At 35.8% G+C, this 144,179-nt stretch overlaps 1 protein-coding gene across 1 annotated transcript; it reads right to left on the reverse strand.

The window, feature by feature from the left end:
* Positions 1–35,290: 35,290 nt before the first annotated feature.
* Positions 35,291–118,316, reverse strand: crp (transcription factor cropped). The gene is made up of 5 exons (XM_090379951.1): positions 118,138–118,316; positions 114,069–114,234; positions 58,686–58,857; positions 46,230–46,456; positions 35,291–36,253 (listed from the first exon to the last, which is right to left on the reverse strand). The coding sequence occupies exons 1-5, from the start codon at positions 118,224–118,226 to the stop codon at positions 35,609–35,611; spliced, it is 1,299 nt and encodes a 432-aa protein (XP_090236077.1). The 5' UTR covers positions 118,227–118,316; the 3' UTR covers positions 35,291–35,608.
* Positions 118,317–144,179: the final 25,863 nt, after the last annotated feature.

Below are 144,179 nucleotides of genomic sequence, written 5' to 3' on the forward strand. Positions count from 1 at the left end.
GAAAGAACATTCTCTACATTGATGATTTTGAATGATATTTGTCCCAGATTCACAATGGACTACGTCAAAAAACGATCTGCCAATCCACACTGGATCAGCATGGCAGATTATGGTCCATTTCCCTCAACATGAATCATTGAGGAGGTTTCCATTCTGCAGTGGATTGATAATGGCTGCACCAGGGGCTCACATCTGGTGAGTATGGGCTTGGCAAACCCAGGGTCCTGAGCTGGATATCATCATTCTTCTCTTTCTTGGTGATTCCCTTCTACTTCTGACTCTCTCTCAGGGTAACACAATTTTTTTTTTTTTTTTTTTTTTTAGCTGGTGCAGCATAAGCCTCAGGCTTCCTTGCATCTTAAGGCTAATAATGAGGGCGCCTCCGTAGCCAGGTGGGAAGGAGCAGCAGTGCATAGCACATGTTTCTTGATTAGACCGGGGTTCAAGCCCGTCACCACCAAATACGGAGGATGTGGAGAGGTCAGGGAATGACCACCGCATATCCCGGAGCAATATGGCCTTAGTTGCTAATGCTCCTAAAAAAAAAAAAAAAAAAAAAAAAAGGCTAATAATGATAATAATAGTTTACTTTTTTTTTCTTTTTTTTTTTTTTTTTTTTTACGTCAAAAAATATATTGTTCACTTAGGATTATCCTACATGCAAGTTGTAAAATGATCCTTATTCTAAAACTTTTAAATACTGAATTCTTAAAGTAATTAATTAATTGTGATAAACAGGTAATAAATGTAAAATATTATTGAATATAATAGCATTTTGGTGCATATTTTTGTATATTTTATTGAATACTTTTACTATTTTTTATGCATGCCATTCAGTGTATAGTGTATAGTTATAAAATGGCTAAAGCTATTTGGCTCAGTTGAAATAATTAAAGCAAAGAGCTACCTCCCCTTTCCTCATCTGATAAATGGTAGATTACCCTTTCAAGTGTAACATTTATGTAAACTTTTTTTGTCTTTCTTGTATATACTTTTTGCCTTTCCATGAGTGTATACTATATTACATGCTCATTAGAAAGACTTGTTTAGTTGTGAGTACTTAGACTATAGATTTTTCTAATGTAATTTAAAGTTTGTAAGCCAAGAAACGCATAAGGATGAGGTAGTCCTATGCTTTTTATTATTTGTAAAATAATAAGAGAAGTATGCCTCAGTATAATACATAGAACACTTCTGTATGATACTCTCCAGCAATTAAAACAAAAAAATCAAAAATCTTACATTACAGTAAAAAAATAAAAAATAATTAAAAATCAATTGATAGTGGACTATTTTTTTTTAAATGTCTGTATATAAAGATTAGTGTAGAATACAGAAAAATTTTTAAACTAAGAGAGGCAGGCTCTCAGAATGACGTGTGTGTGTGTGTGTGTGTGTGTGTGTGTGTGTGTGTGTGTGTGTGTGTGTGTGTGTGTGTGTGTGTGTGTGTGTGTGTGTGTGTGTGTGTGTGTGTGTGTGTTGCAATGAAATTGAAAGTTGTTACTAGAAGAATCATAGGAAAACAAAGGAAAGATTTTTTTTTTTTTTAATAGGAAAACTTTTTAAAGAATTTTTTTTCTCGGAGATGTCATTTGGTAATAGTCCTACCCCTTATTTTATAGAAAATCATAGTGTGTTCTTACTTGATTTTATGCAATGTCCATCTATTGAAGTAAAATCAAAAAGTTCTTGTCTTGTAATTATGTTGTTAAAACAGCTCTGTCTAATATATATGTATATGTTGTATTTATGGGAGATCTGTTGTGTTATCCAGTATTTTCAATTTCCAGTATGTATACTTTAAAATAATTTTGATATGTTTATCCTACTGTGTTGGTTTGTAACCATTAAAAGTATCATCCTTATTCAGAGAAACATTGTTTAAGTAACCTTAAACACTGTTCAGTTAATGGGTAATAGAAAACTGATAAATAAAATCTGATCATTGAGTTCATTGAAAAATATAAAAATTATTCTTTGGCACCTAGTTCTTTTTTTTGAAATGGTGAAAAATTGTCAGAATTCATATTCTGTCGAGCATTGTCTGTGTTGATGAATGTTAGTCAGATTTAAGGAAAAGTGCAAGTTTATTTTATTTTATGAAGATTTCTTGAAGAATTCTTGCTGATGCAAAAACCAACTAACTGTTTTTTCATATTTAATGAAGAATACATTTTTGAATGGCTACATCTACACAGGCAAGAACAATGAGGATGAAACATGAACCAAGATGATGGGAAGTTTCTATACCAACACAATCAATTCTTCACTTTGTGAAACCAATAGCTGGTGTTAACGGTATCATACTAGTTGATAATTAGTTTAATTTAGTTGAACTAGTTACTGAACTAAATAAAAATGATGACTTGTATTTGTAGACAACACACTAAGGAAGAATTAAAGGGAGATTACACCCAAATTTTTGCCAAGGAGAAGCCTACCGATTCATCAGATTATCACCTGATGAAAGAAACAACATTACTGTCATATGTTCCAAGAGAAGAGAAAGTTTGTTTCACTAGTATCATCGATATATCATTCCAGAAAAGGAGACAAAGAATCAGGTAAACATGTATGGTATCTTATGTAGGGCAGAGCATTATTCAACCATTATTCAACTCCACGGTGGTACACTGATGATACAGAACTCTATAAAATGGCAAGAAATGTGTAATGTTATGTTTGTGCAGTATGTTGTGGTGATGTTTAGTTGTTCATTGTTCCTGGCCAGTTTGCTACCAAAAACCAACTACCAAGAAGGCCTGCTCGGTACCCATCTGCACCACAGAGGTAGGTCACAACTAAGCATGAACCATCGCAGACAACAGCTATGTTGTACTGAATGCCCAAAGTGAGTTTGGGATCATTCAAAAAAAAAAAAAAAGTAAGCAAATCAAAGTACATGGAAGGGGGGGGGGGTCTATGTGATTAGCATTAGTAGAGGCATATGATGAAAGAAAGCAAGCTTATGCAGCATCAGCCAGAAAAAAAAAAAAAAAAAAACCACTTCCACTTCACCCCTCCGTTCGAAATACCTGTCCAGCTGAGCCTTAAATTTATTTAGGCTATCAACTTCCATGACAAGGGAAGCCTTTCCTCAATTTGAATTTATGCCCTCTCAGGTGATTATTCTGAGCAGGAGAAAGAATCCCATCAGCATTGAGCATGCTCAAACCATTCAAGGCTTTATACACCTCTATCAGATCACCTCGCTAGTGCCTAGTCTCCAGACACTGTAATTTGTAAAACTTTAAGCCTTTCTTCGTAAGAGTACCCCTTTGTTCCATTCACTAATCTTGTTGCCCTTCTCTGTACTCGTTCCAGCAGCTCTACATCCTTCTTAAAATGAGGCATCCAGACCTGTATACAGTAATCAAGGTGTGGCCTGACCATTGCCTTATACAAGGGAATAATCACCTCCTTATCCCTGCTAGAAAAATTCCTGTATATCATTGACAAGACACCATGAGCTACTCTTGCAGCCCGTCTGCACTGCTCAGAGAACTTCATATCTGCCTACACAATTATCCCCAGGTCCTTTTCATTCTCTACCACTGTCAGTGTAGTACCACAGAGTTGATACGTTGTTCTGGGGTTGCTGTTTCCCATATGTAGTACTTTACATTTGTCAATGTTAAACTTCATTTGCCACCTCTCAGCCCATCTGCTCAACCTTTCCAGATCCTGTTGCAGCAGCATAGTGTCAGTAGTGTCCTTGACAACCCTGCCAACCTTTGTATCGTCTGCAAACTTGGACATTAAGCTTGATATGCCATCATCAATATCATTTATAAATACAGAAAACAATAATGGACCCAACACTGAACCCTGATGGACTCCACTAATAACATTAGTCCACAATGAGCAGTATCCATTGATTACCACTATCTGTCTTCTCCCCCTCACCCACCCCTTTATCCATAGCAGCAATTTGCCTCCAATGCCACACTGCTCCAATTTGTGCAGCAGTCTTCCATGTGCAAGAGTATCAAAAGCCTTTCTAAGATCCAAATATATGATATCAAAGTTATTCCCTGCATCCAGTTCCTTTGTGACCACATCATAGTATCCAATCAAATTGGTCAGGCAAGACTTCCCCTTAACAAAACCATGCTGTGTCCGAGCTATAACTGAAGTCTTGTCTAGATGATGCTGCAATGCATCTTTAACCAGTGCCTCCATTAATTTTCCTGGAAAAGAAGTTAAACTCACAGGTCTATAATTACTTGTGTCGGCCTTTGTGAATTGGGGTCATATTTGCACATCTCCAGTCTGTGGGTACCTCCCCTGAGTCCAAGGAAGCTCTCATAATTATGGCCAAGGGTTTGCTTACTTCCTTTGCTGCCTGCTTTAATATAACTGGATAGATCCCATCCACCCCAGGTGCCTTTCTTGTATTTATCTTCAACAATTTCTCCTCCACTTTACTCTCAGTTATTACAAGATTCTCTAGCTTACTGCCAGAGTTGAATACACCTCTGGCATTCCCCTCGCTGAATAACTCCTCGTGTGTGAATGTCAATGTGAAATATTCATTTAGTTTGTTAGCTACTGAGCAGGATCATCAACGGTTGACCCATCGATATCAAGTGGACCAATCTGATTCATCCCCTTCCTTCTAGAGTTGACATAAGTAAAGAACTATTTGCTGTTTTTCTTTGCATCCCTTGCCAAAGATTTCTCGTAATCTGCCTTTGCCTGCCTAACCTCGTTTGTAACTTGATTACAGATCAACTTGTATCTATCATAAGCTTCTGCGTCACATGTTAATTTATATGTATCCCATGCATTTTTCTTCTCTCTCATATGCCTCATTAGTTCGTCTGACATACATTTAGGCCTAAAGTGATTGTTCATTATTATGTTAATGAATTGAATTAGTTACTGAACTGAAGAAAAATTATTACTTGTACTTGTAGCCATAAACAGTTTGTGTTTGGCATTGAGGTTGATTAATTCCTTTGAATTGCATCACTTTGATAATAAATTACTTAATTTATCATGTGATATTATAATGTAGTAGCCAACAATTCATTAACCCCAGGGACTCATATCTGGTGAGTATGGGCTTGGCATACCTAGGGTCCTGACCTGGGTATCATCATTCTTCTCTTTCTTGGTGATTCCTTTCTCCTTTTGAATTTCTCTCTCTCTCTCTCTCTCTCTCTCTCTCTCTCTCTCTCTCTCTCTCTCTCTCTCTCTCAGGGTAACTCAGGAATTTTTTTTGGCTGGTGCAGCATAAGCCTCAGGCTTCCTTGCACTGTATGGCTAATAATAATAATAAGTATACAAATCCTGCATCCACTGGTGGAGTGCAAGACTAGGGGATGTCAGTGATCCCTTACCCATCTAGCCCAAACTTGGTCATCAGCAAAATCCCACCTCTAGCAAAAGGCTTTAATGGCCAACGAAAACACAGCATACAAATATTGATGTTACAATCAATGGTTGCATTTTATAATAGCACCAAAGGAGGGGTTGGATGGATATATTTGATCAAAAGTGTGCCACATACTCAACCAACCAACATACCTATTGGCAGATAATGGCAATTTTTCATGCAATGTTAAACATTTTAGTACTAAATGCTTTTAGTTTATTTTCAGCTTTGAATGGCATCAGACCCATGTGTCAGTTTGATTTTATAAAATCTTTGATCAAGAGCTTGGTTGGATCTTGCTTAACTGAAACAATCTCTAAGGCACTTGCCTCAAAAACTCTCTGCTTGGATTGGGTTGGCGCTTTGTCTCTGCCCAGAGACAAAGCACCCAACCTAATCCAAGAACCAAAGATAGAAAAACTAACATAATCTGCATTTATTGTAAAATACCCAGTATGCACTGACTACATAGCACAAATATACTGTGGTGTACCAATTAAACTCTTGGAGTAGAGAAAGTAATGTGTTAGTTTTTCCTGCTGGAAAATCCATTAATTGTTTTAATACAAAAAATCCATTGCAATTAATAACGTTTTGTATTTATTCTCAATTTTCATCCACATACAGATTAAGTGATTCGGCTGCTGCTGCTATAAGAAATAACTTCATATCTCAATTTTGTACTTATTTAGTGTAATTTGAGGGCTAATTTTATTCTGCTGTGTAGAAGGATTAAAATAAATATTTTTTTCATATTGTACATTTAGCATTTTAATGACATGCATAAAGTATTTCTATAAAAAAGAGCCTTTTTCCATAAGGTGCCATTAGCTTATGAATGCCTTAAAAACAAAAGTTAGAGAACCCCCCCTATACACACACACACACACACACTTCCCAATCACCAGTTACATTACAAAATATTCACATCACTAGTTGAGGATTAAAAAGTTATGTATATAAGGTAATATGTTAAATGAGAGAAAAGAGTATGAAATATTGAACTCACGAGGAATAAAGTAATACTTCATATGATTATATAATTTGAAATTCTCTCTTCAGCCTATTACTTTTAGTTAAGAGTAGCTGTTTGCATTTTAAATGATGACTATAAACATGAAAGGTTGAGAAATCTGTATCATTCTAGTACCATGGACAGATTGTTGGGAAGCCAAATGAAATTTTTTGGGAATGGAATTTAATTTCCGAAGATTGTAATTTTCTGTAAATATATTGAAAATTTGTTACAGAAAACAAAAATAAAAGTAATAAATGGAGAAAAAGAAAAGTCAATTTGGAGTTGAACCATAAATAGACATTGGCTAGTTTATGCATATATTCAGAATAGTTTGGAAGAAGAAGAAGATAGAATTGCAGATTCCAAATCACAACAGTGTCCATGTGTAGCAGCCCAAGGATTTTCTGAAGGTAGGAGGGGAGGGGGATCTAAAGTATCCTTCTTGGGAATCGTATAGCATAAATCATGTAGCAGTATAAAATTAAAATAAAAAACGTCATGGAGGCTATAGCCTGTTTAGCTCCCTACCTGGGACTGCTACTGGTGTCCAAAATCTCTCCAGGAAATGGCATACAGCACCAACTGAATGTCTGTATGATAAAGTAATTTTATGAAGAGAATTTTGTCAGTAATTCTGTGAAGAGGGATAGTAATTAACCTTATTGTTCTTTTGCAAGAAGCTTTGGAGTCACTTTCCCACCAGCTATAGACACATTTGTGGTATTCATAGTACTAGTAGGCGCCTCCGTAGCCAGGTGGGCAGGAACAGCAGTGCATAGCACACGCTTCTTGATTAGACTGGGGTTCGAGCCCGTGACCACCAAATACGGAGGATGCGGAAAGGTCAGGGAATGACCACCGCATATTCCCGGAGCAATATGGCCTTAGTTGCTAATGCTCCTAAAAACCAAATAAGCAAACAACAACAACAACATATTACAACATTAGCCATGTTGTGCAAGGAAGCTACATGCTTTTGATGCTTAAAAAAAAAAAAAGAAAGAAAGAAAGAAAATACAAATTATGACTTTTCTCCCCATGTAGGTAACTATCCAGTTGACCTTTGAATTTCTTCAAACTCAGCCCCAACTATCTGCAAAGGCAACTTGTTCCAGTAATCAACAGCTTCCTGACTAAAAGGAAACTTCCTACAATCAAGTCTAAACTTCTTCCCCTATGCAACTTCAGCTGAAAATATAAGATGATAGACCAAGGTTCTTGATGTTAAAAGCCAATCATCAAATGTAATTGTGACCAAATGATGGAACAGTTAACCTCATTTTAATGCATTTAATGTGGGAACATCGTGTAGTATCCACACTTTATGAAGCATCCTACAAAGAATGCATTACAGGAGTAGAGACCTTTACTGAAGATGCTAATCTCAGACACTACCCAAAAGTTATGGCTGCATTGGTGACAGGAATGCAGAAGGGGGGGGGGGGTAATTAAATGATACAGTGAGTCCCAGTTTGTACTTTCCATCATCAGTAGAAGAGTTCTTATATGGAGGAAACCATTCAAGGCACTTGAACCAATATGTTGCTTACAGGCTGCCAAAGTACAGGCTGCCAGAAGAGTATATTTTCATGATTGCTTGATGCCACTGGAGGGCACCACAAACTCCAGAACATATCTGAGTGGCGCCTCCGTAGCCGGGTGGGAAGGAGCAGCAGTGCGTAGCACACGCTTCTTGATTAGACCGGGGTTCGAGCCCGTCACCACCAAATACGGAGGATGCGGAAAGGTTAAGGAATGACCACCGCATATCCTGGAGCAATATGGCCTTAGTTGCCAATGCTCCTAAAAACCAAACAACAACAACAACAACAACATATCTGAACATTATTGTGGATCGAATACACCTGCCAATATTGCATGTTTGCACCAATGGTTGGGTACTTTCAAAATGCAAACAGTGAAAACATCCATTGCACCAAATGTGTGAAAGAGGGTTTTGAGAAACACCAGAGCTTCAAGCATCTGCTCTGCCCAGCCCACTCACTGCAGTGTTGGATCTGGACTGTTTTTCTTGAAGTAGGGGGTTAACATTATGATGATGATAAATGTAATTGAAAATTATGCTTGGATTTAGCTTAAAGGCTATACACTACACAACGTGCAAAGGCATGTGCACAGGTATGTGTTTGAATAAAATAAGCTTAGTTAAGAAGATAAGATATAAAACACTTCTTTCCTTGTATCTCTCTTGGAATATAAAATGTGTTTCAAATGCATATTAGTATAAGCTTTTCTTGTAGATAATTTTACAAGTGGGCTACATAATCCTTGCAGTAATGAAGTGGATAACATTACTGATCTTCTCACACTGGAAAAAATATTGGGTATTCTGTTGCTGGCCAAAGTTGTAATCTGTTTGTCATAAGCTATTTGCACAGAAAACAGTTCAAGCCTTTTGTTTAACCCAAAAAGCTTGAACAAAAGGCCTTAAACAGCTAGATCAGATTTCCACACAGATACCTAGTTGTTTCGGCCCCGGGTGCCAAGGGATTGTGACTGAGCGATTTCTCTGTGCTATTACTGTGATTTCCGAAAAGTGATTTATAGTTATTTTACGTTCTTGACATTAATAAATTTATTCATTTAAAAACAGCTCTTGTTACAAAAACCCTTGTACAGAGCAAGAAAGGAAAGGCACCTTTCTTTATTTCTTCTAGTTTACTCCTAACACTTACTACTTTTCGCTTGGTCACACCAGGCACTGCTCCTGCTTCCCCGTGGCGGGGCCGGAAATCTTGGCAGAACAGACAATCTGCCAAGGGCCAAAAGGAGCAAAGATGGACCTTAATGGTTTTCTGCCTTTAGAGCCAACAAACTCTCAGCCAGACATGGAAACAGAACATGGCACGTCGCAACCCAAGAGGTTTAAAACCAATTCCTCAGCGACAGATTTCCCAGCATTTGTTATAATGCACTCTCTTGCCGATCGATCCCTCAGTAAGCTGTCTCCGTTTCTTATCCAGAAACACCTGGAAAGTCTCGCAGGATCTCCTAAGACAGTCCAGAGACTGCAATCAGGGGACCTACTAGTGGAGACAATAAATCGTGGACATTCGGAGAAACTGTTAAACCTTACAAACTTTTCTGGAATTCCAGAAAACGTTTCTTCCCATGCAACCTTAAATACATCTAAAGGGTTTATATTCAGCTGGGATCTATTGAATGTCACGGAAGAGGAGATAATGCAAGAACTTCAAGACCAAAATGTCATTGCAGTCAAAAGGATTATGACTAAAAAAGACAATACACTTACACCTACAAGGAATGTTATTCTCACTTTCAATACGCGAAATCTACCATCATCGATAAAAGCAGGCTATCTACTTTGTCGCATTAGGCCCTACATTCTTAATCCATTGAGATGTTTTAAGTGCCAAAAGTATGGCCACTCTCAAACGGCATGCAGAGGAAATCAAGTTTGCCCCAATTGTGGGTCCTCTGACCACACTCAAAGTGATTGCTCAGCAAAAGAAATGGTCTGCCCCAACTGTAAAGGCAACCATCCTGCTTATGCAAGGTCATGCGACAAATGGAAAACTGAAAAGAAAATTATGAAATATAAGATTGAAAACAAAGTAAATTTTCAAGAAGCAAGGAAAGTAATTGCTCCCAGTATGACTAAGTGTACATACGCCAGTATTGTGCAAAAGTATCAATCAGTGGCCACCCAAACTGATGTTACAGTCACTTCAATCTCTGACTGGGCTCGGGCTGTTCTCTCCCACAACAGTTCAATATCCCTAAGTAGTTTAAACAGGCAAATAATACTGCATTTACGGTTCCAGCAACATCTCCTTCTCCTCCCCCAGTGATTGCTTCTACATCGAATAATTGAAGCTCACATTTAAAAAAGAATATCTAAGAAACATCTATGGATACACTCGACTCATCCAGACAAGAAGAAATACAAACGGAAGAAGAAATGGACACCTGTCAACCATTCTTCTCCAAAAAAGACAAACCAAAGCCTGAACGTCACAAGCCAGTCATATTAAAAAAAAACAGTCAGATACAGGTTCTTCTACTAAACACCATTAATGCCTTATATTCTACAATGGAATTGCAGAGGATTTTGTAGCAACCTTAATGATATTCAAATCTTAATTAACTGTTATTCTCCAATTGGAGAGTAACTGTTACTCTCCAATTGGTTTCTGTCTACAGGAAACCTATCTAACTCCTCAAATTTCCGCCAAAATAAAGAGCTATGCCATCTATCGACAAGATCACAATACTTCAAATGCTGCCCGTGGAGGTGTGGCCATCTTCGTCAGCTCAAAGATCCCGACCAAACAAATTGTTTTGCAAACTGATATAGAAGTTGTTGCCGTACGTTTGATAACCCAGATTGCATTAACACTAGCATCAGTCTATCTCCCACCAAGTCGTACCTTCTCTTACTAAGATCTTGAAAACCTGCTAATGCAATTACATTCCCCCCCCATCTGTCTGTTGGGTGATTTCAATGCCCACCATCCCTTATGAGGATCAACAAAATTAGATACACATGGCCGCCTAATTGAAACTTTTCTAGATAAGCAAAACCTTTCTGTTCTTAATACTGGTGCACCCACTTGCATACAATTACCAACTGGATAAACTTCTGCAATCGATCTATCAATATGCTCCCGAATTCTGTTTCCAATCATAGAATGGTCTGTTATAGATGACCCCTTAGGCAGTAATCATTTTCCAATTATTTGTGATCTGCTCACTGCACAACCACCATTAGTCAAACCCTTCAGGAAATGGAAGCTTATTCTGCGGATTTTCAGAAAATAAAGACCAAGACTGAACAACGAGCCATCAACTTTGAAACCTCGGTTTTCCTTCCATATAACCAGCCTCTTCAATATCATGAACTTCTACATGCCATTAAAACAACACGCAACGGTGCCGCTGGGCCAGACGGAATATCTTATATCATGTTACAAAACCTTGGTGACAAAAATTTACAAATACTGCTGGTCTACTATAACCGAATTATTTATGGAAAACATTTATCCCAGCTCTTGGCATCCACAGCGCCTTGCCTTTTTGAAACCTGGAAAAGACCCTACCAGGCCATACAATTACCAACCAATTTCCATCTCCAGTTGCCTCGGTAAATTACTTGAAAAAATTATTCATAATCGACTTGTTTGGATCATCGAAACACAACACCTAATGAGTAATAATCAGCATGGCTTTCGTAAGAACAGGTCCTCCTTAGATCTCATGATCAAGGCAGAGTCTGCAATTCGCAATGCCTTCATAAAAAATGAACATCTCGTTTCGGTTTCCATAGACATAGAGAAGGCATTTGACACTACCTGGCGCCATGACATTCTCAGCGACCTCCATGCCCTTGGTCTACCAGGCAACCTTCCTATAATCATCAGGAACTTTCTCCAGAATCGTTCATTCCAAGTTCAATAGCACAACTCACTTTCTATGACATTTTTACAGGAAGAAGGAGTGCCACAAGGTTCTGTATTGAGTGCAACCCTCTTTGCCCTTAAAATTGATTCTATCACAAAAGAACTTCCAAATACAGTTGAGATCTATCTTTATGCGGATGATCTCTTCATTTCTTGCCACTCTCAGAATATGAGATCCGTTGAACGGCAATTGCAGATATCCTTGAATAAGGTCCAAAGGTGGGCAGGACGCAATGGCTATCGTCTATCTCAGCAGAAAACTGTTGCAATCCACTTTTGTAATCAACAAAAAATGCATACAGATCCTGAACTTCAGATGTCAAATTTTACCATTCCAGTGACCAACAATATCAGATTCTTGGGATTAATCCTTGACAGAAAATTAAATTTTTTTGAGCACATTAAATCGGTGCATACTTCCTGCTTCAAAAAACTGAACATACTCAGAGCTTTATCTGCAATGTCTTGGGGAGCAGACCGTACATGTTTGCTTCTCTTATATAGAGCATTGATCAGATCCCATTTGGATTATGGTGCTCCAGTCTACGATTCTGCCCGAAAGAGTACACTACGCTAGTTGGACCCTATTCAGCATAGTGCATTGCGGATTGCCCTTGGTGCATTCAGGACATCTCCTACCCATAGTTTATAATAGAAGCACATGAGCCCCCTCTTTGTCTTCACAGGAAAACACTACTTCTTAAGTATGCAGCCCGAATACGAAGTTGCTGTCAGCATCCTATTGAACCATACCTCTTTAATCCACCACTGCAAAACCTCTATAGAAATAAACCCAGTAAAATAAGACTTGGCAGGCTTACACCTAATTGAAATAACTCGAGTTGGAATGTTCCTAATGTCAACAGGCTACAAATAGTGAAATGTTCTCACCCACCTTGGATACCTCCTCCTCAATTAACTTGTGATACTTATCTTCAAAAATGAGGAAAGAATCACCTGCCGTCACTCAACATGAAACAACTCAATGTAAGCCATATTCAGAAATATGCTAATTTATTGCCAATATATACTGATTGGCTCCAAATCACATTCAGCCGTTGGAGCAGCAGCAGTATTTCCCACTACAATCATTTCTGCTTCCCTTCCATCTGAGTATGGCAGCTTCTCTGCAGAACTTCATGCAATAAAGTTAGCTTTAGAAAACCTGAATCTCTACCCATCTCTAAAATATATTGTATACACTGACTCTCTAAGCTCAATTACAGCAGTGCAAAACTTTTCTTATTAGGTTCATCCTATGTTAAACCAAATCAGAAGCCTCTTATTAAAAATTGAGGAACGTCATCAATCAGTGACCTTTTGCTGGATCCCAGCCCATTCGGGGATAAAAGGGAATGAACTAGCTGACAAAACTCCCAAAAATCCATCAACTTATGATTTAACCCTTGCTCCTATTCCATCTATGGCTATAATCATATCATACAAACATGTCTTGCACAGTGGAAAGAGCTATGGCACACCCAAACCAATAATAAACTTTATCAGTTGAAACAGGATCCACAGCTTTGGCGCTCTAGCACCAAAACAGTATGAAGAGAAGTAGCAGTGCTTGCACGAGCATGGATAAGACATACATATCTGACTCACCTTCACCTACTTACAGGAGAGGATCCTGCTCAATGTCCACACTGTTCCTCACACTTAACAGTCAAACACATTCCCGTTGACTACCCTCACTATGATCAGGACAGAATATCCATCCTCCTTTCCCTCAGAAATCTTCGAGAACCGAAGACATTAAAGCATATTATTGGTGACGATGCAAACATCAATGAATTCTCTTTTTTTGAAAAAAATTAGAATGTGTCATAAATTCTAAAACATCTCTCTAATAAAACATAAAGTGATTATATCTGAAATTTGTTTTTTATCATTTTCCTATGAATAGGTGCACTATAGCCCCAGCAGCTCGTGCGCCATAAACCCCCCAGCCCCATTACACATACACACACCCTAGTTGTTTCCAACTTTGCATCTGCAATTAATTTTGTTTCCCTCTTTTGTACCCATTTGTGTATGTTGATATCTTTCTTGAAATAAGGCTTCCAGACTCCTCTATACAGCATTCAAGATATGGTCTGGCTATTGAGATAATTATCTCATTATTCCTACTAGCAAAATTATTGTATATCATAGACAGTTACCCATATTTATCTATCCTAGCAGCCAGAAAACTTCCTCCTGTCCAAGAAGTATCTCTCATCTTTTGAAAGGTGTCAGGGATTGACACCAGGCTATTCCCACTTGGTGCAAGAGAGCAGTGAAGTTTAATGGCAGTGAGTGTATAGCCTCAACACTACAAAACATGCAAAGGCATGTACACAGGTATGTGTTTGAATGAAATAAGCTTAGTTAAGAATATAACGATATAAAACACTTCTTTCCTTGTGTCTCTCTTGGAATATAAAATGTGTTTCAAATGCATATTAGTATAAGCTTTTCTTGTAGATAATTTTACAAGTGGACTACACAATCCTTGCAGTAATGAAGTGGATAACATCACTGATCTTGTCACACTGAAAAAAAGATTGGGTATTCTGTTGCTGGCCAAATTTGTAGGCTATTTGTCATAAGCTGTTTGTTCAGGAAATTGAATCTGAGTACTTTTCAAATGATGTTAGTCTTGTAAGTGTAATTAAAATATATCCCAACCACCAGAAATCTGAGTCATTATTACATCCCAGATACATAGTGTTCGTGAGACTTCAAGTCAACTTAAAGGGCCTGTTCTAGAGTTGATTTGGACAAGGCTCAGAATAGACCAGAGCACATTGGAATGCCATTTACATTTGTTATATATTCAGAATTATGATATACATACTCGATTATTAAAAACAGAATATTTTACTAATAAGCATTCTAGTTTGTAAAATTTTCCATTTCAACCACTGGAGTTGAAGCTAAGAATGCTCTGTAATCCATAGATCAGTTCAACACTGTTTTTGGCTTAAAAATGCTAGTGAAGTGTAGCGAGCTGACATTGCTGTAACTGTGTGTGCTTATATGGCTCATCTAGTGTGGTTGTGTTGCTTATTGTATATTCCAGCATATAAGTTGACCTTTGGCTTTTGTCTAGAAAATTCCTCCTTTGTCATGTATTTACTGTGTAGGTTACCCCCTTCTTTATAATCATCTTTTGATGAAAAAACTGCACATATAAGGAGTCACTGTCTACTTTTTAATTCAATTATTTCTGTTCTTTCTATTAAAAGTTTACATTGTCACATTTTATCACACTGCACAGTAAACTGTAAAGAAAGAATTCAGCATATATTGGTGACATTGATTATGTAACTGAGCCATTGCCTATTTGGTACTGTACTGCTAATTGATTTTTCTGTGAACAGTGCCTCAGTATGGAAGTGAATTTGCTATTATAAATTGACAATTGCAAAAGTTCACTTTCAGAGAGCTCAAAGTAAACCCAAAACCATATGTTCAACGAACTTCATAAACTGGTTTGTTTTATTTTTTTTCTCTGACAAAGAAGATAAACAAATCCTTTGGTTTGAAAAGGTTGCAGTGTATACATGTAAAATTAATACCAAGAAACATATCGATATTAATTCTTGTCTTTCTAGCCTTGAACCAAGTGCCTTTAATTAAAGTTTCAGATTTTATACTTGGAGTATAAGTCAACCTTAAAATTTTATGACTTTTTAGCACTTCAGTGGTCCTTACACACCAGAATATACAGTAGTTATTCACAGATGTTGCAAACATTTACAAACGAAGATTGTTCTGACATGAATTTTATATGGTTTCTGAATTGGGGGAACAAAATACTATCAGTGATATCTACATTATAGAATTCCACTTCACAACATTGACATTTCAGAATGCACACAACTGAGAGAGATTACACTGCAGGCTATATGAATGCCTTTTCTTTGTGATCACTGTTTGAAATTAACATTACAGGAACTCCCCAACTTACGGAAATTCGACTTTACCTAAGTTTTTTCTTGCTGGTACAAACTTAAAAAATTCGTGGAAACGTATTTTGTATCCCGTAGGAATAAATGGAGGTATCATGCAAATATTGTAATGTGAACTCAATAACGCATTTTTTTTTTTTTTGTAATTGTTTGAAAATTTTGCTTATTACTAGGCTATTTATCTTTAAAAGGTCATATTTATAATGGAAATTGCACTACCCTTTCATCGTTATCATATGTTCTCATTATAAGAATCAATTTTGAACGCATCTGATATTTTTCTAAAGCACGTTTCTGGAGGTCACGACCATAAAACAATAAAAACAATTTGCACTTTCCGGCTTATTGGGCTTTTCTGTTGGTGCATCTAATTACGGCGCCTTCGTAGCCAGGTGGGCAGGAGCAGCAGTGCGTAGCACACACTTCTTGATTAGATCCGGGTTAGAGCCCATGACCACCAAATACGGAGGATGCAGAAAGGTCAGGGAATCACCACTGCATATCCCTGGAGCAATATGGCCTTAGTTGCTAATGCTCCTAAAAACCAAATAACAAACACGCAAGCATCTAATTACCAGGGTCCTGAGCTGTATATCATCACTCTTCCCTTTCTTGGTGATCCCCCCCCCCCTTTCTCTCTCTCTCTCTCTCTCTCTCTCTCTCTGTCAAGTAACTTGGGAATTTTTTTTGGCTGGTGCAGCATAAGCCTCAGGCTTCCTTGCATCATATGGCTAATAATAATAATAATAATTATTATAAACGGGTAGTAAACTCAATCTTATTGCATTTGCGATAATACCAATAACTGCAATTGTGTAGGTTTTTATGTTATTATGGTGAAATATGTTCCCCTTCACTGAAATCTTCAATCATATAATAAACAAATTTTCAGAGACTTCATTCCTATTTACATATTACAATGATGAAGGGAAAGCAACCAACGAAAAGTGCAAGTGGTGGTAGTGACAAGAAACAAAACAAAATTGATTTAGAAATGAAGATGAAAATGATTAAGAAGCAGGACAACATTTGTCATCTATTGCAAGGGAATTATATCTCACTGCTTCAATAGTGAATACTATTTTAAGGATAAGTACGGCAAACCCCAACCCAAGTTCGTGGCAAGCAACATGTGGTTTAATAGGTTCAAGCATCGCACTGGTTTCCACAACATTAAAGTATGCGGTGAGGTCACCAGTGCTGATTCTGAAGCTGCAGAAAAATTTTGTGATGTGTTGGAAAAAATTATTAATGAAGGCGGCTACTCAATGCAGAAAATTTTTAACATCTATGAGACTTGTCTGTATTGGAAAAAAATGCCAGATCAAATCTACATTGCCAAAGAAGAAAATACAATACCAGGTTTCAAGGCTTAAAAAGATAGGGCCACGCTCTTGCTTGGGGCTAATGCAGTGGGAGATTACACATTAAAAGCACTGCTTGTGTACCATTCTGGAAATCCTCATGCATTTAAGGGCATCAATGCCACCATATCCATGCATTTCCGATCGAACCGGAAAGCATGGATAACAATATCTCTCTTTGAGGATTGGTTTAAATGCTGCCTCATTCCCGGGGTTGAAAATATTGTAAAGACAACGACATTCCTTTCAAGATTATGCTTTTATTAGATAATGCTCCTGGACATCCTACACATCTAGATGATTTCAAAAAATTTTACATTAAGAGACTTTTGGAAATCTTACAATATTTACCACGCCACCTTAAACATTAATAAGGCCTGGGCAGAAATTACTAAACGTTGTTTAATGGTGCATGAAGAAAATATACCCACGGCATGTGAAAGGCTTCGAAGAATTTGAAAAAGACGAATCATATGAAGAGGTTGCAGAGTTACTTCAGTTGAAGGTTGATGCTAAATATATGGAGGAGTTAAAAGAGGAAGAAGAGACGGAATTATCTAACGAAGAACTTATTGACTTGCAGGCAGCAATAGTGAAAGAAGAAAATGTTGACGAAGCTCAAGATGAACCAAATGAGGAACCGAGATGCTTCATCACCAGAGAGATGGCAGTGGCATTTCGTGAAATTGCATCGGCAATGGTGAGGTTTGAGAAGATGGATCCTGACAGTGAACGATTCCAAAAAAAGTTAAGAGGGGTGAATGATATGCTTGCTTGCTAAAAAGAAATCTGTGATGAAAAGAAAAAAGCCACCGTCCAGTCATCCATTAATATGTTCTTTCGTAAAATTGAGCAACTGACCCCTTCTAAACCTCCGCAGTGGCATACTTATCAGCTGAAGACATCGATTCTGGCAACGCTGCTCGAGAAGTAAAACATACTGACGTTATGCCTCTCTCTCTCCTCTCTTTTGTTGCAGTTTTATAATTTTTAAATTGCACATTTTTGTAATTTTTCCTTCACATGAGATAAATTTAATAAATACAATAAATGATTCTATTTACATGTTCATTGAACATTTCTTTTTTGATTCAATCAATTCGGCGAGCATAGTTGCGAGTACTGCCAAGCAGTGGGGAAATCCCGACGTATCATACCGTGGAATGTAATCCTTACATAAGTTGGGGAGTTCCTGTATATAATAAGGCAAAAAAAAAATACTAGCCACAAACAAATATAGTTGTGATACCATTAGGTCTTTTCTAACAGATATTAGTAGTTTTTTGGCCCACCATGAGCTTTAATTACCACCTTACAACTGTCTGCCATGGAGTGTATTAGATTCTTCATATAATTGCTACTTAGTTCATGGTACCCAACATGAATAATAGTTTCTTGCAATGCTATCCTTCTTGATGGAATTTTAACAATTTTCTTCCTATAACACTCCAGCAGTTTTCAAACAGCAGACCCAGGAGTGCTTTCCTAGATCTACCACTTGATTGGTTACTTCCCATGAGTGAATGCAGAATGCGAACAGTCATGGCCTGGGCAGTTTTAACACATGGGTGGACGGCAGGTGCCTCACTTGTTGATCTTAAATAATTTTTTTTAAAAGACCCCCCTATCCTGTATGTTATGTTGCAGTCGAAAGCACCACAAACATGGAACAAAATGATATATGAATAATGTTTTTGGCTTTCTTTAAATAGGTTAAAGTGTGAAAATACTAAGATTTAGAAAAATAATTAACAAATTTAATTCTTGCTTATGATTATAAATTAATAATATATATATTATAATGTTAGGAGTACGAATAATGTTAGGAATGCAACTAAGACAGACCCAGAAAAAATTTAAATAAAATTTAAACTGAATAGGAGCCACATTTGGATATTTGCCAGGGAACTCAAGGGTTCTTAAAACGGCCCTGGTCATGGCTTGGAGAGCATACACAGGATTTCTGTGATCAGTACTGCACTTGTATGGTTTTTTATCCACAGGTTTTATGCATATTACCTTCAATGAGTATAACAATTATGGGAGATCATGCCAGCTGTATACGAAATTGCCAATGTCTGCACTGATACCTACAAATTCTGCCTGCTATATTGTTCTGAATTTATGTTAGCAATTTATTTATTTATTAATAGGCTGAATTTATCCATTTATGTTAGCAATACAAGAAATTCTTGGGCACAAGAATATACAACATAGTAAATTAATTTTCAATGACAATTTTCAGTAAATATGTGGTGCAGAGTATTGAGCAACAAATAGCATTAGCATTAGTAGAGGCATTTGATGCAAGAAAGCAAGCTTATGCAGCATCAGCCAAAAAAAAAAAAGTAACATAAATAAATAAAAATAACCACTTCCACTTCACCCCTCTGTTCGTTCGAAATACCTGTCCAGCTGAGCCTTAAACTTCTTTAGGCTATCAACTTCCACGACAAGGGATGGAAGTCTGTTCCACCTACCAACCACCCGCTGGCTAAAGGCAAATTTCCGCACATCTATCCTACATCTGTCTTTCCTCAATTTGAATTTATGCCCTCTCAGGTGATTATTCTGAGCAAGAGGAAGAATCCCATCAGCATTGAGCATGCTCAAACCATTCAAGGCTTTATACACCTCTATCAGATCACCTCGCTGGTGCCTAGTCCCTAGACACTGTAATTTGCAAAACTGAAGCCTTTCTTCGTAAGAGCACCCCTTTGTCCCATTCACCAATCTAGTTGCCCTTCTCTGTACTCGTTCCAGCAGCTCTACATCCTTCTTGAAATGAGGCCTCCAGGCCTGTATACAGTACTCTAGGTGTGGCCTGACCATTGCCTTATACAAGGGAATAATCACCTCCTTATCCCTGCTAGAAAAATTCCTATATATCATTGACAATACACCATGAGCTACTCTTGCAGCCCATCTGCACTGCTCAGAGAACTTCATATCTGCCTGCACAACCAACCCCAGGTCCCTTTCATTCTCTACCACTGTCAGTGTAGTACCACAGAGTTGATACGTTGCTCTGGGGTTGCTGTTTCCCATATGTAGTACTTTACATTTGTCAATGTTAAACTTCATTTGCCACCTCGAAGCCCATCTGCTCAACCTTTCCAAATCCTGTTGCAGCAGCATAGTGTCAGTAGTGTCCTTGACAACCCTGCCAACCGTATCGTCTGCAAACTTGGACATTAAGCCTGATATACCATCATCAATATCATTTATAAATACAGAAAACAATAAAGGACCCAATACTGAACCCTGAGGGACTCCACTAATAACATTAGTCCACGATGAGCAGTGTCCATTGATTACCACTCTCTCTGTCTTCTCCCCCTCAACCACCCCTTTATCCATAGCAGCAATTTGCCTCCAATGCCACACTGCTCCAATTTGTGCAGCAGTCTTCCATGTGCAACAGTATCAAAAGCCTTTCTAAGATCCAAGTATATAATATCAAAGTTATTCCCTGCATCCAGTTCTTTTGTGACTGCATCATAGTATCCAATCAAATTGGTCAGGCAAGACTTACCCTTAACAAAACCATGCTGTGTCCTAGCTATAACTGAAGTTATAGCTAGGACACAGCATGGTTTTGCAGATGATCCTGCAGTGCTTCTTTAACCAGTGCCTCCATTAATTTTCCGGGAACAGAAGTTAAACTCACAGGTGTATAATTACTTGTGTCAGCCTTTGATCCCCCTTTGTGAATTGGGGTCACATTTGCACATCTCCAGTCCATGGGTACCTCCCCTGAGTCCAAGGAAGCTCTCATAATTATGGCTAAGGGTTTGCTTACTTCCTTTGCTGCCTCCTTTAATATAACTGGATAGATCCCATCCACCCCAGGTGTATTTCTTGTGTTTATCTTCAACAATTTCTCCTCCACTTTGCTCTCAGTTATTACAAGATTCTCTAGCTTACTGCTAGAGTTGAATACACCTCTGGCATTCCCCTCGCTGAATAACTCCTCATGTGTGAATGTTGATGCAAAATATTCATTTAGTTTGTTAGCTACCTGAGCAGGGTCATCAACAGTTGACCCATCGATCTCAAGTGGACCAATCTGATTCATCCCCTTCCTTCTAGAGTTTACATAAGTAAAGAACTCTTTGCTGTTTTTCTTCGCATCCCTTGCCAAGGATCTCTCGTAATCTGCCTTCGCCTGCCTAACCTCCTTTGTAACTTGGTTACAGATCAACCTGTATCTATCATAGGCGTCTGTGTCACGTGTTAATTTGTATCTATATAATATCGGTGTTTTGATACACCATAGACACTCTTAAAAAAACTACAAGGTAGTTGTTGTGGGCATCATTTGCTCTTTCTCATATTGTGCTCTGCCTTCACGACGAGTTGCCATGATGCTGCACTACCTCGAATAAGTAACGCTTCACTAATAGCGAAGGCTATTGTTACTTATTCTCAGTGAGTACCACCACCCAGACATGTTTCAAGGCTATTGGCCTATCATCAGTGGGTGGGCAGGTACCCTAGTATTGCAGACATGACGACCCAGGTGTGAAGTTAATCGCACAATATGAGAGATGCCAAAAGGTGTATAAGATAATATTTAAAATAAATAAATGCACATGGCATAATACTTTAAGAGTTTAGTATCTATATAATATCGGTGTTTTGATACACCATAGACACTCTTAAAAAAACTACAAGGTAGTTGTTGTGGGCATCATTTGCTCTTTCTCATATTGTGCTCTGCCTTCACGACGAGTTGCCATGATGCTGCACTACCTCGAATAAGTAACGCTTCACTAATAGTGAAGGCTATTGTTACTTATTCTCAGTGAGTACCACCACCCAGACATGTTTCAAGGCTATTGGCCTATCATCAGTGGGTGGGCAGGTACCCTAGTATTGCAGACATGACGACCCAGTTGTGAAGTTAATCGCACAATATGAGAGATGCCAAAAGGTGTATAAGATAATATTTAAAATAAATAAATGCACATGGCATAATTCTTTAAGAGTTTAGTATCTATATAATATCGGTGTTTTGATAGAGAGCAAATGATGCCCACAACAACTACCTTGTAGTTTTTTTAAGAGTGTCTATGGTGTATCAAAACACCGATATTATATAGATACTAAACTCTTAAAGTATTATGCCATGTGCATTTATTTATTTTAAATATTATCTTATACACCTTTTGGCATCTCTCATATTGTGCGATTAACTTCACAACTGGGTCGTCATGTCTGCAATACTAGGGTACCTGCCCACCCACTGATGATAGGCCAATAGCCTTGAAACATGTCTGGGTGGTGGTACTCACTGAGATAGCCTTCGCTATTAGTGAAGCGTTACTTATTCGAGGTAGTGCAGCATCATGGCAACTCGTCGTGAAGGCAGAGCACAATATGAGAAAGAGCAAATGATGCCCACAACAACTACCTTGTAGTTTTTTTAAGAGTGTCTATGGTGTATCAAAACACCGATATTATATAGATACTAAACTCTTAAAGTATTATGCCATGTGCATTTATTTATTTTAAATGTTAATTTGTATGTATCCCATGCATTTTTCTTTTCTGCCATATGCCTCATCAGTTCATCTGAAATCCATTTAGTCCAAAACCTTGAACAATATTTCTTAGTTGGTATGTAAAGCCTAGTAGCTTCCAAGATAAGTTCTTTGAATGCTTCCCATTTTGAATTTGCTGTTGGCAATATCATCAGTTGATCCCACTGTATAGAATTTAAATACTGTCTCAGTCCATTGTAGTCGCCTTTACGAAAGCAATACCCCTTCCCTTTACCCCTAATGGTAGTTACCTCTTTGAGTAACTCCCACTTCAGCACACTGTGGTCACTGCCACCAAGTGGTTCATTTATCTGCAGATTCTTAATGCATGAAGAATCACTACTGATAATCAAATCAAGAGTATTACTCCCTCTAGTTGCCTCCCGAATATGCTGATGTAGAAAACAATCATCCAATAAATCCACAAAAGCCTTGCTACTGTGTGAGTGACCAGCCCCCAAATTCCAGTCAATATCTGGGAAATTAAAATCCCCCATTATAAGACTCTCTGATTTACTGCCCCACTCTATTTCTCCGAACAGTTTCTTATTATACTCATCAGAGTCATTAGGCCTATAGCACACTCCTACTCTCAATTTTGATCTCCCAATGCTTATGTCACACCAAACTGACTCGACACTGCACTGCACTGTCCAGCGATTTCGACTGGCTTCACTTCCTTGGATTTTATGTGTTTTTAAACTAATAGCATAACCCCTCCTCCCTTCCTATCCTGTCTATCCTTTCTGTAGACATTGTACTCCCCAAATTCCAGTTCTGCATTCCTTATATCTGTGTGACACCACGTCTCTGAAATCACCACAATATCTGCCTTTGATGTTTTGAGCAATACCTCAAATTCATCAAATTTATTTACTAAACTCCTAGCATTGGTGTACACGCAAATATACATGCACCTGTTCTTTTTCTTAGCTACTCTAACACAACCTATGTGTTTATTTGTACCCCAATGATTCCCAGCAGTCTCTGAAATATCCTGCATCTTATTTTCCAGGCTGCGGCTCATTCCAATAGAAGCAGTGCAAGAATCACTTTCACCTCTGCCAGTGGCTACTGTTAATCTATTAGTCCTTGTATCCCCCCCAATCTAGCAGTTTTCCGACCCACCTAACACTGCCTCGATAGTATCAGCAAACATTCTTGCACCCTTTCTATTTAAGTGTATCCCATGTCTGTAGAAGCAGTCTCTCCTGTTAACAAGAAAGAGGAGTCCCGGGATTTTCTGAAGGGGTGGACAATCATTAAGTTTTGTAGAAGTAAAAAAATTCGTATTATTTTGATTTTGGAGGGACTGTATTCCTTACCAGGGACTGGCTCTGTACAGTATCAGGGATGTATCAAAGCCATGCGATATCCCTGATTGCTGGAATCAAAATATACAAAAATAATAGCTTATATAAAAAAAAAAAAAAAAAACGTGATCTGCAGATATCCTAGTATTTATTCCAAATATGTATACTGATTAGTATTAGCAATGGCCACATGGTGCAAGGAAGCCTATGGCTTATGCTGTGCCAGCCAAAAAATAAATAAATAAATAAAATCAAATAAAAAAATAATAATAAGAAGAAGAAGAAAATTTTTAAATAAATAATAATTAATATGAGAAAAGGAAATAGATAACTTATGCTTTTCCCTCCTCCCATACGTAATTATCCAGCCGACCTTTGAATTTGCCCAAACTGTCAGCCTCTACCACCCATGTAGGTAGCTTATTCCAGTAATTTCTAACTTGCTGAGTAAAACAAAACATCCTGCAATGCAGTCTAAACATCTCCCCCCTCCCGTAACTTGAATTTATGGTCCTTAGTTCTACAATCATTTATAATCGTGTGAAGTTGTCCTCATTCATTTTGCTTATGCCTCTCAGAGCCTTAAACACCTCAATCAAGTCTCCTCTAAGGTGCCTAGTTTCCAAGCTCTGCAACACACATATTCGAAATCTTTCCTCATATGGATGCTCTTTTGCTGATCTCACCAGGTGAGTTACCCATCTCTAGACTCTTTCAAGAAGCACAATGTCTTTTCTTTACGTTTGGTCATCATACTTCAACTCTACAATACTCGGAGAACTTCCTGTCTGAGTGTATTATAACACCCAAGTCCCTTTCCTCCGCTACTGGCTTTAGTTCAACTCCACCAAGTGTATAACTTATTTTGGGGTTACTGTTCCTCATGTGTAATACCTTACACTTTGCTGGATTAAAGTATAGCTGCCATTTTTCTGACCATCCTTTAAGTCTATCTAGATCACTCTGAAGAAGTTCTGCTTGGTGGTGATCGGCCTCCGTAGGTCAGGAGCGAGAGTGCAGTAGCACACGCTCTTTGAGTAGACCGGGGTTCAAGCCCCTGACTGCTGAATACGGTTGATCTGCCAACCCGCAATGGACCAGCGTGGCAGATTATGGTCCATTTCCCTCAGCATGAATTGTTGAGGAGGCTTTCATCCTGCAGTGGGTTGATCATGGCTGCACTTAAACCTTTAAACCAGTCTTTACATCATCTTCAAATTTAGACATGATACCCTCTATCCCTTCATCAATGTCATTTATGAAAATCAAAAACAACAGTGGTCCTAATACTGATCCTTGGGGAACCACACTTCTTACATCAACCCAATCTGAGGAATAACCATTTATCACAACTCTCTACCTCCTGCCCTGAAGCCATCCATCTAAGGATTTTCCCTGTGATTCCAACCTGTTCCAGCTTATAAAGTAACCACTCATCTCAAACCTTAAGGTTTGAGATGAGTGGTTACTTTTCCATTTCTATCTAAATGACCCTTGATCATTGTCTCCATGATTTTCCCTACTACTGAAGTCTGACTGGCTAGTAATTTCCCACTTCACTCTTAGAATCACCCTTATGTATTGGAGATACATTGGCACTTTTCCAATCTAACGGAATCACTCCCAAGTCCAAGTGATGCTCTCATAATTAGGTTCAATGCACTCACTTAAAATTAGCATTAGCAAAGGCACATGATGCAAGCTTATATAGCATCAGCCAAAAAAACCTTATTTCACCCATCCACTCGATCCAAATGTTTGTCAAGTTCTGCCTTGAATCTATTTAAGCTGTCAACTTCTACACTTGCCGCCTCCCTTAAGATTATAGGGTATATACCATCAACCCTAGGAGCCTTACTAGCCTGTAGGCTCGAAAGTTTTTTTCATTAAATAAATGTGAAATTTCAACATTGTTAATTACATTTCTTTTTTTCAACTTCACTCCCATAATTTCTCATTGACGCAAAGGGTTTTTCTTCTATAAATATTGATGCAAAGTAACTGTTGAATTCTTCTGCAATCTGCTGGGGTATCTAATACTATCCCACGTCCATTACATAAGGGTTCGATCTGGTTTGTCCTTCTCTTCTTTGCATTTATATATGAAGAATTCCTTATCCCCACTCTTTGCCAGCGATTTCTCATAATCTGTCTTTGCCAACCTAACCTATTACAGATCAGCTTGTAGCTGTTATAGGCTCCAGTACTTTTTGTTCTGTAACTTTTCCATGCCCTCTTTTTTCTGCTCAAGTAACCTGGCAACTTCCTTATTCATCCAACTTGGAATCCTCCTCGTGGAGTATTTATTTAAAGGTATACCATAATTCATTTGTATTTGCTCTCTAAGATATATAGTTAATAGAAGCCATGTAACATCTTAAGCCATCGTAATTTCCTTTCCTGAAATTATAACCCATTCCTTTGCCTTTAACTACTGCTACCATTCTCTTCATCATCCACTGTAGAACTCTCTGATCCCAGTTGTCATCTGGTTCATCAAGAATATTCTTTTCCCTAGTACTTTCCCTTACATGTTGATACAAATAACAATCATCTAGTTGATTTAAAAATTTTGTCACAATCATCTGGCCTGTAGATTATTCCCACTCTTATTATACCTTTTCATCCAACTATCTCACACCATACAGATTGTATACTAGCATGCAAAACGTCTGAATCCAGAAAAGCTTTCGTCACACTCAGGCTATTTTTAATAAGCATGACCCCACCCCTTCTATCTTCCCTATCCTTCCTAAATACATTATACATGCCATACTGAAACTCGTCATCCCCTATCTCTATGTGGCACCATGTTTCCATAAGCCCTGTTATGTCGGCATTACTTGTCCTAACCAGCAGTTTGAATTCACTCATTTTATTGACACTTCTGACATTACTGTATAAACAAGTAAGACTTAGTATTCTTGTGTAGTTAACTACCCTGTATAAACAATTAAGACTTAGTATTCTTGTGTAGTTAACTACCATGACAGACCTGTTAAAGTTATTTAATTAAGTTTGCTTCCCTGGCATTAGTTACCCACTGAAACATTTCTGCCCTCAGAACATCTTGTTAATATGTTCTGTTGCGGTAACAAACAAGAACTCTCAAAATACAGTCAGTTCTGCTATAATGAGTATTTTTGCAACACAACTGATATCTTAGGGAACAATGCAAGCATAACACGGTTTTCGTGTTGGCTTATGCATGAATTCATCTGTAACACCAGGTGAACATAAAACCCAGCACCAAGCTGAACGTCGCAACCTGCACAGCAATACATACAAGTTTACAAAACTTAAAAAATGTCAAATGTATGAGAACTATATTTCCCATTTACTGTAGTTGTATTGGTCAGAGAGACTGTAGTCATTTGCTGTATTCACAAGATAACATGAGTCGGCCTACAAACTATTGTAGGCCGACTCATCTTTGCAGGAGCTCACATTTTTCTGTTCAAACAGAAATAGAAATGAGGCAGAGCACATTTCTAGAGGTCAGTACCATAAAACAATATTAGGCTTTTCTGTTAGTGCAATCTATTATAAATGGGTAGTAAACTCGATCTTATTGTATTTGCAATAATACCAATAGCTGGGATTCTGTGGGCTTTTACATTATCATTATGGTGAAATATTATTTCCATCCAGGAAATCTTCAATCATATAAAAAACTTAAATAAATTATCGGAATCTTCTCTTCATTCCTATTTTTTTTAAGCTTCATAAACTTGTTACACCATATCTCACTTGTGCATGCCTTGTTTGTTGGTATTGATTGCTTATTTTTTTACTGTTTTGAATTTTACAATCCAAAAAAAAATAATAATAATAATAATAATAAATAAGTCAGTAAACAGAAATATCAATTAGAATGCATATATTACAGTATTAATTAAGCTATGTACGTAAGTGTACACAGTCTCCAACCAATACAAGGTAAAGTGCTGTATTTACTGTAATATTTATTTATTAGAAATTTAAGAGGTTTAAACCTGAGTTAGCAATTTTATTGGGTTTTGACTTTATTTAGTGTTTTACTTACCAGACTGAACATTTTTTTTTGAGTGCTCTGTCCCTATCCCTATTTTTCCCATAAGCCCTGTTGTTTTTAAAACCGGAAATTTTTAGGAACACATGTACCGCGTTATAACAGAACTGAATGTATATGCAAGTGTTACTTTGACCAATATTATCGGATAAATGTGTATCTATATTATCCTTGTCCCCCCCCCAACTAACATTTTCCCCGAACCTTTAAAGTATCCTCAATAATACTAGCAAAAACTCCTGCACCACCTTTGTTTAAATGTATCCCGTCTCTACAAAACAGATTCCTTCTACCTACAAGTATGGGCCAAGCTGATAGAAATTTCCCCCCAATAGCCTTGCAGAGTCCAAGTCTTGAGTTAATCCACAAGGCTTTCGGCATATAATCCCTCCTATCGTGCCTGGGCAGAATTGCAGACACATAGACATTTTGACCTAACTTGCAGCATTTCTTCAGCATGGTCATATATTTGTCTAACAAATTGTCAGATAGTGTATCCTTAATGTCATTAGTCCCCACATGAATAATAATACTCTCTCTCCCCCCTTTAAAATCTGACAGTCTGTTGGTGACGTCATTATAGTTTCTCCCAGCAGACATACCATGATTCTAGTCCACCTATCAAATTAGCACATGGAAAGAGCTAACAGTTGCAGAAAAGGAATGATTGATGTCGTAAGGAAAATGTATACATGTGCACACATGCACAGGAACCCGATGCCATCGGGTTCTATTAGGCTTGGTTCATTGGTGACAATTCATGAAACATACCTGGACAAAATGGAGAAGTTATAATTGTTTGCTTGTTATTTGGGTTTAAGGAGCATTAGCAACTAAGGCCGTATTGCTCCGGGGGGGGGGGGGGGGGGGGGATATGCAGTGGTCATTCCTGACCTTTCCACATCTTCCGTATTTGGTGGGCACGGGCTGGAACCCCGGTCTAATCAAGAAGCGTGTGCTATGCACTGCTGCTCCTGCCCACCGAGGTGCCAGTTATAATTGATTCACTATTATGGTAATATTATTTGAATTATTAATAGTTACTAACATTTGCTTATATCACTCAAGCAATTGGTAATTTGATTAACAAAATGCAGAGGTTTTAATCAATTCATTCTATTATAATTAATGATAAATTTACTTCATATCATTTAGTAATGATTAGTCTCTTGCTAGGGATTGATTAGTTCTTTGAGAGGCTGTTTCAAATAATTGAATTTTATTCAGTTCAATCAAATGCAGATTGGCTTTTTAATTACATAAAATTTTCATTTACCTTTTGAATATGAAAATATATGTATATTTCTAACCCCCCCCATAAACATACATATTTGCTTCTAGAGTTTACATAAGTAAAAAAGTCTCTTTGCATCCTTTGCCAAAGAGTTCTCATAATCTGCCTTTGCTTAACCTCCTTCGTGACTTGATTAGAGACTAGCTTATATCTACCATATGAATCTGTCTCCTGATAATTTATATGCATCCCAAACATTTTTCTTCTCTTCCACGAGTCTCATTAGTTCATCTGACATCCATTTAGGCCTAAAGCTTGAATACTATTTCTTGGTATGAAAGGCCTAGTATCTTCCAAGATTAATTCCTTGAATGCTTCCCATTTAGAATTTGCTGTTGGTAATATCATCAGTTGGTCCCACTGTAAAGAATTTAAAAACTGTTTGAGACTACTGTAGTCATCTTTACAAAACCAAAAGCTGTTCCCTTTACCCCTGATGGTAGTTACATCTTTGAGTAAATCCCACATCAGTACACTGTGATCATTGCCACCTAGTGTTTCATCTGCAGATTCTTAATGCACGAATAATCACTGCCGATAATCATATCAAGAGTATTACTCCCTCTGGTTGCCTTTTGAAGTGCTGCTGTCAAAAACAATCATCCAATAAATCTACAAGTCTTGCTATAGTGGGAGTGACCAACACACAAGTTCCAATCAATATCTGGGAGGTTAAAATCCCCCATTATAAGACAATCTGATTTACTGCCCCCCCTTCTATTTCTCTGTACAGATGTTTGTTGTACTCATCAGTCGTTAGGACTATTCTACTCTCAATACTCTGAGAGTAGGCACACTCCTACTCTCAATTTTGCTTTCCAAGTGCTTATGTCACATCAAACTGACTCAACACTGCACTGTCAACTGTGGGATGCACTTAGATTTGTGTTTCTTAACTAACAGCATAACCCCTCCTCCCTTCCTGACCTGTCTATCCTTTCTGTACACATTGTACTCCCCAAATTCTAATTCTGCACTGCTTATGTCTGTGAAACACCACGTCTCTGATATCCCAACAATATCTGCCTTTGATGTCTTGACCAGCATTTCAAATTCATCAAATTTATTTACTATACTCCTAGCATCGGTGTACATGCAAATCTCCGAAATTTGTGATTCATTCCATTTTTACTGACCTCTAAATTTTCTTTTATAGTAAATTTTTCACTTTCCTTTTGCTGAACTTATCAAAAGGGGCATTCATAAATGTGTTCAGCTAACTTTGATTTATTTCCTTGTATATTTCCCATTTCTACACAGTTCCAATGGTCCACTATTCTGAACGACATCACCAGTCTCACCAGTGAATATTTTCCTGTAATCACATGTTTTTATAAGTCGCATGCCTTCTAACCCTAGGAACTGTATCTTAATATACTGCACATTTCAACAATAAAAGATTATAGTAAGACTTAAAGTACTGTCTGTATTTACTGAAATTAATTACCTAGTGATAGCTTAATTTTATCAATACTCACCTCCTGTGAGTACTGATAAAATTAATTTCAGTATACTGCCCATTTTGTTTAGATGTAGTGTTTAAAACCTATAAACAAAATGGGCAATACTTTAAGAGTCAGGATTCCCATGTTTGGGAGAAGACATGTTACATACAAAAACACAGTTGCAGGAAAATAACATTAGCAAGGCAGGTAGGATGTTTTCAACAGTGGAAACTGGTACTGTGTTAAAAAGGGAAATACAAGAAATTAGGTAACTTAAATGCCTGTGTGTGTTTATTAATTTATATTTGAAAAACATTTGGGGGTGGAGCATTTCATGAACAGGAAATGTTGAAAAGGCTACACATATGGGAAGATTTAAAGACAAAGATAAACAGAAGTATAGGGAGGGTCACAGGTGTACAGATGAATTAAGTTAACTTTCACTCCCCCATGAAGGCATTACACTATAAAATTTAAAAAGGAGGAAGGGGGGGGGGGGTATAGCGGTATGTAATATTACTGCGCTAATATGTACAGATAATAGTCATTAATATGACTGATATTTTTAATGAGCTCAGTGGTACTCTTGACATTGAAAACAAGATGTATCTTATCTTGTATAAGCCATTGGGCATATAATGCTTTATTAATTTCAGAAAATAAATAAAATGAGGTACATCCACAAAAAATATTAGTTGCATATGGCAAGGAAATGCCAATGACAAGTTTCTTTTGCACGTAATCTCTGCTTCCCAGCCAAAGGGAGACATGGATTCCACATATCACCAGAGATTGATGCAAATAAAGATTTGATCTTTACTGCAGGCACTGTTTTTGAATCTGTTTCTTACTGGGTAAAAAAAAAACCTGTTAAAATTTGTTTAAACCTTAACAGGATGAAAACAAAGGATAGTCTTCACCTGGTAAAGTGTTTTACCTGTATTTTTAGGATATTCAGGATGTAGTTTATTGTCAGGCCAAAGTCTACCACCAGAAACTTCTATCCATGACCAATCATAAGGATATTGTGTTTCATCAGGGCAGAATTTAGGAGACTAGTGTGGAAGATTTGGATTATTTGCTTATATGTTACACTGTTAGGTTACCTCTATTCAAAGGTTGAAGGTATCAAAGAAACCTATTCTCATTCTTTGCTTCTAAGCCAAAGAAATTTAAAAATAATATTTAACACCATTACTGGCTTGATCAATGACCTTTATGAACAAAAGTCAAAAATTACGGAATTGAGTAGGACATCCATTTTTGGACTTTCTTGGCTCAGTTAGTCAGCCGTTGGCAAAAGTTGCTTTGGCAAAAAATAAAGTATTTCTTCTATCAAACTGGAAGAAAATGGTTGTTGAGGTTAGGTAGTTTCCCACAACATGATCTTAAAAACCTGATGATGCACATGTGTGACAACTTGCAGTTAATGTGTCAATAGGATGGTGGCAGAGTCAAGAAATGAAAGAAAATATACACTTGATTCAGTGTACGTTTATTGAGTGTCTTATCTGATACTTCTCATACCCATATATTGATATATACTCATTCAATTCTATCACTTGAAGGAAGTGAATTTATATTCTGTATTGTTCTGAAAGTTTTTTTTTTTTTAAGGCATTTATTGTGTTTACACTGGTACTGGTCAGTGTTCTTTCTTTATTCAATGGAATTAATTTTAAAACATAAATAAAACAAAATTTGGATAAAACATTTTATTTTCAGGCAATGAGGAGACATGCTAAACAGGCACAGAGTAAAATTAAAATCTTGTACACTGTTTACATTTAAACACACAAACAAAACATTTTGATATCCTCTTTACTGAAGAGTCCCAATAGTCATTAGAAAAAGGCAGTAGCTTTATTTAAAATAAACTGACCAAACAGTTTAAATATTATGCTTTTCTTTTTTATTTTAAGAAAGAAAGGGGGGGGAAAAAGAGAGAGGTACGAAATAATTTCTTTCTTTACTTGTCAAAACAAAGCGAGCATGTCTATATCTACGAATAGCATTTATTTATCATAGACGAAACATCGAACAAAGTTTTCCCAAATCCCAGAAACTTAAATGATATCAACAATATTATATAATTAACTAAACTGATGAGAGGTACATCCCTCCTCCCTTTTGAAGTGTAAGCATAAAGTACATGTTTTCCAAAAGTTATCACAAAAAATCTGCTTGAGATATAAATATCCAAACAGAGTGTAAAAACACTATTAAATGCAATGTTTCACAAGTTGTGGATAAGGCAAGTAAAAACTTTTAAATTAAAAGGGCCAACACACACACAAACACACAAGATTGTAATATAAGGTACAAAAATTGGTTATTAAAGTTAGATGTTTACAAAACAGCAACAGTTAAAAATGTGATTTCCATTCACACACCAAAGTCTCGAAATGGCTTAGGATCTTAAATATTTCCTTATTACACTCTTAGAATTATGTATAGTAAACAATGTTGATATAAACACAGCATAGTTAGTTTTTAACTTTTAGTTTCTGCTGACATATAACAACATGAAAATTTTTGCTTTAAAACAGAAAATGTGTGTCAGGCTGTAAATTGAGAGCAGTACGAGGTATTTTGTAACTAGTGTTGCCAAACCCCACTAAATTAGAATAAGAGGTTCTCTTATGAATGACAACACAATTTGGTATTAGTTTTTTCTTTTAAAAACTAATATAAAATATTAAGTAATTCTACTGTTAACTTAAAGTGATTATACCATTGGCCTGTGCCTGTGGGATTTTTTAAAATTATATATATATACACATACGTACATGTATACACACACAAAAGAAATTCATTTTAAAAAAAAGTTAAAACTTAAAGTAACAAGCAAATGGAAAATGCTTATTGCAATGGAACACATGCAACAAAAAAAAAAATCCTTTTAATATCAGATTCAAGTTAGATATGGTATGTTAGGATAAATACCCTTCAATTGTAATATCTGGAAGACTTAGTGCCAGCTTACATCACACACTATAAGAAGTTACATAAGCAAGCAAGGTCTAAATCCAAATGTCAATAATTAACCTCAGCATAATATAAATTCAAACAAATGCATTTTATCAAATTCATAAGCAGTTTTACAAATGTTTAAGTGCAATGGATGGTAATACATGCACTGAGCAGTATCTTCACATTAAACTATATTCCATAGTGGTGCCCAACATGTACAATACATTGCACTGTATATGTGTAAGGAACCTTAGATCTGATATAACTATTCCAAGGAATTACATAGATGCTTACACAGACACTAACTACACATTAATAATGAAGAACATATTACAGTATGCTGCAAATAAAACAATAATGATTAAAGAAATAACTACAAATTTCCAAACTCCGTGATAGAAGTCAGAAATGTATAATGATTTCCAAAACCATATGATAATAAATTATTGCTTTCTTTATATTTTGTGTTCACTTTTACACTTTAGGTTGTAATTAACTTGAATTTTATACAATGTTCAAATTAAATAAAAATTAATAAATAATTCTAATTTAGTTGATAGGTAAGATTTTCTAATTAAAATTATTAGAAATTTCCTTGTATTTTCATGTGAATGTAGTTATGTAAGCAGGTGTACTTCATTGCAATTTTCCACTTTTGGCACTTGACCTTTGCATACACTGAAAGCATGTTCTACAAAGAATTCTTTTAATATAATGAAATATGCAATGAAGTAAAACTAAGCACTAAATGGATGTTTCAGATAATTTTCCATTTCTTGTAACTTTTCTTATAGTTTAAAGGGAAACCATAGTTTAAGCTTTTCAGATACAGAAACTTGCTCAGCATTTAAATCTTAGTTATTATGCATGAGCATTTGTATATATGCGAAGTGAAGATACTGCTCTCAGTTTTAAAAGTGAAAAATTAAAATAACAATATGCACAAATGTACACTCCTCTGATTAAAGAAATTAGTCAAAATAGCTATAGGTATACACAAAAGGGAGGGAAGAGGACAGATATGAAAACAGAATAAATAACCTTGCTTACAAGTATTACTCCATTTTTAAGCCCTAAATTACTGCATGCCTTAGTGGTATGACTCTCCTCTATGCCTTGCACCTAAACCTACAATGAACGTGAATATTTACAGTGCATTAATGGGTGGCTAGTCTCTGCACGTCTTTATATATGATCTAATTTCACTGTTACTTTTTTTTTTTTTTTTTATCCCTTCAAGGTATAATTTAAGTGTTACCTAAAACCATGTATAAGTTTTTCCTATTGTGTAAATTTTGTTAAATTTTGCACTAGGTCTTGAAGGCATTAATTTTTTTTTTTTTTTTCATATATACAAAATTTAGCTGTCTTACATTTCATGTGTGCTAAGATTTAATTCTTGACAACAGCAAAAATTTATCTTTACCACATATATAAAACAAGTTTTCAATTACTGAATGTACTCTAGCCTGTTTTTAAATGCTTTCCACAAAATATCACACTGTAAGATACAGTGACAAAATTTACACCTGTCTACTGAGGTGAAAATATGTGAAACAAACAGCTAAAAACCTTTACATGGTAAGAGCACTATTTGTATTAGGTTAGTTTACATACCACTTAATGAAGCTATTGTATCAAACGATAACTACCAGCGAAGAAACTGCAAGACAAAAGACAGTGCAAAGGCACCCAAGGAACTGAAATAACCTCCAATGAAATGTAATGGATATTTTACAGCCAGTGGGTATGTGCCAACATAAATTTGTGAACGGTGGAATGACAACCCACTGATAAAGGAATGAGCTGTGGACCTGAACTGGATTAGGAGTGATTGGTCACAATCACCCCTGGCCGTGACTGATTAAGAGGAGCACTCTGGATGATCTGTTGTCTGATGGCAAATTCTGTGCTTGAACTGGAAAGATGGGACAACCTTTGTTCTACAGTCTGTAATGGTTCTGCTTTAATACTGACCTCATCAACCTGACTGGTTTCTGACAGGGGGGAAGTTGATAATGTGTCCTGTTTTAGTGGTTCCGGATCATCACAGAACAGATGATCACCTTCCAAATGTCGAATTGCTTCTACTATTGTCTCCAGGTTCTGACGAGAGGTACTTGCTGGATAAGCAGCACGGGGTTGAGGATGAACTACTGGCTCAGATATGGACACAGTCATTGGCTGTTGGAGTGGATGAGTAATTTCAGGTTCTGACGAAGGAGACATTATAAATGAAGTGGTAGTAGTAGTAGTTGCTGATGTCTCCAAGTGAAGGAGGGGATTACTATTTTTTCCTGATAGATCTTGTGGAACTTCAACACTATGCACAGGACTCTGTTCAACAATAGGTGGATCCTGAGATGTATCCATTTCATCTAGATCTTCACTAGATAAATGTGAAGGAGGACTGGATAACCTTGTCTCCAGCAGCAGTTGTGGTGACTCATTTCCTCCCTCAGCTGGATTCTAAAATTTAAAACATTTAATGAGAAAACATACTAGGGCAAAATAGAAAAAAAAAAACTTAGATTTTAATTAACAATATTGAGTCTAAACCCATTTAAGCTGACATTATTATTATTTTCCTTTTGCAGAAAAAATTATTTCAATTATAATTTGATAATTAACCAGCAGATCAGCCAATACGTACAAGCCTCTTTTTAATATATTACTTTATACAATTAGCTTCAGGGATGTGGATATATTTAAAATGCAAATAAGCTCATCAGTGTTCTCCCCAGAAAATTTTTCCAGCTGGATGGCATTATGAAGTAGCCAGGTGGGAAAGTGTAATACTTCCCATAGTATGTCCGAAATCAGTGTGCAGTACCATGCCGTACTGTGAAAATTGCTTAAATTTTAGCTGGGCAGTCAGTTACGTTCACCAGGTGGTGCACCCATTTGATAGTTCCTGGGGAGAACACTGCTCATAAATTTTAATAATAAATAGCTTTAACTCTTCAGCAGATGTTAAAAAAAAGGGGGGGGGGGGATGCTTTATGCAGCATTAAATATTTTTTTGGAATAAAGACTAAAAATAATTTAAGACTATGCACCTTGAAATGTCATCTGTTATGCTGGATGGAAACACTGCTACATTCTACTGTGCTAGCAGAAATTAATTTCAAATTTTGGAAAGATAAAGAATGCTTCCTTTGTATTCTGCAGACTAGAATGGTCATCATTAGGGAGAAGTGTGGTATTTAAGTATTTTTGAGCCTTTATTAATTTAGCTATCTTTTCCAAATTCTAAACAAATTTATAATTATTTCATATTAGCAATAATTCTAATTAAATTAACAACTTCCATTCCTCACAGAGTTATTTCAAATTGCTTTTATTCCTCATAGCTAGCCTAAGTCCTGAACTGCAAAATGCTCTTCAACATTCATATTAAATGTTGCAAGTTATTTTTAACATTATAAGAGATGCAATTAAAAATAATAAATTTTTTTAGGACCCACAAACCTTTTCAACAGTGTGCCAATAATGCTCACATAACATGATGCACCTTATGTGTTGAATTGCAATGGTAAACATACTTTGTATACTATCCAATGTATCATTTTCGAAATCAAAAAAATTATGACATTTGAAATTAAAATATACTTTTTAGTTTTAAAAAATTTCTAGAACAGGAGTTTTGGGGTGCCTCCGTAGCCAGGAGCAGCAGTGCATAGCACGTGCTTCTTGATTAGACCAGGGTTCGAGCCCATGACCACCAAATATGGAGGATGCGGAAAGGTCAGGGAATGACCACCGCATATCCCCGGAACAATATGGCCTTAGTTGCTAATGCTCCTAAAAATCAAATAACAAACAACAGGAGTTTACAGAGTAGTTTTTTTAGATTCTGTAAATATTAAAACTTTGTACATAAATTTCTTTTATTTGTTCTTATTTTGACTTGGTTGCCCAAACAGTATGAACCTATCGAAAATCAAGTCCATTTTGTAAAGTTATTAAAAAAAAAAAAATATATATATATATATATATTTAATTACTTAATGAAATTTTGTTGAGGTATTTATTTATTTATTTATTTATTTTGAATGAAATGATATCTTCAACATTATTTATTGTCGCCTGATTCAATTTCATCAACTTCTGGATCAGTATTCCAGAGAATTTCTTCAATTCTGCCCAAAATCAGAAACTAAGGATAACAATTGTGATATCCAGCACTGATTTTAAGCTATTTCCATGTTACATATAATAAACTATCTACCAATAGTTGTAAACACATAAGAGTTTACAACTATTGGTAACACATGTTACAAAATTAAATAATTCATATGGATACATCAGAAAGGATTAAAATTCTTCATCTGTGGTGCTCAATGAAGTTTAAAAATTATATTAGAAACAATTTTCTTCTATAAGTGCCAAAATCCATGATGCCTATGATATTAATGTAAAAGTATTACAAGCATTAACTTAGAAGTACAGTCTGGACAAAAGTCAGGACAGGTAGTCATTAAATGATATGTATTAAGTAAGAAATACCAACCATTTGGGTTTATCTTTGTTGTGTTTGTATCTCACAAATTATTTTAGCTTATAAGATATCGTAACCTGTTAATTTTACTATAAAAAATAATAAAGCACTCAAAACCTATATTGGTATTATTGTGTATTGGAAATATGTACATAATAGGGTCAAATGTGTCATGGTATTTTTTTTTTTTTTTAAGCCATTTCTTCAGTGACTACAGTGATAACTAAGGTTACTATTATGGAATTGTTAAAATTTTCAGTAGAGTTAAATAATACAGAATTAAGTTTTAGTAAATCAAACTTAGATCTAATTCAAAAATTTTTGTTTTAAGGTTACTTTTATATAGTAAATAACAATAATATGTAAACACTTACCAGCTGTCTTTGTAATATCACTGTCACAAAAGATCACTTCAGTCACAAAAATTTGTTGATTTGTTCACAGGTGAAACATATTATACTGTAGTTTACTTATTACCAATATATGTTTTAACCTTGTTAACCTCAATTCCTTATCTTATTACATATATTGCACCCATAAACAAATCAACAAGTTCTTCTGAATGAGGTGATCTTTTGTGACAGCGATATTGCAAAAAACAGTGTTTGTGTTTATGTATAGTGTTATTTACTATATAAAAGTTAACCTTAAAACAAAATTATTTGAATTATATATATGTTTACAATTATTTTGATTTATATATATGTTTATATGTTTGATTTGCTAAAACGTTTAATTCTACTAAAAATTTTAGGAATTCTGTAATAATAATAGTTACTGCTTTTGCAGTCACTAAAGAAGTGGTAAGAAAACACCACAAAACATTTGACTCCATTATGTACACATTTCCAATTCAAAAATAAACAATAGTACCAATGTAGGTACTATTATTTTATTTTCTTCAAACAGTTTACCTACACATCATGTTGCTCAAGGAATACTTTGAGCTAAAAGATTTCTGTAACAGCTACCTTTTTAATTTTTTTAATAAAGAGGAGTAGAACTGATATGAAAGCAAAATAAAGTTTTCGTGTATACATGTTTTCCTTTACTTGTTCTTGTCATTCCTTTGTTTCTTATCTGATTAGATATTGGTAAAGTGAATGTGAGGGTTGGAGAAACTAAGTGGAAGGGAACTTCAGAAACAGGATTTAAATGTTTCATATTCTAGTGGAGTGTGGTACATGTGACCACTAAAGGTAAACAACAGATTTTTTTATTAATTTTTATTTATTATTATTTTTTTTTAATTTTCACTTACCCTTAATGGTCCATGTACCACTATGAGTAAGCGAAGGGGTTTTAAAGGGTACACAACTGAATTTTTTATTTTACTTTATCAGACTTTTTAGCAGCAGAAAACAATTCAATAAAATTTAGTACAGTGGGTTATGTTTTAATAGTTAATTGAATCAAAATCTTGAAAACCTGAACCCTTTATGTGTTGCAGTGTGTAAAACTTTTCTCTTATTAGAATCAATTTCAGTTTATTGAATCATAAAGATGATAGAGTTATATAATCCAATTTTTTGGAAGTTTTTTCTCCTTCACCTAATTTTATTGAACTACACCCTTCTTGAGTTATCTAGTGTGCATGTGTGTTGTTTACATGTAGTGGTCCAAGCAACGTATGATAATTATGCCATTTGTTTACTGCTTGTTGTCTTCCCTTTCTGTGAATGAACTCTGTGTTGCATATATGAACAGTAACTGGGCTAATTTTAGAATGCCAGTAACAGTATTTTCAAAAAGTGCACTTTTTAAAATTTTGATTATCCTTTATTACTCAGTGAATGTTGTAAGTTGTCATGTAAAATATTTAAAAAGTGCTTTCTTCAATAGCTAACATATATCTTTAATTTCAGACAGGTACAAATCCACCTATGCCATCTTGTCAGAATGTTTGTTGATTTTTATTATACTTCTATTTTTTTTTTATTATTATTTCTATACATATGTATTAGTTTTAAAATGTGAAATTAGTCGATTAAAAAAGGGAAAACATCAGGAAAATAAGCATCTGCTTTTGCATAACCAACTATATGTTGCCCATTATATAACATAGAAGAGAGGCAGGCAGAAATGGAAAATTGCAGGAGCTAAGCAAAGAAACAAGTAAATAAACAACAATAGTTGAACCAAGATAAAAAGAAGGGATGACATAGATGGAATATGTATACAAAATTCTGAATATATTAAATAAAAGGCATATGTAGCCAAGATTACAAGCCAATAAATAATAAATTTAGACTAGCACCAACCTGAACAGTGCTGAGGCCAAGACTGTGAAATATCACTAAATGTAATAAACTAACCACAAAGGAAAAGAATAAATAAATGAAATTAGAAAACATTGAAAAGGCAAGATTCGGGAGAAATACATCCTGTGCTTTTATAATTTTTATTGTACATTAATAAATGAATACCATATATCATACTGTATTTGCTCTAGTCCAGATAAGTTCACTAAGTGAACATTAAGCAGGAGATATTTATCTATCAGAATTAATGTAAATAATTTTAACTCTCATTGGCCTGACCAACATTTCTGGCTGATTTTAAGGCACCATTTTCTCAATATAACAGAAACATACCATATTTCCCCATGTATGATGCACCTTAAATTTTTTTTGAAATTTGAAAAAAAAAAAATGTATTACATAAAGTTATTTGAACTCAAGTTTTATTCATCATAAAATTCATACAACTCATCACTGTCACAACTCTCATCCATTAGCTTGTCACGAATCACTGTCTTCATATATTGCCTCATCCTCAGTTCCATCTATGGCATTTGAAATGCCACACTTCTTAAATGACTTGACAACGATCTCAATCTTGATATTATCCCAGGATCTTTTCACCCAGGTACAAACTTCTCCTATAGTTGGTTTCTTCACTCTTCCTGATGATGTCAAATTCTCCCCAGAAGACTTCATCCACTGGTTCCATTCGTCTCTCATGGCAGCTTTGAAGGGTTTGTTAATGCTGACATCAAGTGGTTGGAGCTGGGATGTGAAGACTCCAGGTATGATGGAAAGTTTTGTTTTTTGCTCTGCAGTAATCTTCTTTGTATTTTTTGTTAAGTGCTCTGAACTGATCAAGCACCAATAGGGCAGGTTTGCGTAAGAGCCCACCTGGTCTTCTGCTCCAAACTTTCTCAAACCAGATCTTCATCCCATCCTGATCCATCTAACCCTTGTCATGAACGTGGACAATCACTCCTCGAGGAATGTCTTCTTTTGGCATTGTTTTGTGTTTGAGAATCAGCATAGGAGGCAGCTTAGTTCCGTCGGCACAAGCTAGAACAACTGTATAATGGCTCTTTTCATGTCCACTTGTCTTCACAGTTAGTTTTCACCCCCTTCTTATCAACAGTTCTCTTACTTGGGATATCAAATTGAAGGGGGATTTTGTCCATATTTGCAATCTGTCCCAACTCAAAGTGATGTGTCTTCCGACATTGAATGACAAAACGATGAAATTCAAGGACCTTCTGCTCGTAGCTTTCAGGCATCTTTTGGGTAAATCTGGTGCGTGTATGCATGCTTAGTCCATTCCGTTTCATGAACCTGAAGCAATAATTGTGTCCTCCTTTGAAATCAGTAACTTCTTTTTCATCAGCAATTTTTCTTGCCTCGTGCTGAACCATCTTTGTGGACACGGGAATTCCAATTGCCCTTTGCTCTTCAATTCATATCTTCAACTCTCTCTCTAAATCAGGCCATTTTGCTGACTTGCCTCTAATAGCCTTCTTCTGCCGTGGCATTTTCAGTAGGGTTTCTTCTTCCCGTAGCCAGTCTCAGATTGTTTTCTTCGTTGGAGGAGGACCAAACTTATCAGCAGCACGATTTCCATTCACTTTTGCAAACTGGATCACTTTTAACTTGAATTCAGCACTGTACGAAAATCTTTTCTGAGCCATTTCTGGGCAGAACGTGGCAAAACGTAACCTAATATACCGGTAACAAGTGCGGAAAAATGAGCGCAAAGACAAGTGCGAAAAAGCAGGAAATGCAAGTAAAAAAAAAATCTACAACCACTGTATAAGACGCACCCAGTTTTTAGACCCCAAATTTTTCGAAAAAAAGGTGCATCTTATACATGGGGAAATACGGAATATATATACTGTAATTACTTTATTTATAATAATAGCTTGTAATACTGATAATTGTCAAATCACACTCAAACCACTGATGTAGTGTAAATCTAGCACTCTCCCAATTTTTTTTTTTTTTTTTTTTATGTTAAATTCAGTTTGCAATTAAGTTTTTCCAATAGCTTTTCACCTTTGTGTTATTAGCACTAGCCAACTCACTTAATCTATTACGACCCTTTAAAAAAAAAAAGGAGAGAGAGAAGTTGAAACTATCTGTACTGGTCTTATTTACCTATGATAAACTAAAATCAATCACATGAACACAAAATGCATATAAACAATATGTAAACCAGAAGTGATTAGAAACAAACTGAAAACAGCATTGCTAAACAGTACTACTGCACAGTCAGCTAAACTACCAGGAAATTCCAGTTCCTAAAAAGAAGTTTTATAAACAATTCAATTAGCTTCTGTTAATTAGAACCCGAGTAGGCACTCCCTTTCCCATAACACCACCAGGCAGGAGGATGCATGAAGTATATATTTTTGTAATACGCAAGAAATAGTGCACAAGACTGCAGCCATGGACACAGGAAACTTGTGCCAGAACAAACAGCTACAGAATATTAACACATAGGTGTAAATTACTCAGAGGCAATAACTTTTTGGACAATAAACAGATAATTTCAAAGTTTCTCCTTGTCATAAATGGGAAGTGCTTTGCATTTCCAGTTTGTCCAGCAAATTAAGCCATTTTCTTGTTAATTACAGCATCTGTTAAACTCCATTTCCAATAGCAATATCAAAGAACACACCTTCAAAGGCATGCATTACAAATTACAACTGACTGGAAAATCAGAAAGAAAAGTTAGTTTTGGAACCTCTCAGGCACCCACACACCTGCCAATGGTAACTCATTCCAAAGTGTTTGAGTACTGTTACTCCAGAGGAACAGAACACAATTCTGGAGGAGGGTGTCAAAATATAGGGAGTGCTACAGAGAACAAGTACTGGCTGAACTGTACCATTTCTGTTTTCTGTCATCTTCATAATGTTTATCAAGTTCCACAAATAATGAATGAAACAGTTTTCTAAATAAAACTTATAATACATGGGGGGAAAAAATGGTAGTATAATCACAAAATGTGGTGTTGCTATATATAGATGTGCACTGATAAAGAGAGTCTCTTTTACTGCTACCTCCAACTGCCTATCAAATCATAGGTGACTGGCGAATGTAATTTTACTAATATGCTTATAAATGAAATTTCTTTTTTTCTGAAGGCATTGATTGATTCATTCATTCTATAAATATGCAAATTATCAAAAAAGCTCAGTTTTTAAATTCTGTACAGTGGGATCAACTGATGATGGTTACCAACAGTAAATTCTAAGTGGGAAGCATTCAAGGAATTAATCGTGGATGCTACTAAAAGTTTCATACCTATTAAAAAATATTGTTCAAGGTTTAGGCCTAAATGGTTATCAAATGAACCAATGAGACTTGTAACAGAGAAGAAAAATGCATGGGATGCATATAAATTATCAAGCGACTCAGAAGCCTATGGCAGATTACGAGAAATCTTTGGCAAAAGATGCTAAGAAAAACAGCAAGGATTTCTTTACTTATATAAACTCTAAAAGGAAGGGGTTGAATCTGATTGGTCCACTTAACATCGATGGTTTGACTGTTGATGATCCTGCTCAGATAGCAAACAAACTGAATGAGTATTTTGCATCTACATTCACACGTGAGGAATTATTAAAGTTTGAAAATGGCAGAAGGTTATCAAATTGTAGCAGGGTGCTTAATGATTTTGTAATAACGGAGAGCAAAGTGGAGGAGAAATTGTTGAAGTTAAACATAAGAAAGGCACCTGGGGTGGATGGGATCTATCCAGTTATATTAAAGGAGGTGGCAAAGCAACTAAGCAAACCCTTAGCCATAATTATGAGAACATCCTTGGACTCAGGGGAGGTTCCCACGGACTGGAGATGTGCAAATGTATCCCCAATTCACAAAGGGGGATCGAAGGGTGACACGAGTAATTACAGACCAGTTAGTTTAACTTCTGTTCCAGGAGTCACTGGAGTCACTGGTTAAAGATGCATTGCAGGATCATCTAGACAAGACTGCAGCAATAATTCAAACACAGCATGGGTTTGTTAAGGGAAAGCCTTGTTTGACAAATTTGATTGGTTATTATGATGTGGTTACAAAGGAACTGGATGCAAAAAATAATTTTGATATTTTTGGATTTCAGGAAAGCTTTTGACACTGTTGCGCATTGAAGACTAATATTGTACAAATTGGAGCAGAATGGTATTAAGGGTAAGTTTCTACAATGGATAAAAGGATGGTGAGTAGGAGAAGACTGAGGGTGGTAATTAATAGGTGCTGCTCTTCGTGGACTAATGTTTTTAGTGGAGTCCCACAGGGTTTGGTGTTGGGTCCACTGTTGTTTTGTATATTTATCAATGATATTGATGAAGGTATATCAGGCTTAGTGTCGAAGTTTGCAGATGATACAAAGATTGGCTGGGTCGTTAATTACAGTAATGGCAGTGTGCTACTGCAACAGGATCTAGATAATTTGGGAAGATGTGCTAAGAAGTGGCAACTGAAGTTTAACCTTGACAAATGATTGTCCCTCTGTATAAGACAATGGTCAGGCCATGTCTTAAGTACTCCGTACAGGTCTGGAGACCTCATTTTAGAAAGGATGCCGATTTGCTTGAGCGTGTACAGAGAAGGGCAACAAGATTGGTGAGGGGAATGAAGGGATCCACTTACCAAGAGAGGCTTAAGTTCTGCAAATTGCAGTGGCTGAGACTAGGCACCTACGCAGTGATCTGATGGGATCCTTCCACTTGTTCGGATTACGAACCTAAGGGGGCATAAATTCAAATTAAGAAAGGACAGATGTAGAATAGATGTGCGGAAATTTTCCTTTCGCCAACGGGTGGTTAATTGCTGAAATAAAACTTCCATCTGTCATTGTGGAAGTTGATAGGTTGAATAAATTTAAGGAAGAACTGGACAGGCATTCGGAGTGAATGGTGTGGGTTTTTTTTTTTTTTTTGGCTGATGCTGCATAAGCTCATACACTTGCTTTCTTGCATCACATGCCACTACTACTCTTTATCTGCCACCAGGGCTCACTCTCTAAGAATGTGCACAGTGTACAGCTGTGTTTAACGAAGTGATCTCAAATGCCAAATATTTGCAGCCCACCAACAAGTCACACCATCAACACTTGTTGGCAACAGCAAAGTAATACCAAACACTCAAATTTCCAAATATGCAAATTATCAAAAACCTGTACTTAAATCTAAGACCAACTGTAATTGTTTTTCATTCGCATTACCTGTGATTGGCTGTGACTGATCATACTGAATGTTTTCAGGGAAAAAAAAAAAAAAAAAATTATGAAACAAAGCATTTATTTGCTTTGATGAATATTTCTCCACAATCTGCCTAAGCACACTTTATCTATCAGTAAAAGTGGGTTTTATTTTGTCTATATTAAAAAATAAAAAGTGAAATGGAATTTTTTTTCCTGTAAACCTCCCTGACATACTAATCGACTTCAAATTAGTGAAATTATAGTATCCTTATAATACTGATAAATCTGACTAAAAAATGAATAGCAAATGCTTAGAAAATGGTACTCACCTTGTATAAATCTGCAATAAAATATTTTTGGTAGATGGTGGTCTACCAAAAATATTTTATTGCAGATTTATACAAGGTGAGAACCGTTTTCTAAGCATTTGCTATTCATTTTTTAATTGACTTCGAATTTTAATTCAAAAGAATAAAAAAAAAAATTAAATAAACTTACATCTGTTACACGCTGCTGGTACTGCAACTGTACCTGGTGAGCAATTTCTCGAATGCGTTCAGGATATAACTGTGCTTCCAAGTTCCTTGTTTGTTCTTCCAGATGCATGCGCAGCTTTCTTTCTCTATCTAACTGTACCCTTAACTCAATCATCTCTTGCCTTAAATCATCAATACTGGGTTCACTCTCTGATGGGCTCATGCTACCTATTCCCTCATCACATTGCTCTGAAAAACAGAATAAAATTTTTTTAAAAATTACACTGAAAAATGCAGCAAATGGATAAAATACCAAAATTCTTTTCACTTAAGCTTATCAATAAACTATATTTTGTAAAAAATGCTACAATTTCCTTAATTGTTACATTACATCAGACAACAAATTTATTATTATTTTTTTATCTTTCATAAATTAAATATAGTTCTCTTTTATACAGCAGAAACTTGATTAAACAGGGATGTAAGGTGTCCAGATAGCAAAAAAATCTATATAATTGAACAAGGAAAAAATCATTTTACATGTTTTATTTTTAAAAAAATATTCAAATTACATAATAAAATAATGTACATAAAGAAAATTGTTTTTTGAAAAAAGTCACATTGATATTTGTTTAAAAGTTGCTCTCCTTTTCATAGCTGCCAAATCACATACACATAAAAGTTGTCTTCTGTTACATTCTTCCCATCTCTCAAATCACTTCAGAGCAACCTCTAAACATTGAAAAGCTTCAAACATGAAGCTTTTCCTAGTCCTGTTCCTCTGCTTCCATGTTCAACAAGGACTCAATTATTTCACCATCATTCAAAATTTGGAATCCAGAATCAACAAAATCAGAATTTAACCGTGCACTGGCATCTTCTTCATTGCAATCTCTATATATTTAAATTTATCTTAATGTTTCCTTGACTTCTTTTATAATGTTTTCATTTGTGTTACTGTCATCAGAACTTCTGAACAGCCTTTTGAAGATTTTGTTCCATGATTTTTTTTTTTTTTTTTCAATGTTGATACATCTAAAGAATTTCACAGAAGGCTAACTTGAAGCAACACTCCTTCAAATTGATTTTTTAAAAGAAATTTATAACTGTTTCTTGTCATTGTCATCAGCTAATAAGAACCATTAAGTGTTTTCAATGCAGGCATTTTAGTGTTTCCATTACACATTGATTGTATTACAGATGTAACGTTTGGCGGAAAAAACTTAACCATAACCATTCTATCAATCTGGTTTAAGAATTCTATTGACGGATGTGAAGGTGCATTATCAAGTAATAATAATATTTTTCCTTCTTTTATTTTTGATATACTTTCACTTATAGAAAGAAAGTTTTTCTATTACATTGTTTGAAAATTTCAATATTCATCCATGCTTTTTTTTCTGATGATCATACATAACTGGGAGCACAGTTGAAGCATCTAGGAATTTTTGACTTCCTGATAAGAAACAACAGCAATCAGTGTCTGCCAGTTGAATTGGCACAAACCATTATGTTTATATGTTCTTCACCTGTTGGTGAAGAACATATAATCATATAAACTGGTGCAGTACTCTCATGGCATGAGGCTAATGATTTGCTGTTGAGTGCTTTTCAGTTTAAACCAGGCTCATCAGCATCTCCTCTACAAACAACTTCAATATTTCTATAAAAATGTTTGCTGAAGATATGTTCGCAGAAAGCTTTTCTCCATAAATTTCAAGTTCTCTAATACCATGTGTGCCTTAAACTTTCTGAGCTAATCAGAACTTGCTTTGAAGTTAGGGTCTCCATTTAATTTTGTATTTAAAAAAAATGTAGATTTTCACATTAAATGACCAGATATTAGCTGTCCAGAAGGTTGCTATTGAAAAAAACCACATGCAGGCAGCCTCTTCAACTTCATTTTGAAGCTGCTTTTCTCATAACTTTACATGATAATTACCATCCTCATTCATCAGATGAGTAGAGAATTTTATGATGGTTTCACTATTTTTCTTTATGTCTGAGATTGCTGATGTGCCAATTTCTCAGCCAGAAAACATTCCAATGAACCCCTTTTCAAGACCTTAATTAAAGCCATTTTATCTTTTAACGTGCACAATGCATTTTCCTTTTGGTGAAATATCGGTATTAAACATTTTTATTTTATAAACCACAGTCGAAAAAATACCCACTCACAAAATGAACAAGTGCTTTGGTTAGCCGTACCCAGAAGATGTGTATTTCCAAATGCTGAACTATTACATGCCATACTGGCATGTGTACTGCCCGCTACCTACTGTTTCACCTTGCTGTGCAACACAATATCTGCTACATATTTTTATCTGTCATTTAATATTTATTATGTATTTGTCACATGCAATCCAGATAATCGAATTACTATACGTTTACAATGTGGAGTTGGAATATGAATTCAGTCATTCTAGCACCCAGGGGTATATATATATATATATATATATATATATATCTACACACCCCTTCTCTCCCTTGTTAGGTTCTTTGTTTAGGTTTTCTCTGATTGTATCACCATTATAATTAATTATCTTACGTTTATAACTGTTAACTAATTGCCATATCCACTATATATATATATATATATATATACACACACACACATACAGGGTGATTCACTACCAGTGCGACAAACTTGCAGGAGGTGTAGGGGGCACAAAGACGAATCGGAATCACATAGCATTTCAGGGTCCGAAATGCCTTCGTCATGTGGGAGATCGCGTGAGCAAAGAAAAAGAACAGAAACAGCAACTCGTTAATGTAACAGAAATCATTTTAATGACAAGTTTTACACTGGCAAAAAGCCATGCTACAGAAGGTGTTTGAAAGTTCAACCAGAAGCAGTCGCACAGGCTTCACAGCGCCGCCGCATGGAATCCCTAACGTTCTGGAAGAGTCCTGGCAGTTAGAGAAAGATGCAAGCGAAGAGGTCCTCAACTGAATCAATGGGGGTCTCATACACCAATGTCTTCGTTTGACCCCAGCAGAAGAAGTCCAGGCATGATAGGTCCGGCGATCTAGCAGGCCAATGAACTGGACCACCACCACGACCTATCCAATGTAACGTTTAGGTGTTGGCGGACGTCATTGGTGTAATGTGGGGGAGCCCCATCATGCTGGAACCACATTGAGTGGCGCAATGACTGAGGAACATGTGCTTCTTCAATAAGTTCGGGCAGGACTTGCTGTAGAAAAATCAAGTATGCCCTACCGTCCAGACAAGGGGGCAGAAGGTACGGTCCAATGAGGTGGTCTCCAACAATGCCGGCCCAAACACTGACAGAGAAACAGCGTTGAGTTGCACGTGTTCGCGTACCATGGGGGTTCTCCAAAGCCCACAAATGGGCGTTATGTTGATTGAAGGTTCCTTCTCTTGTGAAACTTGCCTCATCTGGATGCAGCAAATGCGCTGTCTGCCGCACTCTGTTTTTGTTTGTTTTGTTGGTTTTTTTTTTTTTAGGAGCATTAGCAACTAAGGCCATATTGCTCCGAGATATGCGGTGGTCATTCCTTGACCTTTCCGCATCCTCCATATTTGGTGGTGACGGGCTCGAACCCCGGTCTAATCAAGAAGCGTGTGCTCCGCACTGCTGCTCCTTCCCACCTGGCTACAGAGGCGTCTGCCGCACTCTGTTGAAGAAACCAAGTAGCAAAAGTCCTCCGGAGTGGATAATCCGCAGGCTCCAATGATTGGACACGTTGCAGATGGTATGAACTCATTTCATTTGTCGACAGTATCCTCCATACAGTGGATTGGGAAATACCCAATCGTTGGCCTATCGCTCGAGTACTCTTACTCGGATTGCCTTCTGCAAGACATAGGACATTCTCCTCATTGTCTAGCATCCTCGTCATTCGCTCTCGATTCATGGTACCTCTCGTGAAACAACCAGTCTCACGTAACTTTCTGTGCACACATGCAAAAATTGTTTGATGAGGAGCACGCCTGTGCAGGAAACGTTCCTGGTACAAGCGCAGAGCGGCATGCCCGTTACAGTCCGCAGCTCCATACGCGAGGTGCATGTCGGCCAGTTTAACGTTTGAATACTCGTCCATCCTACTGCCTCGTGAACCGGTTCGCAAATGCAGACTTCCAGTGCAGTCGCTGTTCACGCGACCTCCCGTTCAACGTCCTCTACCGCATGATGAAGGCATTTCGGACCCTGCAATGCTATGTGATTCCGATTCGTCTTTGTGCTACCTACACATCCTGCAAGTTTGTCGCACTGGCAGTGAATTACCCTGTATATACTTTACATATAGCCAAACAAATTAGAAAAATAAGAATTAAAATTAAAAAAAATATATATATATATATATATACACACACACACACACAAATACAGAAACTCCCCAACTTACGGAAATTCAACTTTACGCAAGTTTTTGCCGGCTGGTACAAACAAAAAAAAAAAAATCGTGGAAACATATTTTGCATCCCATCGGAATAAATGGAGATATCTTGAAAGTGTCGTAACGTGAACCGAATAACACTAATTTTTTTTTTGTAATTCGTTTCAAGTCCTTAGAAGTTGAAAATTTCGCTATATAAAAGCTATTTATCTCTCTAAAAGGGTCATATTTATAATGGAAATTGCATTACCCTTTCATCGTTATTATATGTTCCCGTTATAAGAATCAATTTTGAATGCCTTTGTGATAGTTTCTAAAGGACGCTTCTGGGGGCTACGACCAAAAACAATATGCACTTTACGGTTTATTGGGCTTTTCTGTTAGTGCATCTAATTATTAATAATTGGTAGTAAACTCGATCTTATTGCATTTGCAATAATACCGATAACTGCAATTGTGTGGGTTTTTATGCCATGAAATGTGTTCCCCTTCACTGAAATCTGCAATCATATAAAAAACAAATTTTCAGAGACTTCTCTTCATTCCTATTTAGATATGACAATGATGAAGGGGAAGTGACCAACGAAAAGTGCAAGTGGTGGTAGTGCCAGGAAACGAAACAAAATTGATTTAGAAATGAAGATGAAAATGATAAAGAAATACGAAGCAGGGCAAAGTTTGTCATCTACTGCACGGAATTAGGTCTCGCTGCTCCATCAGTGAATACTATTTTAAGGGACAGTGCTCGTATAAAAGAACATGTCAAAGGATCGACGCATTTAAGATCAAAAGTGATCACAAAACAGCATTCAGGTGCTATATCGAAGGTGGAAAAGCTATTAATAATATGGATGTAAAATCAGATTCAGAAGCAAGTGCCGCTGAGTCTAGTGACAATTCAAGCAAAAGTAACAAGTATTTATAAAGATATTAAGGATATGTATAACAAACCGCAACCCAAGTTCGTGGCAAGCAACAGGTGGTTTAATAGGTTCAAGCATCGTGCTGGTTTCCACAATGTTAAAAGTATACAGTGAAGTCACCAGTGCCGATTCTGCAGTTGCAGAGAAATTTTGTGATGTGTTGGGAAAAATTATTGATGAAGGAGGCTATTCAATGCAGCAAATTTTTAACATTGAGGAGACTGCTCTGTATTGGAAAAAAATGCCGGATCGAACATACATTGCCAAAGAGGAAAATACAATACCAGGTTTCAAGGCGTCAAAAGAAATCTGTAATCTCCCGCTGCATTAGCCCCAAGCAAGAGTGTGGCTCTTGCTTGGGGCTAATGCAGCGGGAGATTACAGATTAAAACCATTGCTTGTGTACCATTCTGGATATCCTCGTGCATTTAAGGGTATCAATAAAGCCATCCTACCTGTGCATTTCTGATTGAACCGGGCGCCTCCGTAGCCAGGTGGGAAGGAGCAGCAGTGCTAGCACACGCTTCTTGATTAGACCGGGGTTCGAGCCCATCACCACCAAATACGGAGGATGCGGAAAGGTCAGGGAATGACCACCGCATATCCCGGAGCAATATGGCCTTAGTTGCTAATGCTCCTAAAAAACCAAACAACAACTGATTGAACCAGAGAGCACGGATAACATATCCCGGAGCAATATGGCCTTAGTTGCTAATGCTCCTAAAAAACCAAACAACAACTGATTGAACCAGAGAGCACGGATAACAATATATCTCTTTGAGGATTAGTTTAAATGCTGCTTCATTCCAATATTTCTTTACAATATTTTTCATTGAAAAATATTGGAAAGACAATGACGTTCCTTTCAAGATTTTGCTTCTATCAGATAATGTTCCTGGACATCCTACACATCTAGATGATTTCAATTCGAACATGAGAGTCATATTTCTACTGCCAAACACGACTTCACTCATCCAACCTATGGATCAGGGAGTTATTTCAAATTTAAAAGTATACTATTTACCCACAACATTAGCTCAGGCATTGTCTGCAGTAGACAATGAGAAAAATTTTACATAAGAGACTTTTGGAAATCTTACAATATTTACCATGGCATCTTAAATATTAAGGCCTGGGCGGAAATTACTAAAAGTTGTTTAAATGGCGCATGGAAGAAAATATGCCCACCGCACGTAAAAGGCTTCGAAGGATCTTAAAAAGATGAATCATATTAAGAGGTTACAGATGATTGTAAAGGTTGCAGAGCTACTTCAGTTGGAGGTTGATGCCAAAGACATGGAGGAGTTAATAAAGGAAGAAAAGAAGGAATTATCTAATGAAGAACTTATTGACTTGCAGGCAGCGATAGTGAAAGAAGAAAACGCTGATGAAGCTCAAGATGAATCAAATGAGGAGCCGAGATGCTTCATCTCGGCTCCTCATCGGCAATAGCGAGGTTTAAGCAGATGGATCCTGACAGCGAACGATTCTTAAGTTAACAGAGGAGTAAATGATATGCTTGCTTGCTACAAAGAAATCTACGATGAAATTAAAAAAGCTATCATCCATTAATATGTTCTTTCATAAGGTTGAGCGGCTGACCCCTTCTAAATCTCCTCAACCTCCGCAGCGGCGTACTTATCAGCTGAAGACGGCAATTCTAGCAATGATGCTCAAAAGGTAAAACTTACTGACGTTATGACTGTCTCCTCTCTTTTTTTGTAATTTATAATTTTTTTAAATTGCACGCTTTTGTAATTTTCCTGCACACGAGATAAAAAATGAATAGATACAATAAATAATTCTATTCACGTGTTCATCAAACATTTCATTTTTCATTCAATCAATTCAGCGAGCACAGGTGCGAGTGCTGCACAAGCATGGGGGAAATTCCAACTTAAGTAGCGCTCTGCGGAACGCAACCCTTACATAAGTCGGGGAATTCCTGTAGATCAAACATTGGAAAGCAATAAACAGTAAACAGTTTCTCTCACTGATATCTAGCAGCTATTGTTAGCAGACTACTAATAGGCTAGTAGACTGCTAACATATTTGGTTACGTCCTCCGCGCTTGGTTCTTAATCCAAGTATTTAATTCAATAAGCCAAGAATTCGTTTTTTTGTTTGTTTTTTTCCCCCATATATAATTTTGAACTTACATTTATCATGCACTTCGACCACCATATCAGTTACATTTTGACATATGATATAAGAACATTTGAGAGAAATTGTGTCCTAAAGTAAAACAACAGCAATCAGTATTACAAAAAGTAAAAATAAGACGGAGACTGTAATTACTATAATTTAGTACATTAATTGAGATTACTATAATTTACTTGGCTGAGTACAGAGTTCTGTTGCAGATATTGGACTGTCACTGGAAAGAATCAGTTAATAGGAGAAAAGACCCAAAAATCACCACCATTAGGCCTTTGTTTTGGCCAAAAGATTTCCTTCACCAGGATGAAGTGATGTAAATGCAACAGAAATGAAGAAAGAATGGCCATATTTGGGAATAAATAATTTAAAGTTGGAAAATTCTGCCTAAGTTACACAATGGGCCTGAGCTGCTTTTTCACAAATTCCAGCAATAATGAAGTTCTGCTCACTAAACACAAGCATCATAACTATACACAAAGAAATCCATATGTCACAAACATTCTTGATGTTAAACTTCTTGCTATAACGACAGTTTTTTCATGCCCATAACCTAAAGAAAGGGAATATTTTTTTATATTTCACTGCAATTTTTTAGTTTTTTTTTTTTTTTTTATGAAAACCCCAAACACGAAAGTTATCAAAACCTATAGTACTTAGTACCGTGCATGGGTTGAAGAAGTATGGAGGGAGGGGGATGCCGGAAACTTTGCTCTAGAGACTAAACATGGGTTTCGCCACTTCAAGCCTCCAATAAGCAAAGTGGTGGTATTTCACCGGTTGATGAAAGACATCTACCACCTGAAGTATTCTGCAAGAATTCTTATGAAGGATTATTATAGAATACCTCTCCATTTCTTCAAAAAATATTAGTATAAATAATTTGTACATACAGTGATCTTCCATTAAAATGCTTCCCTTTATAGTGCTATTTCTTTTTAATGCTCTTTTCTTCTGGTCAATCCTATATCTTTATAGGAGTACTCCTGTTTATATCACTTTTTCTTTTAAGGTCCCAAGAAGGAATAAACCCAGATAACCCTCCTTCCTCTTCATTTTTATCTTTGGGAAAGGTATGTCAAAGACTAAACTCTAGAAGCCTTAATCATGCAGTTGTTTATTTCAAATTGTCCTTGGTGCAGGTGTTGTTTATTTTATAGTGCATTCAAAAACCTGTGCATTCAAATGCAATGATGACCCTTTGCATTTGAATGCACAGGTTTTTTTTTTTATTTATTTAACATTATCCATATGCTTTCCATGCTTTGCTAGTACAGTTAGTCTTGTGTGGTATATGTGTGTTCAATATTGCATCAATAAATTTCATTTTAAAAAATTTTCATTCTTATTAAACAAAAGAAAAAGTGCTAAAATAAGCAAATGGAGTACATTAAATGTTCAGATTTTTAACTTAATATAAGATCTACCATGAAAAATGAGAAGTAGCCTACAAAAAGGAGAGGAGGAGGTCCCATTATAATGCCTTATGGAGCCAATTCCTTCGAAAAGAGCTATAACAGAAGTTTACCATATATGTCGTTCCAGAAGCAGAGAAGTAATCTGTATGTACATCTTTTTGGTCTCTATCTTTTTCACAATTCGAATTTTTATAATTTGAAAACTATTTACACATAAACATGTTGAATAACATGTTTATGTGTAAATAGCAATGTGTAACAGCAAAAAAAAACAAATTAAATTGCATAACTTTTTTTAAACCGGGCAAATGAAGGTCATTGTCTACATGGCGTGCGCTCTCTCGCTCTCTCTCTCACAGCAGGTCACAAGAACAGTTTCTTACCACTAATTATGCATATTTCAAAACAGGATTTAATTTTTGTTGATCAACATTTATAGTTAAATTTATTTGCATGCAGTTAATTAAATATGAAAACCCAACACTAGTAATATCGTGAAATATTTAGGAAGTGCACAACACAAAAAAAGCAATACATTACTAAAAACTATATTTTGAAATGTCAATGTGAAACTACATTTTGTGACACTAGTTTTCAACTGGCGTGCAGGAGGTAATAATTACAGCTGCATACCTAGTCACAGGTTGGGCATGCTAGCACTTTTAATCTTCATAATAAAAATAGAAATTTAGACTTTTTAAAAGTAAATATATTTAAAAATATTACACAACATGTGTTCCTAATGATGACTTCGAAATTTGTTATGGGAAAAAGAAAATGGATCCAGCATATAAATAAACACATGTGAATACACTTACTTCAATAAAAACATTTTAAAATTTCAGTGAGATGGATGTGCCTACAATTTAGCAGCTAGGAGATCCATCCTTGGTTTTATTCTAGTGACTGTTACTCTGGGCTCTGGTTCCACATCCAAAAAGAGAAAAATTTTGCTTTTTAATATATTCATTCACAATTGAAGAAAGTAGCTTTATGAAGTGAAGCAAAAAGTAAGAATGCTTCAACAACCTTTGCAGAAAAATTTGGATATTCTTACTTCATGGAGACATTAAACCTTGCAATATTTTTTGACTTAATTCCATTTTTAATGTGGCATCATTTGATATCTCTAACCAAGGATGGACTCTTTCCACATTTATGTCAAAAAGATTCTATATCCCATTCAAACCCTTATGTTTGCAAGCCTTGGAACTTTCAGATAGGTTGATAAATATTTATAATGAGATTTTACAATGTTATTAATCTGAGTGTGAATACAGAGAATTTTCTGAGGCATTGAAACATTTGAAATGTTTTTTTTTTTTTTTTTTTTTTTTAAAGAAAGAGAAATCAAAAATTCAGGGCAAAAGTCTCAGAAAAATTTACAGATATATAAGGTAGTACAAATGCATCATGTCATCATATATGCAGTAAATTTTCCCAAGGTCTGAGGCATTTACCCTGAATTTTTATTAAGTATTCGACAACTAAATACCATTTAGCATCTCTCATATTGTGGACTTAATTTCACAACTGGGTTGTCAGCTGTTATACCTTCAGGGTGCCTATTTGGCCCTTCACCCACCAATGAAAGACCAAATAGCTCTGAAACAGTTGCCTGGGTGGTGGTAGCCACTGAGAATAAGTAACAATAGTCTTCTCTTTTGGGGAAGCGTTACTTATTCAAAGTATAACCAAATAGGCAACTCATTGTGGAGGCATTCACAAATATGGTATGTAATGAAACAATGCCCCCATAATAACTTTGGTTAATTTACTGCATATAGACATAATTATTCATTTGCACTACCTTATATGTCTGAAAGCAGAAATCTTATTACTTATTTTAAATAGTAACATTTTTATCTCATATAGTCCTAGTCATTAATGTTTTCAAAAATACTGCCGAGGTAACACAAAATTAGAAGCTGTATTTCATTGCAGAAATTGAAATTTTTTTCTGCCAAACTTGGGTTATGATCTGAAAGATAAAGTTGAAGTTTCTCCTTGAGCTCAATTCTGCAGCAAGGATTCTTTCACCATGAAATTTCTGTATGCAAGCAAAGGTTACATTGTGAACCAATTTCATCACAGAAAATGAAAAATAAAAGACTTGGCTGATTTAATAAAATTCATTATTTTTACTGACTTTTTATCTTCTGACTCAAGAATCTTTTATACAAGAGATTTAAGGTGAATCACACAATGTACCAATTTTGCACAAGGCACAATTCTTAACACCTTAGCTCTGAAACTCTACTTATTCCACCATCATGATCTACATATACACATTAATACAACTGCACAAAATATTTGTGCAATTTGAAAAATCATTTGCTTTAAAAAATTCATCCACAATATTGAAGATATTTTTCTCCATATTTTTATGCCCTAGTTTGCACCGTAGCCGAGTGGTCAGAAGCAGGAGTGCAGTAGCACACACTCCTTGAGTAGACCGGGGTTAAAGCCCCTGACTGCTAAATACGGTCGATCTGCCAACCCGCACTGGACCAGCATGGCAGATTATGGTCCATTTCCCTCAACATGAATCGTTGAGGAGGCTTCCATCCTGCAGTGGGTTGATAATGGCTGCAGTTTACCTTCTTACCTTGCAAAATAACGTTTCTCCTAGAATTGCATCTTCATAATAGTATCTAACAAATACCATCAGCTATACCAGCGTTTCCCAAACTTTTTTAGTCACAGAACACTTACAAAACACAAGTTTAGTGAACTATTTTATTACATATTACGCACTGTGCATCAGGAGCATTTTTATTTCCAACACATGTAAAGCCAAAATTGAAACAACTGTCATACTTTCGTTTTGGTCTTTTATTAGTTGGTTCCTGTTTTTTCACTTCAGATTGTTGGGGAGCAGCAAAAGGCTGCGATTTTTCATTCTCACTTTGAAGTGTGATAATATTATGTTTATTTTCATCGACCACTAGAGGTTCTTTGCTTCTCATTTTAAAGTTCCTTTTTTTAAGCATACTTCTCTGTGCAAAGCCCACAAAAGTAAAGTGTTCCATGTTCTATTTGATTATTAGTCTATGGCAGTATATTAATTACTGAAAAAAAAAAAAAATTATGTTAAATATAATGATACAAAAGTGGTATACGCTACAAATATGCAAAATTTATTTTATTTTTTTTTAAATTATTAATTACAATTTTTCGTGGAACACTTGTTCACATTTCACAGAACACAGTTTGAGAAACACTGAACTATACCAAGTTAATAATATCATTTATTTCATCCAGTTTCATTAAAAACTTAATTTTCTTGAAACCCCATCAATGGTTGTTCTTAGCAAGATCTATGATATGTCTCCTTACTATGTCATTAGACAAAGGCAGAGAGTTTTTAAAATTTTGGCATATTTGCCACTGTGTATAATTTTACACATCTTAATTGCAGCTGAGAGTGCTAGTATTTTGGCAACATTGTATAGCTGCATTTTTTTTTTTTTTTTTTTAAATCAGAATCACTTCATAAAAGATGCCCTTTCAGTCTTTGATAAAACTGCTATATATTTATTCATTTTGCAATATTTGCCTTTATGAAAAATAATATCAATTAAATGTATTAAAGCAGAAAAATAAAAAACATACCAATTTCTGACTTTTTTCTTTTGGGAAGTGGTGAATCTGAGCTACTTCCATCACTGTCATGGTTCATCTGGGTACTAAGAGCACGTTTCAATTGGCAGTTTTGTGTCAAGAACCGAGTTTTTTCTTGTTCAAGCTGATATATGTATTCTGCTGTATGCTGAAGTATAGCTGCCTGCAAATTCAAAATAAGTACACTTAAAAATAAAATCAATTAAAAGTGAAACTGAAACCTATTATGTGAATTTAGAGTCAAATGACTACAGTATAAATACTAACAAAAATATGTATATGAAATATAATGAACATTACTTTTCAAATAATATTCAGACTCACATATGACTTCTACATTATATAAGCATGTCTTATTCTTTGTGTAATCTCACTAATTTCTTCATTCCAACAACCCTCAAAAGTAACATTCTGTATAAATATTATAAGACTATATTTAAAAGCAATACATTCCCACCAAGCCATGCAAAATTCCAGACCAAAATATTTACCAAACCAACCTGTCACTTTCCTACTTATTCTGATGAAAACAAGAACAGAAAAGTGTCGTGTGTATTATAATAGAGTTCAAAACTTGCTAAAATTTAACAATTTTAAAGATGGGAACTTATTATTAGCAGCCTTTATTAATGGACTTCAGTCTTTTAACCTGTCATTGTCAAGAGTGAGTGTGTGTGTGTTATAGAAAACACCCAACACAAGAGGTATTAGAACCTATAATACCTAGTACCATACATAGGTTGAAAAGATGAGACACTTGTTGACATTAGACTAACTTCTGTAGATTGTAATTTTCAGAAAATACATATGAAGAAAGGTTGTTCCAGAAAATAAAAGTTGAACGAATAAAGGAGGAAGAAGAAAGTTGGTTCTGTGAGTTTGAACTTAGACAATAAAAAGATGTTGACTGGTTGTGGCATGTGTTCAACTGCTTTGAAAGAGAAAATGAGAATTACAGAAGTCAATTCAGAAGAGCAGTGCCCATGGAAGTACAGTAGACTCGATTTTTTGGGATAGATGGTAAAAAAACAAATCCCGAATAATCGATTTTCCGGTTAATACAAAAATGGACTTCTTACTTTGTCGAGTTTTACGTAATTCGGGAATGACTAATAACATATTGCTACTATATTATTATTGACAAATCTGAATTCCGCGCGATACTTGTTAATGTTTGGCCATTTTCATACATCCTTATTAGTTTAAATTTCTGATCCAAATCGATGGCTTTCCTTTTGTTGATTGATTTACTAGTAGCACTGTCACTTATTCTCTTAGTCGGCATCGATTACGGTGAAACGGAAATTTTCTGAATACAACTTCACAGGTTAAGGGGAAAACACACTATTATCACCTCATGCGAATTCACATTTTATTAAAGCACATTTCTGGAGGTCACTGCCATTAAACAATTTGTGCCTTCCGGGTTACTAGGCTTTTCTGTTCGTGCATCTAATTATAAACGGGTAGTAAACTCGATCTTATTGCATTTGCGATAATACTGATAGCTGGAATTGTGTGGGTTTTTACGTTATTGTGGTGAAATGCGTCCCTTTCACTGAAATCTTCAATCATATAAAAAGAAAAATAATAAATTGTGTAAGAATCTTCTTCTTTTTTTTTTTTTTTTTTTGCTTCTTACTCTGTATCTCACTTGTGCGTGCCATGATCGTCATTATTGATTGCTTATTTTATTTATTTATTATTTTTGTTTGTTTAAAATTTTACAATCCTAAAAAAAAAAAAAAAAAAATTGAGTGAAAAAAAAAAATTACGTAAAACGGTAGTTGCGTAAGTCGGGGACTTACTGTATCGAAAAATGTTCAGCAACCTACGTAAAAAATATGGCGATAGATAAAAAACTTACAACACACTACTTGCGTGTTCCCTCTATGCTTCCCTTTATTTTTTACGATGTCGCGTATGGTTTGGTCACCAACATTATAATGGTTCATTAGAGATTTAACAGATGCACCGTTTTCAAACTTTTGAATAATTTCAAGTTTTTGTTTAACTGAAAACGCAACTCTGCGTTTGCACTTCATTTTCGCGATTTCTAAACAAAAAAAAAAATAATTTACTATAAAAAATTCTGACACTCTAAACATTTGGTCTCTCTCTTTTTTTTTTTGAGCGGCGGATGTGAAGACAGCGGGGATTGCAAAATAATAGGCACGCTAATCTCCCAATGACGACTTATAATGCCGCTTATTTACGACTGGCAAAATATCTGTTTATACTTATTTACGACTTGACAAATGCAAAGTACTGCATATGGGTAGAAGTAACCTCAGAGAAACGTAACAACTGTGTGGTACTACACTTAAGGTGGTAGAAAATGAAAAAGACCTATGAGTAATTGTGCAGTCAGATATGAAGTTTTCTGAGCAATGCACACAGGCTGCCAGGGCAGGTCATGGGATTTTGTCAATGATATATAGGAATTTTGATAGCAGAGAAAAGGAGGTGATTGTCCCTCTGTATAAGGCAATGGTCAGGCCACGCCTTGAGTACTGCATACAGGTCTGAAGGCCTCATTTTAGTAAGGATGTAGATTTGCTTGAGTGTGTACAGAGAAGGGCAACAAGATTGGTGAGGGGAATGAAGGGATCCTCTTACCAAGAAAGGCTTAAGTTCTGCCAGTTACAGTGGCTGTAGGCTACACATCTGTGCGGTGATCTGAGTGAGGTGTATAAGGCCTTGAATGAGTTGAGCACGCAGAATTCTGATGGGATCCTTCCACTTGTTCAGATTACGAACCTAAGGGGGCATAAATTCAAATTAAGAAAAGACAGATGTAGAACAGATGTGCGGAAATTTGCCTTTAGCCAGCGGGTGGTTAATTGCTGGAACAAACTTCCATCTGTCGTGAAAGTTGATAGGTTAAATAAATTTAAGGAGGAACTGGACAGGCATTTAGAGGGAATGGTGTGATTTTTTTTTTTTTTTTTTTTTGGCTGATGCTGCATAAGCTCATACACTTGCTTTCTTGCATCACATGCCACTACTACTACTTATTCTAGTTATTACTTGAATTTTTTGAGATCTGGTTGATTTTTTTTTTTTTCAATTTGTAGTCTTGAAGTGTCCCGGTTAATCGAGAGTCTGCTGTATTCATAGAAAAGGTGAGTAGCAGAAACAAGACATTTATGAAACAGAGTGGAGAGACTGTTAGAGATGAGTCATTAATTAACCTAACTGCCCTTTTTTTTTTTTTATTGGAAACTAGAAGCCTGAGAGAAGTTTTGGGACACCACCACAGATGTGGGAATAGTATTCCATGGTAGGACAGATTTGCAATTTGTGAAGAAAAGTAACAGCGAGAGCGAAAAAGAAAACCCAGTTTGTAGATGCAGAGGAAGCAATATTTGTAATGTGCTTATGCCAAGAGAGATTAGAAGTCAGGGTAATCCCAATAGAGACATATGATCTTGCCTAAAAATCAGAGTGTCATCAAAGTTAAGCATAGGAGCAGAAGAATCCTTTCTGTGAGGGACCTTGCTGGGGTGAAGAAGACATATCCACTGTTTCTGATTTATTGCAAAAGTGAAACTTTTAAACCTTGCTATTATCAAAGGTTAATTTTCCGTTTAATAAAAATAAAGGTGGGCGGGTTTGTTTCGTGTTCATTTTATTTGAAAGATATTGTTTTAGGAAAGTGATGAATGGAAAAGCACCACTATAGTCACTGAATCGCCATCTATTTCTGATTCTGATTTATTGCAAAAGTGAAACTTTTAACCTTACTACTACCAAAGGTTAATTTTTTGTTTAACAAAAAAATAAATAAATAAAAGTGGGTGGATGGGTTCGTGTCTTGCTCATTTTATATGAAAGATGTTGTTTTAGGAAAGTAATGAATGGAAAAGCACCACTATAGTTGCCGAAAAGGCATTCATATCATCAAAAAATGAGGCTATTATAAGTATGAACATGACAATTCTATTAGAAATAAAATTCCTTCAACACAATGTTGAGGAGTTTACATGAACCTGCTATGCAAGGTGGCCCAAAACCAGAGCCAGATTTAAACTTGTTATGGCCAAAAGCCAGAACATGTATGAGGCCCTTCACCAGTTCACTGTGACAATACATAAAAAAAAAAAAATTTAAGGTGGAGAGAGGCCCTAAGCTGTAGCTTATGTGTAAATCCGGCCCTGGCCAAAACCTAGTTGACAACGTTAATCAAATATAATAAAAGCTAAGCTATCTAGTATTCATCCATCCATCCAAAAAGCTCATGCAACAATCAATACTGGGGGGGCATAATAATAATAAAGGCAGCTGCACCACCTATGTACCCAGTAGTGAGGAGACTATGAATTAAATAATTAAACATTACAAAAATGCATTAAATAAAAACAATGCTTAATTTTATATCTTCCACTATCATTAAAGTATCAGCTACTTGTACTTATATAGTCATATCTATAACTCATTCATCCATTATAGTGCACAAAATAAAGTCAGTGGAAATGTTAACATCTTGTCATAACCTTAAAATAGAAACTGGTCACTGGATGGCTAAAAAACTTAAATTCATAATGTAGTTACAAAGGAGTATGATTGTGGTATTTCAAATAATTTCACAATAATTTTTAGTATTACAATGGCTAAATTATGCAAGGAATCTGACAGAAGAGGGGAGGGGACTCATTCATACCTTCCCTGTCAACAAAAAGTGCCTATCCAATCTACTTTGAGCTTTACCAAACTATCAACCGCAACCTCTGTAGTAGCAATTCATTCCAATTGATCTCCAACACTATCTAAAAGTAAATTTAATGAGATCCAGACTTTCATTACTCTCAAAAATTTTGTATTTGTATTTGTGTCCCCTTCTCTCTCTGTGGTTCTTCTGCCGGGTAAAATATAACTCCTTCCTGCCTTCATTTTACTGATTCTCTTCAGGGGTTTATATACCTCTTTCAGGTCCACCACCTTCCCAAGATATCTAGTTGCCAAGATTTAAAGTTTGCACTTTTAAGCTATCCTTCATATGGATTTCATTAGCACTCCTTACCAATCTGGTTGCCCTTCTCTGACCCCTTTCTTCAAAGTTGGCCTCCAGACTGGAACACAATATTCTAAATGTAGTCTTACCATCATCTTTTTAATTCTCTTTGCTAGTGATTTCTTGTACTCAGCTTCTGCCTGTCTTACTCCATAAGTGGTTTTGTGACAAAAATATAATACTCATAAATCAGTATCTCATAATATTCTGTAACTATCCCATGCTTTTTTCATTTGTTCAATTAAACCCTTAACCTCTCTTAGTCATTCACTTAGGCATCTTTCTTTTGCAACACTTCTCAACTGGAACAAATGCATTAGGAGCTTCCAGGATAAATTCCTTGAATATCTCCCATAATGAACTTGTATCAAACAGCTTATAGTTGTCTCTCCAGTTACAACTTAAAAAATACCTCAGTCCATTATGGACCCCCTCTCTTGAAATTGAAGCCTATCCCTTGACCACAGAAATCTCTTTGGACACTATCCATTCTTTGACAGTATAGTCACTAAATGTTACTGATTCCTGCATTCTCAAATTTTGGATGTAGTTTGGCTCTTTGGTGAAGTGAGGATATTAGAACCCCTTGTACGCCAACATTTTGTAACAAGTAACAATCATCTAGGTGGCTCAAAAATCTGTTCCCCCATAACATATTGCCCGTTCGCGATTGTGGATGGGCAATATGTTATGGATCCACGTGAGGTGGATCCAAGTTGCCCACAATCATGTGTCTGTCCATTCAAGTTAACTATAGAGATTTTTTTTCATACTCCTCAAAATCGTTTGGTCTGCAACGTACCGAAACTATCATTTTCCCTCTATTGCATGTCATCTTGAACCAAACACATTTACTCAATGTCCATCCGTACTCAATCTGACCACTTTCAAAATGTTTTTGATAAGAAGCATGATTCCCCCTCCCCTTCAACCCTCCTGAACACGGTATATTCACTGTAATTAAAAACTCTTCATCCCCCTAATTTGTGATATAAAAGAATCAGTAATAAATTTTCAATGATACAAAGTGTGAAAAGAAATTATTTCAAAATGAAGCCAATGGAAATAAACTATGGATATAAATAAAATCAGTGCCAGTTGGATAAATATTAGTATTGGTACCTGTATGAGTAATGCTATCTGGAAAACCCCACCCCCAAAGATGCCAGATAATGGGCTTTACAGTATAGTGAAAATGTAGGAGGTTGACAGCATGAAATCACTTCAAGAGTATGAGAAAACACTTTGGAGTTAAATTCAAACTCTGGATTCAAATTCTATATATACAAAGGGTACTAGGAAAGTTTTGCAATATGACGCAACAATGAATCACAGGAAGCTGCTTGTTGCTGCATGTTGAGACATGTTCATATGTGCATAGTAGCCGCCGCGCCAAGTCGATGGGCTCAGTTATTCATTAGTAGTGAGAGTGTAAAGTGCTTGCGATGGCATCGTGGTCACGAAATGAGATAAGGACAGTTTTGCGGTATAATTTCGTGCGTGGTTTAACCATAGACCAGTGCTTAGAAGAAATGACTCTTGCACTAGATGATGATTGTCCACATCGTACAACGATATTCAGGTGGTATAGAGAATTCCAAAGGGGAATTTCACTCTGGAGGATTCTGAGAGGCCGGGAAGGCCACGAACGTCAGTTACGGAGGAAAACGTTACTGCTGTGAGGAAAATGCTTGACAAAAACAGGCGAGTGACCTACCAACAGATAGAGGATACTTTGGGCCTAAATGCACCAGCAATTCGTTCGATTCTGCAAGATCATTTGCACGTGAAGAAACTTTGTTCTCTCTGGGTGCCGCATCAACTGACTGAAGAGCAGATGACACAACGTGTGACTTGGTGCCGGGAGATGTTAAAAAAGTTTGATAAGGGACAATCTCGGTATGTGAACAACATCGTGACAGGTGACGAGACTTGGCTGTACTATTACGATCTGCCGACCAAGGCTCAAAACAAAGTTTGGGTCTTTGATGATGACGACACACCCGTAATTGTCAGAAAATCCCGATCTGTAAAGAAGAAAATGATAGCTGTATTTTTCAAATGGAGTGGAATTGTGGAACGTGTCGTTTTGGACACGCAGAAGACAGTCACAGCTAAGTGGTATACTGAACAATGCCTGCCTAAAGTCATTGGATCTATGAAGAATCTGCGGCCAAAGTCAAGAATGGACAGCTGGTACCTCCATCACGAAAATGCTCCAGCTCACCACGCCAAAGCCTGCACCGAATATTTGACCACGACAGGACTGAAACTTCTCGAGCACCCTCCCTACAGTCCAGACCTTGCTCCCTGCGACTTTGCACTGTTCCCGCATGTGAAAATGAAGCTAAAAGGGAGGTGGTTTTCCAGTGATGAGGATCTTCTACGGGCTTGGGACAACGAGTGTGCTTTACTCCCTAGTGAAACTTGGCAGAACTGGTTTAAAGATTGGTTTCGGAGGATGGAGAGGTGTATTGAATGTAGAGGAAATTACTTTGAAAAAATTAAATAAACAAAGCTGTATTGCAAAACTTTCCTAGTACCCTTTGTATATAAAAAAAAACGAATTAGTAGAATGCATAATTTTTTTTTTTATTTTTTTTTGTGAAAAACGCTAGGAAATGTATCTTTTAGATGTACATAGAGCTTCTAAGCTCTATGTACAGGTACCAATACTAATATTTATCCAACTGGCACTGATTTTATTTAGATGTACATAGAGCTTCTAAGCTCTATGTACATCTTAAAAGATACATTTCCTAGCATTTTTCACACAAAAAAAAAAAATTATGCATTCTACTAATTCAGTCGTGTTTTTTTTTTTTTTTTTTGATATATCTAATTAAGGACAGAAATACGGATTTTGATGAATCAAAGAATTAACCAGCTGAATTTCAAAATGGGTAAAATTTTTACTATTTTGTTTATTTTATATTACATACACACAAACAGAAAAAGAAGAGTAATGAATTAGGCCAAAAAGTTCAAGTGCAATATTATCCAACAACACAACCACATGGTAAACAATTAAGCATATGTTATTTATAATTTACACAAGTTGTTTGCATGTTTCTTGAACCGTTACTGTAACTCGCGATGCTAATCAAATATGAAATCACTGCTCCCTTTTTCTAATCAACACGATCCCTATGATTGCATCCTTAACAATCAGAATCACGGTAAACAATTATATAAATGTAAAAGTGCATATCTAGTAGCGCCGAGTGGAAGGAATAGGTCAACCACGTGTTTGTACCTACTCAGCTGACACAACGTGCGGTTCCCACCCAAGCAGCTGACTTGGCTGACGTGCTAGTATCTTGGTTCCAGTTCTCTCACCCGAGGTCAGACATGAAGTGCGAGGATACCCTTATTTAGCTGAACGGACGACGTGGAGGTGTACTGAACCGGTTTTTTCAGTGCTGTTCGAAATGTTACTTTACAGAGAAATACAACCACCCGAGAGGTCAACTGAACTTAGGTGAATGAAACTCCCTTAGAAAGACCGACAGATGAGGAAGGAGGTGGAACTCCTCTCGCTCGCAACGTGGAATCTGATTGGATGAATGGCAGTGGCTCCTTTTGAACTACCTACAAAAGTGCCATTACCCGCTAAGTCGACATTCTTTACGTTGCAGAGCTTCGGGTGGGGGGGGGGTAACTTTTTAGCGATGGGTAAGCACAAAAATGCGGCTTGTATATCAGGAAAGAACACATTAATTACAGGTGACACCACACTTGTCTTCACGACGGAAAACTTGTTTGCTACTTTAAATAAGTTACAAAGCAGGCTTCAATTAAAAATGACTCTAATATGTTAAAAGTAATATTCATTTACGAACCAAAATACATATTCCTCACATTATTTCAGAAATATAACTCCGTATCGTAGATATAAAAATAATAATAAATCTTACTAAAGATGTCGGCCGTCCGGAAGTGTGAAATACAAGTACGTCAAACCAAAATTGGCTCTCTGCCAATATAGTTTCCCGACATCCGCTCAGCGGAACTCATTGCATGTTTCCCAGCACGTGTCTGAGGATTTCAACAACGTTAAACCTGCTACAGGGGCATTCCATAATGGCCAATGGCTGCTGGGCAACTTTCTTATGTGCCATTGAAATACCAAGCCAAATAAGGAAAGCAGGTGGTCATGGCCGAGTCATAAACACGAGAAATTTTATTCACGTGCAGTCTTACGGCATTCAAAACGACACCGTCATGGGCTACACATAATGAACTTCTTTTACGTTCAAAATGGCATCGTCATGGACTGTGATGAACATTTTGCACTATTCTGTATGCGTGTATATATATTTTTAAATCCTCGAAGGGCTTGTCAATCACTTTATCTGGAAGCAAAGGTAACGTGAAAGGGTATGTAATCACCTATACAAACTAACGTTGTAGCAGTTTTCATGAAGTCAGTTTGAAACTTATTAAAACCTTTCATTGCATAATACAGCTCCGTACAAGGTTTATTTATTTTGTAATCACATAACTCCCGAATGGAAGAAAAACTATTCACAAAAAAAAACGGGGCCCTTTTTACCAGAAGAAGAAATACGAACTATTCGTGCAGATTCGTAGGGTTTACTTAATTTTATTCATAAAAATCTTGTTTCATACTTTGCTTTATAATCAATTTTATTGTTGCACCTCTCAAAAGAAAATGACACTAATTTTTGAATTAAATACAGTGAAACTCAATATACTGTTTCCTAGCAATTCTAAGGACCCACTCTGGATACACGTAAACTAACTTCTTTGAAAGTTAGAATGCTATTATTGTTCCGTCTTGTGAATGCAGTATGAAACTATACCGTGTGATTTGGAAACGGACTTCTTATACATTTACATTTCGTGTAATGTTTCATTAGGGTATTGCACTGAACTGTGATCATTTTTATTATTAATAAAGCTTATTACATTTTAAATAGAATTTAAAAAAAAAAAAAGCAATTCACTTAGTTTAACACTGAATGATTGGCGTATATTTAATATTGTTAAGTTTTTAAATTGCATATGGCCTCTTTTAAGCAGTCAAGTTCCCGACCCGCCAAAAAGGTAAACTGCAGGATGGAAGCCTCCTCAACGATTCGACATTCTTACACCTTCCATTTCAAATTAATTCATAAACTGCAATTTTTGAATGCAATGTTAGATTATTAAAAAGTAAACAATGAAACCAAAGAAATCACAGTTTATGAGGCCGATCACAGAATGCAAGAGAAGTCTGTGAACTAAGACCTGTCTGACAAGCTTCTTTAGTAACATTTCAAGTTACAACCCAGCAATCACGTGCAAGGTCAGTGTTCTAAACGACACGTGTCTAATACCTAATGCTCCGACTGTAAGAGTGGAGTCTCATCTTCCGATTATTAAGAAGCGCACCCCCCACTTCCAGGCCAAAGCATACAAATAGTAATATAGTAAAGAGGGGTGCTAAACTGATTTTTTTTTTTTTATCGGGATTTATTATTTCTTACATTTCACGAACAGTAAGCATTCGGAGAAACGTCCCTAACATAACATTATGTTAATAGTATAAGAACGCAAACCGCGAGCTATTATCAAAACTAAGAGCAATCCTTAGTACACATATACACCCGATTTTTGAGCTAATGGTGTTGTTGACAATTTGCATTTATGTAACTAAGTGGTACCTACTTATTCCAAAATCACACATATTTACGAAAATGGAATACATGTAAGGGGAACAAACCAGCCAGCACAGACGTAGCCGAGTGGTCATGAGAAAGAGTGCAGTACACGCTCGTTTGAGTAGACCGGGGTTCAAGCCCATGACTACTAAATACGATTAACAATTTGTATTGATTGATTTATTGTAAACTCCACTGACCTGGTGGTCGTGCCGGAGCATTATTTTTAATACAAACAACTGACCCATTTTGATATGGTATAATTATTGTGGCTCTGCTGGGTTTAAAATTTAATTGTAAATAGTAATAGAAGCATGTGATGCAATCATGAGTTTATGTAGCATCGGCCAAAAAAAAAAAAAAAAAAAAAAATTTCGCACAACCATTCCCGTATGTCCAATTCCTTCTTGAATTTATTTATGCTATCGACTTCCACAACGACAGATGGAAGTTTGTTCCAGCAATTAACCACCCGCTAGCTAAAAGCAAATTTCCGCACATCTATTCTACAACTGTCTTTCCTCAATTTGAATTTATGCCGCCTTAGGTTCGTAATCTGAGCAAGTGGAAGAATCCCATCAGAATTCAGCGTGTTCAACCCATTCAAGGCCTTATGCACCTCAATCAGATCACTTTGCAGGTGCCTAGTCTCCAGCCGCTGCAATTTACAGAACTGAAGCCTCTCTTGGTAAGAGGTCCCCTCACCAATCTCGTTGCCCTTCTCTGTACACGCCCAAGCAATTATACATCTTTCCTAAAATGAGGCCTCCAGACTTGTACGCAGTGCTCAAGGCGTGGCCTGATCATTGCCTTATACAAAGGGATCATCACCTCTTTTCCCTGCTAGCAAAGTTCCTGTATATCGTTAACAAAACCCCGTGACCTGTTCTGGCACTGCTCAGAAAACTTCACATCTGACTGCACAATTACTCCCAGGTATTTTTCATTTTCTACCACCACACAGTCGGTACGTTCCTCTGGGGTTACTTCTACCCATATGCAGTACTTTACATTTGTGAATGTTAATCTTCAGTTGCCACTTCTCAGCCCATCTGCCCAAATTTTCTAGATCCTGTTGCAGTAGCACACTGTCATTAACAACCCTGCTAACCTTTGTATCATCTGCAAACTTCAACACTAAGCCTGACATATCTTCATCAATATCACTGATAAATATACAAAACAGTGGGCACAACACCAAACCCTGTGGGACTCCACTAATAACATTAGTCCACGAAGAGCAGCGTCCATTGATTACCGCGCTGTCTTCTCCCACTCAACCACCCTTTTATCCATTGTAGTAACTTACCCTTAATACCATTCTGCTCCAATATTCACATAGTCTTCCATGCGCAACAGTTGCAAAAGCTTTCCTGAAATCCAAGTATATGATATCAAAATTATTTTTTGCATCCAGTTCCTTTGTAACATCATAGTAAAAGGCACAGTGTGCGAAAATTAGCAATGATTTTATTTTATTGAAAAACAGGTCCCAATAATCACTGCCTGTTCAGTATACTAAAGCACGTAATCAGTCGTCAAATACATGTCAGGTTACAAAGACACCAAAATAATAAATAAATAAATCGGTAGCCGAAAAAGACGGTTATATTAATCAGTTCAGTTTAGTTGCTGTAACAATGAAGTTGTAAATTCTTTGAATAGAGCCATCTAAGTGTATTAAAAAGAGAAAATAATCTCAAACTTGCCCTACGTAAAATGCCATAATACAGTTTATTCAGAATCCTATACTAGTTTATGAAAAGTAGTGTATGTTGATAATAATGGCCTCCGCAGCCGAGTGGTCAGGAGCGGGAGTGTAGTAACACGCGCTCCTTGAGTAGACCGAGGTTCAAGCCCCTGACTGCTACACATCCGGTCGATCTGCCAACCCGCACTGGACCAGCGTAGAAGATTATGGTCCATTTCCCTCCTGCAGTGGGTTGATAATGGCTGCAGTTTACCTTATACAATAATCCCAACGTCCAGTCTCAGTAAAATGTCGTATAGGAAAACAAATTACGTATATTTATTATTTATTTATTTTTCAAATTATATTGCAGATTTCTTACATTTTATTTATAGTGTATTACGTATTTCTTCCAATTTCTTTAACAAGTACAGTACAATATGTCACAGGTTATTCGGTCATGGTGCCAGTTCGTATGGTACTACGTGTAATCATAGTCAATCTGCATGTAGTGCGGGAAGAAGACCCCTTTCCAGTCCTAAAAGGCCCTTAAGAATTCCTTCTGTCTCCAAACCCAGGCCCTCTTTAAACGATTGATAAGTGACGAACCCAGAACCTGAGGTGAAAAATCGACGATATTAAACTGGCAGCTTACTTATTCATTCAGGTAATTCACTGAAAGCGTTTTGAAACACACATTATAGTCAGCAAATGCATTAAATAATAGCTTTTAGTAGCGTTTCCTAAAAGAAATCGATTCGAGGTCTGTTGTTACCGATCCTTGAAAAATAAATAAATAATAATAATATACAAATAACCACATGATTATATATTATTATCCCGCAATGGTCATGAATGCTGCAAGTTACGGAAGTATGAAACGTTTCTCGTCTTTGGTTTTCTTCAAAACAAGTCCTGTATATAGAAACAGACTTAATTCCAAACTATATTTATGGATAAAACTGTCTACTTTCTCTCCTGACTTAAAAGGTGCTATGTGCCGTTAAAAAAAATAAATAAATAATATATATATATATAAACAAGCTATATGCTTGGGAAACCCTGCCTTAAAGGTTGCAATAGATTTCTGACTGGTCTATGCTATGTACAAGAAACGGATAACAGGAAAATTTGTTCCAAGAAACTATCAGAATTAGAAACACTGTGCAAAAAAAAAAAAAAAAAAAGACTTCGGAGTATCATAACCGCATAGTTAGAAATTTTCCATTATGACTATCTGCTTATTGAATTCAGTAGGATGAATTTACATAACTTTCCCCCTTCTAGATTTACACATCTATAATTAGGTATTCACTCTACTACCCTCGGCGAATAACGTCTACATCTAACACTATTTATGAAAATTATAAATGCTTCTGTTAGTAAATAAAATTCTATTTGCAATATGCACGTAGCGTGTTTCTCGACTTGATTTTTAATAGTGTTTACGCCTGTTTCCAATGCAGAAGGTATTCAAGAAAGCGTTAATCTCAAACATTACGAAATAGCCAGGAGGAGCCTAAGTACACACATTCAGGTGTCTACGCTTGGAGCCACGTGCAGAAACCTTTAAAGTGAGAAAGGTTGGGACTCGGCCAAGATTAGCTGTCTGTTCATGGGGGTTAAACAAAAACGGCGTGCAGGAATGCGGCATTGCCATGTTTGGGAGGATAAAAGTCACACACGGCCAGCTGGTAGGCGCCGCAAAGGGTGAGAGACGCGAGGTTCGGGATATCCGTCCAGCAGTTAATGGCTAGAAATGAATTTTCATAATACAAAAAAAGAAGTGCACACTGTCAGCATTTTAAACTATAGTAATCGATCACTACACTTCCGTATTGTGGAACTACAAGCATTGAGATAAGTAAACCCAGGAGAGAGAGAAGAGTAACGAAACGAATTATAACGGATAATAATAACCATTTATTACATGAATCAGAAGCGAAAAGTAAAACTAATGCTTCAGAAAATTTCAGCAGCAACAGCTGACAGTTGTATAATGCTTTAGATGCAACTGGAACGTCACTCATTTTCGAAAGGTTCAAAACAGTTCAATGAGTCATTGTCGAAACCATGGTATGCTATACTATATCAGTCATTATAACCGAAAACAGCGAAGTAGAAATAGTTTCCACTCATATAGTTAATTTGCTATCAATTATTGAGTTTATATAAATGATTTCTATTACTATATTTTAAACTGAAAAAGTAAAATGTCCACAGCATAGTTTCCAGTTTCATCACATGGCCTAGAGCTCTGGTTTCCTATTAAAGCAGAAAAAGGAATTACTCATTTTCTCAAATAAAAACGTATGATATAACGTTTGCCATGAGCAAGCTTAACTAGGGCCTTTATATATAAGAAAAAAAAAAATTAACAGTCTACTCCTAGGAAATTCTTGTCACTAACTTAGTGAAGCTGGATACAGTTGATGAGTATGGAAATGGAATTGGCACAGAGCTCAGGTTCAATCACATAGCTATCCAGTGTGAATTACAATCAGTTATAGCTTGTGAATTCAAGCCTGGTACAGTTGGAAAAGTGTTGCAGCAACAATGTCAGGTTGTCATACCAAATACCCCTCTTCTTCTGGAGTTGTTAACCTTGAACCACATTCCAGTCATTTGTGAACTGGTATAAAATTGGCCCACAGATGTTGCAAAAGTGCATTGTACAGCTATTTTGTATAAGGATTGTGTTGACACCATTTACATATCTATAAAATTTCATCATACAAGTGGAAAATAAGATCCATATAAGTTGACAAATGCAATGCATAACAGAAACTACTATTTGAATAGAAGAGAAGCTGCTAAAACATCACGATTCTTTAGAGATAAATGATGATAGAAGAAATTCTTTTAATAACAAAAGGTAAAATTATTTAAAGAACGAATGCCCACCTAGTGACAGGTAACAAAATTTTGGTGTATGGGGAACTCCCCACACACACAAAAGTACAATGACCTCAGCCAGTTCCTAAACTACTGAGATCTAAGGGGGGGTTGCAGACCTCCTACGTGTGTGTGTGTGTGTGTGTGTGTGTATATATATAAACACTGGGTTTTCTGAAAAGAAAATTCAAAGTTATGTTGAAAACAACAACTTTATTCTCATTTTTACATAAATATATAATATGTAAAAATAAATTTACATAAATATTATATATTTATGTAAAATCAATCAATCATCAATTTATTAATGATTTTTTTAATCATCAATTTGCTATACATACAACAAATAATTTGACAAGTTCTAGAGGATCGTTTTGCAGACCCCAGTTTGGGAACTGCTGACTTAAGCAAATCTATTGCATGGTTTCAAGTTTGAAAACTGACTAATTTACATATAATCTAAATGATCAAAGACTTTGCAGTCTTTTAAATGCAGAATTTAACAACCCTCATTCCATTTCAGCCATAGGAGATCCACCACAAATTATAAAAAAAAATTACAAACTTTAAACATTTTTATTAATTGAACCTGTAAAATACAGTAAAATCACAGTTATCCATCCAGAAAGCTCATTCAACCAGCACTTTTAAGAATTGTATATTAAAATTCACAACTTCACCACCTGCCCACCCAATAACACAAAGGTATGATTCTAAATGAATTTAATCTGTGGAATTATTTAATGCCATGAATTAAATAATTAAACATTGCAGAAATACATCAAATAAGAACAATATTTAAGCAGATATTAAAAAAATAACTTGAAAAAATCTTTTAGAAAGTCAGACCACTGTAAGTGACCACTCAAAGTGTTGAATTTATTGAAGCGTCAAATTTCTGCTGCGGTAGACTCAAGTCCAATCTGCATGTAAAAAATCAAAATTCATTAGGGTTTTTTACATTCAATGAATCTGGTGACATTTTCTTGTTCCTAATCATAAGTTTGTGATCTGGTTCACTATCCCATTCGTTAATATACTTCCTTAAAAATATTCCAATATTAACTCCCTCCTCTTATAACCTGGCTGCATTATAAAAATGCTCAGATTCAAGTTTTTCATGTAAATTACTGGCAAGTAGTTTTCACAGGAATATCATGTAAATTTTAAATTCTGCCTGTCCCATGTTCAAACATCTGTAAATTCTTTTATCAACTCTTGTTCATTTTATTTCAAAAGCATTTACTATAAGATAAAATTATAGCAAATACTACTGAAATATCAAAAAAATTTTTAGGAAATTTAAAATGTTTACAGTATATTTGGAAAATTACATACATATATAATATGAAATAAACAAATTACATCAGCACTGGTAGAAGCATATGATGCAAGAAAGCAAGCTTATATAGCATCAGCCAAAAAAAAAAAAAAACTCTTTCCATTTCACCTATCCATTCACTACAAATGTTTATCTAGTTCTGCCTTGAACTTGTTTAAGTTGCTGACCTCCACTACAACAGATGGAAGTTTGTCCCAACTATCAACAACCTACTGGCTAAAGGGGAAATTCTTCACATCTATTCTACAACTGTCTTTCCACAATTTATATGCAAGTATTCAGATGATAATTTATAGCATATAAATTATCATCTTTTTGCATTCATTATCATCTTTTTGCATTCCAGGTTTGCATTCATACTAACGTATGAATGCAAACCTGGAATGTATCAAAAATAGATTACATATATATATATATATATATATATACACACCGATGAGCCAAAACATTGACTACAATCATAAGGACTAACATCATATTAGGCCTCCACATACAGCCAAAACAGCTTGTACCCGGCGAGGCATGGACGCTACAGGATTTCTAAATGTCTTGTGGTATCTGGTACCAACACGTAACCAGCAGATCCTTTAACTCCTGTAGGGTCCATAGTTGAGATGCTGCAGATCGGAGTTGCTGTTCCAACACAAATCACAGATGATTGATGTCTGGAGAATTTGGAGGCCAGGGCAATACCTGGAAGTCTTCCTCATGTTCCGCGAACCAGTCTCGAACACTCCAGGCAGTGTGACATGGCGCATTATCCTGCTGAAAGATGGCACTGCCAGAGGGGAAAACCATTGCCATTAAAGGGTGTACCTGGTCAGCAATGATGTTTAGGTAGGTGGTAGACGTCAGAGTGCCCGGCACATGGATGACTGGACCCAGGGTATCCCAGAAGAACATCGCCCGAAGCATGACACCACCACTGCCGGCTTGTTTTCGTCCCACTGTGCATCCAGGTACTATCATTTCCCCAGGTAAATGACGCACATGTACCTGGCCGTCCACATGATGCAACAGGAAACGTGATTGATCGGACCAGACGACTTCTTCCAATCACTCAAGGTCCAGTTCCGACGCTCGTGTGCGCATTGTAGTCACTGTTGCCAGTGAACCGTGGTTAGCATGGGCACTCAGAGTAGCCTGCAGCTACACAGCCCCATTTTCAGCAGGGTTTGATGTACTGTGTGTTGTGACACATTACTCCCGTCACCAGCATTCCAATTACCAGCTAGTTGTGCCATAGCTGCCCTTCTGTTGCCACGTACCATCCGGGAGAGCCTTTGTCCACCTCGAGCATCGATGAGTCGTGGTTGTCCAACACCTCACCAGCAGTTTGTGGGTTTTTCCTCCTCTTGCCACTTTCAGTAGGTACTAACCACGGCTGACCATGCGCACCCTACCAGTCATGCCGTTTCGGATATGCTCTGACCAGGTCATCTGGCCATTACAATTTGGCCTTTGTCAAACTCGCTTAAGTCCACTACCTTTCCCACCTGAAGAACAAGAGTAACACTGATTAACAGAGCTCAGTATCAGGTGTTTTTTATACTGTCCCGACCTGCACACCCGCTGTAGTTCACCTGCAGTTGCTTCAATTTGCATAACAACTCGCTGGTCATAATGGTTTGGCTCATCGGTGTATGTATATATAAAAAAATTTTAAAATGCTATTTGCAATTCTTGAGCCCCTTTCCTCTCCCATATTCTCATGGTACACACAGTAATGATTTAAGTCTGCTAGTTTCCACATAAAATGAAACATTTCAGAAAAACATCAACTTCACTATACCTCCTTACACAGCAACTGAAATTGAAAATTAAATATACTGAATTTCTTGTGGAGCATGTGTAACCTCTGGTCTATACAAAAACTGGGTATCAAAATCTCAAACTTATGGAATCTCTTTGTCAATGAGGTTTGTTGTGGACATTCTTCCAGTAATGATATCTACACCTTGTGCTTGCAACTTCACACTGACAGACCTATTAGTAATCCAAGCCATGTGCAATTTTCACTAAAACTGCAAATGACTATAATACTGGTGGTGGCTACCCAGGAAGTACATGTCTGAGCTGACATATACTACTTCAGGGAAGGACATGTTTGAGTATGGTTCAAACCCATGTGATCACTAAACATGGTAATGTTCTTGTAGCTTCCTCTGATTGTATGTGGCTGTCCCAGAGTATAAGCAGAAAATTTAATGTACAGTATTTATATCCTGTGGTTGAAGGGAAGCATCTACATCCCTACAGGGGAACGAATAAGCTTCTTGACAGCTGAAATAACAGGTGATAAATGATAGTGCAATACCATCACAATGGTTAAAGAAGGCTTGAAGTGTCCAAAACCGTGTTTAAATTAAATAAGTACCCTTTACCATACAAGAGAAATTGAACAATACTGTTGTACAAGCCTTTCATGGCAAGGAGGATAGGGGTTTAACACCTAGAGAAAATTTGTTTTGGACAAATTGGTTACCAAGGCCATAATACACCAAGTCCAGTTTTAAAGCTGTAAACTACTCATACATGAGATAAGTTTTAAATAATTCTATAAAAACGGTAAATAAAATTATAGTTAAACAATAAATAAATAGACAAAATGAATAATAATCAATTTAAAGATTAATCAAGATGTCATATATACAATCGCTGGATAGAACAAAGTGTTCTCCACAATGCTTGCATGGGAGGGGGATCAGCAGCCCTCAGCAAGAAAGAGTGCATGGGCCATATGTCCAATGCAGTCTGGCCAGAATAACTTCCTCTCTGCATATCTTGTGTAAACTGGAGTTACAAGTCATAATAACCAGTTTTAGTTTGTTTGTCTCTTGTTCATTCTGTGAAGACTACCAATTTTCAGTACACTGCCAAGGAATTATCAGTTTATAATCTGTATACAAGAAAAAAAAAAAAAAATCACAGTGACCACTAAGGGAGACTACAGATTTGGCTGCTTCATCTGCTAACTCATTGCTTCTAATTCCCCTATGACCTAGGATCTGTTTGTTTGTTGTTTGGTTTTTTTTTAGGAGCATTAGCAACTAAGGCCATATTGCTCCGGGATATGCGGTAGTCATTCCCTGACCTTTCCGCATCTGGTGGTGACGGGCCCGAACCCCAGTCTAATCAAGAAGCGTGTGCTACGCATTGCTGCTCCTTCCCACCTGGCTATGGGGCGCCGACCTAGAATCTGGCAAAATCAAACACCCAAACCAAATTCGGAGAGAGAAAGAGAGAGGTGTATTGCAGATCCTGCATAAAACTGGGTGGAAAGTGTATTAGGTATTCTGCAAAGAGTGCAGCGTACTTAATCGACATACAATTTTTATATTGCATGGTTCATATGTGCCCCGAAGCAAGTTCTATAATATGAAGCTCTGTGGTATAAGCACTACAATGAACAGAAATCTGATGGAATAAAGTAGTATCCAAGAAAACTGCTACTGATCCTACTGAAACTTAAAACTATCCATATAAATTGGTAAGAAGTCCAAAAACCGTGACTGGTGCTTGACATGCACGCTGCTGATAAATGACAGGTCTAGTCATCAAAAGGCACTTGCTCTAGCAGATGCATATACTTGAACATAATCCAGTTTGGACCAGATCAATACCTGATATCAGTGGAGGAGAGTACATCTGTCAGAACAGCACTCCAAGATGTTAAAAGATATAACACAAAGTATATTGATGCCCTTTGTACATTTCATCCTCAGCAGGCAGATTTTCTGAAGAAAGGTCAGCTTTTGGTTGAATATAACTCCTGGAAACTTTGCCTCAGGTTTAACTGGAATAACACACTTTTGGCTAATTCAGGCTCAGGCTGGAGATTCCACTTATAACAGAAATCAATACAGACTGTTTTCTAGGATGAAAGCCTAAAGCCATTAGCTAGCACCCATTTACTAAGATGATTCACAGCATGCTGCAGTTGTGTTTCTATAATTTGCATGTTACAGGACTGGCAGAAGATGCTGAAGTTGTTGATGTAAAGGGCATTGGAAACTGTTAGCAGTAGCTGGTCTGCGATAGAATTAATCTTGTTAGTAAAGAGTATTATGCTTAATACAGAGCTATGTGGTATGCCTTCTTGGTTAAAGACCTAGGGAGAAAGAAGACCATACCTGTACTTGGAATGTTCTGTACCTGGAAAGGAGACCACACCTGTGGTAAGAGCTTTGCTCTGGCCTCTTACCACTGAACATTCCAGGCACAGGTAGTAAGAGGCCAGAGCAAAGCTCTGACCTCTTACCACCACTTCTGTTATGTAGCAGAAATCCTGTGATTTTGGATTATGAGCATTGTAGAAACACCCAAAATTCCTTATTACAATTCAAGGAAACAGCTTTAAAACTATTTTTTCAGTCCATCCACCGTGCAGTTCCCAAATTAAACCTACCTGTAACACATTAGATAGCATCTAGATCAATAAATGATCTTGATAGCTCTACTCTGCTCGTGGATGAATGAAGTCTGAATAGTGCATATGCTGGGGATTTTGGAGGGGGATATTGCCAAGGTTGCACTACATTAAAAAAGTCGAATATACTTTGTATGTATGGCATATCTGAACTCTTCATAACATCGAACATGGTATCTCCCCTACACACATACATCAATAGATGCATCTATTGATGTATAAAAAATATGGAACACACTTATCTATGAAAAGAATTGGAAATCACTTGGAAAAATATAAATGGTCTCAGCTCTAATCTCCATGATGTCCATTTTTGTCAACAATATTTTAAGCGCTTACTTTTTTTTGACAGAATCTCAACTACCATATTCTGGCATACAAGTCAATCTCCAATTTTTGCTCTGAAAATTGAAGTTTGTGTTTAATTGTGCCATATATTCACCACATAACAAGACCATCAATTTTTAGTCGCCTTTCATCTCGTGGTGTTGCATATTACAGTAAAATTTTCATTAAGAACTGAAATCTAATTTAAATTCAAGTATTTCTTATCTTTCTTTTTAGAGGTTATACTGCAGAGCAAACTATAAAGAAAGTGGTAAGATTGTAAATTCTCCCTTATGTAGTCAAAACCAAAACATACAGGCACAGGTAACAGTGTTACACTGACATTGACGCTGCTTTAATTATAGCCCTGACATAGCCAGGTGGTAAAGTACGAGAGTGCAGTAATGCACATGCATTTGAGTGAAGCGTGATTCAAGCACATGACTGCTAAAAATATGATTAACAGTTATATTCATTGTCAAAACAATTAATTGTAAAGGACTACAGGCCAGTAACGCTCCCGGGGTTGACATATATCCTATAATCTTAAGGGAGGCAGCAAGCGAGTGCACTGAACCATTGAGGCTAATTATGAGAGCATCACTGGACTTGGGAGTAATTCCATTTGTGTGGAAGAGTGCCAATGTATCTCCAATACATAAGGGCAGTTCTAAGAGTGAAGTGAGAAATTACAGGCCAGTTAGTCTAACTTCAGTAGTAGGGAAAATCATGGAGACAAATGATCAAGGGTGGAATTCAGGATCATTTAGATAGAAATGGAATTCTGAAGGATAACTCAGAATGGTTTTGTAAAGGGAAAATCATGTTTAACTAATCCAGTTAACTATTTTGATTGGGTCACTCAAGAGCTGGACATAGGGAATAATTTCAACATAGTTTAATTGGATTTCAGCAAAGCATTTGACTCAGTTCCACATGAGTGGTTACTTTATAAGCTGGAACAGGTTGGAATTACAGGGAAAATCCTTAGATGGATAGCTGGATGGCTTCAGGGCAGGAGACAGAGGGTTGTGATAAATGGTTATTCCTCAGATTGGATTGAATGTAAGAAGTGGGGTTTCCCAAGGATCAGTTTAGGACCACTGTTGTTTTTGATTTTCATAAATCACATCAATGAAGGGATAGAGGGCATGGTGTCTAAATTTGCAAATAATGCAAAGATTGGTAGAGTAGTTAATGATCACTGCCAAGCAGAGCTTCTTCAGAGTGACCTAGATAGACTTCAGGGATGGTCAGAAAAATGGCAGCTATGCTTTAATTCAGCAAAGTGTAAGGTATTACACCTGGGATACAAGTAACCCCAAAATAACTTATACACTTGGTGGAGTTCAACTAAACCCAGTACTGGAGGACAGGGAATTGGCTGTTATGATACAATCAGACGCGAAGTTCTCTGAGCATTGTAGACAGGTTTCGAGTAAAGTCCATGGTGTCCTATCGATGATTTATCAAACAATTGCTAGTAAAAATAAGGATGTCATAATCCCATTATACAAGGCTATAGTTAGACCACACTTGGAATACTGTGTTCAAGTATAGAGACCACACCTAAAGAAAGACATTGCGCTTTTGAAAAGGTCCAAAGACGGGTAAATCTCCTGGTGAGATCAGCAAAAGGGTGTCCATAGAAGGAAAGACTTCAAATATGTGGGTTGCAAAGTTTGGAAACTAGGCACCTTAGAGGAGACTTGATTGAGGTGTTTAAGGCTCTGAGAGGCATAAGTAAAATGAATGAGGATGAAATTTTCATGGTTATAAATGATTCTAGAACTAGGGTCCATAATTTCAAGTTATGAGAGGTGATGTTTAGATTGGATTGCAGGAAGTTTTATTTTAGCCAGCAAGTTATAAATTACTGGAATAAGTTACCTACATGGGTGGTAGAGGCCAACAGTTTGGGGAAATTCAAAGTCAGCTGGATAATTACCTATGGGAGGAATGAAACACACAGGTTGTCTATTTCCTTTTCTCTTATTTATTTTTTTTGGCTGGTGCAACATAAACCATAAGCTTCCTTGCACTGTGTGGCAATTGCTAATATTAATACCTCTAAGAACAGTGGTTCTTATGTGTAGGGTCAGGACACCAGGGGGGTCGCAAGACATTTGCAGGGGTTGTGACCGGTCTTCGCTAGTTCGATAATTATTTTCCTCATTCTCTTAATACTTGACTACACTATAGTGGAACAGGACAATTATATAATGTAAACATTTTGGTGAATGTTTGAAAAGACATCTGGAACAGTTTTTTAAATTAGTATTTATCTGTGTGCAACTATGTCAGTCCCATTTTGTAGAGCTGTGTGGAATGAGTCATTGTTAAGATCCAAGATGTTAAGTTGCTACAATAAAAATTCTAAGAGACACTATATTTTTACACCATATATTTCCATGCAGTCATTCCTTGGCATTAGTCATTCTTTTTGCCTTGGTCAGTAAACATATCCAATTTTATTGGAAGTGAATTCCCTAGTGGTTCCACCACCTCTTATTTTTGTAAACTTGAATTTTCTAGTTTAGTGTCAATTAAATGTAATGCAAGAAACAAATTACGTTGTGTTCTAAATAATTTGTGTCATAGAATTGAAAAGTTGTTTGAAAGATAAATAAAAAATTCTTTATCCTATATATTTACAATTTTAAAAATATTGTGTGTATATATGTTATTTCAATGTAATAAATAACAAGATAATTAACTCAGTAGTGATAAACATCTCAAAATGTGCATATTTGCATTAAAAATTTTATTAAAAGTAATCTCAGTGGTTAAATTTTTGCTTATTATCATCAATTCCCATTTTTGCAGAATTTTTTTTTTTTTTTAAATTATATTACAAAAAAAATTGAGGTGGGACACACAGCAGCTAAACATTCACCCAGAAGGAGTCACTGATAGATCTGTCTGAGAACTACTGCTCTAGAATTTGTGCAAGTGACACCTGTGCATATTTCACAAAGTGAAAAAGTAAATCTAAAAATAATTCCAACAATGAATTCCTTGTAATACTTGTCTGATGAAGATGAAAAAATTCTTAGGTTTTAAAAGTTTAGCAATTTGTGTGTGTGTGGGTAAAAATATAAGTTGTAAATATACTGGTATTAATTCAAGTCTTTCTAACATTAAGTGCATGCCTTTAATTCATGCTGAGGATTTTATAAGTATATAAAATTAACCTTAAAATTTTAGAAGATTTTTTTTAATGCTCCAAAGGTCAACTTATACCAAAATATATGGTATATTTCCTTGATTAAGTCATTTCATTTATCTTAATTTTAACATACCAAATTTATGGGTGTTACTTGTGCATATTCCACTCTGATATTTCTCATCCATCAGACTTCCTAACATGCAATCTCCTCTGAATCAAAATCTCCACCTCAATTTTTCAAATTCGTTTACTGTCTCTCTATCACTCTAGCAACTTGACAAATTACTTAACTTTTGACTTTCTTCCTTTGAAGCTCAACTTTCATTTGTCCTAATTTCTTAACAGTACAGAAATTTTAATGTTTATAACTTAGATCAATATGATTTGATACTCTGATGCAGTAATGAATGAAAAAAATAATTTTGATATCATATACTAAGATTTCAGAAAAGCTTTTGACACTGTTTCATATAAAAGACTGCTGTGCAAATTGGAGCAGTGCAGCATTGGGGTAAGTTACTTTGTAACTTACCCCAATGCTACCTTACTGTCTTTTCCCCAATGTAAGTTACATTGGGGAAAAGACAGTAAGTGATTAAAAATGGGCACTACTCTTCTTGCACTAATGTTATTAGTAGAGTCCGCACAGTTCAGTGCTGAGCCCGTTGTTGATTTCAATATTTATTAATGGTAGTGATGAAAGCATATTGTGCTTAATGTCTGAGTTTGCAGATGATACAAATATTGACAGGGTGATTAATGACAGTGATCAGAGTATACTACTACTGTCAATTGAGTACTGCAACAAGATCTAGAAAATTAGACAGATGGGCTGAGAAGTGGACTGTAGTTGAACACTGACACGTGCAAGGTGCTGCAGAATAACATATCAACTGTGCGGTACCACACTCGAGGTAGAAGAGAATGGAAGACCTCTGTGTAATTGTGCAGTAAAACGTGAAGTTCTCTAAGCAGTGCTGATAGGGAAGCTCGGGGGGTTTTTGAATGATATACAGGAATAAGGAAGTGATTATCCCTTTGTATAAAGGCAATAGTTAGGCAAGTACAGCATACAGGCTAGCAGTTTCGTTTTAAGATGGATATAGAAGAGATCTGGTAGAATGGAAGCAGAGAAGAGCAATGGATTAAAAAGAGTACTCATAACCAAGAAAGATTTCAGTTGTGCAAATTGCAGCACCTGAAAACTAGACACCTGTGAGATTTGATTGAGGTGTTTAAGGCTTTGAATGAACTGAGTAAGCTTAATTTTATGGGATCCTTCCTCTTACTCAGAAAACACACATAAAGGGACATAAATTTAAGTTCACAAAAGATGTTTACAGAACCTGTGGAAATTTGCTCTAGAGGGTAAGTTGATCGCTGAAACAAACTTCCATGTGGTGTTGTGGAAGTGGATTGTTTGAATAATTTAAGAATTACTTTTTTTTTGGCTGATGCTGAATAAGCTTGCTTCCTTGCATCACTTTCCACTATCTCCAGCTGACTTCAATTTTCTAGTTACATAGATGCCGTGGCCTTTGCTATTACTAATGACCTCATACAACTTCATTTCTCTAATAGAATACCAACCACAGTTATTGCTAGTTGTCCTCTGGGTACTTTGGATCACAACTTGATGGTCTCTTCACCAATGGATCCTCTATTCCACAGTCATTATTAGCCTCATGTAATTTGGTACTACAGTGCCAAATAGGATGATTGATAATCAGATACACTGTTAATGGTTACCTGTTGTGTATCTTGTTATTAATAAAATAAAATAAAATAACTTCTGGTTTTTTTTTTTTTTTTTATTGAACTAGTATTTTAAGTCTGTTGATTCTAATATTCACTCAGTCATGTCACTGAAATTGTTCCTTTAGAGATTGGTTCTTTTATTTCCCATTCCAGTTTTCCATATTATGACTGGCATCCAAGTATTTCAAAGGGTTACAAGCTCATAAGGATTTCTGCATACACTTCAACACAAAACTGCTCTTCCACAACAAACAATTAATCAAAAATCAAATTAATGAAAAATGTGAATTCTGAGACAATCTCCATGTTTCAGTTCTGTGTGAGTGTATATATATCACAGTAGAATGTTTTTATATATATAAAATCTTAAATAAAAAAAACTAATTAATCCCTGTAAGAATAATTTCAATGAGTTAATTTTATTATCTTTAAGAATCAAATGGTTTCCTTTGCTGGTGATTCAGGTTAAAACCTTGTATGCTTTTTCCAAATTTTATCAACAGTGCAGGCTCCTTGTATTTGGTGGGGGAAGGGGGGTAATAGGTTGGCATATTTTCTGCAGGATCACCAGGTTTAATTCCTCTATTGGTTCCTGATGCTATAAAAAAAAAACCACCTTGACACTCCATAGATTTTTCCCTTACCCTCTATTAAGTTGATTAAGGCTCAACACTATATAGTTTCATTTTCTGCTGATCACCAATAAAGCAAATTGTAGATACTTTTCTCTTATTTAAAGGATAATGTTATCAATATTTATGCTGCAATTTAATGCCTCTGGTATCCAAAGGCATTTAATCAACAAGACCACAGAAAAATATTCAAACAATAAAACAACACTGAATGTGGATTGCAAAAGAGCAGTAGTGATTCCACACATAAGGCATTGACAAAAAAAAAAAAAAAAAAAAATGAATCTTTAAAAAGTAGTCTTCTGATGGCCTTTAAGCCTATTAATATGATAGGGATTTTGCTCAAAAAAGACCCCACACCACATTATAATAGAAGGCACTTAATCTACAAAAATAAATATAAGTATAGTAAGGTATACATAGGTGAGACAGGAAGATTTGAAACACACACGTGGCTAAAGGGAACTGAAACAAAGAAGCTGAAATGGCAGAGAACATACTGGAGTGTGCTCAGCTACACAATGACAGAAACTTTTTGGTAATGAGAGAAGAGACTCTGGAAAAAAAGAAAAATAAAGTTTTTAAGAAATTAGCTAGATTGCTTTAAACAGGAATAAGGGAGGAAACATAGGTGAACTATGGAATAGTCTTTTCAACAATAAAATTTCAGTAGGAATTAATGGAGCATTGGAGGAGCAGAGAATAATGTCAGCAGTTTGAGAAAAGCAAATTTATAATCCTTGTTCTTACTCATTGTGCAAGTGAACAATAACCTAATAAAATGTTTGTTAGGTGATGCTCATTAAAATTATTTATCATGGCATATAAAGTGTTAGAACAGTTTATTTGTCTTACTCAAAATGCATCATTCTCTTAATTTTAAGTTAAATTACAGAATAGTTTAGGGCTAAAGACTCAAGTTACATAAGGAGTTAACTAACATACAAGTTAGTGCAATTGCATCATTTCTGTACGTAGCCAACTACAGCCCCAACTTATGTAAGGGTGGCACGTTCTGTGGAACTCTATGTAAGTTGAATTTTACTTACGTCGGAATTTCCCTAAAATGCTTATGCAGCACTCGCAGTTATGTGCGCTGAATTTGATTGAAGCAAAAAAGAAATGTCCTACGAACATGTAAATAGAATTATTTATTCAATTTTTTTATCTCATGCACAGGAAAAATTACAAAAGTGTACAAAATTACAAAAATTTCAAAATTATAAAAAGAGAGGGGAGACAGGCATAATGTCAGCAAATTAACTTTCAAGCATAGTTGCCAAAATTAATTCTCCAGGTGATAAGCACGCCGCTGTGGAGATTTAGAAGGGGTTTTTTCCAACGCATCACAAAATTTCTCTGCAGCTCGGAATCGGCACTGGCGACTTCACAGCATACTTTAGTGGAAACTAGCATGATGCTTGAACCTATTAAACCACCTGCTGCTTGCCCACGAACTTGACTTGGGGTTCGCCGTATTTATCCTTAATATCTTCGTAAATACCTCTTGCTTTTGCTTGAATGACCATTGGACTCAGGGGCACTTCCTTCTGAATCTGATTTTCCATCCATATTATTAATAGCTTTTCCATCTTCGATATAGCACCTGAATGCCGATTTTTGATCACTGTTGATCTTTTGACATGTTTTTTTATACGAGCACTGTCCTTTGAACTGTATTCATTGTTGAAGCAGCGAGACCTAATTCCCCATGCAATAAGATGACAGACTTTGTCCTGCATCGTATTTCTTAATGATCTTCACTTCTAAATCAATTTTGTTTTGTTTGCTAGCACTGCCGCCACTTGTACTTTCCATTGTAATAAGTAAACAGGAATGAAAAGAAGATTCTGAAAATTTGTTTTTTATATGATTGAAGATTTCAGTGAAGGGGAACTCATTTCACCACAATACCGTAACGTAAAAACCCACAGAATTCCAGTTATCGGTATTATTGCAAATGCAATAAGATCAAGTTTGCTACCCGTTTATAATAGATTGTGCTAACAGAAAAACCCAATAAACCAGAAAGTGCAAATTGTTTTATGGTAGTTACCTCCACAAACATGCTTCAGAAAAATATCACAAAGGCGTTCAGAATTGATTCTTATAACAGAACATATGATAACGATGAAAGTGGAGTGTAATTTCCATTATAAAAATGACCTTTTAGAGAGATAAATAGCCTAGCTACTATACAGTGAAAATTTCAACTTCTGAGGTCTTGGAATGAATTACAAAAAAAAAAAAAGTGTTATTGGGTTTACACTGCAATGTTTTCATGATACCTCCATTTATTCCTATGGGATGCAAAATACGTTTCCACGATTTTTTAAAGTTTGCACCAGCCGGCAAAAACTTATGTAAAGTCGAATTTCCATAAGTAGAGTATTGCATAAGCCGGGGAGTGGCTGTACTTTAGTACTTATAAATAGGCACCATTAAGTATATCTCATATTGTGACAATAGTCTTCTCCTAGGTTGAAGCATTACTTATTTGAAGTAGTGCAAATATCATGGTAACTTGCTGTGAAGGTATTCACAATATGAGATATACTTAATGATGCCAATTTATAACTACTAAAGTAGTTGGCTACGTACAGAATTGATGCAATTGCACCTTGCATGTTAGTTAGTTTAAGTTATGTGCTTGACGCAGCAGAGTGGTCAGGAGCGAGAGTGCATAGCATGCATTCCTTGATTGGACCGAGGTTCAAGCCCGTGACTACTAAATACGATAAATATTTGTACTGACGATTTATTGTAAACTCTATTGACTTGGCTGCCTCCGTAGCTGAGTAGGCAAAAGCGGGAGTGCAGTAGCACACACTCTTTGAGTAGACCGGGGTTCAAAACCCTGACTGCTGAATATGGTCGATTGGCCAACCCGCACTGGACCAGCATGGCAGATTATGGTCCATTTCCTTCAGCATGAATTGCTGAGGAGGCTTCCATCCTGCAGTGGGTTGATAATGGCTGCACTTTACTTTTTTTACTTTTACTATTGACTTGGTTGTCATGCCTGAGTATAAACAGAAAAAAAAAAAAAAATTATATTAGGTGTTTAGAGATCAGTGGCATCATGTATTTTGTAAAGCAGGTGGCCACCTCAGAAGATAGCTACAAAGTGATGGTAAAACTATACCATCACTTAAAAGCTTACAATAGTCATTTATGAATATTTCTTAAGAATTCTATTTCTGTGATCATTATCCCAAAACATAACTTTCAATCTTTTTACAAATAAGAAAAAAAAAGTTGTTTTAAATTCAGATGTTACTTTGGTACAAAATTCACCAACATTTTATACAAAATCACAAATGAACAGTTAGTGAAGCCTTTTCAATGCACCAATACAGAAGTAACAAGACTTGTTACTCCTGTATTCAGTTAGATTGTATCCTTGTGATTCAAGGATACAAATCTAACTGAATTCTATTATTCTATCTACTAATTATTTAATAATTTTATTCATTATTTATAAATATTTATTGGACATTATTTACAAATATAAATGATTTAATTTTATTAAACTATCTGAATATATTTTAAAATATTATATTAAACTATAAGAATACCAACATGACACTTGACACTCTTAACTAATATATACTAGAAATATTAATGCTATTGCTATTGTAGAGTTCTTCAAAATTGGAGAATGAAGTTTCTAAAAAAACAATGACCTTGTTGCCTAAACTTAGCTAAGTTTTTATGAGTGTGTTAGAAAAGTAACTAAACAAAGTTCTTTTTTTTAAGTCCAAGTATGTTGAAATGACAGCCTTTTGACATTTGTTGTCACTTCCCCACCTAAATGTTGTCAACTTTCACAGGTTAACATGGTTAAACCTATGTGAAAATAATAAATGGCAATACTTAAGACATGCATTAATATAAGATTAAAATAAAATTCCAAACTTATGTGAACCATCATAAATGTTGATGATCAGGAGAGGTAACTTATTTCTTTTATTTTCTCAGTAATAATACTTGTGTGCTGTGTGCACTGCACAATTATAAAAATAAAATAAGATTAAATATTACTTGTGATTGTTCTACATGCTTTTTTTTTTGGTTACAATATAGTTACATTGGTACAAAATTTTAATTTTGCTATTGTTTTCCAGCAGTTTTTCCTAGATTGATGGGATAACTAGAATGCTCTAATTCCCATGTATGGCAAATTAGCAAACATTTGCTGTATTTCTGGTTTAAAATTTAACTGGTGAACTTTATGAAAACTAACAAATGCTTGTTGTGAAATACCTAACTTTTCAAACAACTTTTGTTTGCAAAGTTAGGTATTTTCAAGTTGAAATGTTCCTATTATGCAATAATTATATGATACAGCTCAGAGATGCTTGGATTGCAACTATCTTTAGAGAAATCTAAATGGTTCCAGTAACCTCTATCTCCTGTATAGTATTAGTAATGGCTGCATGGTGCAAGAAAGCCTATGGCTTATGCTGCACCAGCCATAAAAAAAAAACAAATAAAACAATGATAAAAAAAAGAAAAGGAAATTAAACCTATCATCCTATGCATTTCCCTCACGCGAAGGTACTATCCAGATGTCCTTTGAATTTCCCCAAACTGTCAGCCTCTCCACCCAATGTAGGAAACTTATTCCAGTAATTTATAACTCTCCGGCTAAAATAAAACTTCCTGCAGTCCAATCTAAACATCTCCCCCCCCATAACTTGAATATATGTCCCCTAGTTCTAACATCATTTATAATCTTGAAATTTTCGTCCTCATTCATTGTACTCATGCCTCTCAGAGCCTTAAACACCTCAAATCAAATCTCCTCTAAGGTGTCTAGTTTCCAAACTCTGCAACCCACATATTCGAAGTCTTTCTTCATAAGGCGCCCTTTTGCCGATCTCACCAGACGAGTTACCGACCTTTGCACCTTTTCAAGAAGCTTGATGTCTTTCTTTAGGTGTGGTCTCCATACCTGAACACAGTATTCCAAATGTGGTCTAACAAAAGCCTTATATAATGGGATTATCACGTCCCTATCTCTACTTGCAAAAGTTCAACAGATCATCGATACGACACCTTGGACCTTCCTTGCAACCTGTTTACAATGCTCAGAGAATTTGATATCTGGCCGTATCGTAACACCCAATATTATTATAACTCCCAATATACTTTTATTATTTTATATAATAAAAGTTTGTTGAGTATTTGTTTATTATTTTATATAATATTGTATTGAGCATTATAGCTCTGGTTCATACTATCATAATAAAAATATGAATCCTTTACTGCAGCATGTTTGCCACTGTTACACTCATGCTATGATTGGAGTCTATGGATAATTTAACTCTGAAAATTAAAAGCCTTTTAATTTTCTTTGTGCAATTAACTCTCATCCTATATGCTAAATTAATTGAAAGGCAAAGGTCAAGAACAGTCAGAATAAATAGCAAGTAGTTTTTCCATAAATTCAAAAAACCTTATGGACTTATTAATTGAAAACTAATGCACATAAATGTTCTTGTTCTCCTCATTTTAATTGCAGGATTAGTTTATTACTGTGGATAATAAAATCTTGATTGGAAGATTAAAATGCGACTAATATTTTTTTATCCAAGTTTCAGGATTAACTATTGTTGACTACAAACAGAGATATTCAAGTAGTTTGGTTATTTGAAGAACAGTAAGTTAGTAAACTTGCCATGCTTCAAATAATCAAAAAAGTATGACAAATTTAATAAACCGACAAAAAAGTGATAAAAAAATTTCACAAACTTCTAACAATTTGACAAAAAAAATGTTCACACTGAACCTTCATCTTAGATCAAGATTTTCATCATCATGATTCTTCAAGAGTATTTCTTCCTGTTAGTTGCAAAGGCAAACTTTCGAAAACATTTCAGTCTCAGGTTTTGAGCAGACCTGCTTTAAATAATAACTGCATACAATCCTTTTAGCTCATTAACACTTATCTACACACTTTTTTTGTGTGTGTGTGTGTTACAACTTCTGCATGCTATGAACTAAAAGAAGATTCACAGTGGTAAAGAAATGTTGGCCATTCCTTTGTGATATTTTCATTGGACTTCCAGGAAATTGTTGCTTTTTTGTTTTTAATATAAACTGGCTGAAGATATTCTGTTCAGTTCTTGAGCATAGAAGAATAACTGAGGAATGTAAGTGGCAACCACCCTTTCCTGTTGGTTCATATTACTTCTCCCCAATCCCCCCAGAATTCTAAATAAGTTAAAATGGCATTCAATGTTTATATAAATAACAGACTGACTGTTCTTCCTCTGAGTGCATAGACTGCGAGCATTCTTTCTGTATAAAGTGTAGACCATGATCATTCTCAGGCAGTATACTGATACTTCGAGCATTTTATTCCTGACTGTGATTGGCATTTCCATTTTATTAATTGTCAAATAATGCTTTTCTTGATGCATCAACAGATGGAGCTATTAGGTTAAAATCAACTAAAATTTAATTCTGCTCTTCCTCCTGTCTTTCAATTATAAATGAAAAATTAAATTATTACCAGCATATCAAAGCAACAAAAAAAAAAAAAAAACCCCACACACACATACAAGAAAAGGTAAGTCACTGGATCACTCTCCAAGCCCCCCCCCCACACACACACCTGACCCACAAATGAATAATCTTTGAATATTTATTTTTCCTCTGGTCAAATAAATGCAAAAAATGAAAATTGCTGTATCAGTGTTGCTTACAAGCATAATCGAAATGGCTTGTAAATATATAAATAGACATTCCATTTTTATTTCAAGACAACCACATAAGATCAGTGGTCAAGCAAGAGGATATACATATCTGTACCTTTGTGCTTGACCACTTGGCTACAGTGGCCAGCCATATAAAATAACTTCCATAGGTCAGGAATTGAATCCAGGCTGACTGTTGACAGGCAGGCATTCTACCACTGAACTATCAGTGGAACTTAATGCTTCATGAAGAATTACAACACTGAGAAAATCTTGAGTTCTCCTTTGCTAGTCAATGAGACAAATAATCTAATTACGGAATGCAAACATTCTTTTAAATAAACTGTAGTTCTAACATAGCTGAATAGTCACGTGGGAGTACATATGTTTTAGCCCATGTGACCACTAAATACAGTTAATAACTGCATTCTTGTTAAATGATTAACTGTAAACTCTTCTGGCCTAATATGGTCATGTCAGTTAAACAGAATTTTTTTTTTTTTTAGGTTATTACCACACTCCAAAGCTAGAGTATGGCAATAATTTTATTGCCATGAGGTAAACTCTTCATCCCACATATCCTGCATTCAGAGGGAGGGGGAATTTTCTGGACCACTGTACTTTTATTGTACTTTTTTTTTTATTATTATCTCACAATCTGTAAACATTTTTACAAACAAACTAACATGACTAGCACAAGAAAATTATGTTTAGTGATGTGAACAAACTCAGCACAGATAACAATATAGTCTTTAGCTTGCACCATATGTAGTTCAATTCCTGCCTACATGCATATAATTGTCTTCATAAATTAAATTATTACCAGCATATCAAAGCAACAAAAAAAAAAAAAAAAAACCCCACACACACACATACAAAAGGTAAGTTGATCACTCTTGGATCACTCTCCAAGCTACACACACACAAATGAATAATCTTTGAATATATGTAAATACTTTTGTAAATGCTTGATTCTATCACATTACCTTTACACAACACTAAGAAACCATATCAGCAAATGGTATTCACACACAAAAAAAGAAGTCTTTCTCCGATTTCTTCTTTGAAAATATTCTTAAGGAGGATGGCTGATGCACGTGCTGTTGCTAATATATAGAGCAACAAAATCATGCAGTGAACAGTAACATATAATCATTTAACAACTTTAAAATGAGTTTTCTTGAATCCAATTACATCTAGTCATTTGTTCGGTGTGAGAGCAAAAAACACGATTTAAATAAACTCCAATTAACATTTTTCATAAAAAAATCAGGAGCTGGTGGAAGTCTTAACTAAGAATGAAAAAAAAAAAGAAAAAGAGAAGAAAAAAAGAAAGAAAAAACTGTCTTTTGTTTAAATCAACAAAAAAAAATTCCTTAGGAAATACCTCACCACCTTAAATTCAACACTGGTCTCAGAAATATGGAGAAATAAAAATAGCCTTATTCCTTTCCATATCACTCAATTCACAAGCAGAAAAGTAACTATATCAAACCCTGACAGAACACCCATTTTTTTAAATGCATAGTGAAACATTTGTTTCTCACAAATTTCCCCCATCATCAAAAATACATCAAGAAATATACAGTAGTGTTGGTCAACCTTTTCATGCATGCAACAATGTAAAACTAAAGATATTTCACATGCCACCTAGAGGTGAATCCAGAAGTTGGCCAATACATATCAGATTTGGAGAAGCCAAAAAAAAAAAAAAAAAATTGCAGACTACATTTAAGAATTTAGCTTTCTATAAAAAATAAAAAAATCCTATACAGTAACTTTTAAGTCTGCTCTTCAAGGAGCAAGTAATCATCCCCACCTGGCGCCACCACTGATCACTACGTAAAGAAATTTTATGCTAAGTGTTCGAAAAAAAAAAAAAAAAAACATTTTTTTTTTTACTTTTAGAAAATAAATTTAATACAGATTGGTGAATAGGTGTTCATCCTTACTGAATTGATGCCATAAGGAGCTCACCAGCACTCCCATCTACCTGCATTAAACTAATGCTAATAACAGTAAATACTGAATGTTCCCATAATGTTTAAACCTGTCATAATTTCTGCCAACAGATACACAATTTAGACTTTGTCTTATTTCATTTCTGGTGTTTCGAATCACTCATAATATTTTTGTTATTTGTTCCAAATCAGGAAGCATGCCACTAACATGAACTGTGTTTGCCATAGCTGGCAAATGTGCCACAGATTGGCCAGCCCTGATACACAGTAATATCACACTGAACTAATTTGCTATTAAGCACTTTGGAAATTTGAATGAACAGTCAAAAGAATGTATACTGGTTGGATTGCCAAGGTGAAGAGCACATTACCAATCAGAACTTGTACTAAAATTAAAGCACACATGAATGCACATTGCATTTCATTTATTCAGATTGTGCTAAGTCAAAATATTATCTAGGAATGCACCTGAGCCTTCAATGAGGTAGCAGTGTATTCATAACAGCATCTGCCACCCATCCCCAAATTTAATAACCTAAACTGGGAGAAGCTCTATGGGAGAGATTTAACACTACATCTGCAAGCTTAAAACACAGTCACAAACAGATATACAGTAAACTTCCATTATACTGCTTTTGAAGGAACTTGCTCCAAAGAGCACCAAGAGGGAGGCTATTTTTAATTAATATTTTGAGTATTACTGTAAATGTGATAAATGTAGTATTAACATAATAATGCTATCGTTAATGAAATTTATTGACAGCTATGTTGAACGTACATACACAACTAATTACTATAAAGTCAGGAAAAGCAAATGAAATGTTAAATTTAAAGAAAAGCCAGGGAAGCATGCAAATGCAATGATGAATAACTACACAATGACTTATAAAGAGCAGCCAATAAACCTTGAAAGGTTGAAGTTAAATGTTACTTGCACCAGGAGAGATTTCTACATAGTAAACAAACTGTACAATTAAATTTCGAGAATATAGTCTCTACCATCCCTTCCCCAAAACCAAAAATCAAGAGAAAGGAAGGTTATATCCAGAATTATTCCTTCTTGGAACTAGGGACTGCAAAATTACCATATTTTACTATTACCGGTAAATTATTAGCAAGTTCAGTAAGATTTTTTTAAAAATTTTATTTCATTTATTACATGGTTTCTATCGCAATCAATCAATATTTTATTAAAGAATGTTTTAAGGATTTTATAATTCACTTTGGCCATTAAAATATGCTTGCAATAAACATCAAGGCTTTCATCATTTAATTTTAATGTGATTTTGGTGCTGGTCAATCCTGCTGCCAAAAATGATCTTTCTGATTTAATACTTGTTGGCTGAATTGTCAACAAGTATTTATAAACCAATTCTAAATATTTTCCTCACAGTATATCTTTATTTCCTTTCTTACAATCTTTCTAAGATCTTCTGTGGCATCTTGAATATTTGTTGGGTTTCTATTTAAGTTTAAAATATAAAAGACTCATTTTCATGAGTCTTTCTTTCATTGTTAGCAAACTGGTAGGCACTTCTGGCATTAAAACAGCATCATTGTCATCTTCAGATTAATAGTCATTAGAATTTCTATTCTCATCATTTACATTAAAGCATTCTGCTGTTTCTATTATTAGTTTTGTCACAGTCATTTTAGATGGAGAAACAGGTTGTTACGTTAGATTTCCTCTTCTTATAAAAAGACACCTTGACATCCTTTTCAAGAAGATTCCACTGTTCAAGCCATGATCCTAGTAATTAAGCCTTTGTTTTGGAGAGGTCCAAATCTCTGACCAAATCATTCAATTCTGCCTGAGTGATTATATGTCGTATATATCAAAAGTTGAAAAGTCTGGATCTACTCATTCTGGGTTCTTCATCTTCTGGAGACTCCTTTTCTGATCCTAAATCAGAGACAAGTTCATCAGTTCTGGTGGCTTTGCCATTGTATCATTGTGAGGAAATTTGGCATAAAGTAGTACTTCTGCTCCCCTTAGAGCAGAAGTACTACTTTATGCCAAATTTCTGCATTACTAATGTATTGCTAAGTCTTCATAAAGACGGCTGAATGTCGCCAACTTAGCTTTAAGAATTTAACTTTTTTTTTTTTCCAGCTGACATCTTTTCATGAACTGTAGCAAGGCCAACATTCCAAAACTTAATGCTTTCACATATGTAATATTCATATACCAATGATTTCTTTTTGACATCCACTCATCTAAAGTTAAGCTAAAGCTGGCTGTGCTACTCCTGCAAGGCAATATTTCTTCTGTAACTTGTTTTTGAATTTTTTCTGCATAATCTATTACAATTTTTCTAATTGTATTTGGAGAATTTGGGATGTTTACATAGCTTCTAGATTTAAATAGGCTGTGAATATTATACAACATACAAAGTTTAAGGAATGGGAGGCCATCCCTAGATACTATGTAAGAAATGACATCTGACAAAGAGCCAGCTGTTATTTCTCACAAGCAGCAATATCTAATTTTTTTAACAAAATTCTGTTTCAGAATTGTCTTGGTCTTTTTTAATAAATTTATTTTGTGTATGGTTTTTAGATGGGAATGCAACCCACTTGCCATCAAGTGCTTTGATCTGCTTTCCACACTCCTTAATTTGACATATTCCAGCATCATTCACATGTTCAAAGTATTTACAAGCAAAATCGTTCTTTCTTCTACTATTTTGCATTGAGCTGTAAAATAATTATTTATTATTATAAAAAAGTATATATTTTTTAATTTCTACCTTTTTTGCACTGGATCAGCAGAACATAATTTAGAGTTTAATAAATGGGTTTATATAGGATAATACATGCTTCTAAGAACATAAAAACCAAATTTCTGAGGAACCACTTGACTGACTCCCACCCCCCCAACTATGTATGTAGTGATCTAGTAATATTATAATTACTTCTATATTATCAGTATAATACTATATTCTATTTATACACATGAAGCACGTTGAGTTAGTAATATCTGTTCAATATGACTGCATGGTTTACTAATGTCATGAATCTTAGTTTTGGGCACAGTATCAAAAAATTAACTGTGAAAGTTCATTTTGATAATAGATAAAATAAAAACATTAAACTTAATTTTTACACACACACACACACAATATCAATTATGCAAAAATTTTATCAACTAAATAGAAAAAAAATGTTCCAATGGAGTGGCAAAAATGGATATCTTTATGAAAATGTGGAGGACAAGGCATTTTTGTTCATAGGATGAATAAAGCTTCAACCTGTGAGGACCATAAAAGTATGGCATATGTGCACAATCTCTTTTTTTGTCTCCTTTTCTTTATTCAGTTACTTTTTGCCTGTGGAAAAAGCAATCCACCATTTTTCCCAAATTTAACCTTTTTTTTTTTTTTTTTTGCTGCAGCATTTTTCTATCTAATAACATAAATAACTGAGCAAGACATTTTTACATCCCAACTAACTCTTAGAAACTCAATATGGCTACATACCCCCCCAGTCAACAATATGGAAACTCTACAAAATAAATTAGTCATTAAAAAAATGCCAATGGCTTTGAATGCCTATATTCTTTGTTTTACTGGGCTAACATAGGCAAATTTGGTATAATTAAATATATAAAGTGTGTGAGAGTTTACCAGCTATATACACTAGCAGGAAAATTATTCAAAAGCTTTTTTTAAGCAAACTGGCAATTTTATTAGTGCAGTGTGAGTTTAAAATAAAATTTAGTTGTGAAGAAATTGAAGAAAAATTTTTAAAAGATGGAGCAAGATCACATACGTTAAAAGTGATTCTTCATTTCCCAAAGAAATATTTATTTTTTATAATATATATATTATAAAAAATCAATATTTTTTTTATTTAAAATTTGCATATCTGAAGCATAAAATACTTTTTTGTATAAGTTTAATTTAACATTAGTTTATCTGGTTATTGACAGATCACATACTGGATGTGACATATTTACTCAATACATTTGTATGCACATAACTTTTTCTTTTTTATGTAGAAGCATCTGTTAATTTTGAATGGATTTCTATAATACTTTATATGTGTGTATTCCTGATAGAAATTGTGCATTAATAATATTTTATGTTTTTATTTTGATTTTGTTTTCAAAAATAAAATATATTTGAGTGTTATTTCAGAAACCAAACAGCCACAAAAGAATGTGTCCCATAGATAAAGTGTTTGATCATGAAAAAAGCTTGGCAAATGCTGCTTTCAAGTATTATAAAGATTAAAAAAATATATTACTTACTAAATTTAAAAAATAAAATTAGATTTGTATTAGTTTTTCACAATGCTCACAGTATTACCACCCTGGAAAAAATTAACGAGAAATATTCACAAATGTTCAAATTATGGGCTTCAAATTTTGAGGTCAAAAATAGGCTGTTATACAACTGCTAATGTAGCATTTATTTGTATGAAGATGCTCATTGCTCCTTTCAAGTTGTTTCTTGAAAAGAACATCATTAACAGCATCCTTGTTCCATGTGCATTTGACTTTAAAAATTATTTATTTGTCTGCATTATAAGCTCCAAAATGTTGGGGTGAACCTAACATTTTGGAGTCTGCCCAAAATCTGAAGAAAAAAGAACATCCTATGACTTTTTAATTATTTCCTTTTTAGTTAATTTCATGAATTAGTTCACTTTTACTAATGGCTCTATACCAAAAGTTGTGTACTCTGCAATTGAAAACCATTGGTTATGTAGTGTATATCAACCTGACAAAAAAAAAAAGACTGAGAAAAAATGCATTACCCCTTTCCACCCCGAGTGCATAATCATCCTTACAACTACTATTATGTTAATTAATGATCCCTCACAAATTCTAGGCACTTATAAACTACACTGAAGAAATACAAAAGTTTTCTTTATCAAACTAATATATATTTTAAGTTTTAAAACATTTGTAAGATTTTATGAGCAAGCTTTTATTTTATAAACAAGATTTTAAGTTGTTGTCAACTTGTACAAACGCATGAGCTCTTGGTAGAACTTCACTTTTACATAATTGATTAACTAAGTAATGTGCATTTTATGTAGCAGGAAAAAATAAATTTCAATAAAGCCAGTTACAAACTTAATATCAAATATGTTGTATAATGAGGTAGAGCTCCTCTTCTGAGATTCGACCATACAGAGCGATGGTGATGGTGGCATCCATGATATTCCAAAGCTAATCGACATGCACACAAATTTCAAAATGCTTCATATGTGAAGTCAGAAAATCTTTGGGGCAATACCAGGTGCCATTATAAAAATTTTTGATGGTACATATACCTGGCACCTGTGATTTGTTATGCCAGTGGTAGTAAGTAACACAAAAACTACTCCTTGTTAGAGTCTATAGTTTAAGTTATACATTTCTTAAAATGGGAAAGACTAACTATCCCGTACCTCGGTCAGGTCACCATGTAAATGCATGGCTCCAAACATTGTAATTTGCAGAATTCAAGTCAGTCTTTTATGTTGAAATGCAACAAATTATGGGGTAGTGTTGAATTGTATATAACATAAGATGCATAATTAGTATTAGCAATGGCCACATGGTGCAAGGAAGCGTATGGCCTATGCTGCACCAGCCAAAAAAATAAAATAAAACAAATAAATAAAAATAATAAGAAAATTTTAAAGAGACAACCTATGCATTTCCCTCCTCCCATAGGTAACTATCCAGCTGACTTTTGAATTTCCCCAAACTGTCAGCCTCTACCACTCATGTAGGTAACTGATTCCAGTAATTTTTATATAACTCTGGCTAAAATAAAACAGCCTCTACTACCCATGTACATAACTTATTCCAGTAATTTGTAACTCTGGCTAAAATAATACTTCTTGCAATCTAGTCTACCCCCCCCCTGAATTTATGGCCCCTAGTTCTAGAATCATAACCGTGAAAATTTCGTCCTCGTTCATTTTACTTACCTCTCAGAGCCTTAAAGACCTCAATCAAGTCTCCTCTGAGGTGCCTAGTTTCCAAGCTCTGCAACCCACATATTCGAAGTCTTTCCTCACATGGATGCCCTTTTGCCGATCTCACCAGGCGATTAATTCAAATAATTGGATGGTAACTATTATTATTTTTGCTAACATACCATACCTTTTAGAAGAAAACTATTAATTTAACAGGGGAAAAAATTATATACAAAAAAAATCCAGGCATGAATTTGTTAAAATATCTGAGCATGAAATTAAAAATATATGCAGTATATATATTGCAACCTAGAATTTTTACAGTGGGTGGCACCTTGATTGCACATGCTCAAAGCTTTATTTCTATCTATTGTTGACAATTTTTTTAGAATTGTCACTTTCTGAATGAAGATTATAAAATTTTGTTGAAAAATGATTATCAAGGCACGCACATGGGTGAAAAAGCTTTATCGAGTAATGATACAAGCTGTGGGAAACCTTGTGCCGCAACAGACGACAGACTTGTGTCATGTCTTAGTATTATTCAAGCTGATCATCAAAATAAGAACTGAAGACACTCCCAAGTAGGAATACCATATTGTAGTTGCTAATCCATCACATCATGATATTTTTATGAAAGATTCTTTGTTCCAAGTTTTTAATGGCAGATAAGATGGAAGGAGTTGAGCTTTCCAAAGAATAGTGCACCTTCCAATCACGAACTAAATATTTTAAAAACAATAGTGAAAGAAGATAAAACATGCTGTTATCTTTACAACCTTCAAAGAAAACATCTTCTGAATGGAAGTTACCAAAGAAGAAAAAAAAAATTTGATTCACAGATCTAAAAGGTAAAAGTTATGCTAGAGTGCAATTCCAATTCATGTAACCAAATTTATCACTGACGTGATGGAATTTGATTTTAACTGCTACAGTACCAGCATCATTCCCAGACGACCAACAGTTGTGTTTAGCTATCAGTCACTAACCAGTAGTAGAGTCGTCTCAAAACAAAGAGTCAATTTTCTAGGCACAACACATATCATATTTTTTTAAGACTACTTAAGGCGGTACTTGACTCATTAAGACCTTCACGTGTTGGAAGAAATAAGTGAAAATCATAACCTCTATTAAAATTTAAATGTTTATATTTTAATTTATAATAAATTTTGATTTATTATAAAACCTGTATGTATAATAATAATTAAAATACTATTATTACAAATCTATCATTACACTATTACAAAACCTGTATTTATATTAATAATTAAAATAAAACTGAAAATATCCTATGTGTTGTGTATTTTTTCAATCACTCTGTACAATTAGCCTTGTTGATCGATTCGGTCCTGGAGAGATTGTGCAGGGCTCAAGAGGTAGAATTTTTCTCAGCCCGATCTGTGCTTGTTAACAAGGGAGAGTGCTTCTACAGGGATGGGATACACTTATATAGAAAGAGTGCAAAAATATTTGCTGATGCTATCGAGGCAGAGTTAGGTGGGTCGGAAAACTGCTAGCTTGGGGCTAATAGATTAACAGTAGCCACTGGCAGAGGTGAAAGTGATTCTTGCACTGCTTCTATTGAAATGCAATTGAGCAGCAGCCTAGAAAGCAAAGCAATGGGGATTTCCAGGACTGCTAGGGGTCATAGTGAAACAAGTAAATACATGGGCTTAGGGTAACTAAGAGTAGAAACAAGTGCATGTATACTTGCATGTACACCAATGCTAGGAGTGTAGTTAATAAATTTGATGAGTTTGAAATACTGGTCAAGACATCAAGGGCAGATATTGTTGGGATATCAGAGATGTGGTGTCACACAGACATAAGCAGTGCAGAATTGGAATTTGGGGAGTACAATGTGTACAGAAAGGATAGACAGGACAGAAATAGAGGAGGGGTTATGCTGTTAGTTAAGAAACACAAAATCTAAGGAAGTGCATCCAACTGATGTAGGGGGACAATGCAATATTGAGTCTGTTTGGTGTGACATAAGCCCTGGGCTTATGTCACACCAAAATTAGAGTAGGAAAAATTAGAGTAGGTGTGTGTTATAGGATAATGAATCTGATGAGTATAATAAGAAATTGTGCAGAGAAATAGAGTGGGTCAGTAAATCAGAGTGTCTTATAATGGGAGATTTTAATCTCCAAGAGGTTGACTGGAATTTGTGGGTTGGTCACTCACACACTAGCAAGGCTTTTGTGGATTTATTGGACGATTGTTTTCTATAGCAGCATGTTCGGAAAGCAACTAGAGGGAGTAATACTCTTGATCTGATTATCAGTAGTGATTCTTCATGCATTGAGAATCTGCAGATAAAAGAACCACTAGGTGGTAGTGATCACAGTGTGCTGAAGTGGAATTTACTCAAAGTTGGTAACCACCATCAGGGGTAAAGGGAAGGGTTTTTGCTTTCGTAAAGGTGACTACAATGGTCTGAGACAGTATTTAAATTCCATACAGTGTGACCAACTGATGATGTTACCAACAACAAATTCAAAATAGAAAGCATTCAAAGAATTAATCTTGGAAGCTACTAGGCTTTTCATACCAACTAAGAAATATTGTTAAAAATTTAGACCTAAATGCAATATATATTGTTATAAAATAAACTATTTGAATTCTACAAGGCTTTCCCATCTGAAGATTTTCTGCTAATAAAAGAAAATGCCATGAAAATGGCTACTTTTTTCAGATCAACGTATGTTTGCAAGCAGATTTTTTCACTCTTAAAATCAAATAAATATTTAAAAAGAAACAGAATAACAGATGAGCATTTTTTTTTTTTTTTTTAAATGAAAACCCAAAACACAAGGTATTAAAACCTATAGTACCATGTTTGGGTTGGAATTTGAGAAGATGAAAGAAGATATTTGTTGACATTAGACTTTAACTTCTGCAGACTGTAATTTTCAGGAAATATGTATGAAGGAAGGTTGTTCCAGAAAACGGCAGTTGAATGAATAAACAAGAAAGATGAAGAGTTGGTTCTGTGAGTTTGAAGTTGGACAGTAAATGGATGTTGGCTCGTGGCGGCACGTGTTCGGACTGTTTTGAAAGAGAGAGCAGGAATTGCAGAAGCAAATTCAGAAGAGCAGTGCCCGTGGAAGTATCTGTAGGAAAGGCATGCAGCAGAAACAAAGTCTATAAGACAGCGAGTGGAGAGGCTCTGTTAGAGATGTCATTAATTAACCCAGTGTTTTCAACCGGGGTGCTGCAACAACATTCTTAGGTTTCCGTGTAATTTTGGTTTAAGTTACTTAAAAGTTGTTTTTTTTTTTTTTTTGAAATTTATACATTTATTTCATTATAAAAAGGTGTACAGTATCTTTTTACTTTTGCGGTGATCTAAAATTGATGCTTTATTTAGTACCTCTATATAAAGAATAAAATTATTATATAGGTATATATATAAAAAAGGTCAAAAACCACTGTGTAGGAGTTTCATTTGGCCTAGGATTGCCATGAAAAAAATTATTGTGACACTAAGGGCACCGTGAACCGAGAAAGGTTGGGAACCTCTGAATTAACCTAACTGCCCTCTTCTGAATGGAATCTAGAAGCCCAAGAGAGGTTTTGGGGGCACCGCCCCAGATGTGGGAACCATATATTCCATGGTAGGGCGGATTTGCGATTTGTACAGAATGAACAACTGTTTGGAAGAAAAGAAAAACCAAGTTTTTTAGATGCAGAGGAAGCAATATTTGTAATGTGCTTGTGCCAAGAGGGATTAGAAGTCAGGGTAATCCCCAAAAGAGATATATCATCTTGCTTAGAAATCTGAGTGTCATCAAAGATAAGCATAGGAGCAGAAGAATCCTTTTTGCGAGATACAAGACAGGACTGAAATCAACTAAGTTGTCTTTGCCCCACTGGAGAATTACCTGGAGATTGGCATTTAAGGAATTGGTTGCGGATATTCGAGAAGTTGAAGCTGATTGAAGAGGGCAAAGTTTCTCAAACTGGAAAGTGGAATGCAATGTGCTATCATCAGCAAAACTATGGAGAGGATTTCCAGTTAATGGAAGAAGATCATTAATATACAAGAGGAAAAGAATGGAGGGAAAGAACTGAACTTTGGGGGACACCAGCATTAGTAGTGAAGTTAGAAGACAGAGAGCCATCTACCATCACCCACCGTGAGCCGTGAGAGAGAAAACTGGATAACCAATTACAAAGAACAGTTGGCAAACCATAAGATGGAAACTTGTTTAGAAGATCTTTATGCCAAACACAATCTAAAGCCTTTGAGATGTCAAGAGCAACTGCTTGTGTTTCACTGAACTTTTCCATTGAATTTGTCCATAAATTGACAACATAGGCCAGAATATCACCACTGTGGATCGACACTGACGGAACCCATACTTGCGATTGTTGATCAGACGGAAGGTTTCTAGATAGTTTAAGAGTTGACGATTAAGTGATTTCTCCATTACTTTAAGAAAGAGTAGCAGTAATTGGATGGGAGGGATTTGTCACCCTTTTTTGGAACTGGCTGGATATGAGCAAATTTCCAAGCAGAAGGAAAAACACCTTTGGAATAAGAAAGTGAATAAAGGTGGCATAGAACAGGAGTAAGTTCAGGAGCACAGGTTTTGAGAACAAGTGGAGAAATACCATCAGGACCTGGAGCTCCATCGAGAAATACCATTAGGACATAATCTTCATTATGTATTGAGATTGGCGTCACAAATTTGCAACCAAATTTTGAAAAATTATTTTAAAATATCTAGCCTCAATCATCTCATTAAATGTTAAGTTTTGTCCAGTAAATGTTGTTATTTTCTATTGTACTTAAAATAAAATTTTTGAATATTTAAATTTTAGGTTTATCATTATATTTATTTATTCACCTTAATATTGAAAAGCAGTGATCCTTTTCAGGTTGTAAATTTTCTAAAATGAGCATTTAAAAGCAAAAGTAAAGTATTTATTTTTAAACAAAAGATTTCAAACAGAAACAAAAGTAAAGTATTTAAAAAAACAAACAAAAGTAAGTCATATTTTTATAATTTTAATAAAATATAAAAAATATTTCACTGACAGATTTGTTTCACATAAGTGCTGGGAATTTGCATTTTTTTTATATAGCTTGAAAAGAAAAAACGGTAACATGAAAATAGAAACTTCCTTTTACGAGTAGGTTGTGTGTCATATTTTCTATAAAATACGACACACAATCTTTTCTCGAATCACTCTGTGCAGTCCACAAAGCAAATCTAACTTTGAATACACCCCCCCCCCCGTACAGGAAAAGGTTGGACACCACTGGTTTACACGATCCAGTCAACCAGAGGTGATATTCTCTGCTTTCTGAATGCAAATATGCAGCTTCAGATTTTTTATCTACTAGAGAGACACCCCCTTACTTTTAGAACTTTTTCTTCCAATTTGGCCAAAGAAACTAGATATTTTTGTCAAGCAACCCTTCAAACTAGAGGCTGATTAATGCAATCATAGTGAGAAGAAAGCCCAAAAATGTTTTTTCACTATCCAATCCAGATAGACTCAATCCTGTGGTTTCAAGTTTGGGATCGAAACAATCATCAGAAAAGCCAGTAGCGAAAGTGTTAAGGCATCAACAGGGGTTTGTTTGTTATTTGTTTTTTTTTTTTTTTAGGAGCATTAGCAACTAAGGCCATATTGCTCCATGAATATGTGGTGGTCATTCCCTGACCTTTCCGCATCCTCCGTATTTGGTGGTGACGGGCTCGAACCCGGTCTAATCAAGAAGCACGTGCTATGCACTGCTGCTCCTTCCCACCTGGCTACGGAGGCGCCATCAACAGGGGTTGAGGGCTGTCTGTATGTATGAATACACTAAATTGCAATCTGTGTATTCATACAGACAGCCTTCATCTTTAGGATAGGCCCATATCTTTTTCAACAGGATAATGCTCCATGACTAGAGAATTGTGTTTTTTACACTTTGTGATAAATGCAGAATTTTTAATAAATGCGAAATTAATGCAAAAAAATTAAGAATTTCTTTAAAAAATGTAAACTCCTTAAAATATTCCTTTTTCTGTCACGGTAAATACTTAATTTGACATAAGCTATAATTATTCTTTATGGTAAAGACTTTCCAACCATTAACATATTGAGAACTCTGATTGGTTCCATCCCTTCTAAATTCATTTTCCTTATAGTAAGTAGTTCTGGAAGGCATAGGCTATTGTTTTGATGGTGCATAAGAAGGCATAGGCAGGTGGCAGAAAAATTCAAAACAAAAGTCCCTATGGAAGTTGCTCGTATCATTATCTGTTACTGCTGGTGGTCAATTATTCACGTAATTAGTATTTTCACGTTTTTCTGAAACTGTCGAAATAACAGAACATTGAGAGTGGATATACATACAGCGCAAATATCTTGCAGTTCCGGGAAAAAAAAAAAAAAAAAAAACAAGTCACATGATTACTGTATTTGTATACGTTCGCCATTTTCGAAGTGAATTCTATACTGATAAAGGATTATACAGTGTTTTACATTTATTTTAAATTGAAAGCCCCTCACTATAACATTAGGAGCCAATAAAACTCATACAGAGAAGAAACGAATAATAACATTAAAGCTTAGTGACAAACTTTATACAATAAAATATTCCTGAAAAACATTGTTCTGTTAATTTTGTAGAGCAGTATATAATACGACTACCAAATCAGAAAAATTCCATGATCCAGCAAGGACACGGTCCCAAGGATGCTGTATGTATAACCAAACATTAGGGTCACCTAGAAAGTTAATTCATATACCCATGTGTACTGTGTCTGTAAATTGCATGTATTCTCTGGTCAATTTGCCTGTTTTGCTGGACAAAAAAAAAAAAAAAACCTTGCTATCTGCCCGAGACCGGCAAACTCAGCCAAGGAGTGAAAAAGGCCCATAAGAGTTCTTCGTGTCATCGACGGGATTAGAACCCGCGCCTTTCCCACCCAGTGGGAGGAGGACGGTGATAATACCACACTGTGCTACTCATGCAGACTAAACTTGAAGAAAATAGAACGGGACGTAAGCAGGAGTGTATATAACACTGGATTGTCATGATGTTTGTTTTTTTTTATGTGCAGTTAATAAAATTGCATTCTTAATCTCTCTTTGTTATTTAGCCTCATTATTTCTGCATTAAATATATTAAAAATAAGAAAAACTTTCTAGATAATGGAAAAATTGAAATAACGGCACGTTGAATCCCCGAAGGTGTCGTTATTCTGAAAGTCTACTGTGATTGATATATTACAGTACCACATGCAAGGTAACTTTTCCAAATAATAACAACACTCATAATTTCATTGTTAATAAAGATTATTAAATAATTGCCATTAAAATTTTATTCAGTAAAAATAATATGATAAAATTTATTTTTCTAGTAATCCTAACATTGTGAGATGAATGAAAATTGATATTCATGAGAGAGCAGCAAAATTCAAAGAATGCTTTTATATAAATGAGAACATTTTGATACGTAAAAATTGCAATCGACAACTAGACTGGAATAAGAAGGTTAATCTTGAAAAATATTTCAAAGTGTTAATTGTCTTAAACAACTATTGAAACCTTCAACCAGACAATCTCACAGTCACCAGTCAACAATAACAGGGATTTTAGATGCCAGGAAGCATGGGAGAACAAGTCCATTTTTATTCAAGGCACAGTATTAATGTGCCTCAAAGCAAAAATTCCTCTGGAAAAATTGGATGACCCTGCAGAGCAACAAATATTGTACAAGATTCTGGGGATCTGCCGTGTGTGGACCATTTATGGAGGGAATATTTGCAAATTTGCAGAGCAAGCATTAAAGCAGAAATCAAACAAAATATCAAAGATAAACATATGGTGATAGTAGTAGAAAAAACATCAGATAAAAAGGAAAACTGTATTTGCAGTTTTATTTAAAACAGCATTGCCATCTTATGAACAGAAAACATATTCAGCATCTTGTAATTTTTAAGAGACTGAATGCCACCATGCTGTCAAGCTTTTTTTCAACGCTTTAAAAAAGAATACGATATTTCTTATACAAATGTGTTAGGGCTTATTTCTGATTCTGCACATTTAGATGCCAGGAAGCATGTAAAGGAGAACAAGTCCGTTTAAAAAAAGAGTTTAAAGCAAGTTATCATATACAGTTTCAAAGTTTTAACAACAAATCAAATTTTACATTTACAATGTTGGGCACACAAAATTAGTTTAGTAGGAAATATTTTTATGAAGGAATTAAAATCTTTCAATGAAGTAATAATCAAAATAAAAATGGTATTTCAAGAAAAATTAAGTCAAAGTACATAATTTTTGGAAACATTTTATCCACATCTTTCTGCAAAATTATTTCCAAGCCCAGTCATTACATAGAAGTCATGGTTTCATTCAGTGAAATATTTAGATAAATATTTCAATCCATTATTTGATTTCTTCAAAAATTCTGATAGCATACATGATACAACAGCAAAAAAAATAAATAAAAATAAAAAATAGAAATGAGTTGGATCCATCAATAACGATTGAATGTAAATATGTAAGTGAAATTTGTGATAAATTCATTCCTTTATTGGATTCTTCTAATGAATCCAATAAAGATCCATAATGATACAGTTGTATCATTATGGATCTGTATTAAAAATGGCCTACAAAATAATGTAGATAGCATTTTTCTAGCAGAAACTTCAGAATTACTAAGTAATGTGCAAGAAAAAAAAATTTTAAGGAAGATCCAACAAAAACGTTCTATGAGACTTTAAGTGAGCTGTTTAAACAGCTCACTTAAAAGGAAGCAACTGCTTGTAGATGCAGAGCAAACACTGACATTATCTAGAAAAATACCTTTTTTCCCCCCAACTTGACTGTATTGAAGGGTACAAACATTTTTTTTTTAAATGTGCCTCAAAACCTGACATTCTTCAGTTATTGTTGGTCACTAATATAATGTATGAAGAATTTGGAAACATCAATTAAATCAATATGCCCAGCCAATAGTGCTGAGGAAAGAAATCTGCACAATGCTTTCATTTAATTCGTGATTCATAATAAAAATGCTAAATTTTGTTGCTAAAAACACAGATCTCTACCCATGACATACTGTCAGTGCTGTTCGAGAAAGCACATGAACAAATGTGCAAAGCTGGAACGATCAGTACAGTTAGATCATTACCCTGAACCCTACAAGGTGAATTGAAACATTGGGCAACAATGAAACCCACACATCAGGAACAAAAGTGATCACTGTTCTGCAGGAAGAATGGAGGATTGTATCCACTGCATTCTAGCATTTTAGTGAAGAGCCTACCCAGGAGGGTGGGATGTGTCATAATCGACAAAGGAGATCTGACACATTACCAAAGTGAGTGCAATGACATTAATGTGCATTGGGATATTTTTTCGACAGTAGTGGTTATATGTATGCCAGGTTAGGTTCGGTAACCAGTTCAACTTTCCTAACAGTGAGGTAATTTTAATGTTCACAACTCCAGCTGGCTTCCTTTTTCTAGTCACACCGACCCAGCTGGTCGAGATGCTAAGACTTTTGCAATTACTTATGACCTTGCACAGATTGTTCATTTACCTACACGAATACTGGACAATCCTAATCATACAGCCAACACGCTTGATCTTTTTCTCACAAACAAACCTTCTAAGTACACGATCAAAGTGAGAGGTCCTTTAGGCACTTCAGATCACAAATTGGTGATTGTCTCTTTTCCAATGGAGCCTTTATCTCACAGCTATTCCCAACCTCGTGTTGTTTGGCATTACAAGAATACAAAATGGGATGACCTGCGAGATTTCTTTTCCTTGGTCGGATTATTGTTTCAAAACTTCTGATGTCAATGTTTGCTCAGATCGTGTCAGTGAAATTATTCTTGCAGGAATGGAATCCTTTATCCCACACTCCACTTTAAAATCTCGTCCTTTATCTAAACCTTTGTTTTCCAATAAATGTGCTAAGGCTGTTCAAGAGAATTTTGCATATTGTAATTGGCTTGTTTCTAATTCTTCAGTTTCATTTCTGCCTACACCAAAGTGTGCAACAATTGTAAAGCAGTTATTAATCAGTCCAAACTAGAGTTTGAACAGGCTAAGAGTAGAAAACTTGCTTCTTGCCCTAATGGAAGCCGAGCAAACTTTTGCCCATCTCTGTCCAAACCAGATGGTTCTGTTGTCACTTCAGCCAATGATAAAGCTGACCTGTTAGCATCCTACTTTTCTTGCAACTCTTGTATTGATGATCTTTTAAACCACCTCCCACCATTCCCAGTACACTCCATTCAATGTCTCCTGTGATTTTTCGTCAAAAGGATGTCAGAAGGATTTTGACGAATCTTGACGCTAAGAAAGCTCCAGGTCCCGATGGTATTTCTCCACTTTTTCTTAAAATCTGTGCTCCTGAACTTACTCCTATTGTTTGACGCTTTTTTTCATTTTCTTATTCCAAATGTATTTTTCCTTCTGCATAGAAATTTGCTTATATCCAGCCAGTTCCTAAAAAGGGTGACAAATCCCTCCCATCCAATTATCGTCCCATTGCAATTACTTCTACTATTTCTAAAGTAATGGAGAAATCAATTAACCGCCAACTCTTAAACTACATAGAAACCTTCCGTCTGATCAACGATCGCCAGTATGGATTCCATCAGTGTCGATACACTGGTGATATTCTGGCTTATGTTACCCATTTATGGACTAATTCAATGGAAAAGTTCGGTGAAACACAAGTAGTTGCTCTTGATATCTCAAAGGCTTTCGATCGTGTTTGGCATAAAGGTCTTCTAAACAAGCTTCCATCTTATGGTTTGCCAACTGTTTTTAGTAATTGGTTATCCAGTTTTCTCTCTGATCGCTCACTGAGGGTGATGGTAGATGGCTCTGTCTTCTAACTTCTCCACTAATGCTGGTGTCCTCCAAGGTTCAGTTCTTTCCCCCACTCTTTTCCTCTTGTATATTAATGACCTTCTTCCACTGACTGGAAATCCTATCCATAGTTTTGCCGATGATAGCACACTGCATTCTACTTTCCATTTTGAGAAACCTTGCCCTGCTCAATCAGCTTCAACTTCTTGAAAATCTGCCACCAATTCCTTAAATGCCGATCTTCAGATAATTCTGCAGTGAGGCAAAGACAACTTAGTTGATTTCAACCCTTCTAAAACTCAGTCTTGTCTTATATCTCGCAAAAAGGATTCTTCTGCTCCTATGCTTATCTTTAGTGACACTCCGATTTCTAGGCAAAATGATATATCTCTTAGGGATTAACCTGACTTCTAATCTCTCTTAGCACAAGCACACATTACAAATATTGCTTCCTCTGCATCTAAAAAACTTGGTTTTCTCTTTCGCTCTCAGTTACTTTTCTTCCAAACAACTGCTCACTCTGTATAAATCACAAATCCGCCCTGCCGTGGAATATTGTTCCCACATCTGGGGTGGTGCCCCCAAAACCTCTCTCAAGCTTCTTGATTCCATTCAGAAGAGGGCAGTCAGGTTAATTAATGATTCATCTCTAACAGTCTCTCCACTCACTGTCTCATAGACGTACTGTTTCTGCTGCACGCCTCTTCTACAGATAATTCCATGGGCACTGTTCTTCTGAATTGGCTTCTATAATTCCCGCTGTCTCTTTCAAAATAGTCCGAACACGTGCCGCCACTAACCAACATCCATTTACTGTCCAACTTCAAACTCACAGAACCAACTTTTCATCTTCCTCGTTTATTCATTCAACTGCCGTTTTCTGGAACAACCTTCCTTCATACGTATTTCCTGAAAATTACAGTCTACAGAAGTTCAAGTCCAATGTCAACAAATATCTTCTTTCATCTTCTCAACCTCCAACCCAAGCACGGTACTAAGTACTATAGGTTCTAATACTTCTCTAATAAAATAAAAAAACTAACCTGATACACTGATTGATGTTAACTGATCTAAGCAGTGTTATAATGAACACTGTACATCCATTTTTGTGCAACTACATTGTATAAGCAACCATACTCATGTCAGTATAAACAAGTAAAGAAATGCAGATATCAAACAATGTTCTCCTTAAGATAAGGAATGCACAACAATTTTTTCTCCATGCACATCAGAAAATATCATAGTAACCCCCAAAAAAACTAGCCATACTCAGTAATTGTAGCATAATAGCTATTCTAAACTCCAGTGTTTTTCTCAGAACTTTCGTTCAGTGTAACAATGACTACTGCATAGGGCAGTAGCTGTTACCATTTACTTTCAAATGGTATTGTGTTAGCGCTCATTATATTCAGCATATTTTAGTTTCTCACGTTTTATTTCATGCCTTTTCTGGAGACTTTGAATATTTAACAAGTCGGCATTCAGTGATTTTCACATTATAAGACAACTGTAGCTGCTTACAGTTTGGCCAGCCACACAGGAAATTTAAAAAATTAGAGGGATTATTAACCCCAAAATAATCAATGGGATTGCAGAGGACATTGCATTTGATGGATATGATACCATCATATTCACCAAATTATTTCCAATTTATACAGCTGATTCATTTCACAACTTAATAAATCTTTATTGACTGTATTGTAGTACCATATCCAATAAACAAAGGAAAAGGTACATTATGTCCCTTTGAGCAATAAGCCAGGGACTAGGGGACTCAATTTTATTTCCAAATTTAAAAAAATAAAGATTTTTAAAAGTGGTATCTATCTATCAAATGCCATGCCATATCAAATGCTAGCTGCAAAGAGTAACATACACATATATTCAATTACTCATAATTTGATCTCAGATTAACCTCAATCTTAAATAAAATTACTAGCAAATTAAGTTTAAAATCACCTTATGATAACCATTTAAAATTATGTTGTCTGCAAAGGGGGGGGGATGCAGCTTTGTCTTAATATGCATTTTAACAAACAAATTGTAGTTTTTGCATACACAGGCAATTGATGACAATTCAAAAAGCACTAATAAATTGAATTTTCCACTTTTTTTTTTTTTTTTTTGCTTCTCAATAACACATACAGCTTTCCTAATAAGGAAACCATAGACCTTTTATAAAGAATTTCTGCAAATTATGAAAAATGTTCTTCATTCCCTGATTCTAAATGAGTAGGTTATCAGTTAAGCTTCTCCCCATTATATAATTCATTCAAACACCTCACCTATGTAAGGTGTTTGAATGTTTCTGTACCCATTTTTTCTTTTCTCTGTTGCAATACCTACACCGGAAGTTCAATGCCGAGCTGGCATTTTGCCATAATAAATAGCAAAAATGCTATTCTCCTTTAGCAGGTTATTATGGCTCTGGTTCTGTAGGCTATGCTTTGCACAATATTATGCAATGTACTCCCACCAACTTCAGAGTAAAATATTTCTGCAGTGTTATGAAATAAAAATCTGATATATTTTCTTATATTTATTGTTCGAACTTCGTAAAATAGAAAAGGTTCACACGATGTGTCCGGGCGGTTAGCTAGTTTCAGACAAGATGCAGACGGCAGACATTCTACCGCTCTCATTACAGAGTCTGAATCAGTAGGGCACTGCCCGGCTTTCCACGTTGGGCTACATCGATCTGTTTCGTCTCCATGGAAACGGAGGTGACATCACCACACATTCATACATTGCAGCATGGTTCACGCCGCTTGTAAAAGAAAATAGGGCTAGGCGCGCGGCAGTGACACACAAGAAAAGCTCAGACGGAGTCTCTTTGGCACTGTGCCAGCAACACTCGGCCATCTGAGAGAAACGCCACGATTGCCTGCCATTTCTGGCCACATCAAGGCAGCTGCTTCGCTCTCTCTAACGCGATCGACGTAGTTTTCAGAATATCACTCCATGCATATAGGGGGGTGTGTGTGTGTAATAGTGACATCAATTCGGGAAGAAAATGAACTGCTTACTTTGCTGAGCTTTTCGCCATCATGATGTGGTAATAAAGTACGCAAGGACTGGAAACCTGCGTTGATACTTTGCATTCGTCTTCGCTCATTACTATTAGCTATTTCTCGACGAATCCGCTTCTCTTGTTCCAGCTGGGTCTTTGGCGATATTGGCCGGCTTCCAAGCCTGACAAAACAAATTTTCTAGAGTTAAACATATGCTATGGATTAACACATAGATTAAAATTGTTTCAGAAAGCTAGTCACTAGTAAACCCCAGCCGAGATCCTATATTCGAGTTTAGACATTCTACAACTAATTTTAAAAACAGTGTACTGTACTCTCTCCAATTACCACAGGTTTTTTAGAAATTACAGCCTACATGCTTGCCCTAAGTAACATTTAAAAAACTTATATTTAGTCCATTCTATGGGGAGTACCAGTGATAACTGAAAGGTACATTTTCATCTCTGAATATTCAGGTTATACTAATGAAATTTCTCTAAGCACTCAGCATTTTGAAAAAGAATCACGGGAAGAAAAACAAACTGAGGAATTAAAAAATTATTCCGCATTGATGACCCATTCATTTTTCTGATTTTTAGACAAAAGTATATGGGGTTATATCCCCCTACTCCAACTCTTTTTTTTTTATTATTATTATTTCTTTTTCAGGTTATCGATGTTGAATATGGAAAACTGGAATAGTTCAAATATATAAAAATGTCCCCAAAACAAATGGCATTAACATGAAAAACATTCTCAGATTTACCATATTTTACCAGTACAATATCAAAAATAAGTTGCAAATATACCAGTTACGGTACATTCCAATTTCAGGATAATCGTCAATGAACGAATTTCTAAAAATCATCTTCATTTTTAAACAGAAACTACTATATCCCTTCAAACAATACTTCATTGTATACAATAAAAAAAAAAAAAAAAAACTAATGAATATTTCAAATGTGTGGGGCTGCCTCTAACGCGCCCGCCCGATTTAGTCATTAATCTACTTTCAAGTTGCGTATGATGTTTTCTTTGCCCTTAGTCTCATTGGGACAAGGCCCTTTAAAGTTATGTTTTAAATGATAAAGTGAATGCGCGTTAATTATACGATATTAAAAACCCAATTTATTATATTTATTATGCACACAACCTAAACCGGGTTTCCTAATTCAAATTGAGGTCTGAAAGCATTACTATCCGAAGACCAAAACAAAATGTTGTAAATAATATTAAATTCTCACTTAAATATCGTGAAACATCAGAGAGGGAGAAGGGGGGAAAAAATTTTCCTACAGCAATTTGTCACTGCGTGATTGCCACTTCGACCATTTCCAACAGAGATACGAGCATCTATGTACAGCAATTAAATGCCTACTTCATTACTGTGTCAAAACGTTTTCACAGATAGTTCACTGTGGAAAAATCCTGTATACAAATATTCTTGTTGTATCTAGTTTGTTATAATCTAAAAACGTAAACATATAGAATAAAGTATACAATAAAACAAATAAAGGGCGAGGCGACAAAAAAAAAAAAAACTTCGGTCATAGTTACTGGTTAAATATAAACCAGTATTGTCATGTGAGATGAAATACAATTTATAAAAGCGATTTTTCCCTAGCGAAAAAAATAAATAAGAGCTTGTTTAAAATTACACAAATAATTTTTTTAAAATGAGAAAAAAGAATGTACTGAATGATATCTGGAATGCAACAAACCTTTTAAAGATATTTCTGCAGAAAACTTAAACTAAAAACATAAACCAGTGCTAAAAATACGATTCTGATAAGAAACACGTGAAAAGTCTAGAATTTTTAAAAATAAAATTATAAGGATAGATAGATAAATGCAGTGTAATCTGTCTTTAAATGATATAAGACATATTACAGCATTACGCAGAGATAAGACTTCTAATAAAGTGCTGACGGAAGTGAAAGCAGATTTTCATGTTTTGCATTAATCCATAAATCGAAAGTATAAAAGATAATTTAAACTTTATAAAGAACAAAGATCTTGGTACAATGTTTTATAATAAAAGGTAGCAAACAAAAAATATATGTAAAATGCATATGATAACAGTGAGAGGGAGAAGCCACGTATAACGGCAGAACAGCAGCAGCTGATTTTACCAGACTTGTCCTCCAGTTACAACATCGTTAGCAGATGCCAGACGCCAGGCGACCTATCTCGGCCGCGACGTTGGCACGATGCCAACTCATGGACGCCATTACACGCCGGCCGGCCTGCGCACTAACATAAAGAAAGAGAAGAGTATTTGCCTTGCTCGCACAAAGAGCAAGGAGAGCACGTGGCAAAGGTACATCCGAGCCCAGCATTCAATGCACTTGTATTTAGCTTAAACTGTCGATCGTTTAAGTATAAGCAATTTTCAACGTCCTTTTAAAGGTTAAAAATTTTATTTAAATAAGTGACGAACCAAATTAAAACCCTTCGTAATTACGCAATACAGCCAAAAGTAACAGGGGTTACAAAATAAAACAAAGAAAACAGCTTATGACGGGAGTTATCATACTCAGGTGGCTTCATTCTTTGTGCATGAGCTGTTTCTGGATCCTACCGATATTTTTTTTTTTATGAAATATGAAAAATTTAATAATCATTCGCATTTCACATTCCAATTAAGCTTCTGCTCCTCTCATAATGGTGGTTGCTAACTCAGTCGTTTTAAATCCCCGGAAATATAAAAAATCTTAAAAATTAAATTACAGATTCTTGACTTAAGTTGTTCAGTTCACAATGCTAATGGCAGATAAATTATTATATCACGTAAATAATAAATTTACATGATATTTTTGATATCAGTGTGTGCACCAGAAAAATAGCTCATATTTATTCATTATCATTGTTCATTCACTTTGTATTGGAAATTAAAAATAACTAGGAATTGCTAATCCGTTAAAAACAGAAGTGGCCGAGTTTAAAAGGTCTATGGAATAGAGATAACCTGAAGCAGGAAATACCCTAACCCCATGTGTTGGATTGTTAATTAAAAAGTAAACACAGTATAATAAAAAAAAAAGTGTAAAGAAATATCACCGAAAAACACGAAGGCTGAGTAGGTAGGCATGCCTAAACAGAAATACAATTATGCAGAATGCAAAATATATAATGGGAAAAGGACAGCTTGGGTCTACGTGTGATTGAGTATTAATGCCTATAAACAAAGTACTACATTCCTAATTGCAAACAAACAATTGAAAGTCAGTACTATAAGTTCAAACATTCACAATATATGAACGTTATAATAAAGTTTAAATACGATATGGTTCTGCCAAAAATTTAAATTTTAAGTTAATAATCGCAGTTATCAGACTATAACAACTTATAGTCTGATAAGAAACAGCTGCTATAAACTACATAAAAAAGGGGGAGAAAATAACACAGTAACACGATAATGTAGAATCAAACAGTACAATGCTTCACATGCGTACTAATGAATTAACAAGTCTAAACTGTATTTAAAAGTTAACAAATAAACACTAAGCATAAAAATATAAACACTAAGTGAATGAATATCGTCAGCTGACTTCAGGTACTTAACTGTAATACACAATTTAAAAAATAAGTAAAACATCCGTTGAATTCAACTTCAAAACAATCTTCATATAAATAGCGGTTGAATACTCTAAATTATACCCCATTTTAATGTTAAAAATAATTGAAAAGCATATCAGAGGCAAAAATAAATGCATATTAAAGGAAAATAACGTAATCATATTAAACGGCCGTCCAACTATCCATCTCAGCTGATGCCATGACTGAATGACTCAGCTACAATAACGCCTACTATTACATTACAGTGCCATTATCAAGCAATGTTGACAGCCACTTCGAAAACCCAAACCATTTAATCTCAAAAATATTATACACAACGACAATAAGAAACAATATAAGCAGTGTTCACAATTTAAAGCGAATAAAAATAAGCATTATAACAGCTCTACCACCTGACCAGCTGACGAGACGCACCATCTGACGAGCGATCTACAAACGTTACCATATCCTCCTACTACGATACTACAGCGAGTAACAAGGCGGGTTGCCATTGCCAACACCCTACCTGCATAGGCTGCCGATCACTTCCTCCTCCTGCCGGCGGAAATCATGACATATTCGTTTCTTCTCACCATTTCGATGATATAACGCCATCGTTCTCTAACTTCCAACCTCACTTGATATTAAAACAAAAATCCACTAAAGTATATTTTTAAAAAACAACTGCAGCTATTCACAATGCGCGTCCACACCTTGATTCACCGAATGGCTGCGTTTGGCGGGAAACGCGTGCTCCAAAAGAGAGTGTACTCGTACTCTTACGATTATTATACATAAATAGTTTAATGCGCCCCAATTTAAATGCTTTACTATACAACGTTACTCCTAAGTTCATTATTATATTTTAAAACATATATATCGACTGTGTGTCGCTATGCGGAAACAAGTATGTGGAACTATATTTCTCATCGGACTCTTTTATTAGCAATGCGGCAGATCAGCTGTCATGCTGGCAAGAAGACGCGGGAAAGCTTGGTCAACAGGCACCAGCTGGCTGAATAACAAGTTGGGAGAATTTGTGTAAATGTATAATAAAATTGGCCAAAAATCGAGATTTTAATAAAAATTTGTACACTATTTTTTCCTTTAGATGGGTTAGATATCCTATACGATTAAATATCATAAAAATATTATGGACTTATAGGAAAATATTAAAGATTAAGCTGAATATTTATTTCAAGAAGGGAAATTCTTACTAGTACGTTACTACGTCTGGAACGAAAGCCGGGCAATAACTGCCTGAATCACGTGACTCGCGGGAAGCCATCAGCGCCATTGGTTGGATTTTACAAATGAATACCGCAGATTAAAATTCTAACTTTATTAATGAAATTGCATCAGAAATTTTTATTATAACATTGGAGATCTGGAAAAAAATAATTGTGTATTAATAATTAAAACTAAAATTTAAAAACAAAGTTCGGCGTTAAGAATAAATTCGGTAGCCTGATGAACTGTATACTACATGTATTTTTATAGTCTCACAATTAGATAATTTTATGCTCTTACCATAAAAATTACTTTTAAAATCTTTCGAAAAATAATCATATTTTAAGGTGGTTCGAGGTTTATTATACATCTTTGCTGTTCGTGTAACGTACGGAAATACAGGAGCCCACTCAGTTACGCGCTTACACATAGGCGCACTAGGCGTGCGCCTGGCACTTCTAATATTTGAAATATATACGCAAGAGATAAAAATTTTATAGCAATATGAACTCCAAAAATATACAGCGCTTTGTGGGCCCGACTAGGACTAGTAAAAGAAGAGGTCCGCACCGAAACGACATTCCGGTTCGTCGTTGGTGTCATATATATATATATATATAATTATATATTTTTTATAAATTTTATTATATATACACTGTGCTGCCACTTATTAGGTACACACCTACTGTACACACAAATGGTTTGTCTCACAACGTTGCAAGTCACATGACCACAGTTGTGGATATAAATGCAGCAGAGCAATCTTTCTAGTATCAATTAAGCGTACAAAACGTCGTGCCTGCCTAGCAACCCAAAGGTCGCGGGTTCGAATCCCGCCTCGGGCTTGGATCAAAGTACTGCAAAAACCTCGGGAGGTGCATTATGGCCACAGAAACCGATGCGCCAACAACTACCAAAAAAAACGTAGCAAGAATGGGGAAAAAGGAGTGATCGAACGTGGCATGGTAGTAGGTGCAAGACGTGCTGGACAAAGCATCTCTGAAACGGCAGTTCTCCTGAACTTTTCCGCACCACGGTTTTAAGGGTATATCGAGAATGGTGCAACGAACAGAAAACATCCTCTCAACGGCACTCCTGTGGAAGAAAATCGCTTGTTGATGAGAGAGGTCAGAGGAGGATGGCTAGAACTGTACAAGCAAACAGACGGGCCACAGTGTCGCACATCACGTCAGAATACAACCTTGGTGCGCAGAACAAAATATCGCAACGGACCACTAGTCACACTTTGTCGCCAATGGGCTACAACAGCCGACGGCCACATCGCGTACCTTTGTTATCAATGAAGAACAAGTGAGCACGCCTCCTGTGGGCACAGCAACACCAGCACTGGACTATCGAGGATTGGAAAACAGTTTCTTGGTCTGACAGTCGAAGTTCCTGGTGCATCATGTTGATGGAAGGCTCATAATTTGGCGAAAACAACATGAATCCATGACGCAACCCAATTTAAATTCGTGACGACTACTGTGCAAGGTGGTGGGGACAGTGTTATGGTGTGGGGAATGTTTTCTTGACACATGTTCGGTTCATTGATACCTGTAGATTCACGTCTGAATGCCACATCGTACCTAAACATTGTTGCTGACCAAGTGCATTCGTTCATGTTGATAGTTTATCCTCAGTCAGATGGTTACGTCCAGCAGGACAATGCGCCGGTGCACAAAGCCCGAATCACTACGGAATGGTTCCAGGAACATGACAATGACTTTTCTTTGGTGCAGTGGCCCGCTCAGTCCGTGGATCTCAATCCTATTGAACATCTTTGGGATGATCTTGAAAGGGCTGTTCGCTGCAGGCCTACACCTCCGTCGAATCTCAAGGAACTGCGCGACACACTCGTGTCTGCATGGTACTCCATTCCTGCACAACGTTTTCAGCATCTTGTTCAATCCATACCTAGACGAATTCAGGCTGTTTTGAAAGCTAAAAAAGGCTCAACACGCCACTGGGTAGTACCTTCTTGTACGAGTAACGGCAGCACAGTGTATATAATAAAAGTATATATACGATTAAGATTAATAGGAGAAGAAGAGGTGTGAAAAAGGAAATTTATATTACACAAAGGCAACGGATGGACAGAAAGAACCTAACGCCATGAATAGTGTTATAATATAATATGTAAGTAAACGAAAGATATAGAGGAGATATATATGTAGCAGCAGCTATATACCTTTATATTCGTCAATAAAATAAAATATTTTATTAACAGGATATATTATTATAAGATTTATTATTTATATTATTATAAGATATATTGTTTTATTAAACAAAAACCCCATATAAACGAAGGAAGAAGGCGAAGATAAAGAAGATTAAACGAAACGTCGGGCTGCTGACTTTTCGGCTCCAATTCGTGAGTGTAGAGCGAAATTACAATTTCGCTCGGACATTTGTTTTGGATTGGTTGTGTTAAAGAGTACAGTCCTCCTTTGTGAATCTCGCGAGGAACTCGAAATTTGTAGTTTCTCTAATGATGACAAGTAGAAGTTGCGTAGAATATTTTTTATTACAAATAATCCAGCAATTTTATAATACACTTATAATTTAACAGTGTTACAGATTTTTCAAGTTAGGGTCAGACTTCATACAAGACGATGAACAGAAATTAACAGCCTCTGTTCTTCAATGAACGTTGGCCATAAAAGCTTCTAGTAGGGTTGTACCCGAAAACAGGACTCAAATTGGAAAATTTTACGAAACGGATTAGTCGTCAGGATATTTGTGCAGAAGGCAGTTAAAGCGTACACGAGATGGTGTGTAAGAGAACCGGAACGGCATTCTGGTGTCCATTTTAAGACCTTATCCGAAATAGGTGTCGGCATAGACAGCAATTGCTAGCATGAGTACATAATCATTTCTCAAGCGGGAGGAATGCCTGGATTCGATTACCGTCGCTAGACAAATTTCACAAAATTTTCCTTCGAAACAAAATGGTGGCCTAATAAATTGGGTGAGGTTTATATAATCTATATTGCGCAGTATTCAAACAAACCGACCATAGAATACTGCGCAAATTCTAAACAACCCGACGATTTCAGCCAAAAAAAAAAAAAAAAACTATCTATCTATTCTGCCAGTTCATTTCGGGACGGGACGTGTAAGAGTTTTCCTCTTTGCCTGTTGTCAGGATTTTAAAAATTTAGATTTTTTTTTTTTAATCCTGACAACAGGCAAAGAGACGCATATTGTACTGGCACCTCATGACCTTCTCAGTGAGGAAAGTTAATAATCAGCACTGAAACTAGTTAAAGCTAAATTTAGGTATTTTTGTTAGATCATTGACAAAAAATTTCAAGTCACAATCATTAAACAAACTGGCAGTTATAAGAAAAAAATTTAAAAACTCGAATATCTCGAAAATATTCTCAGACTAACAATGAACAAACGATAAGAAGGCTGTCAAATAATTTATTAACCAAGAAGGATGATTAAGGAAATATCAACCAAAACGTCACTTGTAGAACGATAACCTATGGAGCATTACCCCTTTTCAGCAAGGCCGAATTTGTGAAGTCTCTTTGTAGTCACTTTTACACAGCTTGAAGTACTGTATTTGTGATCTTTAATAAATAAATAAATAAATATAGCATTCAATTACAAATAAATTAAATAACATAAATAGCAGTCGATAATAAATATAGGCAGAAGTTCCAGAACGTACTCCATCGACTTCCTTCTCAGGACTACGTCACAGGATATTCGAACTTGCTCCCGAGGACCTGTCCATCACTGCCATTGAGCCATCACTCCAGTGTTCAAACCTTTTTTTTAGTCATAATGCTGTTTTTGTTTTGTTTTTATTCTTCTCACCTTTGTTTATAATGTTGTGTTATTCCTTTTATGTAAACCCCTGGCCTGTAGCTGTGAAGGGTGTTGTGTACAGCAATGTGCCTTCTGTATACAATAAAGAGTTCTTCATCTTCCAAATATTCAAATTATATATATTTTTGAATTTTTATATTCGTATAACTGAAAGAAAAAAAATCAAAAGAAATTAAAAGTAAAGAATTCTTGAAAATATGACACTATTAAGAGAATGTCAAATCAGATTTACATCATTATGTTATCAAATAATTATATTTGCACGTTTACATTTATTTATATTCTATTATACTAGAGAACGAGAAATATTTCATTTTTAATCCTAACAGTTATTATTCTTAAGTTCAAGGGCTGAGTCCATTCCAAACATGAAATTAGCGCGTAAGACCATGACAAAATGCATCGTGAGGATCTAGGAAGTGACGAGCGAGCGGTGTACGTCGAACAGCTTCGAATCACAGAAAAGGTCAAAAAAGTTCTCACATTAATTTTTCCTGTCACCGAATGACCCTTCTATAATGATGGATGAATAATTTCACATTAACAGATTTGGGCAAATGGATGCTCTGCGTTGGGTTCGTTCCGCGCTGTTTGACGAAACAAAAGAACCGTTAAACTCGAAGCATAAGAAGAGTTCAATCAAGTTGTTGATGATAATCTTTCCTTACTCGATTCGATTGTAACAGGTAACGAATCGTGGTGTTTCGAATAGGACCTCAGACAAAGAGACAAAACTTGGTATGGCGATAAACATGCTCTCCGAGACAAAGGTCTGGTTGTCAAAAATGAAAAACGAAAGTGGGTAAGACTTCAGTTCGAAATGGGAGAGGGTTGCTGTTATAGAACAATGCTAGGCCGCCGCATTCTGCAATGATTATCAAGGGCTTTTTTTTTTTTTTTTCGCTTTTAGCAAAGCTTGGATAGTATAGCTTAATCCCATTCCTCTTACTTTACTATTAGTATTAACATTAGTAGCTGCAAATGATGCAAGAAAGCAAGCTTATGCAGCATTAATTATGAAAGAAAGAACAGATCTTCCTCATTCATTTTACCCAACCCCTTCGGCGCCTTATATCTTAAATCAAATTTCCCTTAAATATCTTGTAGGTAAATTAAACCCGACTTACTAGTATCCTACTTTTTTCTAACTCTTGTATTGACGATCTTGGTAAGCCACCTATAACACTCCACTCAAGATCTAATGTGGTCTTCCATCAAAAGGATATCAGAAGAATTTTGATGCAAAGAAAGCTTCAGGTCCTTAATGTGATTCTCCACTTGTTCTCAAGGCCGGTCTCTTGAGTTTACTCCTGTTCTGTGTCGCCTTTTGATACTTTCTTATTTCACTAGTGTTTTTCCTTCTTCCTCGATATTTGCTCATATCCAGCCAGTTCCTAAAAATAGTGACAAATCACTCCCATCCAATTTCGTCCCATTGCACTTACCTCTACTCTTTCCAAAGTAATGAAGAAATTCATTAACTGCCAACTTCTAAACTACTTCGAAACAATTCTTTCTGATCAATGATCGCCAATATATTTCATCAGTGTCGATCCAGCCTCCGTAGCCAAGTGGTCAGGAGCGGGAGTGCAGTAGCACACGCTCTTTGAGTAGACCGGCGTTCAAGCCCCTGACTGCTGAATATGGTCGATCTGTCAACCCGCACTGGACCAGCATGGCAGATTATGGTCCATTTCCCTCAACATGAATTGTTGAGGAGGCTTCCATCCTGCAGTGGATTGATAATGGCTGCACTTTCCTTTTTTTTTTTTTTTTTTTTTTTTTTTTGATATATGTGATCCATATATGAACAAATTCAATGGAAAAGTTTGGTGAAACTGAAGCAGTCGTCCTTAACATGTCTAAGGCTTTATATCGTGTGTGCCATAAAGGTCTTCTAAACGAGTTTCCATCTTATTTTTTGCCAACTGTTTTTCGAAATTGGGTATCCAGTTTTTCTCTGACCACTCACTATGCGTGATGGCAGATGGCTCTCTGCCTTCTTACTTCTTCACTAATGCTGATGTCCTTCCCCAAGCTACAGTTATTTTTCCCCTTATATATTAATGACCTTCTTCTTGAAGATAGCACATTGCATTCCATCTTCCAGTTGGAGGAATCTTGCCCAACAGAAACAGCTTTAACTTCTTGAATATCCACCCACAATTTCTTAAATGCTGATCTCCAGGTAATTCGTCAATGGGGCAAAGATAACTTAGTTCATTTCAATCCTTCTAAAACTCGATCTTGTCTTATGTCTCTCAAAAAATGGATCTACAACACCTATGCTTATCTTCAATAACACTGACATTTCTAGACAAGATCACATGTCTTTATTAGGGATTACCCTTATTTCTAACTTCCCTTGTCACAAGCACATCACTAATATTGAATCTAAAAAAACTGGATTTTCGCTTTCGGCGTTCTTTTCTTTTGAACATTTACTCACTCTGTACAAATTTAAAATCCGCCCTAGCATGGAATATTGTTCCTACATCTGGGGCAGCGCATCCATAACCTCTCTCTAGCTTCTAGACTCTATTCAAAAGAGGGCAGTTAAGTTAATTAATGACCCATCTCTTACGAAGTCTTTTCACTTTCTGTATCATAGACGTTCTGTTTCTGCTATATGTCTTTTCTATAAGTACATCCGTGGACACTGTTCTTCTGAATTCGTTTCTGCAACTCCCTCCGCCCCTCCCTCTCTTCTAAATCAGTCGGAACACGTGCAGCAACCCGTCAATTTACTGTCCAACTTCAAAATCACAGAACCAAATTTTCTTCTTCTTTAGTTATTCCTTCAACTGCAGCTTTTTTGAACAAACTTCCTTTCCATGTATTTCCTGAAATTTCAATCTACAGAAATTCAAGTGTAATGTCAATAAGCATCTTCTTCTGTTTTCCCAATCTTCAACCCACCTACGGTACTAAGTACTATAAGTTCTAATACTTTCTTTGGAGGTTTCATAATAAATAAATAAATTTGCAGTTCATACCTTTGAAGCTGTTCTTCATATGTGTATCAATTTGACTAATCACTAATCTGGTCACCCTTCTTTGAACTCTCTTCAGAAGACATACGTCTTTGTTTTTAGGGGTGGTCTCCAGATCTGAATACAATATTCCAAATGCTGTCTCACCATCGACTTGTGTAAAGGGATAAGGACATCTTTCTTCCTACTAGCAAAGGCTCTTTAAATCGTGGACAGGACACTATGCATCTTCCTAGCTGTATGTTTATACTGCATGAAAATTTTGCGTCAGACTGAATAACCCACAGGTCATTTTCATTATAAGGTGAAGTGTTGCCGTCTAAGCAGCAAATTGACAAATAAATATTTGAACATTGAATACTTCATCTTGTGTGAAAGGTATAAAGTGAATATTATAATTATAACTAAAATAACTATTTGGCTCTGGGAAATTTTCATGTCAGTTCAATAAGGTTCATAACTCGACCCCCTTTTATTTTTAGGAAACTTGGTAAGATTATTAGGTATCACTTAAGAAACGTGGTAAGATTGTTTAATTTGATCCAGGGGGCCATAATTTTCCAAATTATGTCCGCTCTTCCCAGGTCAAACAAGTCCAAAGGTATGGGACTTAAGATTTTTTAAGAAAAGTGAACTTGTAGAATTTCGTGAAGTTTAAAATCTGCATATATCGTATCTCAGTCAAAAGGAATTTTTCAAGACCACTGAAGTATCATATGACCTTTAAAATTTTCAAAACTAGTATGTATAACAATTTTGAAAAAATTACACGCCATTCTTATAAATTTGAGCACTTGTACAAAGTTTCAACCTGGGACAGCTATGGGATCATCAGTTATTTAAAATTGAAGTGATGAAAGGCGCATTCCATTTCAAATAGTCTACAACTATCGTATTATCAAAATTACTGTAACTCAGAGCGAAAACGGATACAAAATAAATTGTGACAAGTTTAATAATAGGAAATATACATATATTAGATTAGATACATACAAACAAAAAGCTTTCGGTTGTTTTGTCAACCTTCCTCAGTTAAACTGACAGTTAAGAATGGAACATGAAGGTGTGTACTGCCAATCTTGTGCGTGATTAATTGTTCGATGTTGAAGTCTGTGGCTGTGATGCATGCGGACGTTGCCAGCGTTTGTCAATAGTCTGGATTGCTGTTTCGATGTTAGAGTGTACTCGATATCCACTGCTCCTGTTGACTGAGGTATTGGAGCATTTGATGTTCAACGACTCCAACCAAACGCGTCGTCGATAGTGTCGGGACCTATCCACAATCACGACATCGCGGTGTGGGTCAATGTCGTGGTGGGTTGCCCAAACGTGTTTGGCAATAGCTGAGTGCTCCACATCCGCTAAGCGGATTGCTCTTTCGTGTTCGGAAAGGCGTTTTTCGAGCCGTCTCCCAGTTTCCCCGATGTAGCAGCTAGTGCAGTCACGGCAAGAGATGCTGTAGACCAATCCGCTTTGTAGTAAGGTGGGGACCGGTGTTTTTACTTTAGAGATGAGGGATCATAACTTTCTGCCTGGGAGTTGTATGCACTCTATCCCATGTGATTTTAAGACTCTACAAACCTGTTGTGATAGGTTTGGGTAGTATGGGATAAAGGCTGAGACAGTTGAGACATTATCTAGGATGTTTCTGTTGATCGCTACGTGGCCATGTGTCTGTAGATCACACTTGTCAAGGGTATTGATAGGATAGCCACACCTCGTAAGATCCGCTTTGACCTTAGCAATTTCGGTGTGCCTCTCATTTACAGAGCTAGAGTGGGTCAAGGCACGAGTTAGCAAGGTACGAGCAGTGGCAAGAAGATGGCTACGTGCGTGTGCTGACCGGAAGTTGGTAAATTGGCCAGCACACATTGGTTTACGATGGACAGTTGTCTTCAAGCACGTGCCCTCACGCCGGATAAGGGTGTCTAAGTATGGTATGGTGTTGTCCGATTCTAGCTCGATGGTGAATTTTATGAAAGGCGACAGAGAATTGAGGTGGTCTAAGATTCGGTCATCTGAATTTCTAGGGATAACCACGAACACATCGTCCACGTAGCGACACCAAAAGGTAATGGGATTTGATACATTCGTAAATGCACAACCCTCTAATTCCTCCATTGCGATGTTTGCCGTGACCGAACTAACCGGGGAACCCATGGCTGTGCCGTGTACTTGTTGGTAAATGGAGTCGTTGAACATGATTGCACCGCCTGTTAAGCACAATCTGAGGGCGGTGGAGATATCGTCTGGTGTTAGTTTGGTTCTGCTGCCAAGGGTTTGGTCGTTATCTAAGAGTTGCTTTGCACGTGTGATGGCAAGTTCTACTGGGATGGAGGTGAAAAGTGAAACTACATCAAATGATGCCATGATTTGATCTTGTGGGATGGATATCGTTTGGATCCGTTCTATGCATTCACTACTGTTGGCGACGGTGCTTGTGGTCTTGCCTACTAGGGGAGAAAGGAGCCCTGAGTCAAACTTAGCTAATTCATAACTCGGTGAGCTACAACTGGAGACAATGGGTCTTAACGGTGTACCTTCTGTGTGAACCTTCGGTAGTCCATAGAATTGTGGAATCTGGCAGCCGGAAGCACGGAGGTGATTACGTGTTGATTCTGTTATTTTTTTCTGTTTCAGCCAACTGTTGACGAAGAGGTTCACTTTCGACTCCCATCGTTCCAAAGCTTTGATGGGAGGAACGGTTAAGGGTTGATAAACAGAAGTGTCCTGCAAGAGCAGCAAGGCTGTCTCTTGTTTTTGCAATTTTCATTAATTAAGTATGGGTCCGAACATGTTCTTTGCCTCCGAGTCCGAAAAAGGGTAGCTACGCAAGTGTGCTGAAGGCTAGCACTAGTAGCTCTTCTTTTCACAGTTATTTCAACACCATAACATACGACTTTAACAGATGCTGTGGCACGGAAATATTATTGAGAACTTGACTCAAAATCTGTTTTATAACAATACAGATTTATAAAGTTCTTTCTATTAAAAGAACGTAAACCTATGCAACTGACCCATCTGAAGAACAAAATAGATTTTTAGCTTAGTTTTAAAGCAAAAGAAATCCATTAAAAATGTTTTGGACTAAGCGTGCAGCTACAGTATTATGTTTTAATTAATCAGATATTATTACTAAACTAGTGTTTTTGGAGATCATACCGACACGTCCACACCACAGAGGAAGGAGCTCAGATGGTTGGTTTGACGCATAGAGAGGCCTGTCCAACTGAGGAGGCTCAGAATTCGTAGTTTTGCCATTACGTTTTGAAATTAATATTGTTATCAATGTATAGGCAACAAAAAGATGAATGGTCGCCTACAGAAAAATCCCGAGTATGCGTCTGAAGGATATGACTGCACATTCTTCCAGTGGTACCCTTCAGGCGCACACTCAGGATTTTTCTTTAGCGGGAGGGGGTGAGGACCAGAGCCATTGAGGACCTAGAGAAAATTACTGAAATTTTTCGTTCTGATAGAGTCTCTTCGGGAGGATGCCGAAACCTGATAGTTTCTTCCCCAAGGGTGTGCTCCTGGTATCTTTGAATTTCATCTTGCAGTATAAATTGATAGTTTTCTGAAAAATCACAAATATTTAAGAATTCATTGTTGTGGAATAGGTAATTTGAATAAATTTAAGAAGAATTAGATATGTTATTAGAGGGGATAAACAGATGAGGTGGGATAGGGTTTTTTTTTTTTTTTTTAGCTGATGTGCTTCCTTGCATCATCTGCCACTAATAATACTAATACAATGGGATAATTTCCTTTGGGCTCTTTTCACAACATCGCAATGCTTATTTAATTCTCAATAATTATTATGTGGATTAGTTAGCTAACCGATGGTATGATACCTTCAGGAATGAGTTGCAGATTGACAGATTAAGAAATAAGGAAGTTCTTGGAAGATTTGGGAAGAAGAGGTGTATCAATAAAATTATTCGAAGAAAAGAAGGGGATCGGATACAGTGGGAAGTTTCTTGAAAAAAGAGTGATAGAAGAGAATAGTGTATAGAAAGAGAATGATGGGAAGAAAAAGAATTGGTGTTCTGAATTGGATGGATAAGGGAAATTATGAAGAAGTAAAAAGAGGAGTATTCAAGACAGGAAAGCTTGGCGTTTTTGGAGACTGGTACTTGCCCATGAGCAGCGAACTTGAAGAAGAAGAAAAAGAAAGTATTATAGATATCGTATGCCCATTATTCAATCTGCTAGCGGTGCCATCTTTCGAGTAAAATCGAAACGTTGGAATAAGGTAAGCTATCATTGAATACATATCTCTAAGAGAATCAACTGGAAGTGAGCCAAACTTGAAGCTACATCTGATGAAGAAATTAAATACAAGCTTTCAGCTTACTACAGGATAGATATTTAGATAAAACGAATTTGCAGGGACGTGCACACCTCAAAAATATCTCGAACCGCTGATGCAAAGCTCACCCTAGTCTGTCATTTATTCATGAACAAATGAAAAAAAAAGAAAAATTATAAGTGCGAATTCACCTTTCCACTCGTTGAGAATAAGGAATTTGTAGGTATTAGCTAAGAACATTCAAACAGCTTATAATTAATGAATATTGATGGCGAGTTACTTAGTAAAATTTATTTCGATAAGTTAATCGAGCATTTTTCTACAGGAACATTGAAAAAAATTCCAGAAATATTATTTTGAGCGAATAAATGAAATGTAATCTTGCTAAAAATATTATGGAATTTCGATTCTCTTATACTGTGAAATGATGTTTTGTGTTTAATAGATCTTTGTTAGGTAATCAAAATTGACAATTTGATATTTATTTTTATTATTTACTGATTAAATTTTAATCTGTAAATTCTTCAATTCTTGAAAATGAATCCCAACCAGTTCATTTTTTTAATAACTTTTGGAAATAATTTTTTAAGTTCTTTTATTATTAATTTAGAAGAAATACTATAAGTGCACTGGTCATGAAGCACTCGACACCCGAATGCTTCGCATCAGTGCATTCGCGTTTTGCACAGTTCTGAATGATAGCTCTTTAAAGGGTATAAAAAGGTGAGCAAATCCTAGAATAACAATACCTCTTTGAACATTTATTGTTTGTACTTGTTGAGTTTCGAACTGGGATTATGTCTAGAACTCAGATTATGCTTAATCGAGATCGGATTATGCCTTAGATAATCGATTATGCCTAGAACTCATTGTGTTCATTCTTTTTAATCGGGACCATTTTAACATGGAGGCCTGGAAGTCACGGCATCCAGATGTCAGCCTAAAGGACAGCAAATTAATAGCGTTATCAGAACTTTTCGTGTATTGAGAGCAGAATTTACCTGTTTGCCATTTCGGGCACTTAGTAGGTGTGTGATACTATTAACAAAAGGACACGGTCCTTTTGTTAATAGTATCATTACTTGAAAATTCTTTAGTAAAAGCTGAAATTAAAATGTTACTTCTTATGGCAGCTCTAATATGTTGATACAGAAAGCAATCTAGTCAAGGTCCGGGCAACCTAAATCGGCCACTGAGCCATTTCTGGAAACGAATTTGTTTCGAGGACCACATGAAGAAAATGACATTTTTGAATTTAGCTGTAACAACAAAATTTATTGAATGAAAAATTTGCTTAACTTTGGTTACTTTAATTTATCCATATGCATTATCGTTTCACACCAGTAACTCTCAACTATTTCTTCCAAATAATTACTATCAAATGCAGAAGCTCAGCTAGTAAAATCTTTTTGGTTGTTTGTTAAAAAAAAAACATAAATGATGCTGAAAGCGTTTTTCGTAGGCCTCAGATAATTCAGGCTAATCTGGTCGATCCAAAATTATTACTCATTAAAAAAAAAATCGGCTAAATATAACCTTAAATGGAGAGCCCTTGTAGAAATTGTTCCTATATGGGTACGATTCGAACCTGTCAAAATGAATAGCAGACCACTCGACACGAAGGCACCAACCACATTTATTGATTCAGTGAGAGGACTGAAAATTTTAATTATACCACATATAAGTCCTGAAATCAAGTTCCACTTCGAATCTAATGATGCGAAGAAGATAAAATAGGATGTAATCTATACAGTGAATTTTTAATTTAAATTTTATTCTCCGTTGTGGAGAAGGTAGCCACATCTATATAAGCAATGCTAAAAGTCCCGGTTCCAATTCTATTATTTCTAGTTTTTATACATAAGAATGTGTAGAAGGGTGTGGGGGTGAAAAGTTTATATAGATTATAAACTTTACACAGGTGAAGTGCTTTCATTTCAGGCTCTAAATCAAGAGATTATTTGGAAAATGTAGGTATTACTCGAAGGCTTGGTGAAAATGCTTCTCCGTGCTGCCACAAACTTTGCAGCTAACCATCTCCATATCAATTCTATATTGAGTGTTAAGTACGGACCGCTGATTGCTGGTGTGATTTAGGAAAATGAAGGTGAATATATCAAGTGAAGGATATTACGTTAGAATTTATTGTAGATAAATTACGACAAATAATGTTCTGCTGTAAACAATTAAGCAATTAGTTTGATATAAAATCTAGGAAATGTGTTTCTCTAAACCTAGAATGATCAATACACTAAACTGGCTTGTTTTAAATTGCCGACGCTTCTTTATCCACTCTGGGGTTCTGTTATCAATAACTGATAACAGTATTCCACAGTGAATACACATTCTGGGTGTAGGGAAATACAATCCTTATACATTTAGATATCAATAAACTAAACCTTACGTGTAGTTAAGTGTCCTTATCTTACTTTATTTATTGATAAAATGGAAGTGGCTAAATCTAAAGAAGGAAATAATCATTGATAATCGCAAGGTTTTTGCAGAAAAATTGCTGATTCTTTTTCAGAATAAACTACCGTATTAATCTCAAAAAATGCTAAAGAAATCAAATACAGTAAGCGTAACTGCCACATCTTCCAGATTTCTGCATTAAAAGGCTCCTATTAATATTTTTTTCTTTTATTTGAGCAGAAAATCTTATTGTTATGTAACTGCCTTTCACTATTCTTATGATGAGCTTTATGTTTGCCTTATAAGCCTAATTAACATGCAATTGTATTTCACATGACATAACTAACTTTTATTGGAGACCAAAAAAAAAGATGAATGCGTATACAATGTGTATTCTAAATCTTAATCACCAATTTCTCTAAGCAGCTTGTTACTATTCTTGTGAAAAATAAAGCCACCTTGTTTATTCCAGTAAAAGTGATTATCAGAGCACATACAAATCCACGAGGTTTTGTATCATCTTGTTAGAAAGAAATAAATGCAATTCAACAGATTTATATGTGGGACTTTCTAAATTCATAAAATCTAAAAATTAGCCTGAGATGGCCAACTAGTGGTCCGTGATTTGGCTCAGCATTAATTAATCATTTGAAGTCTGCGACAATACGAGAAAAATGGGAAGCGTTAGAGGAGCCTCCTCAGACACTTCGCTCAGGTCCTTGGCACACTTATTTACAGATCCAACAAAATACTTTTATTTTCTCGCTGGGGCAGGGGGCTTTTCTTTTGGCTAGGGTCAGAGCTTTAAAAAACTCTTTTTGCTCGTTTCGATCATTTACGATCTCCATATTAATGGTAGTTCGTAAGCATTTTAAGAAGTTACTTGCGAACAAGATAAAGAGGCATTTTACTGCACATAAAATTAGCCCAGTACAGACAACGCAACGGTAAACTTCTAGGATTTTTTTTAGAAAGGAATTTTTAGAACTGCACAAGCAATACTGTATGTATTCGGGTAAAAAGCGTAGAAGTGCACAATTATTTTTTTAGAATTGCACATTTAACATTTTGTATATATGTTGCTTTAAAAAATAAAAAAGAATAAATTACATCTGTTTCTTGATATTGGCATAATGATATAAAAATGAATTAAATTAGAGTTTCAAAGCGTATATCATTTAGATATATTCTACATATGATTTGATCAAATATTTCGCGTTCCTTCAATTTCTTGGTATGCTTTATGATAACATCGTTTTCAACGTCCACAGTGTGTCTCTTCTACCCTCAGAATTTAGGAAAATAAAAGTGATATGTGCAGAATTTAGACCGCGGATGTGCAAGTTTTTCAGAAGACAGGTCACATAAGAAAATATCGAACTTGTCGCATGCCTCAAAAAGGCGCATAATAAAAATTCTTATCGGCCTCTATCACAGGCCGATAGGAAGTTAACGCTAAGCTCCACCCTGTTTTTACCAGCTGCCGCATGTCATTGGTCATTAAACGTATTTATTCTTACTGAACAAGTAATCAATGACAGAGAAAACCCATTTTATTTTATTCAACTAAAAGTCAATGAAATGGGAACTTCATTTGTGCTTACTGTGCGTGCGTCTTAAAGCAGCAAAGGTTATGAGGCGTCAATAAATTCTGTCAGTAAATTGCGTGTATTTTGTGGTCGATTTGCCTGTTTACTAGAAGAAAAATCGGAGTTTCCAGAAAAAAAAAAAAAAAAGACGAATTACTTCGGAACATCAAGGTAATGAAGATTTATTTGATTACCTTGATATTCCGACTGACCAATTCATCCTATGATACAAACATTGTTTCCAGCAAACGATGCTACGTTTCAAAATGATAATGCTCCAATACACACACACACAGTCAAATATGTACAATCTTGGATTGAGGAGCATAAGCATTTCCCTTGACCTGCACAATCTCCAGACGCAAACGTTATTGAGCCACTGTGGACATATTTGGAGAAGATAATGACAAGCAGATATCCTCCACCTTCATCACTTAAGGAGCTTGAAACGTTCCCCCATGAAAAATGGTCCAATATTCCTCTTAAGACAGTTCAAGATTTATTTGAATCTATTCCACGTAGCATACCAGCTGTTTTAAAAGCAAAGGGTGGTCCAAAACCATAGTAGTGCATACCTGTAATTCTTATCACTTTTTCCAATATTTTGTCCACTCCTTCCGTAGAGATCGCTGTAAATCTAGGAAGTTAACATTTTTTGCTTCTTTCTGACACAAAAGTGCAACATACGTATTTTTACAGTAATATGTGTGGAGCTGTTGTGCCAGTTCTTACCGTTCCCACGCTTTACATAGTGCTCGACCATTTCTGACACTACTGTCGTGACGGGCTGTCGCTCACCCGCTTCTGCACCATCTAGTGAAATCGTGTGAAGTGATCTATGGACAGTTCCTGAATCGCAAAATCTATTTGAATTTATTTTAGAACAAAAATTATTTCTAAATTTCAGCTTTTGGTATGTAATATTGCTTTCTGTTAGAATTTATCCTCTATCTTATCCATTGTTCACGGATGGAACCATAAATAAATAAATATGATCTTTATTGTAAGGTGCAAAAGTACTCCATGTTTGGTTAAATCTTCACTAAATAAATAACCAATTATAATTAATAACTAATAAAATCAAATTAGTTATTAATTAATTAAACAACTAATTATAACCAATTACTTCTTATAGGTATACTGGTGCTATACCTACAAGACTGCGCCCATGAAATTTTCCCCTTCTCTCAATCCTAAGTCCATCGTCCTTCCCTCTCCCTTTCACAAAAATTAAATATGATAAATGTAAATGAAGGATTATTCGGCTCCATGTGTGGTAAGAATCCACACAGCACCGCCAGAGCGATAGCATAAAATGTATTCCACTTCCTCAATGAAATGTGGATTCCTCCTTGTTCCAGAGACAAACATTTCTCAATTTTTACAGTATATTGCAGACTCGTTAGGGAACGTCATGTCCCTTGTGAGAAACCACAGGAAACATTCTCAGACTTCATATCGTTTCATGCCTGCATCACTCAATTCTTTAAACAAATGAAGGGTGATGCAGTGCAGAGATTTTTAGTAATGTTCATTAAGTTAAATTTTAATATTAAGTTCATTAAGTTAATTAATTTCATTAAGTTAAATTTTTTAAGATAAGCTAGTTTCCTTAAGTTTTTGTATTTTTACTTCGATTAGCTAATTTTATCTAGTTTTGTTCAGATTTTGTGGTGTCCGAGACAATTGTCTAGTTTGCCTAGTAAGTGGTGTTGGCCCTGTATATCCTCCAAATACAACAAAGATCCATTCCCCGCTTTCTATCTTCTTTGAAAACTAGGTAGATAAATATTTGATCTGTTCTTGAATGTTCAAAAATCCGGTAAAGATTCTTATGCTTCGAGCAGAACTTGAGCTTTATATTAAATTCCAATGTAATCAATGGCATTTTTGAAATGTTAAATAGTTCTTGTTAATGACAAAATGAAAATAATATTTCTAGTATTTCAAGCTGAATTCAATTTTAAATAATGCTCAAATAAACGAAATTCCATTTTTGTGTCTTTTTGCTGTTTTATTCATTCTTATTTCCGCTTGAAATCTATGTATTGCATCTGCAGTTGACCTTTGCAAATATGTGGGGGGAAAAGAAAGAAAAGACCGTCCTTTATACCCTTGAACATAGCACACACATTGAGTATTTATTGAATGTAATTACCACAGATCATGAAACAAATGTTTCAACCAGTGCAATCAACCAGTAAGTAGTTTTAATTAAGAAAAAACAACAAATTGCACAATACAGTACATCCTTGTCATTCATGGGGTTTTCATACCAAGTAATGGCGCCAAGGCATTTCGATGAGTCACTGTCCTCGGTCCAAGTTCCGGGTGTAAAACATTCCGGAAACTTTCCTACGTAATTAATTAGAATGAGAATTAAAAATTATACTACGATGCATAGGAGAACAATGTAACTCTATTTAAAGTGTAGTATATTTAAACTTAAAGTTTATTCTGTAACTGAAGTTTAATTTTTGATTCTTTGCTTTTGGAAACATATGGAATGTTTATTGATATAGCTAGTATCCATAACTATTGTTTCTTGTCTCTTTTGTTTCTCTAAGGTAAACGTCAAGGTCGGTTTCATCGTATTTACGTTTATTTGAGGTTGCCGAAAAATTCCCCAGCTCAAATGTAGCATGCGGAAACCGCTTAGTATTTAACTAGCAGTTATGGCTTCCGCGGATTCTTTTGCACGGTGCATACACGTGACAATAGGTCATTACGCACTCAGCTGGTACGTTTTGCTGAGAGCGGGTACCACTTTCTCCGCCGTTCGCTCGACACCATGGAGACAGACACGTGTATATCAGATGAAAATTAAAGGTGTGTGCGTGTTTGGTTTTGTGGGTGTTTTTTGTCCGGTGTGTCACATATTTGCTCTCTCGGTTGCTGCGTTACAATGCGGAAATCGCTGGCAAGTAAGCATGTTCAGATGCGGGGGGGGGGGTGACATACAGACATAGAATGGAGGGAGAAAGCAGGTGGAATCGATAGCTATTGCCATTATGGAAACACGCAAACCTGTACTGTTCAGTGAAGTAATCGTCATATTACGCAGTTATATTGCTAATATAGTTATATACGTCTGATGTTTTCTTATTTTAAAAGCAATTCGATGATAAAAACATATAAAAATCACCTGATATCTAATTGTGATCCATTTCTTTCCTCTTTTCTTAAGTTTTAAAATTTTCTCTTTTCTTTTCACGTGACTGCTAAATACGATAATGATTGATTCTTGTTAAAATTATTAGTTGCAAACTCCATTTGGTTGGAGGGCACAACCAAAAGGACATTTTTTTTTTTTTTAACTACTCTTTTCACTTTTCATTTTGCATAAAAAGAAGTCACATTTTGAAACTTGAGAAATCAATACATGTTTCAGAAGAGATAAATAAAATTATTCACTATCAACAGACCTTCATATATATAAATTGATTTGTAAATAATTAGTTGGATGAATTTGCTTGATGTAGCAAAATGGTTAGCGCGAGAAATGCAGTAAATAAATAATCAAATCTTTATTGAATGTACCAGCGCCTATAAGTAACAAATGGAAAGGAGGAAGCCAAGGACGAGTTTGGGTCGCCTTGGTTCAAATCTACATGACTGCAAAATTCGGCAATGATTCTATTAGTTGTAAAGTTTATAGTTTCGCCATTGATCATTACAGTCTAGGTTCGGTACTCTTACAATTCTTACGGTCTTTTCTACGTCATTATTCATTATACCAGAAACAGAATTTCACCGATTGTTCTTTCCTCCTCTTGTAAAAACGTTCTTTTCTAGAAGTGAAGTATCCATCTTCCAATGGAAACTTAATTCTGGTTTTGTTTTATTTTTTATTATTAATTTCTTAATTCGTAAAGTCACATTTTATTAGTAAATCGTAAATCCTTTTGTAAACTGAATTACTTTTATCACTCCCCTCCAAGGTTGCTGCAAACACTTGTGGCAGTGTGCAAAGAAAAATTCGTGCCCTCCCCCCAAAAAAGTTAATTTGCAATTTTTAGTGAACCGAATGTAATTCTACAAGAAGTCTTGAGAAATTAACATTGTCTTGGCAACGGAGAGGCTCATTTTATTAGTGGGTGATAAGGAATATACAAAGAACATTTTTGTTTTCTTTTAGGTATTCATGAACAAAAGTAAGGCTGGCCACCTCATTAGCTGTGAGTTCAATTTGTTTTATTGTTAATGAACATTTTTTAAATGATGGTAAACATCATTAGGCTGAAGCAGTTATTACGTCACATTGGTCCCTAAGAACAAAAAGCCTGAATCGCTTCTGTTATTTCTGCTAAATTGTGGTCCGTTTAATCGAGGGTTTACTATATACATATATACACACGATACCTCATCCCTGCCAACCGTTATAAACCAGAAATCGGAAAAAAATTAATACAGATCGACTTTCAGTGCGGAATAAACCGAAGAGCACGAAAAACGCTTTGAGAATTTCGATATACGCTTTAGTATATATGAAGCCTAATTAGTAAGTTGCCTTAATTATACCAATAGAGAAATTAAAAAAACAATCGGAAATAAAAATAATTTAATCGCTTCTACTTGGTCGATAAAAATAAACCAGTGCTAAGAGACTGATTAATACTATTTAGCTTATCCAAGCACGCATATATTACATCGAAATACGTGAGCAACACACGCGCTACTCATTTTAACACAAACGTATGTGAAAAGCGAGACTCGCTAGAGTGAAACGTTTATCAAGCTCTCTCTCTCTCATTAAAAATGGAAAAGTCAGGCTATGTAAAATTAGCAAATAATTATAAAATTAACCATTTCCAAGCGAACAAATCACATTTTAAGTTTTTTATAAAAAAAAAAAAAAAGTTAACTGCCGAAGGAGGAAAAATATGCCACGATTGAGAATAACTAACTCGGCGTTATTTATAAAGATCTAGAAAATATTCCTTCCATACATGGATACAGAAAAAGAAATTTTTCTTTGATTTAAATATCAACCCAGATATCATTATAACAGTGTCATCGTACAATAAACCTAAATTATTCCTACAGACTTGCTTTTTCGCTTTAGACACCTACGTGTTAAACAGAAGACACGGAGTTGCTCCATTTTCTAGAGGTCAGCAATCTGCAAGTGGGCTCTACTTGACAATTATTATCAATAATGAATGTTAAATAAACTTGACGCCGTACAACGTACACAAACAAAAATAAATAATAATAATAAATAAATAAAAAATCAAGAGTTACATAAATTTCATGAACCTCACCCTTTTATACTCTGTATCAAAATTGTCATCGAGTTTGAGTGAAGACTGAGTGATTCAGTTCTTCAAAATGGAGGAGAATTTTGGTTTTGCAAGATTTCGAGATTTTGACAAAAATAAAAAAGCCTAAATATTTTTTGTCTAAATAACGGAATCTACAGCATGGTTAAATGGAATTTAATTTTTTGTCTTCTTCATTTAGTCTGAAAGGGAAAAAATTATCTCAAGAACGACCTTTCACTTAGAAAAATAAGACTATACTGGTCAGCAATTTTAAACTATGGGGCTGAAAGGGTATTTCAAATCAGTAGCTGAAATAAAATCAAATTCATATGCGTTACCTGCATTCTATTTTGATCATGGAGTTGAGTTTTTTTTGTTTTGTTTTTTAATGAAAACACCAAACACGAAACCGGGGTAAGCTTAGTATCGTACATAGGTTGAAGGAGATGGGGAGGGAGAGAGGAAATTACCACGGTTCTGCCAAACAGTATAATCATATATATATATATATAACGAAATAGGCCTACGCGCCTATATATATATATATATATATATATATATATATATATATAAAACGTCATCTGTCCAAAAAAACATCATCATCTGGACGGATGATGATGTTTTTTGGACAGAATACCATAAGTTTCCCTTGTGCGCTGAGCAATTTCAACCTTGCCCATAACTGGGCTTCAGACACAGTTCCAGTCCCCAGCCATGATTACCTGGTGTGTCCCAGCCAAAAACCTGCACAAACTGCTAAAGAAACAACCAATCTACTCATTTCCAACATTTGGTGAATACATGTTTACTAAACTTAATTGGAACTTCTATCATCCAAACAATATACACCGCTCTGCCTGCAAATTTCGTTGTAAATTTCTGAACTGACCAAGTACCGATGAAAGGACTAAAATCTCTGTCTACCTTTCGGCCCATCTAGTACCAGAACTCAAAAACAACTAATATTTAAACCTGTTCTGAATAGATTCCACAACCCACTTCGTAAAAATATGTCATTTCTTGTGAAAAAGATACTAATGATAGTATTGAGTCCCAAACTTCCTTAAAATTCATTCTTAATTAAACCTCGAATATTCAATGTTGCTATCTTAAATATACTGGAGAAAAATAATTATATATGCTCTTTAAATTAAAACTACCAAAATATTTCTAGTACCCTAAATATACTGTATAACGTTCTTGCTGACACTGACCGAATAGGGAAAGTCAAATGAAACTGCATGTCTCTATACTATATCCTGAAAGAATCTGACAACTAAATGCTAATTTAAGAAGATAAAATAAAGTCTTCTAATGAGAAATACTAAGGATAACTGGAAGAAATTTAACGCGAAAAATTCCAGTACCTACAAATACCTCGTATTTCTAGTACTCTTAATAATGCCATTTCTCCTCCTGTCCACAAGAACTGGGGACTGTTTAAACAATCTTGTATTGTACGACTCGTACCTACAGTCTTCTCAACTAAGTTCCTCATATAGCTTTGTTTCCAATGGATTCCAAAGTTGCAAAATTTTCCTTCTCTGTCCCTAACAAACTCAAAATATGGTGGCATATAACAGTCCTCAAAATTCTCTAATCCTGACGCCCTTAGAAACGTTTTTTTTATCTGTAGCCTCCTCTTTTGTTTCCACACCCTCACTGAATTCCAAACTCAACCTGATATTCGTAATTTCGCTACACAGTTTCCCCCACCCTAGCCACCCCTTTTCCATGGATCTCCCAGAATCTCGACCTCCAGCACTATTCTCTTAGACGCAGTAGAAAGAGATTTTTGCTCTTCTCCTCACAAGAACCTGCTGCCCAATCTCAGAAAGCTATTGCCTGCCTTTTTTTGACCAAACTTCTCTTGAATTGCCATCGTGGGTAGTACACAGCCTGAGTAAACGATTTCTGAGAACACCTATGAATCATATACTTAATTCCCTTGTCTTTTTCACATGCTGCTTTGCAATAAGCAGCCAGTTTCATGTGACCAATTTCCAAACAATTATATGACAATAAAAAGCATATAACCTGCCTCTCCACAATGGATATCGATATCTTCATAACATAATCAGTACTACCTTCCTTGACCATGCTGTTGGGAAGTTCTCTATCAGTTTCCTCTCTAACTTGATGACCGTCTTAAAATTATTTAACTTTTTATCAATCAATTGTCAGGCATCTTTAATAGATACCGCTGTACAGTAATGAAGTGTCTATGGTTCGCCACCAGTTACACCTTAACCATCCCTCCACACACGGGAAAAACTGTATGAAATTACATCCTTAGATGTATACCTGGCAGCGGTACTTCATACTTTCACCTGGAATAAGATCCAGAATCTTTTCATTAGGCATTTCGGTCATCATACCACGTATTATTATTATTATTATTATTATTATTAGGATGCAATACATTTACAAACTTGGTTGCATGATAATAAATTAGCACTCAGCTTTGAAAAAACAAAATTTTTGGTAATAAGACCTCCTCATCAAACCTTGGACATTCAACCCTCTATCAAATTGCACAAAAATGATTGCCTACATGATCAGAATTTCAAGAATTGCAAATGTCTAACTGTGGAAGAAGTTTCAAATCATTGTTACCTTGGGTTATGGATTGACTACAGTCCAAGTTGGGTAATGCATATAACAAACTTGTCCAAAAAAATGAGATTTTATGTGTACTTTTTCTACTACATTAAGAATAAGTTAAATCTTAGAATAAAAGTTACCTTATTTTATGCATTAGTGAACTCCCAACTCAATTATTTAGTAAATATATGGGCACGAGCAAATGAAACAGAAATAAGGGCAATAAACAACTTAATGAATAGGATTCTGAAACTTTTAATGGGGACAAACTCTTGGAATGACCTGAACAAGAGAAGGCAATTTTTGCTGAAACATAAAATACTGTATCCAGTTCAAAAATTGAAGTTAAATCTATTCTTAAAAAATCTTAACACTATTTTTGAAGAGTCGAATCTGCAAAGAAATGTCTCACAAAATTTAAGGAACCCGAAAGCAATTACTTTGCCTCACCCTAGAATACTAAATAGATTTGGAGATAGCCACACAATGAATATAATAAACAACTTGTTGGCTAGCGTTGATTTCAGGCTCAGGAGAAGTTACCCCATCTCCAAATTAAAATTCCTAATAAGAAAATTCTTGATACTCAATGGCACGGTAGATTAGAATTGATATGCAGATAAACTACTACCTCTGTTTACAGTGTGGAATATACTATGTGTAGTGACTTCATAGTCTTTTCTGTAAGATAACAAATTTGTACAAAACTGTTGTAAAGGAAGAATTACAACTTGTTGTCAAGAAATTTACTTTTCTTAACAAGTTCATTTATTATAAATGAATTCTCTTAATAAATAAAATTGTATTATATTATTATTATTGTTGCTCTTATATTATTTCTCCTGATCGGAGGATTCCACTCCGTGACGAGTACTGCTACCAAGTACACAGGGTGGTTGTAATGTCTGGTGTTACTGTCGGTCGATGAAATCTCTGACTATCCTACAGGTGTTCAGGATTGCGACTTTCTGCAGTTCCTTGTAGGTGTTCTCTGGGAGACCTATTGCTGCTAGGCTGCTGTGTAGAGTCTTTGGTACCACACCGGTTGTTGACACGATGATTGGGATGTTTGATACTTCTTGCATATGCCACATCTCTTTGATCTCATGTCTCAGGTTCGTGTATTTCCTAATTTTTTCCTCATGGGTTTTCTGGACATTGCTAGTGTTCGGCACCGCTATGTCAACCAGGTAGGTAGCCTTTTCCATCTTGTCCACAAGGGTTATGTCCGGTCTGTTGTCTTATTATTATTATCATTATTATTATTGCTCTTATATTATTTCTCTCTCTCTCTGATTGGGGCTTCCACCTCGTGACGGGTATTGCTACCAAGTACACAGGGTGGTTGTTGTTATGTATGGTGTTACTGTTGGTCGAGGAACTCTCTGACTATCCTACAGGTGTTCGGGATTGCGATTTTCTGGAGTTCCTTTTAGATGTTCGCCGGGAGACCTATTGCTGCTAGGCTGTTATGTAGGGTCTTTGGCACCATACGTGTGGTTGACACGATGATCGGAATAGTCGTTACTTGTTGCATATGCCACATCTCTTTGATCTCCTGTCTTAGGTTCGTGTACTTCCTGATTTTTTCCCAATGGGTTTTCTGCAGGTTGCCAGTGTTGGGTACTGCTATGTCAATCAGATAGGTAGCTTTTTCCTTCTTGTCTACAAGGGTTATGTCCGGTCTGTTGTGCGGGATTGTCCTATCTGTTATTATGGCGCCGTCTCAGTACAGCTTGTGGGTTGGGGTCTCTAGTACTGCCTGGGGTTCGTACTTGTAGTACGATACACTCTCTTCGATCAACTGGTATTTCGTTGCTAGCTTCTGATGTATTATCCTGGCTACCTGGTCGTGTCTATGAGTGTACTCAGTCTCAGTGATCGCCTTGCATCCCGCGGTGATGTGTTAGATCGTTTCTGAGGCCAGGTGGCATCGTCGACATGTGTGATCTAACACTCTGGACTTGGTGATCTATGTGATCCTGATGGAGATCATTGTAGTGTCTGCCATGGAGTGTGTTCTCTGCCCATCTTTCTAGCTTCGTTTGTACTTCCTGGTTGTGGGGGGGAACTCCTCGCTTAGGTTGAGTGGGGTTTACTGCTTGTCTATCTTCCTTATGGCCTGGTGGAGTGCTGCTCTGTGTTTCTGGAAGTAATCCTTTATTATTATTATTATTAGCTATATGGTGCAAGGAAGCCTGAGGCTTATGCTGCACCAGCCAAAACAAAAATTCCCGAGTTACCCTGACCGAGAGATAGATAGAGAGAGAGAGAGAGAGAGAGAGAGAGAGAGAGAGAGAGAGAGAGAGAGAGAGAGAGAG

Source organism: Mastigoproctus giganteus, chromosome 8 (assembly GCF_048544385.1).
Source record: "Mastigoproctus giganteus isolate SK-2022 chromosome 8, ASM4854438v1, whole genome shotgun sequence".
Taxonomy (NCBI): Eukaryota; Metazoa; Arthropoda; class Arachnida; order Uropygi; family Thelyphonidae; genus Mastigoproctus; species Mastigoproctus giganteus.

What these genes read in the sequence shown, in the direction of transcription:
- crp (XM_090379951.1), bottom strand. Translation starts at nt 118,226, where the DNA reads ATGGCGTTATATCATCGAAATGGTGAGAAGAAACGAATATGTCATGAT. An exon ending in GTGATCGGCAGCCTATGCAG is followed by an intron (nt 114,235 to 118,137) that starts GTAGGGTGTTGG and finishes TTGTTTTGTCAG; the next exon opens with GCTTGGAAGCCGGCCAATAT. An exon ending in AAGAAAAAAGTCAGAAATTG is followed by an intron (nt 46,457 to 58,685) that starts GTATGTTTTTTA and finishes TCTGTTTTTCAG; the next exon opens with AGCAATGTGATGAGGGAATA.